This window comes from Oncorhynchus mykiss, chromosome 20 (genome assembly GCF_057628025.1).
Source record: "Oncorhynchus mykiss isolate SJ-2025 chromosome 20, ASM5762802v1, whole genome shotgun sequence".
Taxonomy (NCBI): domain Eukaryota; kingdom Metazoa; phylum Chordata; class Actinopteri; order Salmoniformes; family Salmonidae; genus Oncorhynchus; species Oncorhynchus mykiss.
The window spans coordinates 49,586,013-49,727,036 of NC_143041.1; the positions used below are offsets into that span (position 1 = coordinate 49,586,013).

General features: G+C 47.1%; 1 protein-coding gene across 1 annotated transcript; it reads right to left on the reverse strand.

Annotated features, from left to right (window-relative positions):
• Window positions 1-44,924: 44,924 nt before the first annotated feature.
• LOC110499524 (BTB/POZ domain-containing protein 3-like) lies at window positions 44,925-60,164 on the reverse strand. Its single transcript, XM_021576656.3, has 6 exons — window positions 58,952-60,164; window positions 55,136-55,226; window positions 53,634-53,752; window positions 52,895-53,096; window positions 49,375-49,569; window positions 44,925-47,289 (listed from the first exon to the last, which is right to left on the reverse strand). Exons 1-6 carry the CDS (start codon window positions 59,290-59,292, stop codon window positions 46,654-46,656), a joined length of 1,584 nt encoding a protein of 527 aa, XP_021432331.3. The 5' UTR covers window positions 59,293-60,164; the 3' UTR covers window positions 44,925-46,653.
• Window positions 60,165-141,024: the final 80,860 nt, after the last annotated feature.

The window sequence follows — 141,024 nt, forward strand, 5'->3', positions numbered from 1 at the left end:
GGGTTCACTGTGTGACTCAGTAGAGGGTACGGATGGAACGAGGTCTACTGAACAGCATGTTTATCCTGGGTTCACTGTGTGACTCAGTAGAGGGTACGGATGGAAGGAGGTCTACTGAACAGCATGTTTATCCTGGGTTCACTGTGTGACTCAGTAGAGGGTACAGATGGAAGGAGGTCTACTGAACAGCATGTTTATCCTGGGTTCACTGTGTGACTCAGTAGAGGGTACGGATGGAAGGAGGTCTACTGAACAGCATGTTTATCCTGGGTTCACTGTGTGACTCGGTAGAGGGTACAGATGGAACGAGGTCTACTGAACAGCATGTTTATCCTGGGTTCACTGTGTGACTCGGTACAGGGTACAGATGGAAGGAGGTCTACTGAACAGCATGTTTATCCTGGACTCACTGTGTGACTCGGTAGAGGGTACAGATGGAACGAGGTCTACTGAACAGCATGTTTATCCTGGGTTCACTGTGTGACTCGGTAGAGGGTACAGATGGAAGGAGGTCTACTGAACAGCATGTTTATCCTGGGTTCACTGTGTGACTCGGTAGAGGGTACGGATGGAAGGAGGTCTACTGAACAGCATGTTTATCCTGGGTTCACTGTGTGACTCGGTAGAGGGTACAGATGGAAGGAGGTCTACTGAACAGCATGTTTATCCTGGGTTCACTGTGTGACTCGGTAGAGGGTACGGATGGAACGAGGTCTACTGAACAGCATGTTTATCCTGGACTCACTGTGTGACTCGGTAGAGGGTACAGATGGAAGGAGGTCTACTGAACAGCATGTTTATCCTGGGTTCACTGTGTGACTCGGTAGAGGGTACAGATGGAAGGAGGTCTACTGAACAGCATGTTTATCCTGGGTTCACTGTGTGACTCGGTAGAGGGTACGGATGGAACGAGGTCTACTGAACAGCATGTTTATCCTGGACTCACTGTGTGACTCGGTAGAGGGTACAGATGGAACGAGGTCTACTGAACAGCATGTGTCCCCTGGGTTCACTGTGTGACTCAGTAGAGGGTACAGATGGAACAAGGTCTACTGAACAGCATGTGTATGTCTGCTGTTCAACCCTTCATATAGCAGGAGATCTCTAGGTCAAATTAAAGCCAACAAAAAACAAGTGCTCTAAAACTTCCGTGATTGATTCTGGTGTTGGTCTGAAAAGAATGGGCGGCTGACCTTTTAATGACCTTCCATTGGAAATGCCATTCAGACTACACTAGCAGTCACTGACACCTTGTGTGTAGCTAGCTAGTAAATCTAATTGCCAATGTTGTCTTCCAATAGGTGACTGAACCAATCTGAACTTAGCGTCCATTTTAGGAAAACCTTCAGCCTTGTGGACTCAACTAGGGGTGAGTCGTGAAGCTAGAGGCTGGGGGGGGGGTCCTAAAATGGACACAGTACTGTACAGCCCTCTCCCTCTTATATCATTAAGGTAGAACAGGTGTGTGTGTGTGTGTGTGTGTGTGTGTGTGTGTGTGTGTGTGTGTGTGTGTGTGTGTGTGTGTGTGGAGAGATGTATGTAGATGTTGAGTAGGCCCTCTGATGAATACATTACCATTTCAACTCAGGAAGCCTGACTGGGGAGAACAGTATTGATGCTGCTGGGCTCTATAGTATTGGTGCTGCTAGACTCTATAGTATTGGTGCTGCTAGACTCTACAGTATTGGTGCTGCTAGACTCTATAGTATTGGTGCTGCCAAACTCTATAGTATTGGTGCTGCTAGACTCTATAGTATTGGTGCTGCTAGACTCTATAGTATTGGTGCTGCTAGACTCTATAGTATTGGTGCTGCTAGACTCTATAGTATTGGTGCTGCTAGACTCTATAGTATTGGTGCTGCTAGACTCTATAGTATTGGTGCTGCTAGACTCTACAGTATTGGTGCTGCTAGACTCTATAGTATTGGTGCTGCTAGACTCTATAGTATTGGTGCTGCTAGACTCTATAGTATTGGTGCTGCTAGACTCTATAGTATTGGTGCTGCTAGACTCTATAGTATTGGTGCTGCCAGACTCTATAGTATTGGTGCTGCTAGACTCTATAGTATTGGTGCTGCTAGACTCTACAGTATTGGTGCTGCTAGACTCTATAGTATTGGTGCTGCTAGACTCTATAGTATTGGTGCTGCTAGACTCTATAGTATTGTTGCTGCTAGACTCTATAGTATTGGTGCTGCCAGACTCTATAGTATTGGTGCTGCTAGACTCTATAGTATTGGTGCTGCTAGACTCTATAGTATTGGTGCTGCTAGACTCTATAGTATTGGTGCTGCCAAACTCTATAGTATTGGTGCTGCTAGACTCTATAGTATTGGTGCTGCTAGACTCTATAGTATTGGTGCTGCTAGACTCTACAGTATTGGTGCTGCTAGACTATAGTATTGGTGCTGCCAGACTCTATAGTATTGGTGCTGCTAGACTCTATAGTATTGGTGCTGCTAGACTCTATAGTATTGGTGCTGCTAGACTCTATAGTATTGGTGCTGCTAGACTCTATAGTATTGGTGCTGCTAGACTCTATAGTATTGGTGCTGCTAGACTCTACAGTATTGGTGCTGCTAGACTCTATAGTATTGGTGCTGCTAGACTCTATAGTATTGGTGCTGCTAGACTCTATAGTATTGGTGCTGCTAGACTCTATAGTATTGGTGCTGCTAGACTCTATAGTATTGGTGCTGCTAGACTCTATAGTATTGGTGCTGCTAGACTCTACAGTATTGGTGCTGCTAGACTCTATAGTATTGGTGCTGCTAGACTCTATAGTATTGGTGCTGCTAGACTCTATAGTATTGGTGCTGCTAGACTCTATAGTATTGGTGCTGCTAGACTCTATAGTATTGGTGCTGCCAGACTCTATAGTATTGGTGCTGCTAGACTCTATAGTATTGGTGCTGCTAGACTCTACAGTATTGGTGCTGCTAGACTCTACAGTATTGGTGCTGCTAGACTCTATAGTATTGGTGCTGCTAGACTCTATAGTATTGTTGCTGCTAGACTCTATAGTATTGGTGCTGCCAGACTCTATAGTATTGGTGCTGCTAGACTCTATAGTATTGGTGCTGCTAGACTCTATAGTATTGGTGCTGCTAGACTCTATAGTATTGGTGCTGCCAAACTCTATAGTATTGGTGCTGCTAGACTCTATAGTATTGGTGCTGCTAGACTCTATAGTATTGGTGCTGCTAGACTCTACAGTATTGGTGCTGCTAGACTATAGTATTGGTGCTGCCAGACTCTATAGTATTGGTGCTGCTAGACTCTATAGTATTGGTGCTGCTAGACTCTATAGTATTGGTGCTGCTAGACTCTATAGTATTGGTGCTGCTAGACTCTATAGTATTGGTGCTGCTAGACTCTACAGTATTGGTGCTGCTAGACTCTATAGTATTGGTGCTGCTAGACTCTATAGTATTGGTGCTGCTAGACTCTATAGTATTGGTGCTGCTAGACTCTATAGTATTGGTGCTGCTAGACTCTATAGTATTGGTGCTGCTAGACTCTATAGTATTGGTGCTGCTAGACTCTATAGTATTGGTGCTGCTAGACTCTATAGTATTGGTGCTGCTAGACTCTACAGTATTGGTGCTGCTAGACTCTATAGTATTGGTGCTGCTAGACTCTATAGTATTGGTGCTGCTAGACTCTATAGTATTGGTGCTGCTAGACTCTATAGTATTGGTGCTGCTAGACTCTATAGTATTGGTGCTGCTAGACTCTATAGTATTGGTGCTGCTAGACTCTACAGTATTGGTGCTGCTAGACTCTATAGTATTGGTGCTGCTAGACTCTATAGTATTGGTGCTGCTAGACTCTATAGTATTGGTGCTGCTAGACTCTATAGTATTGGTGCTGCTAGACTCTATAGTATTGGTGCTGCCAGACTCTATAGTATTGGTGCTGCTAGACTCTATAGTATTGGTGCTGCTAGACTCTACAGTATTGGTGCTGCTAGACTCTACAGTATTGGTGCTGCTAGACTCTATAGTACTGGTGCTGCTAGTCTCTATAGTATTGGTGCTGCCAGACTCTATAGTATTGGTGCTGCCAGACTCTATAGTATTGGTGCTGCCAGACTCTATAGTATTGGTGCTGCTAGTCTCTACAGTATTGGTGCTGCTAAGCTCCACACAAACACACAGGTGCAGACACATAAGTAAACAGGTACACGCACATACACACACTGAGAGAGAAAAGTGAGATTAATCACCGTTGCTGAGAGGGATTATATTCATTCTCTGTTTCTTTTGTTAATTTATGGTCTCTTTGCACAGGGTAACCTGGAGCGTGTGTGTGTGTGTGTGTGTGTGTGTGTGTGTGTGTGTGTGTGTGTGTGTGTGTGTGTGTGTGCATGCTTGCAATATGCATTCATCATCACCTCCTTTGGCAACCTTTAGCAAGCTAACACTCACAGCGATGTATGCAAACAAGACATCAGGGATAATCATCCGATTGCTATGGAAGATGAGGTATTACATTGCAGTTTATCTCCTCAGGCACAGGCCTGCATCCATGAGCCATCTGATAACAGGTATGAGCAATGAGCAAGGGGATGTTGGGCAGAGAGAGAGAGACTGACTAGACTACTGCTACCCGTTTCCCCTGACATGACCCCTCACACTAGACTACTGCTCCAGTCCCAGCAACATCAAACTGTTTTAGAGACTGACAGACAGGGTCTGGTAGGGCTCCAGTCCCAGCAACATCAAACTCTTTTACTGACTGACAGACAGGGTCTGGTAGGGCTCCAGTCCCAGCAACATCAAACTCTTTTACTGACTGACAGACAGGGTCTGGTAGGGCTCCAGTCCCAGCAACATAACACTTTTTTAGAGACTGACAGACAGGGTCTGGTAGGGCTTCAGTCCCAGCAACATCAAACTGTTTTAGAGACTGACAGACAGGGTCTGGTAGTGCTCCAGTCCTAACATCAAACTTTTTTAGAGACTGACAGACAGGGTCTGTTAGGGCTCCAGTCCCAACATCAAACTGTTTTAGAGACTGACAGACAGGGTCTGGTAGTGCTCCAGTCCCAGCAACATCAAACTTTTTTAGAGAGTGACAGACAGGGTCTGGTAGTGATCCAGTCCCAACATCAAACTGTTTTAGAGACTGACGGACAGGGTCTGGTAGGGCTCCAGTCCCAACATCAAACTGTTTTAGAGACTGGCAGACAGGGTCTGGTAGTGCTCCAGTTCTCCCTGTCAGAATAACCAACAGAGGACGTGGAAACCATATCAACTCCTGTAGTAATGGCTCTATGGTTATTGGGTTAACCCTAACCCTAACCCTAACCCAACTCCTGTAGTAATGGCTCTCTGGTTATTAGGTTAACCCTAACCCTAACCCAACTCCTGTAGTAATGGCTCTCTGGTTATTGGGTTAACCCCAACCCTAACCCAACTCCTGTAGTAATGGCTCTCTGGTTATTGGGTTAACCCTAACCCTAACCCAACTCCTGTAGTAATGGCTCTCTGGTTATTGGGTTAACCCTAACCCTAACCCAACTCCTGTAGTAATGTCTCTATGGTTATTGGGTTAACCCTAACCCTAACCCAACTCCTGTAGTAATGGCTCTCTGGTTATTGGGTTAACCCTAACCCTAACCCAATTCCTGTAGTAATGGCTCTCTGGTTATTGGGTTAACCCTAACCCTAACCCAACTCCTGTAGTAATGGCTCTCTGGTTATTGGGTTAACCCTAACCCTAACCCAACTCCTGTAGTAATGGCTCTCTGGTTATTGGGTTAACCCTAACCCTAACCCAACTCCTGTAGTAATGTCTCTCTGGTTATTGGGTTAACCCTAACCCTAACCCAACTCCTGTAGTAATGGCTCTCTGGTTATTGGGTTAACCCTAACCCTAACACAACTCCTGTAGTAATGGCTCTCTGGTTATTGGGTTAACCCTAACCCAACTCCTGTAGTAATGTCTCTATGGGTATTGGGTTAACCCTAACCCTAACCCAACTCCTGTAGTAATGTCTCTATGGTTATTGGGTTAACCCTAACCCTAACCCAACTCCTGTAGTAATGTCTCTCTGGTTATTGGGTTAACCCTAACCCTAACCCAACTCCTGTAGTAATGGCTCTCTGGTTATTGGGTTAACCCTAACCCTAACCCAACTCCTGTAGTAATGTCTCTATGGTTATTGGGTTAACCCTAACCCTAACCCAACTCCTGTAGTAATGTCTCTATGGTTATTGGGTTAACCCTAACCCTAACCCAACTCCTGTAGTAATGTCTCTCTGGTTATTGGGTTAACCCTAACCCTAACCCAACTCTTGTAGTAATGGCTCTCTGGTTATTGGGTTAACCCTAACCCTAACCCAACTCCTGTAGTAATGTCTCTATGGTTATTGGGTTAACCCTAACCCTAACCCAACTCCTGTAGTGATGTCTCTATGGTTATTGTGAGTAACCTAATGTATGTTTCTTTAACTCTGCATTCTAGTTGACACAGACATGCTCAGGAAAGTGACATCACAACTTAAGCCTTCTACCTGCCTTCTCCATCCTATCCCCACCACCTTCTTCAAAACAGTTTTCAATTGCATATGTGAAGAAGTGCAAGCTATTGTTAGTCATAACCCACTGACTAACAACTGCTATGGTGAAACCCTTTCTGAGGACAAGCCGTTTCTCTCTCAGGGTGATACAGAGAGACTCATCCATGCTTTAATTACAAGCAGGCTTGACTACTGTAATGCTCTCCTGTCTGCTCTACCCAAGAAAGCCATTGGTCAACTGCAAAATATACAGAATGCTGTAGCACGGGGACTGACCAAGACCAGATGGAAAGCAGACATTACACCGGTCTTAAGGTCTCTGCACTGGCTGCCTGTCAGTTTTAGAATATATTTTAAGATTATTCTATTGGCTTTTAAATCAATCCACGATGTTGCACCACAATACATGTCAGACATGCTTTAGGTTGTGTACCCAGTGGGTCCCTCAGGGTCTTCTGGTTTTGGCCTTTTTTCTTGTTTTTAGCTTTGCTTTTCCTCCGGCTAGATTTGTAGTTGTTCAGTTTGTGTCATTCATTTGTTTCTTATCTTATGTTTGTTGTGTAATAAATATTTCAGCTTTTATTTTCATAGTGTTTTTCCCTGTAAAGCACATTGTGTTGTGTTCCATGTCTGAAATGTGCTGTATAAATAAAGCTGGATTTGATTTAGTCCCCAATCACGTGGGGTTTGTTTACAAGCACACAGCGATGAGAGACCAGAGCCTTGTGAGTCACAACGATGAGAGACCAGAGCCTTGTGAGTCACAACGATGAGAGACCAGAGCCTTGTGAGTCACAACGATGAGAGACCAGAGCCTTGTGAGTCACAACGATGAGAGACCAGAGCCTTGTGAGTCACAACGATGAGAGACCAGAGCCTTGTGAGTCACAACGATGAGAGACCAGAGCCTTGTGAGTCACTCACTGTTGTAGCAGGCACCAGGTGATCTAATTACAGTAGGGAATTCACAACTAAATGTCTGCCAGCTAGATATCCTAGAACTGTTAACTGTCTAAAATGTGCTAAATGCTCTGCAGTTGTTCATTTGGTTTCTAATTTATTAACCAGTTAGCCTTCTAGCTAAGTGGTTAGATCCCTCCAAAATCAACCATTTGCCTGGAGAATCCTCTCCTGGGGAATCCTCTCCAGGAGAATCCTCTCCAGGGGAATCCTCTCCTGGGGAATCCTCTCCTGGGGAATCCTCTCCTGGGGAATCCTCTCCTGGTGAATCCTCTCCTGGTGAATCCTCTCCTGGTGAATCCTCTCCTGGAGAATCCTCTCCTGGGGAATCCTCTCCTGGAGAATCCTCTCCTGGAGAATCCTCTCCTGGGGAATCCTCTCCTGGAGAATCCTCTCCTGGGGAATCCTCTCCTGGAGAATCCTCTCCTGGGGAATCCTCTCCTGGGGAATCCTCTCCTGGGGAATCCTCTCCTGGATCATTTTGTGCAGCAAACTGGGAGTAGTTGTATAATTGTATTGGTGCTTTTTTTTGTTTTTTGAATTTTCAGTGTCATTCTTTTGTTTTTTTACCTTGTGTTTTGTTGTGTAGTAAATATTTCAGTTTTTATTTTCATTGTTTTTTATTAGTTTTTTCCTGTGAAGCAAGTTGTGTTAAAATCCACTTCTGAAATGTCCTGTATAAATAAAGCTTGATTTGATTACAGACAGTACGTTGAGATGAGGAACGGAATTTAGTTGTTGCAGGGTTCTTAGACAGTAAATGAGATTGTTGTGTATGAGAGCGATTGTGGTGCCATTTCTCCTCAATCAAAATCAAATGTATTTGTCACATACACGTGTTTAGCAGATGTTATTGGTCACATACATGTATTTATCAGATGTTATTGTGGGTGTAGCAAAATGCTTGTGCTTCTAGCTCCAACAGTGGAGTAATATCTAATACAATATACAGAGAATTTATTAAAGTGGCTAGTGTTTCATTTCCTTAAAGTGGATTCCTAGTCTATGTCTGTAGGCAGCAGCCTCTGATGTGTTGGTGGTGGCTGTTTAACAGTCAGTGGTGTAGTATAGAATACAATACAGTTTATTCATATGAGATGGGTGATGCTATGTAAACACAATTTAAAAGTGACTAAGATACCGTAGAATAGTATAGAGTACAGTTTATACATGTGAGATGAGTAATGTCAGATAAGGAAACATTATTAAAGTGGCTAGTGATCCATTTCTAAAAATGGCCAGTGATCTATTTTCTAATCTATTTCTATAGACAGCTGCCTCTGATGTGTTAGTGATGGCTGTTTAAATCAAATTATTTGTCACATACACATGGTTAGCAGATGTTAATGCGAGTGTAGCGAAATGCTTGTGCTTCTAGTTCCTAGCAGTCTGATGGCCGTAAGATAGAAGCTATTTTTCAGTCTCTCGGTTCCAGCTTTAATGCGCCTGTACTGACCTTGCCTTCTGGATGATAGTGGGGTGAACAAGCAATGGCTCAGGTGGTTGACGTCCTTGATTATCTTTTTGGCCTTCCTATGGCATCGGGTGCTGTAGGTGTCCAGGAGAGCGGGAAGTTTTCCCCCGGCAATGCATTTGGCAGACCGCACCACCCTCTGGAGAGCTTGGTGGTTGGGGGGTGTCCAGTTGCCGTACCAGGCTGTGATACAGCTCGACAGGATGCTCTCAATTCTGCATCTCTAAAATTTTGTGAGGGTTTTAGGTGTTAAGCCAAATTTCTTTAGGTTTTCACTCCAACCCTGTTCCTGGAGACCTACCCTCCTGTAGGTTGTCACTATAACTAACCTGGTTCAGCTTATCTACTAGCGTATCTACTAGCTAATTATTTGAATTGAGTGTGCTAGATTAGGGTTGGAGTGAACCTATAGGACAGTATCTCTCCAGGAACAGGGTTGGAGTGAACCTATAGGACAGTATCTCTCCAGGAACAGGGTTGGAGTGAAAACCTACAGGAGGGTTTCTCTCCAGGAACAGGGTTGGAGTGAAAACCTACAGGAGGGTATCTCTCCAGGAACAGGGTTGGAGTGTAAACCTACAGGAGAGTATCTCTCCAGGAACAGGGTTGGAGTGTAAACCTACAGGAGGGTATCTCTCCAGGAACAGGGTTGGAGTGTAAACCTACAGGAGAGTATCTCTCCAGGAACAGGGTTGGAGTGTAAACCTACAGGAGGGTATCTCTCCAGGAACAGGGTTGGAGAGCCCTGATGTAGAATCACCATAAAATAAGGATGGATATTTTCTATCAGTCTTTGACATTTGTCTTCCCTTATGGATTCACAGAATATATTTACATAAACTGTGCAGGGCTCTGTAGCATCAACCAGATGCTAGACAATCAGATATCCAAACAATGTTTGTTAATTTGTCAAAATCTAAAATACAGGGGAGTGTACACTATTTAATGCTAACTCAAGATAACTAGTTATTCAACAACAATGTCACATGGTATAAGTAACATACAAAAATGTATAAACAGTGTAGTACAGTTCAGTGTGTCCGAGTGTGTCTCAGGTGTCGAGACACAAGTGCAGAGAACGGTAGCTACAGATTGTTACAGCAGATATTGTGATTTAGTTGCTGACATCTAGTCTATTTCAAGTCATCTCTCATTGATGGAGACAGGTGGGTGTCAACCCCAAAGTGTTGCATGTCAAGATGACAAAGATCTCGATCAATAAGTGAGAAGACTTGAAATAGACACGATGGCAGCGCACACTGTTTGCTAGTAAACTAGCTAGCTAGCTGGCTGGCTATACAATACTTGTTATTTACATCTGTTTGGAATCCTATCTTGCATCAATGGCATACTTATACTTATCTACTACTATAACTTACAGTGGCTAATGTTACATAGCTAGCCAGTAAAATGAATTACAGTGGCTGATGTTACATAGCTAGCTAGTCAAATGAATTACAGTGAGAACCATATCAGGCCAGACATAGAAATAGACAAACTAGACAATGAAACATAGAATGCCCACTCAGCTCACACCCTGACCAACCAAAACATAGAAATATACAAAGTAAACTATGGTCAGGGTGTGACATCCTGATGTTACATAGCTAGCTAGTCAAATGAATTACAGTGGCTGATGTTACATAGCTAGCTAGTCAAATGAATTACAGTGGCTGATGTTACATAGCTAGCTAGTCAAATGAATTACAGTGGCTGATGTTACATAGCTAGCTAGTCAAATGAATTACAGTTCCTGATGTTACATAGCTAGCTAGTCAAATGAATTACAGTGGATGATGTTACATAGCTAGCTAGTCAAATGAATTACAGTGGATGATGTTACATAGCTAGCTAGTCAAATGAATTACAGTGGCTGATGTTACATAGCTAGCTAGTAAAATGAATTACAGTGGATGATGTTACATAGCTAGCTAGTCAAATGAATTACAGTGGATGATGTTACATAGCTAGCTAGTCAAATGAATTACAGTGGATGATGTTACATAGCTAGCTAGTCAAATGAATTACAGTGGATGATGTTACATAGCTAGCTAGTCAAATGAATTACAGTGAGAACCATATCAGGCCAGACATAGAAATAGACAAACTAGACAATGAAACATAGAATGCCCACTCAGCTCACACCCTGACCAACCAAAACATAGAAATATACAAAGTAAACTATGGTCAGGGTGTGACATCCTGATGTTACATAGCTAGCTAGTCAAATGGATTACAGTGGCTGATGTTACATAGCTAGCTAGTCAAATGAATTACAGTGGCTGATGTTACATAGCTAGCTAGTCAAATGAATTACAGTGGATGATGTTACATAGCTAGCTAGTCAAATTATTTACACTTGCAAAATTACAAATGCGATGTGTGGCACATAAGTTAGCAGGCGCCAGGCTAACTATCACGTGTGCTCCTTCTCATTAAGGCGCACACCTGTCACCATCGTTACGCGCATTAGCGCAATATGGCACTCACCTGGACTCCATCACCTCCTTGATTACCTGCCCTATATATGTCACTCCCCTTGGGTCCTTCCCCAGGCGTCATTGTTTCTGGTTCAGTTTCTGTTGTTCGTGTTTGTTGTTTTGCGTTGCGTTTTCACTCACTCCCTGAACATGTTTCCCAACTCTCAGCGCACGTCGTTACAGTACTGGGAAGCATCAGGATTTTTTTTTGTGTTGGAGGTGATGTTGAGGTGTTGAGTCTGGGTATCAGGACCGAGGCAACCGGGAAGGTCTCAGCCGACTCATCAGGCTCTCACTCCTCAGCCGGCTCATCGGTCTCACACTCCTCAGCCAGTTCGTCAGATTTCTGCATCTCAGCGGAGGCGACCGGTCAGCTCCTAATCCCCAGCATCTTCCCTGTGGTTGGCGTCCTGCATCTGGAGCCAGGGAGGGGGTACTGTCACCTATGTCACCTAAGCTGGATCAACAGGTAGTAGAGGTGACCTGTCCGCTTCTGATCCCCACAAATCGTCATCGTGGTCGGTGAGGGGGGAGGGGGTTCTGTCACGTGTGCTCCCTCTCCGGCCTCTAGGTCACCAGGCTGCTCATTAAGTCGGACACCTGTCACCATCGTTACGTGCATTAGCGCAATATGACTCTCACCTGGACTCCATCACCTCCTTGATTACCTGCCCTATAAAACTCGGCAGTCCATGAATAGGAGGTGCACTGCAGTACTTAATGCAGCTGGTGGCCACACCAGATTCTGACTGTTACTTTTGATTTTGACCCCCCCCCCCCCTTTGTTCAGGGGACACGTTATTCAATTATGTTAGTCACATGAGACATAAACTGAACAAGTTCCACAGACATGTGACTAACAGAAATGGAGGTGTTCAGAACTTGGTTAAGGGCAGAGAAAGCTTGTTGGACACTAAGAAAACTTTGTTGTAGAGCGTTTAACACAAAATCCGGGGAGGGGCCAGCTGAGTATAAGACTGTATCATCTGCATTTAAATGGATGAAAGAGTTTCCTACTGCCTGAACTATGTTGTTGATGTAAATTGAGAACAACGTGGGACCTAGGATCGAGCTTTGGGGTACTCCCTTGGTGATAGGCAGTGGCTGAGACAGCAGATGTTCTGACTTTATACACTGCACTATGATAGAGGTAGTTAGCAAACCGGGCCAAAGAACCTTCAAAGACGCCAATACTCCTTAGCCGGCCCACAAGAATGGAATGGTCGACCGCATCAAAAGCTTTGGCCAAGTAAATAAAAATAGCAGCACAACATTGATTAGAATAAAGGGCAATGGTGACATCATTGAGGACCTTTAAGGTTGCAGTGACACATCCATAACCTGAGCGGAAACTATATTGCATACCAGAGAGAATGCTATAGACATCAAGAAAGCCAGTCAGTTGATTATTGACAAGTTTTTCCAACACTTTTGATAAACAGGGCAAAATAGAAATAGGCCTATAACAGTTAGGATCAGCTTATTTTCCCCCTTTAAATAAAGGACGAACCGTGGCTGCCTTCCAAGCAATGGGAACCTCCCCAGAGAGGAGAGACAGGTTAAAAAGGTCAGAAATAGAATTGGTGATTATAGGGTGTGATATCCCAGGCGGTCTAATGGTAATAGAGGGGAGGTATGTGACGCGACGTTGGCTCCCTCTGCTGTGATTACACGAGCTGGGCACCCCGACACGGAGAGCTCCAAGTGGAGGTAGTTAGGGGAAAGTGCCAACCAGCCGTAGAGGAAACTAGGGGAAAGTGCCAACCAGCCGTGGAGGAAACTAGGGGAAAGTGCCAACCAGCCGTGGAGGCCACATGAAAGGAGCAATGTGGCACACCGCGAGGGAGAACCGGCGAAAGAGAGAGACCGACACAGAGCCAAAGCTGAGAAGAAGGACCGAGCCAAACCTACGTGATTTTCTTTGTTATGTTTATTTTATGGCCTGGTAAAGTTGTGTTTGCGGACTAAAACCTCCCGGTCTCTGTGTTAATCTCTGCACGCTCAACCCAACACCCCAAGGTTTACCACAAGGGCCAGCAACCTTAAAGAAGAAAGGGTCTAAACCAGATTTTTTTTTTTTTCGGGTCAAGTTTAATGAGCTCATTTAGCACCTCGGACTCAGTGACCATCTGCAGGGAGAAACCTTGGGACAGGGAAAAAGAGGGAGGAGCATCGGGGCTAGTCACATTAGAAGGGGTGAGAGATGAGGAAATGTTGGACGGGCAAGGAGGCATGGCTGAGTCAAATAGGAATCCTGACTTAATGAAGTCATGATTAAAAAGCTCAGCCATGTGCTTCTTGTCAGTAACAACCACTTCTTCATCATTAAGGGACATGGGCAGCTGTGTGGAGGAGGGTTTATTCTCCAGGTCTTTAACCCTTTTCCAGAACTTCTTGAAGTTAGCCCCACAGAGAGAGAACTGCTCCTTAAAGAAACTAATTTTGGCCTTCCAGATGAGTGCTCTTATTTCTTATTTTCCTGAACGACAGCCGAGCCTTTCGCCAAATGGAATTCTTGAGGTGGGGTAACTCTGCAAGATCACGGTCGAACCAAGGGGCTGAACATGTTTTTAATTCTTATTTTCTTTATGGGGGCGTGTTTGTTAAAAATTCTTAGGGATAGGGGGCAGTATTTGGAAGTTTGGATGAAAAGCGTGCCCAAAGTAAACTGCCTGTTATTCAGGCCCAGAAGCTAGGATATGTATATGCATTGTAGATTTGGATAGAAAACACTCTACAGTTACCAAAACTGTTCAAATAATGTATGTGAGTATAACAGAACTGATATAGCATGCAAGAACCTGAGGAGAATCCATCGGGAAATATTTGTTTTGTAGGTGACACCATTTAAAATGCCTCACTATGGGGAAATCAATGGAATACCTTCCAGATTGCAGTTCCTAGGGCTTCCAGCAGATGTCAACAGTCGTTACAGTTTTAGTCTTTTTTGAAAAATGAGCTAGAATTTGTAGTGGCTCCCATTTTGTCTGTAGTGTTGGAAAATGTTTGTAATGCTATTGTGCGCAGGGGCGCTGTTCTCCAATAATCACGTGGTGTGCTTTTGCCACAAAGCCTTTTTGACATCTGACAACGCAGTTGGATTAACAAGAAGTTATTAAGCTTCATTTCATTTTATTTTCATTCAGGTTTAATATTACGAATTTTGTATTTTGAAATTTGCGCACTGCATTTTCACCGGATGTTGGCCAGGTGGGAAAGCAATATCACTGAAAAAAATCAAAAAAGAAGGTGCAAGCGTCTTTGACAGAGGGGATCAAGCTGATTCTATACCATATTCCAGAGGTCATGAAGGAAGACTTGACCATATTCCAGAGTGCAGGTCATGAAGGAAGGCTTGACCATATTCCAGAGGTCATGAAGGAAGACTTGACCATATTCCAGAGTGCAGGTCATGAAGGAAGGCTTGACCATATTCCAGAGGTCATGAAGGAAGACTTGACCATATTCCAGAGGTCATGAAGGAAGGCTTGACCATATTCCAGAGGTCATGAAGGAAGACTTGACCATATTCCAGAGTGCAGGTCATGAAGGAAGGCTTGACCATATTCCAGAGGTCATGAAGGAAGACTTGACCATATTCCAGAGTGCAGGTCATGAAGGAAGGCTTGACCATATTCCAGAGGTCATGAAGGAAGACTTGACCATATTCCAGAGGTCATGAAGGAAGACTTGACCATATTCCAGAGTGCAGGTCATGAAGGAAGGCTTGACCATGTTCCAGAGGTCATGAAGGAAGACTTGACCATATTCCAGAGTGCAGGTCATGAAGGAAGGCTTGACCATATTCCAGAGGTCATGAAGGAAGACTTGACCATATTCCAGAGTGCAGGTCATGAAGGAAGGCTTGACCATATTCCAGAGGTCATGAAGGAAGACTTGACCATATTCCAGAGTGCAGGTCATGAAGGAAGGCTTGACCATATTCCAGAGGTCATGAAGGAAGGCTTGATCATATTCCAGAGGTCATGAAGGAAGGCTTGACCATATTCCAGAGTGCAGGTCATGATGGAATACTTGACCATATTCCAGAGGTCATGAAGGAAGACTTGACCATATTCCAGAGGTCATGAAGGAAGACTTGACCATATTCCAGAGTGCAGGTCATGAAGGAAGACTTGATCATATTCCAGAGTGCAGGTCATGAAGGAAGGCTTGACCATATTCCAGAGGTCATGAAGGAAGGCTTGACCATATTCCAGAGGTCATGAAGGAAGGCTTGATCATATTCCAGAGGTCATGAAGGAAGACTTGATCATATTCCAGAGGTCATGAAGGAAGACTTGACCATATTCCAGAGGTCATGAAGGAAGACTTGACCATATTCCAGAGTGCAGGTCATGAAGGAAGACTTGATCATATTCCAGAGTGCAGGTCATGAAGGAAGGCTTGACCATATTCCAGAGGTCATGAAGGAAGGCTTGACCATATTCCAGAGGTCATGAAGGAAGGCTTGACCATATTCCAGAGGTCATGAAGGAAGACTTGATCATATTCCAGAGGTCATGAAGGAAGACTTGATCATATTCCAGAGTGCAGGTCATGAAGGAAGGCTTGACCATTAAAGTTTTTTAGCAAGCGTCTATGACAAATCAGGACAGGACGTTTCAGTGAGCAGCCATTACGAACACAGGCTGTAAAACATTGATCACTAAGGTCATTACAGAAAACACCAGACTGATACCCATCAGGATTATTTGTGAGGATTACATCAAGGAGAGTGGCCTTTTCTGGGTGTTTGGAGTCAGACCTTGTGGGATTGGTGATAATCTGAGAGAGATTTAGGGAGTCCCATTACCTTAGGACTTGGTCAGGTGGTTTAAGCATGTCCCAGTTTAGGTCACCTAGCAGGACCAATGCAGACTTAGTGTAAGAGGTCAGGAGGGAGTTTAGGGCAGGGAGGGTACAGGCCAGAGGACGATAACACCCAGCAACAGTCAAATATAGAGCTGTTTGAAAGTGTAATGCTTAAAACCAGTAAAAAATATATATTATGTGTTGGAATACTTGGGAACAGATTTCTAAAATGAAAATCATCATGTCCTTTGTGGTTGAGCATGGGATCTGACGTGTGTGTGTGTGTGTGTGTGTGTGTGTGTGTGTGTGTGTGTGTGTGTGTGTGTGTGTGTGTGTGTGTGTGTGTGTGTGTGTGCGCGTGTGTGTTTGCGTGTATAATCTTAGTGTCGGTGTGTCAGCTGTGATCATGATCAAGGCCAGGTGGTCCATTCCAAATAGACCCTATTCCCTACGTAGTACATTACCTTTGACCAGGGCCCATAGGGATTAGGGTGCCATTTGGGACAGAAACCTGATTTTCTGGCTCGGTAGACTTTGGCAGCTCATTCTACTTGGCAGATATATATATATATATATATATATATATATGCATACACACACACACACACACACACACACACACACACACACACACACACACACACACGTCAGATCCATGCTCAACCACAAAGGACATGATTCATGGTAGGGAACACTATGCATTGGGTTTAATAGATTATTCATTCAATGGTGTATGTCCCAAATAGAGCCCCATTCCCTACATAGTGCAGTTCTGACCAGAGACCTATGGGAGACCTATGGGAGCACTATGGGAGCACTATGGGAGCACCACAAGAGCACTATGGGAGCACCAAGGGAGCACTATGGGAGCACTATGGGAGCACCACAAGAGCACTATGGGAGCACCAAGGGAGCACTACGGGAGAACCAAGGGAGCACTACGGGAGCACCACGGGAGCACAATGGGAGACCAATGGGAACAGTATGGGGGACCTATGGGAGCACAATGGGAGCACCACGAGAGCACTATGGGAGCACTATGGGAGACCTGTGGGAACAGTATGGGGGACCTATGGGAGCACAATGGGAGACCTATGGGAACAGTATGGGGGACCTATGGGAACAGTATGGGGGACCTATGGGAGCACAATGGGAGCACAATGGGAGACCTATGGGAACAGTATGGGAGACCTATGGGAACAGTATGGGGGACCTATGGGAACAGTATGGGAGACCTATGGGAACAGTATGGGGGGCCTATGGGAACAGTATGGGGGACCTATGGGAACAGTATGGGGGACCTATGGGAGCCAAATGGGAGACCTATGGGAACAGTATGGGAGACCTATGGGAACAGTATGGGAGACCTGTGGGAGCACAATGGGAGACCTATGGGAACAGTATGGGAGCACAATTGGACGTAGCAGCTGCTGATCTGTATGCTGCTCGGCTTCCTCCTTCGTTTAAAACCTCTTCCTCTCTTCCGCTCACCCCCTCTCCCTCTTTTCCTCAAATCCACTCTTCCTCTCTTCCCCTCATCCCCTCTCCCTCTTTTCCTCAAATCCACTCTTCCTCTGTTCTCTCCTTTCAAGCATTTCTCCAAAAGGAAGTATTTGGTGACGTTATTTATCCCCTTTCCCTTCATCCTGGTGTTAATCACCAACCCCCCTCATATCCTCTCTTCACTTCTAATCTATCCACCTCTTCTACTCTTCACTTTTCTCCTCTCCTCTGACACGTCCACCTGGGTTCAGACCATCTCCTGGGTTCAGACCATCCCTGGGATCAGACGCTGCTCCTGTCTAGAGAAAAGGAAAATAAGGCCAAGAATAAAAACACATCACAGAGTGGTTATTACTCTACACATCACAGAGTGGTTATTACTCTACACATCACAGAGTGGTTATTACTCTACACATCACAGAGTGGTTATTACTCTACACATCACAGAGTGGTTATTACTCTACACATCACAGAGTGGTTATTACTCTACACATCACAGAGTGGTTATTACTCTACACATCACAGAGTGGTTATTACTCTACACATCACAGAGTGGTTATTACTCTATACATCTGCAGCAGGTACCATACTAACTAACTCTCTACAACACACTGGACCCTACCACCTGCAGCAGGTACCATACTAACTAACTCTCTACAACACACTGGACCCTACCCCCTGCAGCAGGTACAATACTAACTAACTCTCTACAACACACTGGACCCTACCACCTGCAGCAGGTACCATACTAACTAACTCTCTACAACACACTGGACCCTACCACCTGCAGCAGGTACCATACTAACTAACTCTCTACAACACACTGGACCCTACCACCTGCAGCAGGTACCATACTAACTAACTCTCTACAACACACTGGACCCTACCCCCTGCAGCAGGTACAATACTAACTAACTCTCTACAACACACTGGACCCTACCCCCTGCAGCAGGTACCATACTAACTAACTCTCTACAACACACTGGACCCTACCACCTGCAGCAGGTACCATACTAACTAACTCTCTACAACACACTGGACCCTACCACCTGCAGCAGGTACCATACTAACTAACTCTCTACAACACACTGGACCCTACCACCTGCAGCAGGTACCATACTAACTAACTCTCTACAACACACTGGACCCTACCCCCTGCAGCAGGAACCATACTAACTAACTCTCTACAACACACTGGACCCTACCACCTGCAGCAGGTACCATACTAACTAACTCTCTACAACACACTGGACCCTACCACCTGCAGCAGGTACCATACTAACTAACTCTCTACAACACACTGGACCCTACCACCTGCAGCAGGTACCATACTAACTAACTCTCTACAACACACTGGACCCTACCACCTGCAGCAGGTACCATACTAACTAACTCTCTACAACACACTGGACCCTACCACCTGCAGCAGGTACCATACTAACTAACTCTCTACAAAACACTGGACCCTACCACCTGCAGCAGGTACCATACCTACTGTACACTACTTACGATTAGAAGAACAAATATGTGCAAGCACCAAACGTGGAATTACACTAACTGGAAAATGCCCAATATGAAAACCACAGTGAATAGCAGACTGAAGCATCAGTGAAATCAATTTTTAATAGGTTGTGAATGTAATGAGGTCCTCACTAGGAATCCTGGTGTCTGTGCTCAGTTGGGTGTCTCTGTGTTAGCAGTGGAGCTCTGTGGAGGACTAGCTGAGCTTTAGAGGATCACTACAGCATCTCTCTCTCCTTTAGGATGAGTTGTGGCTCTGGCCTGTCTGTCTGGCTCTAGCCTGTCTGTCTGGCTCTGGCCTGTCTGTCTGGCTCTGGCCTGTCTGGCTCTGGCCTGTCTGTCCGGCTCTAGCCTGTCTGTCTGGCTCTGGCCTGTGTGTATGTTCAGGGAGGGGAGAGGATCACTACAGCATCTCTCTCTCCTTTAGGATGAGTTGTGGCTCTAGCCTGTCTGTCTGGCTCTGGCCTGTCTGTCCGGCTCTAGCCGGTCTGTCCGGCTCTAGCCTGTCTGTTCGGCTTTAGCCTGTCTGTCCTGCTCTAGCCTGTCTGTCCTGCTCTAGCCTGTCTGTCCGGCTCTAGCCTATCTGTCTGGCTCTGGCCTGTGTGTCTGTTCAGGGAGAGGATCACTACAGCAACTCTCTCCTTCAGGATGATTCTCTTTCATATCGTCCGAGATCCCTACATATTGGAAAGCTGCCGCGGTCATCCCCCTCTTCAAAGTGGTGACACTCTAGACCCAAACTGTTACAGACCTACATCCAGTCTTTGAAAGCCTATATGCTAGCCTATATGCTAGCCTATATACTAGCCTATATGCTAGCCTATATACTAGCCTATATACTATACACATGAACATGTCTGGTGGTTGTTTGCTGGTTTTGCTAAAAGAATGAACAGATTGCTATATTTTCACTCTGGCACAGAGAGCTTCATTCACTGCCAATAGCTAACAGGATTGTGTTTCTTGAAGCATACCCTTGTTTGTGTGTGTGTGTGTGTGTGTACTTAGACGTGTTTTAGGGGTGTGTGACCGGGAGGAAGAAGAGAGAGAGAGAGCGGGAATGAGGGAGGGAGATACAGAGAGGGAGGGAGGGAGAGAGAGTGGAGAGAGAGATTGTGAGAAGGAGATTGGGAGAGAGGGAGATCGAGAGAGGGAGATCGAGAGAGGGAGATCGAGAGAGAGAGGGAGAGGGAGAGAAGGAGAGGGAGAGGGAGAGAAGGAGAGGGAGAGGGAGAGAGGGAGAGGGAACGCGAGAGTGGGCGAGAGGGATCGAGAGAGCGTGAGAGAGAGAGAGAAAAAGAGAGAGAGGGTGAGAGGGATATATCGAGAGAAAGAGAGATCGAGAGAGACGGAGAGAGAGAGGGAGAGAGATCGAGAGAGGGAGAGAGAAATCGAGAGAGTGAGTGAGAGCGAGATCGAGAGAGGGAGAGAGGAAAGAGATGGAGGGAGAGTGGGAGAGAGAGAGAGTCGGAAAGCGAGAGTGGGCGAGAGGGATCGAGAGAGAGTGAGAGAGAGAGAGAGAGAGAGAGAAAAAGAGAGAGAGAGGGTGAGGGATATATCGAGAGAAAGAGAGATCGAGAGAGACGGAGAGAGAGAGGGAGAGAGATCGAGAGAGTGAGTGAGAGCGAGATCGAGAGAGGGAGAGAGGAAAGAGAGAGGGAGAGTGGGAGAGAGAGAGAGAATGGGAGAGAGAGAGAGAGAGCGAGAGAGAGAGAGAGAGAGAGAGAGAGTGGGTGAGAGGAATAGCGAGAGGGCAAGAGGGATAGATCAAAGGAGAGAGGGAGAGAGAGAGGGATAGAGGGAGAGAGAGAGAGAGAGAGGGATAGAGGGAGAGATAAATCAAGAGAGGGCGAGAGAGAGAGGGAGAGAGAGAGAGAGAGTATATTCCTTACATTGACATACATTGAATGTGTGTGGTACACAGACCCTTAGTATAGCACAGGAAGAGAGCTTCACTGATAACAAAGCTGGAGACATTTCTCAGAGGAGACGTCCTAGAAGTGGATGAAAAAAGACAAAACAGAGTCTTGTCAGTGGAAACACAGTAGATGACAGTTCACCACAGGGCCGCTCTATCAGACTCCACTCAGCCCATAGGCCTGGGTAGGTGTATTTACAAAGGCATCAGAAGGTGTCAAACTCTCCATTGTGAAACGACCGTTTATTCTAGATCCTTAACAATATAAGGTGACTTTTAATCAGAGAACTTCATCAAACCGTTCCTAGATATCTTCTTTGTGACGTTACTGTGCGCTTCATTGTCCAGTGGCTTTTCTCATTGGGAAAATGTCATGTCCTGCGTTTAAAATCCATTTCTTAAAGCTGAATGTTCAAATGTCAAGCTTTAGTGAATCGTTGTGTGTCGTGGGGTCAGACTGAAGTGTCACAGGACAAAATGTTTTTCTTGGTGTGCTGTTGTGTGTATTTCCTCAGTTGGACAGGCAGGACAGGGATGCTTCCTGATCCTCTGATGAGAGGGAAGTGTGTGAGACAGTTCCATCAGAAAGACCATCCCTCTATCTCTCCATCAGCTCCACTTATCAGATCAGTCAGTCTGACCAGAAATCAGTTGAGAGGGAAGATGAAAGGGTTGATGTCCTTTGTGACACAAAGTGGTTTGGAAATTAATTAGTGTGTGTGTGTGTGTGTCTGTGTCTGTCTGTGCGTGTGTCTGTGTGTGTCTGTGCGCGTGTGTGTGTGTGTGTCTGCGTGTGTCTGTGTGTGTGTGTCTGCGTCTGCGTGTGTCAGTGCGTGTGTGTGTCTGCGTCTACGTGTGTCTGTGTGTGTGTGTGTGTGTCTGCGTCTGCGTGTGTCTGTGCGTGTGTGTGTGTCTGCGTCTGCGTGTGTCTGTGCGTGTGTGTGTGTCTGTGTGTGTCTGCGCGTGTGTGTGTGTCTGTGCGTGTGAGTGTGTCTGTGCGTGTGATTGTGTCTGTGTGTGTGTGTTACGAACCAAATAACCCTTATTTGGCACTATACATAGAACTGTTTGTTTTTAGTGTGTACAGTTTCTTTAACAGTAATCTTTCAGGCCTTTTGTCTAAAATCCCGTTTCATATTCATAGCCTGTACATTAGATAGCATCTTGTATCTAACAGACTACTGAGGCTACTGTATTTTAAATTCTATTGTAGTATTTTAGACCTTTATCCATGGATATCTGTTGTTAGAGAATATTCATATGCTTCTTTAACAACATGCAGTGCTAGCAGATAAACTAGGCTAGCAGCAAGCTCATGCAAAGTAATATTCAGGTTAGCAGCAAGCTCATGCAAAGTAATATTCAGGCTAGCAGCAAGCTCATGCAAAGTAATATTCAGGCTAGCAGCAAGCTCATGCAAAGTAATATTCAGGTTAGCAGCAAGCTCATGCAAAGTAATATTCAGGTTAGCAGCAAACTCATGCAAAGTAATATTCAGGTTAGCAGCAAGCTCATGCAGAGTAATATTCAGGCTAGCAGCAAGCTCATGCAGAGTAATATTCAGGCTAGCAGCAAGCTCATGCAGAGTAATATTCAGGCTAGCGGCAAGCTCATGCAGAGTAATATTCAGGCTAGCAGCAAACTCATGCAGAGTAATATTCAGGTTAGCAGCAAGCTCATGCAGAGTAATATTCAGGCTAGCGGCAAGCTCATGCAGAGTAATATTCAGGCTAGCGGCAAGCTCATGCAGAGTAATGTTCAGGCTAGCAGCAAGCTCATGCAGAGTAATATTCAGGCTAGCAGCAAGCTCATGCAAAGTAATATTCGGGCTAGCAGCAACTCCATGCTATCAACAGGAAAATGGAGCACTCCATGCTATCAGCAGGAACAAGGAGCACTCCATGCTATCAGCAGGAACAAGGAGCACTCCATGCTATCAGCAGGAACAAGGAGCACTCCATGCTATCAACAGGATCATGGAGCACTCCATGCTATCAACAGGAACATGGACCACTCCATGCTATCAGCAGGAACATGGAGCACACACCTTTACGTTGCATTATCCCATTTCAAGAGCTAGTAATCCACTCACAAGGAGTAGAAAAGCCCTGGGCACCATACAGCGATCTACTCCTGGAGTAGTGAGGGTTAGGCAGGAGGCCCTGGGCCAGTGGGAGGTCAGGAGTGAGGGTTAGGCAGGAGGCCCTGGGCCAGTGGGAGATCAGGAGTGAGGGTTAGGCAGGAGGCCCTGGGCCAGTGGGAGGTCAGGAGTGAGGGGTTAGGCAGGAGGCCCTGGGCTAGGCACCAACTCATGCTCTCTCCTCCCCGTATAGGTCTCCCAGACTTTCATCAAAACAAACATGTCCTCTGTCCCCAGGTGAGCCTGCTGGGCTATAGAACTCTACAGCACCAACCTGTTGTCATTTATCCAGAGACTTTCAATGGCTGTATTTTGGGGATGTCCAAATGCAAATGTTTATATTAAGACCTAATTTTCATTTTTTATTATAAGATTACAAACCAATAACTTTTTCATAGCATGTTTATCATGTTGGTCTTTACTTGTACTTACTTATGTCATAACATAAACATACAGACAAATACACCTTTACAGCAGTATGATTTAAAGGTCTGAAATAAATGCAAGTCTCATGTCCAGAGTGAAAACATGTGTATTAATGAACACTTCTTAAGGCTGCAGGGGCAGTATTGAGTAGCTTGGATGAAAGGTGCCCAGAGGTGCCCAGAGTAAACGGCCTGTTCCTCAGTCCCAGTTGAAAATATATGCATATTATTATTAGTATTGGATAGAATATACAGTGCCTTGCGAAAGTATTCGGCCCCCTTGAACTTTGCGACCTTTTGCCACATTTCAGGCTTCAAACATAAAGATATAAAATTGTATTTTTTTGTGAAGAATCAACAACAAGTGGGACACAATCATGAAGTGGAACGACATTTATTGGATATTTCAAACTTTTTTAACAAATCAAAAACTGAAAAATTGGGCGTGCAAAATTATTCAGCCCCCTTAAGTTAATACTTTGTAGCGCCACCTTTTGCTGCGATTACAGCTGTAAGTCGCTTGGGGTATGTCTCTATCAGTTTTGCACATCGAGAGACTGACATTTTTTCCCATTCCTCCTTGCAAAACAGCTCGAGCTCAGTGAGGTTGGATGGAAAGCATTTGTGAACAGCAGTTTTCAGTTCTTTCCACAGATTCTCGATTGGATTCAGGTCTGGACTTTGACTTGGCCATTCTAACACCTGGATATGCTTATTTTTGAACCATTCCATTGTAGATTTTGCTTTATGTTTTGGATCATTGTCTTGTTGGAAGACAAATCTCCGTCCCAGTCTCAGGTCTTTTGCAGACTCCATCAGGTTTTCTTCCAGAATGGTCCTGTATTTGGCTCCATCCATCTTCCCATCAATTTTAACCATCTTCCCTGTCCCTGCTGAAGAAAAGCAGGCCCAAACCATGATGCTGCCACCACCATGTTTGACAGTGGGGATGGTGTGTTCAGGGTGATGAGCTGTGTTGCTTTTACGCCAAACATAACGTTTTGCATTGTTGCCAAAAAGTTCAATTTTGATTTCATCTGACCAGAGCACCTTCTTCCACATGTTTGGTGTGTCTCCCAGGTGGCTTGTGGCAAACTTTAAACGACACTTTTTATGGATATCTTTAAGAAATGGCTTTCTTCTTGCCACTCTTCCATAAAGGCCAGATTTGTGCAATATATGACTGATTGTTGTCCTATGGACAGAGTCTCCCACCTCAGCTGTAGATCTCTGTAGTTCATCCAGAGTGATCATGGGCCTCTTGGCTGCATCTCTGATCAGTCTTCTCCTTGTATGAGCTGAAAGTTTAGAGGGACGGCCAGGTCTTGGTAGATTTTCAGTGGTCTGATACTCCTTCCATTTCAATATTATCGCTTGCACAGCGCTCCTTGGGATGTTTAAAGCTTGGGAAATCTTTTTGTATCCAAATCCGGCTTTAAACTTCTTCACAACAGTATCTCGGACCTGCCTGGTGTGTTCCTTGTTCTTCATGATGCTCTCTGCGCTTTTAACGGACCTCTGAGACTATCACAGTGCAGGTGCATTTATACGGAGACTTGATTACAAACAAGTGGATTGTATTTATCATCATTAGTCATTTAGGTCAACATTGGATCATTCAGAGATCCTCACTGAACTTCTGGATAGAGTTTGCTGCACTGAAAGTAAAGGGGCTGAATAATTTTGCACGCCCAATTTTTCAGTTTTTGATTTGTTAAAAAAGATTGAAATATCCAATAAATGTCGTTCCACTTCATGATTGTGTCCCACTTGTTGTTGATTCTTCACAAAAAATACAGTTTTATATCTTTATGTTTGAAGCCTGAAATGTGGCAAAAGGTCGCAAAGTTCAAGGGGGCTGAATACTTTCGCAAGGCACTGTACTCTCAAGTTTCTAAAACTCTTTTAATGATGTCTGTGAGTATAACAGAACTCATATGGCAGGCAAAAACCTGAGAAGAAATCCAAACAGGAAGTGAGAAATCTGAGGTTGGTCGATTTTCAACCCAGCCCCTATTGGATTCACAGTGGGATATGGATGAAGTTGCACTTCCTAGGGCTTCCACTAGAGGCTTCTACTGTGATGTGTGGCCGGATGAGAGCTCTTTGAGTCAGTGGTCTGGCAGAGAGCAAGGTCCTGGTCAGGAGCATTTCACATGAGAGCGACCTGCGTTCCATGACTTTTCTACAGACAATGGAATTCTCCGGTTGGAACGTTATTGAAGATTTATGACAAAAACATCCTAAAGATTGATTTTATACTTAGTTTGACAAGTTTCTTCGACCTGTAATATAACTTTTTGAAGTTTTCATCCGACGTTCGGATGGACCTGCACGAGATTTGTGTACTAAACGCGCTAACAAAAGTAGCTACTTGGACATAAATAATGGACATTATCAAACAATTCAAACATTTATTGTGGAACTAGGATTCCTGGGAGTGCGTTCTGATTAAGATCATCAAAGGGAATATTTATAATGTGATTTCTGATTTCTGTTGACTCCAACATGGAGTCAACAACTAATTTGACTATTTTTCTGAGCGCCGTATCAGATTATTGCACGGTTTGCTTTTTCCGTAAAGTTTTTTAAAAATCTGACACAGCGGTTGCATTAAGGAGAAGTATATCTATAATATATCTATAATAGTATATCTATATGCTATATATATATATCTATAATTCCATGTGTGTAACTTGTATTTACATCTACATTTATGATGAGTATTTCTGTTGAATCGATGTGGCTCTCTGCAAAATCACTGCATGTTTTTGGAACTAGTGAACGTAACGTGCCAATGTAAACTCAGATTTTTTTTACATAAATATGAACTTTATCAAACAAAACATACATGTATTGTGTAACATGAAGTCCTATGAGTGTCATCTGATGAAGATCATCAAAGGTAACTGATTCCTTTTTATCTCTTTGTGCTTTTTGTGACTCCTCTCTTTGGCTGGAAAAATGGCTGGGTTTGTCTGTGAGTTGGTGGTAACCTGTCTGTGAGTTGGTGGTCACCAATCGCTTGTGGTGCTTTCGCTGTAGCCTATTTGAAATCGGACACTTTGGTGGGATTAACAACAAGATTACCTTAAAACCGTATAAAATACATGTATGTTTGAGTAATTTTAATTATGAGATTTCTGTTGTTTTGAATTTGGCGCCCTGCACTTTCACTGGCTGTTGTCATATCATCCCGTTAACGGGATTGCAGCCATAAGAAGTTTTAATGCATATCATTCAATTAATATATATATATATATATCCCACAAAAGATTAAGTAATGGGACAAAGTGAATATAAGGTGGTTCTTGCAACCGTAGCAGGTTGTCTGAATTTGAGTGGTTACATACAATACATGTTGGCGGAATGGCTGTGAGACAGACTGTTGCTGTACTCCCAGGTTAGGCCCTTGTTTCCAGAACCTCTGAAGACTCCCAGTATTCAGTCGGGAAGCTTGAAGAAGGCGTGTGTCACCATCCAAGCCCATGTCCCAGCATGCAGTGGCCTGATAGGGAGATGACAATACATGCATTATGTTCCTTTCATCACCAAAGCCATGCACATGTTGCTGAAGAATTCAACTCTTTTTGTTAATGCCTTTGATATGGAAATTCACAGACAAACATACTGTGGTGAAAGACTGCTGTGCAAGGATTTGGTTAACAGCTTTGTTCCTGGGCCCGTATTCACTAAGCTCCCCCTTGTCAATGTAATCATTCAATGTGATATAAGATGTGAAACTGATCTGCCTTGGTCTGTGTGCATGCTGCCCTGGTCTGTGTGCGTGCTGCCCTGGTCTGTGTGTGTGCTGCCCTGGTCTGTGTGCGTGCTGCCCTGGTCTGTGTGTGTGCTGCACTGGTCTGTGTGCATGCTGCCCTGGTCTGTCTGCATGCTGCCCTGGTCTGTGTGCGTGCTGCCCTGGTCTGTGTGTGTGCTGCCCTGGTCTGTGTGCGTGCTGCCCTGGTCTGTCTGCATGCTGCCCTGGTCTGTCTGCGTGCTGCCCTGGTCTGTGTGCGTGCTGCCCTGGTCTGTGTGCGTGCTGCCCTGGTCTGTGTGCATGCTGCCCTGGTCTGTGTGCGTGCTGCCCTGGTCTGTCTGCGTGCTGCTCTGGTCTGTCTGCGTGCTGCTCTGGTCTGTCTGCGTGCTGCCCTGGTCTGTCTGCGTGCTGCCCTGGTCTGTCTGCGTGCTGCCCTGGTCTGTCTGCGTGCTGCCCTGGTTTGTCTGCGTGCTGCCCTGGTGGGGGGGGGGGGGGGGGGGGGCGCCAACCCAGACAGGATGACCACATCAGTGAATCAACCCACTCAGGTGACGCACCCCCTCCAGGGACGGCATGAGAGAGCCCCAGTAAGCCAGTGACTCAGCCCCTATAATAGGGTTAGAGACAGAGAATCCCAGTGGAAAGAGGGGAACCTGCCAGGCAGAGACAGCAAGGGCGGTTCATTGCTCCAGAGCCTTTCCGTTCACCTTCCCACTCCCGGGCCAGACTACACTCAATCATATGACCCACTGAAGAGATGAGTCTTCAGTAAAGACTTAAAGGTTGAGACCGAGTTTGCGTCTCTGACATGGGTAGGCAGACCGTTCCATAAAAATGGAGCTCTATAGGAGAAAGCCCTGCCTCCAGCTGTTTGCTTAGAAATTCTAGGGACAATTAGGAAGCCTGCGTCTTGTGACCGTAGCGTACGTGTAGGTACAGTATGTACGGCAGGACCAAATCAGAGAGATAGGTAGGAGCAAGCCCATGTAATGCTTTTAGGTTAGCAGTAAAACCTTGGTCTACTACCAGGTCATGTGTCTCCTCAGTCATGTTGAGACTGGTCTACTACCAGGTCACGTGTCTCCTCAGTCAAGTTGAGACTGGTCTACTACCAGGTCACGTGTCTCCTCAGTCAGGTTGAGACTGGTCTACTACCAGGTCATGTGTCTCCTCAGTCAAGTTGAGACTGGTCTACTACCAGGTCACGTGTCTCCTCAGTCAGGTTGAGACTGGTCTATTACCAGGTCATGTGTCTCCTCAGTCAAGTTGAGACTGGTCTACTACCAGGTCACGTGTCTCCTCAGTCAAGTTGAGACTGGTCTACTACCAGGTCACGTGTCTCCTCAGTCAGGTTGAGACTGGTCTATTACCAGGTCATGTGTCTCCTCAGTCAAGTTGAGACTGGTCTACTACCAGGTCATGTGTCTCCTCAGTCAGGTTGAGACTGGTCTACTACCAGGTCATGTGTCTCCTCAGTCAGGTTGAGACTGGTCTATTACCAGGTCATGTGTCTCCTCAGTCAGGTTGAGACTGGTCTATTACCAGGTCATGTGTCTCCTCAGTCAGGTTGAGACTGGTCTATTACCAGGTCATGTGTCTCCTCAGTCATGTTGAGACTGGTCTACTACCAGATCATATTGACACTGGTCTACTACCAGGTCATGTGTCTTCTCAGTCAGGTTGAGATTGGTCTACTACCAGGTCATGTGTCTCCTCAGTCAGGTTGAGACTGGTCTACTACCAGGTCATGTGTCTCCTCAGTCAGGTTGAGACTGGTCTACTACCAGGTCATGTGTATTCTCAGTCAGGTTGAGACTGGTCTACTACCAGGTCATGTGTCTCCTCAGTCAGGTTGACACTGGTCTACTACCAGGTCATGTTGACACTGGTCTACTACCAGGTCATGTTGACACTGGTCTACTACCAGGTCATGTGTCTCCTCAGTCAGGTTGAGACTGGTCTACTACCAGGTCATGTGTCTTCTCAGTCATGTTGATACTGGTCTACTAGCAGGTCATGTTGACACTGGTCATGTGTCTTCTCAGTCAGGTTGAGACTGGTCTACTACCAGGTCATGTGTCTCCTCAGTCAGGTTGAGACTGGTCTACTACCAGGTCATGTGTCTTCTCAGTCATGTTGATACTGGTCTACTACCAGGTCATGTGTCTTCTCAGTCATGTTGACACTGATCTACTACCAGGTCTTGTGTCTTCTCAGTCAGGTTGAGACAGGTGTACTACCAGGTCATGTGTCTTCTCAGTCAAGTTGAGACTGGTCTACTACCAGGTCATGTGTCTTCTCAGTCAGGTTGAGACTGGTCTACTACCAGGTCATGTGTCTTCTCAGTCAGGTTGAGACTGGTCTACTACCAGGTCATGTGTCTTCTCAGTCAGGTTGAGACTGGTCTACTACCAGGTCATGTGTCTTCTCAGTCAGGTTGACACTGGTCTACTAGCAGGTCATGTTGACACTGGTCTACTACCAGGTCATGTGTCTCCTCAGTCAGGTTGAGACTGGTCTACTACCAGGTCATGTGTCTTCTCAGTCATGTTGATACTGGTCTACTAGCAGGTCATGTTGACACTGGTCTACTACCAGGTCATGTGTCTTCTCAGTCAGGTTGAGACTGGTCTACTACCAGGTCATGTGTCTCCTCAGTCAGGTTGAGACTGGTCTACTACCAGGTCATGTGTCTTCTCAGTCATGTTGAGACTGGTCTACTACCAGGTCATGTGTCTCCTCAGTCAAGTTGAGACTGGTCTACTACCAGGTCACGTGTCTCCTCAGTCAGGTTGAGACTGGTCTATTACCAGGTCATGTGTCTCCTCAGTCAAGTTGAGACTGGTCTACTACCAGGTCATGTGTCTTCTCAGTCATGTTGATACTGGTCTACTAGCAGGTCATGTTGACACTGGTCTACTACCAGGTCATGTGTCTTCTCAGTCAGGTTGAGACTGGTCTACTACCAGGTCATGTGTCTCCTCAGTCAGGTTGAGACTGGTCTACTACCAGGTCATGTGTCTTCTCAGTCATGTTGAGACTGGTCTACTACCAGGTCATGTGTCTTCTCAGTCATGTTGACACTGGTCTACTACCAGGTCATGTGTCTCCTCAGTCATGTTGAGACTGGTCTACTACCAGGTCATGTGTCTTCTCAGTCATGTTGACACTGGTCTACTACTATTGCTTTAATATATTATTATTCTCATTAATATTGTTGTAGCTGTTAGTGGTACTAACCCCAACCTTAATCACTAATCTCCACTACTACTACCATTATTGCTGTTGGTACCACCATTTTTGTGTCATGTATACTTTGACAATGTAAGTATTTTTACTTGCCGTGTCAATAAAGTCTATTGGAGAACGAGAGAGAGCGAAAGAGAAAGAGAGACCATGCTTATCATTGAGAGAGAGAGAGAGAGAGATAGAGAGAGAGAAAGAGAGACCATGCTTATCATTGAGAGAGAGAGAGAGAGAGAGAGAGAGAGAAAGAGAGACCATGCTCATCATTGAGAGAGAGAGAAAGACAGACCATGCTTATCATTGAGAGAGAGAGAAAGAGAAAGAGAGACCGTGCTTATCATTGAGAGAGAGAGAGAGAGAGAGAGACCGTGCTTATCATTGAGAGAGCGAGAGAGAGACCGTGCTTATCATTGAGAGAGAGAGACCGTGATTATCATTGAGAGAGAGTGAGAGACCGTGCTTATCATTGAGAGAGAGAGAGAGACCGTGCTTATCATTGAGAGAGAGAGAGAGAGAGAGAGAGAAAGAGAGACTGTGCTTATCATTGAGAGAGATAGAGAGAGAGAGAGAGAGAGAGAGAGAGACCATGCTTATCACTGAGAGAGAGAGAGACCGTGCGTATCATAGAGAGAGAGACCATGCTTATCATTGAGAGAGAGAGAGACCATGCTTATCATTGAGAGAGAGAGAGAGACCATGCTTATCATTGAGAGAGAGAGAGACCGTGCTTATCATTGAGAGAGAGAGAGACCATGCTTATCATTGAGAGACAGACAGACAAGACAGCTCATCATTAGGCCTCAGAGAGAGACAATTGCTATTTGTGAAGCCGGTTGTGAGAATGCGAAGCTGTCATCAAGGCAAAGGGTGTGTAACGGGGAAAGGATGAAACCAAGGCGCAGCGTTCTTTGAGTTCCACCTAATTTAATAATGAAGTGAAACTTTTAGAAAAAACAAAACAATAAAGAATACAGCGACCGAACAGCTTCGTTGTGCCAACTACCTGCACACAACCGAAGAACAAGATCCCACACTGAAGGAGGGGAGAAAAAAAAAAGCTACCAATGATAGACAGCTGTCCCTGATTGAGAACCATACCCGGCCAAACACAAAGAAATAGAAAACATAGAAACATTTACCAAATTACCAAACTACAGACAACGTATTCACCCTGCACACCATAATTGAAAAACAAACCAAAACAAAGGTTAATCTTCTCATGCTTTGTTTTTTTTAGAAATGAAAAACTAGAATGCCCACCCTAATCACACCCTGACCTAACCAAATAGAGAAGTTAAAGGATCTCTAAGGTCAGGGCGTGACAAATACTTAAATACTTACAGTATTTGTCATGCCCTGACCTTAGACATCCTTTAAGTTAGGATCACCACTTTATTTAAAGAATGTGAAGTGTCAGAATAATAGTAGAGAGAATGATTTATTTCAACTTTTTTTTATTTCATCACATTCCCAGTGGGTCAGAAGTTTACATACACTCAATTAGCATTTGGAAGCATTGCCTTAAATTGTTTAACTTGGGTCAAACATTTCGGGTAGAGTTCCACAAGCTTCCCACAATAAGTTGGGTAAATTTTGGCCAATTCCTCCTGACAGAGCTGGTGTAACTGAGTCAGGTTTGTAGGCCTCCTTGCTCACACACGCTTTTTCAGTTCTGCCCACAAATTTTCTATGGGATTGAGGTCAGGGTTTTGTGATGGCCACTCCAATACTTTGTTGTCCTTAAAGACATTTTGCCACAACTCTGGAAGTATGCTTGTGGTCATTGTCCATTTGGAAGACCCATTTGTGACCAAGCTTTAATTTCCTGACTGATGTCTTGAGATGTTGCTTCAATATATCCATTTTCCACCCTTATGATGCCATCTATTTTGTGAAGTGCACCAGTCCCTCCTGCAGCAAAGCACCCCCACAACATGATGCTGCCACCCCCGTGCTTCACAGTTGGGATGGTGTTCTTAGGCTTGCAACCCTCCCACTTTTTACTCGAAACATAACGAAGGTCGTTATGGCCAAACAGTTCTATTTTTGTTTCATCAGACCAGAGGACATTACTCCAAAAAGTACGATCTTTGTCCCCATGTGCAGTTGCAAACCGTTGCTCTTTTATGGTGGTTTCGGAGCAGTGGCTTCTTCCTTGCTGAGCGGCCTTTCAGGTTATGTCGATATAGGACTCGTTTTACTGTGGATATAGATAGTTTTGTACCTGTTTCCGCCAGCATTTTCACAAGGTCCTTTGCTGTTGTTCTGGGATTGATTTGCACTTTTCGCAAAGTACGTTCATCTCTAGGAGACAGAACGCGTCTCCTTCCTGAGCGGTATGATGGCTGCGTGGTCCCATGGTGTTTTCCAAGCTGTTTAAAGGCACAGTCAACTTAGTATATGTTAACTTCTGCCCCACGGGAATTGTGATACATTGAATTCTATGTGAAATGATCTGTCTGTAAACAATTGTTGGAAAAATGACTTGTCTCATGCATAAAGTAGATGTCCTAACCGACTTGCCAAAACTATAGTTTGTTAACAAGAAATTTGTGGAGTGGTTGAAAAATGAGCTATTAATGACTCCAACCTAAGTGTGTTTAAACTTTAGACTTCAAATGTACCTTGGCCCAAACATCAGCGCCATGGGTAACTTCCAAAAAGCTGTGAACGAGCTGAGAGTCTACTTCGTCCCTTCCTCTCTCCCTCCCTTTCCCCTCCCTTCCTACCTCCCTCCCTCCCTCACTTCCTTCCACCTCCCTCCCTTTCGCTCTCCCTCCCTCCCTCCCTTTCTCCTTACCTTTCTCCTTACCTTCCTACCTCCCTCCCACCCTTTCTCCCTCCCTTCCTATCTCCCTCCCTTACTTTCTCTCTCCCACCCTCCCTTCCTACCTCCCTCCCTCCCTTAATTTCTCCCTCCCGTCCTACCTCCCTCCCTTTCTATCTTCCTCCCTCCCTTTCCCCGACCCTCCCTCTCTCCCCCTTTCTCCATCCCTCTCTCCCTTTTTCCCTCCCTACCTCCATCCTTCCCTACCTCCCTCCCTTTCTCTCTCCAACCCATCCTACCTCCCTCCTTCCCTCCCTACCCCCATAATCCCATCCTTCCCTCCCTCCCTCCCTTTCTGCCTCCCTTCCTCTCCCTCCCTCTCTTCCTGCCTCCCTTCCTCTCTCCCTCCCTCTCTGCTCCCTCCCTTCCTATCTCCCTCCCTTTCTATCTCTCTCCCACCCTCCCTCCCTTCCTACTTCCCTCCCTTAATTTTTCCCTCCCTTCCTCCCTCCCTCCCTTTCTTCTCCCATGTTGTTTCCATGTGGTCTCCATGTTGTTTCCATGTGGTCTCCATGTGGTCTCCATGTGGTCTTCATGTCGTCTCCAGGTGGTCTCCAGGTGGTCTCCATGTGGTCTCCGTGTGGTCTCCGTGTGGTCTCCATGTTGTTTCTATGTGGTCTCCATGTGGTCTCCATGTGGTCTCCATGTGGTCTCCATGTTGTTTCCATGTTGTTTCCATGTTGTTTCCGTGTGGTCTCCATGTGGTCTCCATGTGGTCTCCATGTGGTTTCCATGTGGTCTCCATGTGGTCTCCATGTGGTCTCCATGTTGTTTCTATGTGGTCTCCATGTGGTCTCCATGTGGTCTCCATGTTGTTTCTATGTGGTCTCCATGTGGTCTCCATGTGGTCTCCATGTGGTCTCCATGTGGTCTCCATGTTGTTTCCATGTTGTTTCCGTGTGGTCTCCATGTGGTCTCCATGTGGTCTCCATGTGGTCTCCATGTGGTCTCCATGTGGTCTCCATGTTGTTTGGTTGATACCATTCCATTGACTCCATTCCAGCCATTACCGTGAGCTGTCCTCCCCTCAGCAGCCTCCACAAAACAGACAACCTTGACTTATGTGGAATATTACCTCTTCAGTTTAAACAACTTTTTTGTTAAGAAATGCCTTACAGTACAGTTTCTACACCACTGCAGTTGATTACATGTCCAGCTCACATTATTCACAAGCTGAATGGAGTCAAGCTGACATAGCTGTTTTCCAGCATAATAGTAGTTGTAATACTGCCTGGTTCCCCATCTTCATTCATCAGTATCTCCTCAATGATCGTATAATCCAGTAGTTGGAGTCTACTCATCAATAGAAGCATTATCCAATAAGCCATTTGGTTGTCTCCTTTAGAGAGAAATACCAGCTAGACAGGGAGTCAGCACAATTTTCACAAAGCCTCTGCGGTGATGGTCTTTCCTGAGTCTCTGATACACCCAGAAACACACACACTTTTCTACAGAGGAGAATTGTCTCGGTGGTTTCTGGAGAAATACATGCAGTATTCAGGTGTAAATGTGTCCTTTGTGTATCGCCCCAGGTGGTGTAGTCTAGTTTTGCTAACGTGTTCCCTCACCTCACTAGCCTCTCCGTGGTGCAACATATAGCTGCTTTACTTGCCAACCTGCTTTAATGACCTTCCTTCCCCTCCCTACTGTTTCTCCCTTTGACTGTACAGCCTGTTTTTTGCAAGGACAATGAGTACATTACACGGTTGTACCCTGCTCTCACAGTGTGTGAGACTAATGTTACTTACACTTACATAAAGAAACCTATACAATGGCTGTATGTCCAGCAAACATGGGACGTCCTGAGGACATTTGGCAACGTTCCCATTAGTTCCTTTAAGGGTTTCGGTGCGACATTATCCCACTAACATTATCCCACTGATGTTCTGAGAACGTTCTAAGAAAGTTGTATCACGATCCCAAGGGAATGTTCTCTGGGGGTCCTTTGTCTAGTTCCCTGTACATCACTGAGGGTCTGAGGACTTTCATTTTACTATTTCTTAGGATGTTGTGTCATGGACCTCTGGAGGTTTTGTCTAGTTCCCGGGTATGTCCCAAGGACGTGTTTAGTACCCTGAAGGTCTCCTGAACGTTCTTGGGGAGTTTTGTTATAGTACCCTGAAGGTCTCTTGAACGTTCTTGGGGAGTTTTGTCATAGTACCCTGAAGGTCTCCTGAACGTTCTTGGGATGTTGTGTTATGGTCCCCTGGAGGTTTTTGTTAATGGCTGGAGTGGAATGACTGCAATAGTATGCAGCACATGTGTTTGATACTATTCCATTCACTCCATTATTATGAGATGTCCTCCACTGGTCATATATATATATATATATTTTTTTTTTCATGAACCTTTATTTAACTAGGCAAGTCAGTTAAGAATGTATTCTTATTTACAATGACAGCCTACCAGGGAACAGTGGGTTAACTGCCTAGTTCAGGGGCTGAACAACAGATTTTTACCTTGTCAGCTCGGGGATTCAATCCAGCAACCGTTTGGTTACTTTTCCAATGCTCTAACCACTAGGCTACCCTGCCGCCCCATTCAGTCTGGTATGAGAACGGTAGCCCCTATTTGCAAAAGCAGGTTGTCTGCGGAAAGCTGAGTATCTTGATCGATACCTTCAAAATCTTGCTTTTCGGCGAAAGCTTTTCGGCACTCCAAAATGTCCCATAAACATCACAATTGGTCCAATTGGTCCTTTTGAACAGAGACCTGAACAGAGACCTAAAAAAAAAAAATCTGAACGGTCAGTCCTCGCGGTTTTGCCTGCTACATAAGTTATGTTATACTCACAGACATGATTCAAACAGTTTTAGAAACTTCAGAGTGTTTTCTATCCAAATCTACTAATTATATGCATATCTTATATTCTTGACATGAGAAGCAGGAAGTTGAAATTGGGCACTATTTATCCAAAAGTGAAAATACTGCCCCCTATACCTTAAGAAGTTAATAACAAACTTGTATGCTATGTGTAAATACGAATAAAATCGTTACATTTTGAGCCTAGTTTGTTAACCTCTTTTAGCTAGGGGGCACTATTTTTATGTTTGGAAAAATAACGTTCCCAAAGTAAATGGCCTATTTCTCAGGACCAGATGCTAGAATATGCATATAATTGACAGATTAGGATAGACAACACTCTAACGTTTCCAAAACTAAAACTGTCAAAATATTGTCTGAGTATAACATAACTGATATTGCAGGCGAAACCCTGAGGAAAATCCAATCAGGAAGTGCCTCTTATTTTGAAACATTTCTGTTCCTATGCATGCCTATCCTCCATTTAAAGGGATATCAACCAGATCTGTGGCTTCCCTAAGGTGTCAACAGTCTTTAGACATAGTTTCAGGCTTTTATTTTGAAAAATGAGCGTGAAAGATCACATTGCGTAAGTGGATAGGTGGGGGCTCTCAGAGTGAGTTTTTGCGCTACAGAGTAAAGCAGCCATTGTTCCTCCCGCTTAAATTGAAAAACCTACACACACGGTTGATATATTATCGAATATATATTTTAAAAACTACCTGAAGAATGATTATAAAAAATGTTTGACATGTTTGTGGACATTATGGAAACTATTTGGAATTTACGTCTGCGTTGTCGTGACCGCTCTTTCCTGTGGATTTCTGAACATAATGCGACAAACAAACGGAGGTATTTTGGGTGTAAAATAATCTTTATGGAACAAAAGGAACATTTGACGACAGGTGGATTAACAAAAGGCTAAACTGTGTTTTGCAATATTGCACTTGTGATTTCATGAATATGAATATTTTTTTTGTAATATTGTTTGACTGTTGCACTATGCTATTCAGTGGTTGCTGACGAAAATGATCCCGCGTCAAGAAGTTAAGCCACAGAAAAAGTCAGCAACCTTCCCACTAGCCATGATTGGCTGAGATACGCCGAGAGAAGAGTTCAGATTGGACTGTCATATAGATGGCTTCTGTCTATTTGACCTGGTCAGTCTGTGTTGGTAATCCTGTCGAACATGGCTTTAAAACTATTGATTAGTGGAGCTGCATAAGTGTTGATCTCCACTTTCTGGAGGCTTGAGTTTGAAATCAGTTGGATTAGAGCTAAAGAGATGGAGAAAACACTTGTCTCCAGATTACATTTTCAAGCTAAGGGCAACTATGGCATGGCATCTGTGACAGGGAGATGCGTCCATCATGTATGATGATGTATACAGGTAAGATAGTCTAGCTAGCTACATTTTCAGATATGACACATTTCTAATTTTGACAGAAGCTTAATTTCTAGCTAAAGTGTATTGTTAGCTAGTTGACGGTAGCTGGCTGGCTCCATAGCTAACATTACGTGTATGATGTTATTATTCGTATCCCAGAGCCGTTTGCTTGGCTAGAGTCTAATGTCAGCTAGCTAACATTGAACCTGGTTGGTTAGTTCCCAGCAGATTCATGCAGGGTAGTAATGACATGATTTGGCACTATGTGCATTGTTGTTTAACTAGCTAACGTTAGCTGGCTGGCTTGCTAGCTAACGTTATGTGATGTGTATGATCTTACTGTCACGGTCGTCGTGGAGACCAAGGCGAAGCGTTGTAAGCGTACATACGTCTTTAATGAAAGAAAGAACACTGAACAAACTATACAAAACAACAAAACAAACCGTGAAGCTAATATGGCTAGTGCAGACAGGCAACTAAACATAGAATAAGAATCCACAAAATACGCAAGGAATATGGCTACCTAAATATGGTCCCCAATAAGAGACAACAATAAACAGCTGCCTCTGATTGAGAACCAATCTAGGCAACCAAAGACATATAAACAACCTAGACTTACACAAAAAACCTAGACATTCAAAAACCCCTAGACAATCCAAAACGAAACAAACCACCCTAGTCACACCCTGACCTAACCAAAGGTGCGGACTCCCGGCCGCAAACCTAAACCTATATGGGAGGGTCTGGGTGGGCATCCAACTTCGGTGGCGGCTCTGGTTCTGGACGCCGCCTCCCTTCTTTTCACTGATCCCTCCGCCCTAGTAGCACTTACCCGTGGATCATCGCTGGAGGCCCCGGGCTGGGGACCCTCGCTGCGTGGATCAATCGCCGGAGGTCCTGGACTGGGGACCGTTGCTGGAGACCCTGGGCTGGGGACCGACATTGGAGACCCCGGGCTGGGGATCGTCGTTGGAGGTTCCGGACTGTGGCCCGTCGTTGGAGGTTCCGGTCTGTGAACTGTCGCCCAACAGAGTATGATGCTGTATCTACTGGTAATATTACAGAGTATGAAGCTGTATCTACTGGTAATATTACAGAGTATGATGCGGTAAATACTGGTAATACTACAGAGTATGATGCTGTATCTACTGGTATTACTACAGAGTATGATGCTTATTTACTGGTAATATTACAGAGTATGAAGCTGTAAATACTGGTAATATTACAGAGTATGATGCTGTAAATACTGGTAATACCACAGAGTATGATGCTGTATCTACTGGTAATATTACAGAGTATGATGCTGTAAATACTGGTAATATTACAGAGTATGATGCTGTAAATACTGGTAATACTACAGAGTTTGAATATGTAAATACTGGTAATATAACAGAGTATGATGCTGTAAATACTAGTAATACCACAGAGTATGATGCTGTATCTACTCGTAATATTACAGAGTATGATGCTGTAAATACTGGTAATATTTCAGAGTATGATGCTGTAAATACTGGTAATACTACAGAGTATGATGCTTTATCTACAGGTAATATTACAGAGTATGATGCTTTAAATACTGGTAATATTACAGAGTATGATGCTGTAAATACTGGTCATACTACAGAGTATGATGCTTTATCTACTGGTAATATTACAGAGTATGAAGCTGTAAATACTGGTAATATTACAGAGTATGATGCTGTAAATACTGGTAATACTACAGAGTATGATGCTGTATCTACTGGTAATACTACAGAGTATAATGCTGTAAATACTGGTAATACTACAGAGTATGAAGCTGTATCTACTGGTAATACTACAGAGTATGATGCTGTAAATACTGGTAATACTACAGAGTATGATGCTCTATCTACTGGTAATACTACAGAGTGTGATGCGTTATCTACTGGTAATGTTACAGAGTATGATGCTGTATCTACTGGTAATACTACAGAGTATGATGCTTTATTTACTGGTAATACTACAGAGTACGATGCTGTATCTACTGGTAACACTACAGAGTATGATGCTGTATCTACTGGTAATGTTACAGAGTATGATGCTGTATCTACTGGTAATACTACAGAGTATGATGCTGTATATACTGGTTACACTACAGAGTATGATGCTGTATCTACTGGTAATGTTACAGAGTATGATGCTGTATCTACTGGTAATACTACAGAGTATGATGCTGTAAATACTGGTAATACTACAGAGTATGATGCTGTATCTACTGGTAATACTACAGAGTATGATGCTGTAAATACTGGTAATACTACAGAGTATGATGCTGTATCTACTGGTAATACTACAGAGTATGATGCGTTATCTACTGTTAATGTTACAGAGTATGATGCTGTATCTACTGGTAATACTACAGAGTATGATGCTTTATTTACTGGTAATACTACAGAGTACGATGCTGTATCTACTGGTAACACTACAGAGTATGATGCTGTATCTACTGGTAATGTTACAGAGTATGATGCTGTATCTACTGGTAATACTACAGAGTATGATGCTGTATCTACTGGTTACACTACAGAGTATGATGCTGTATCTACTGGTAATGTTACAGAGTATGATGCTGTATCTACTGGTAATACTACAGAGTATGATGCTGTATCTACTGGTAATGTTACAGAGTATGATGCTGTATCTACTGGTAATACTACAGATTATGATGCTGTATCTACTGGTAATCCTACAGAGTATGATGCTGTATCTACTGGTAACACTGGAGATGTTTCTGTCATTCTACTTCTGCTCACAATTAAATCTACAATCTAGGATTCCTTTCTCAGTAAAATGGCAACCCAGCCACTTGTTTTGATATTTAGCTGAAATGAGCATTGAATAAAAAAAGTGTTATTAACCAAAGCAATGCATTAACTTAAAAGCAATTTTCATGGTACAGCCTTGTTGTTTGATGGAACAGCCTTGTTGTTTGATGGAACAGCCTTGTGGTTTGATGGAACAGCCTTGTTGTTTGATGGAACAGCCTTGTTGTTTGATGGAACAGCCTTGTTGTTTGATGGAACAGCCTTGTTGTTTGATGGAACAGCCTTGTTGTTTGATGGAACAGCCTTGTTGTTTGATGGTACAGCCTTGTTGTTTGATGGTACAGCCTTGTTGTTTGATGGTACAGCCTTGTTGTTTGATGGAACAGCCTTGTTGTTTGATGGAACAGCCTTGTTGTTTGATGGAACAGCCTTGTTGTTTGATGGAACAGCCTTGTTGTTTGATGGAACAGCCTTGTTCTTTGATGGAACAGCCTTGTTGTTTGATGGAACAGCCTTGTTGTTTGATGGAACAGCCTTGTTGTTTGATGGAACAGCCTTGTTGTTTGATGGAACAGCCTTGTTGTTTGATGGAACAGCCTTGTTGTTTGATGGAACAGCCTTGTTGTTTGATGGAACAGCCTTGTTGTTTATTAAATAACAAGGCTTTGCCAACAAACAATGTGTGTCATTACGTGCTTTTCATGACAATAACACAACCAATCCATTATCTGTAACACAACCAATCCACTATCGGCAACGCAACCAATCCACTATCGACAACGCAACCAATCCACTATCGGCAACGCAACCAATCCACTATCGACAAAGCAACCAATCCACTATCGACAACGCAACCAATCCACTATCGACAACGCAACCAATCCACTATCGACAACGCAACCAATCCACTATCGACAACGCAACCAATCCACTATCGACAACGCAACCAATCCACTATCGACAACGCGACCAATCCACTATCGACAACGCAACCAATCCACTATCGACAACGCAACCAATCCACTATCGACAACGCAACCAATCCACTATCGACAACGCAACCAATCCACTATCGACAACACAACTAATCCACTATCTACATCACAACCAATCCATTATCGACAACACGACCAATCCATTATCGACAACACAACCAATCCACTATCGACAACACAACCAATCCACTATCGACAACACAACCAATCCACTGTCGACAACACAGCCAATCCATTATCGACAACACAACCAATCCACTATCGACAACACAACCAATCCACTGTCGACAACACAACCAATCCATTATCTAGAGAACCCCTTGTTTGGTTTATTTGCATTATTTCACAATCATATAAATTCATAGGTCACTCAGCACTGTAACACATCATGAACGCTACATGAACAGTAACAGGGAATATCTGTCACTTTAGAATCATCATCATCACTGTCGTCATCATCTTTATCATCATCACTGCCATCATAATTATTAATACTACCATCATAAATCATTATTATTACCATCATCATCATCATCACTATTATTACCATCATTGTCACGGCAGATTTCCTCCTCTTCGTCTGAAGAGGAGTAAGGATCAGACCAAGATGCGGCGTGGTAAGTGTTGGTCATTTTAATGGAACAACTGAACACTACAAAACAACAAAGTGACAACTGTGACGCTAATGAAACACTGTGCTAACAAGCAACATAACATGGACAATCACCCACAACCCACAATGACAAAACAGGCTACCTACATATGGTTCCCAATCAGAGACAATGACTAACACCTGCCTCTGATTGAGAACCATATCAGGCCAAACACAGAAATAGACAAACTAGACATACAACATAGAATGCCCACTCAGATCACACCCTGACCAAACAAAACATATAAACATACAAAACAAACTATGGTCAGGGCGTGACAATCATCATCATCATCATTATTGCAAAATGCATCATCATCATCATCATCATTATTATTTCTACCATCATCATCATCATCATCATCATCATTATTACTACCATCAGCATCATGATCATTATTACCATCATTATCATTATGGTCATCATCATCATTATTATTAAAATCATCATCCTCATCATCATCATTATCATTATTACTACCATCATCATCATTATCATTATCACCATCATCATCATCATAATTAAAATCATCATCATCATCATCATTATCATTATTACTACCATCATTATCATCATCATCATCATCATTAATACCATCATCATCATTATTATTAAAATCATCATCATCATCATCATTATTACTACCACCATCATCATCATCATCATTATTACTACCACCATCATCATCATAATCATCATCATTATTACTACCATCAGCATCATTATCATTATCGTCATCATCATTATTATTAAAATCATCATCATCATCATCATCATCATCATCATCATCACCATCATTATCATTATTACTACCATCATCATCATTATCATTATCACCATCATCATTCACATAATTAAAAGCATCATCATCATCATCATTATCATTATTACTACCATCATCATCATTATCATTATCACCATCATCATCATCATAATTAAAAGCATCATCATCATCATCATTATCATTATTACTGCCATCATCATCATCATCATCATTATTATTAAAATCATCATCATCATCATCATCATCATCATTATTACTTCCACCATCATCATCATCATCATCATCATTATTATTACCATCAGCATCATTATCATTATTAACATCATTATCATTATCATCATCATCATCATCATAATTAAAAGCATCATCATCATCATCATCATCAATATTACTACCACCATCATCACCATTATTACCACCATTACATCATTATTATTATTACTACCACCATCACCACCATTATTACCACCATGACATCATTATTATTATTACTACCATTATCAGCATCATTATTACTACTATTACCATCAGTATTATTATTTTACCATCATCATCATCCTTATTGCTTCCATTAGCATCATTATTATTTCTGCCCACCATCATCATAATCATCAATATCATTATTATTTTTTCCATCACCATAATCATCATCATATTAATCATCATCAACATTGTTATTACCAACATCAGCATTATTACCACCATCAATCATCATTATCACTTCCATTATCATCATCAATTTTACTTCCATTATCATCATTGTTATTTCTTCCCATCATCATCATAATCATCGATATCATTATTATTATTTCCATCATCACCATAATCATCATCATCGACATTATTACTACCATCATGATCACCATAATCATCATCATCGTCATTATTACTACCATCATAATCATCTTCATCATCTGTATTACTACCATCATGATCATCATCATTATTACTACCATCATCATCATTATCATTACTACTACCATCATCATCATTATTATTACTACCATCATCATCATTACTACCATCATCATCATCATTATTATTATATCATCATCGTCATTATCATTACTACTACCATCATCATCATTATTACTTCCATCATCATCATCATTACTACCATCATCATCATCATTATTATTATATCATCATCATCATTATCATTATTACTACCATCATCGTCATCATCATTATCATTACTACTACCATCATCATCATCATCATCATCATTACTACCATCATCATTATCATTACTACATCTTCATCATCATTATTGTTACATCTTCATCATAATTATTAACATCATCATCATCATTATTATTACTACCGTCATGATCGTCATCATTATTATTACTACATTATCATCATAATCATCATTACATCAACATCCTCATTATTACTACCATCATCATCATCATCATTACTACCATCATCATCATCATCAGCATCATCAGCATCTTCATCATTAATACCATCATCATCATCATTATTATTATTACTACCATCTTCATCTTCATCATTAATACCATCTTCATCTTCATTATTACCATCATCACCAGTCTTTTTCCTCCCTGTAACATCATCAGTAGCAGGCGTAAACATAATAACGATCATCTTCTTTGTGACTGTTAACAGGTCAGTTGGAAATCATGCAGCGCCTTATGTCACATCGCCGATTTTAGATAAACAACAAATGTCGGTTCATATAAGGGTATTATATTGGTTGAAAGCCTAAATTCTTGTTAATTTAAATGCCCTGTCCAATTTACAGTAGATATTACTGTGAAAAAATGCCATTCTATTGTTTGAGGAGAGCTCCTAACAACAAACCCTTTTTTCACCGCGATAGGTTTGATAAATTCACCTCTGAAGGTGAAACGTTCTGAAATGTTACTCTGTTTAATCATCCAAAGGGTCCCAGAGATAACGTGAAGTGTGGTTTTATTAGATAAAAACCTTTTCCATATTCTAAAAAGATCCATATAGCATGCATAATCAATTTTGTATTTCCACTCCTTCAATTTGCAAAGAAAGATATCTGTGAAAATCTCACCCTAAACGTTGTTTCAACAAGTCAAATGATGTCTGTATGTATTCCTCAGAGAGCCTAGAACGTGACCAGAATTCGCTATACCATTAGGGGTGTAGTATATCCTATAGCACACCATATTTGGTCAGAGAGTGGCGCCTTCATGGCAAGCCGATGACGCAGGCGGTCTTCACTTGAACCAGTCGGGGTCAAACAAAGAGAGCTAGATAGCCAATGAGCTGGGCTTTACGGGAGTATCCGGAAACCATGTATCTGTCGTAAAATGTAGCTACTAACCTTGTACGACAGCAAGCCTTTTCATTTTGGACAAACATAAGGATATTCAGAGTTATGTTTGGTTGTTTTGGTTTTGGTTGTTTTGCAAATGTTGAATTTATAATATGGCTACTAATACTGGAAAAGCTAAATCAAAGTCCAAGTATACAGATTTGACGATATTCTTGCAGAAAAATGGAATATGAATGCAAATGTCTGCTTCACGTTTTGCCCAAATGTACCTGGGTGAATTCACGCTAAATGTCATGTAGTACGCTCATACTTCAAGTTATCCGTCTGAAACTTTGCACATACACGGCTGCCATCTTGTGGACACCATTGGAATTACAACCAGAGTGATGGCTGTTCTGCTGCATTTCAAAGAAGGTGGTTGGTTTTTTCTTTGTATTTTCTTCTCCCAGATCTATTGTGTTATATTCTCCTACATTCAATTCACATTATTCTCCTACGTTCAAATCACAAACTTCAAAGTGTGTCCTTTCAAATGGTACCAAGTATACAAATGTCTTTGCTTCAGGGCCTGAGCTACAGGCAGTTAGATTTGGGTTTGTCATTTAGGTGAAAATGTAATAAATGGGGCTATCTCTGAACAGAATCCTCAATTACGTGTTTTCAAATTCCCAAATTAGATATCTGTTATTTCGCACGGACAGAAAGAGATATTGACACAATGTACAAAGAAAATATGAAGAATGAGTCCACTATCCTAAAGACTTCCAGCACCTGCAAATAAATTATCACCTAGAAACTAAATCCATTCTCAGACACCATGGACACATTTTGGCCATCCAACCATAGTCCTTAAAACGTTTTAGTACGGTGGGCTAAAACAGGGTCACACAGAGTATTTATTGGTAGCAGTAAACACATCTACGAAGGTATACACCTCACACACATAGTTATGGGCTGAAAAAAAGACACCTGTATCATGTCAGACATCGAGTTGAAATGTATTACATTTTGAGTTTGCATCCCAATATTACAATTGATACACATCACAGAAGACTGAAATATCACAACACCACTTGACATACAAACACTGGATTTTCAAAATAATGTTAATTAATTATGCAATTATTAAAAATATTCATTACATTCCACCCATGAGGTCACTAGGTCAATTTACTGCCAAACTAATGGTATGGTCCATAATTCATACTTTCCTCTTCCGTACTGTGCACTAAGGCCAATCAAACAAAATGTTGCAATATTGAACGTTCCGCTCCCGTCCGCACATGTTCATGGGATACTTTTCCAAGGAGGTGAGTGGACGCGGAACCAGACATGTGGATGGTCACAGAAGGTACACATTAGGCATTAGGTTTATTTATGTGTAGAAGATGAGTTCAGGTATCTGTCCCCCTTGGACTCCGGTTCCGTTGGTACTGTCTGACGAACACTGGAACTGAAACGTCACCTTCCCACACTGCACCTCCGTCATGCCTTCCTGTCCAAAGTAACTCAACTCGCTCCCATCCAGAACCACGCTGGCCGTGTAGAACATATCCGGTTCTATCTGCACAGGGTACTCAAACCACACGGGGAACGTGTTGCTAGAACCATCAGAGAAGTATTTACTCAGGTTCTGTCCGAGGAGAAGGCCCTGGCGTTTGAGCTCAATCTTAGCCGAGTACTCCGCCGATCCGCAGCTGGAGCCATAGAGGCCGAACCCAGCGATGAAGATGCGTTGGTCCACTGTGAACTGAATGCTGTCGCAGCGTCCCCGGTAGCGCCACTGGTTGCTCCGGTAGGCACAGGACTGGAAACGGTGGCATTGCTGAGAAGACAGGCCCTTCCGTGGTTGGCTGGCGAACAGGAGGTCCGGTTTCTTGGCTGCGGTGTACCACAGGAAGATGTCGTTGGTTTCGTTCAGGGTCAGGACGCCTGATTGAGCAGCACCATTGGCAAAGTCATCCAATGTCATGGTGGGGATGCGAATGAGGAATACGGCCTTGCCCAGCACCTACAAAAGAAAGAGGGTTGATTCATTCATTTATTCAAAAAAATATATACAGTTAAAGTCGGAAGTTTACATACACCTTAGCCAACTACATTTAAACTCAGTTTTTCACAGTTCCTGACATTTAATCCTAGTAAAAATTCCCTGTCTTAGGTCAGTTAGGATCACCACTTTATTTTAAGAATGTGAAATATTTGAATTAGAGTAGAGATAATTAATTATTTCAGCTTTAATTTCTTTCATCACATTCCCAGTGGGTCAGAAGTTTACATTAGTATTTGGTAGCATTGCCTTTAAATTGTTTAACTTGGGTCAAATATTTCGGGTAGCCTTCCACAAGCTTCCCACATAAATTTGGTGAATTTTGGCCCATTCCTTAAGACAGAGCTGGTTTAACAGAGTCAGGTTTGTAGGCCTCCTTGCACGCACACACTTTCTCAGTTCTGCCCACAAAAATTGTTTGTACAGATGAACGTGGTACCTTCAGGTGTTTGGAAATTGCTCCCAAGGATGAACCAGACTTGTGGAGGTCTAAAAAAAATTCTCGGAGGTCTTGGCTGATTTCTTTTGATTTTCCCATGATCTCAAGCAAAGAGGGACTGCGTTTGAAGGTAAGGCCTTGAAATACATCCACAGGTACACCTCCAATTGACTCAAATGATGTCAATTAGCCTATCAGAAGCTTCTAAAGCCATGACATAATTTTCTGGAATTGTCCTAGCTGTTTAAAGGCACTGTCAACTTAGTGTATGTAAACATCTGACCCACTGGAATTGTGATGCAATGAATTATAAGTGAAATAATCTGTCTGTAAACAATTGTCTGTAAACAATGTCCTAACCGACTTGCCAAAACAATAATTTGTTAACAAGAAATGTGTGGAGTGGTTGAAAAACTAGTTTTAATGACTCCAACCAAAGTGTATGTAAACTTCCGACTTCAACTGCATATATTAAAACCACACCTGGTAAAACCTAAATACTTAACACACTAGAAACTGAGGAGCCATACAAAGTACTCCTAAACATGCCATACCATTGTGTATCAGCATAAGATATCATCAATAATTACATTCATAAGAGAATGTAGTGACCTTCACCCAACACTCATGCTGCCAAACATGCCCTTGTAAAACTGACCATCCTACCGATCCTCGACTTCGGCGATGTCATCTATAAAATAGCCTCCAACACTCTACTCAACAAATTGGATGCAGTCTATCACAGTGCCATCCGTTTTGTCACCAAAGCCCCATACACTACCCACCACTGCGACCTGTACACTCTCGTTGGTTGGCCCTCGCTTCATACTCGTCGCCACTGGCTACAGGTTATCTACAAGTCTCTGCTAGGTAAGGCCCCTCCTTAACTCAGCTCACTGGCAACCCCACTCGTAGCATGCGCTCCAGCAGGTATATCTCACAGGTCACCCCCAAAGCCAATTACTCCTTTGGTCGCTTTTCCTTCCAGTACTCTGCTGCCAATGACTGGAACGAACTGCAAAAATCACTGAAGCTGGAGACCCATATCTCCCTCACTAACTTTAAGCACCAGCAGTCAGAGCAGCTCATAGATCACTGCAGCTGTACATAGCCCATCTGTAAACAGTCCATCTATCTGCCTACCTCATCCCCATACTGTATTTATTTATTTATCTTGCTCCGTTTCACCCCAGTATCTCTACTTCCACATTCATCTTCTGCACATCTACCATTCCAGTGTTTAATTTCTATATTGTAATTACTTCGCCACCATGGCCTATTTATTGCCTTAACTCCCTTATCTAACCTCATTTGCACTCACTGTATATAGACTTTTAGTTTTCTTTTGTTCTACTGTATTATTGACTGTATGTTTTGTTTATTCCATGTGTAACTCTGTGCTGTTATAAGTGTCGAATTGCTATGCTTTATCTTGGCCAGGTCGCAGTTGTAAATGAGAACTTGTTCTCAACTTGCCTACCTGGTTAAATAAAGGTGAAATAAACATTTAAAAAACCACCTAGCAACCTCGTCAACCTCTTACCATAATGGCTAAAATGTTGGGTTGGTAATTACTGTCATTGTTGCAGTAATCCAGTTAGTAATACCTTGCGTTTGTTGTCGATGGAGGTGGTGAGGTCCTGTCTCTGACACTCTGCCTCGGCCCAGCTCAGAGCTGCCTCAAACACCACCTCCTCTTTGGCATTGAGGGTCTCTCTCTGGAGGATACTCTCTAGTGTCTGGGAGTCGATGTGAGTGAAACCCTCCGACCTCAGGGCCAGCTCTGCCTGGGCATCAATCACCTGGTGGGATGAGGGTGGGCAGCGTGAATAATCTGTAGGCTATAGATGCGTTTTGGCCGCATCCTTCTTCAGCATGCAGAGACAACACACTGGTCAAATTGAAGATAGCAGACAACATCAATGATAAACGCATTTTAGCCCAAAATATACTGATCAAAAATATAAACACAACATGTAAAGTGTTGATCCCATGTTTCATGAGATGAAATAAAAGATCCCAGAAATGTTCCATACGCACAAAAAACGTATTTTTCTAAAATGTGCACAAATTTGTTTACATCCTTGTTATAGGTAGCATTTCTCCTTTGCCAAGATAAACCTTCCACCTGATATGTGGCATATCAATAAGCTGATTAATTAACCCCTTAAGGTCGATGTTTGCACCCCCGAGGAAATCTAATTTGCAAATTAAGCTAGATGCTTCTCTGTTCACTGCATCAGTCCACATCTGAAAGGTTAAAGAGATAGAGGTCTTTAGGTGTTTATCAGACCATGAGTCCCTAAAAGAGGCCTTCTCACAAAATCGTCTGTAGCGTCCGAACGGTTTGTTCTTCATTTTGCCCTACGACCCCAACAAGAGTCTTGGAACTCGTCTGAAGTCAGTACAGCCAATCCGCCAACTTCTGTCTGTAGCGTTCAAACAGTTTGGGATACACACTAACATGACCCCTCTGTGGAAAGATGAGACTCTCACAACCACCCACATATTGTTGTTTTGCTGTAGGACTCCCACAGGCCTCACAACCACCCACATATTGTTGTTTTGCTGTAGGACTCCCACAGGCCTCATAGGACTCGTCTGAAGGTCCCCCGGTACCAGTTGAAAACATGTATGGAAGTATATGTCCTGTGTGTCCTGTGTGAATCTAAGTGTGCGTTCTCTAATTCTCTCCTTCTCTCTTTCTCTCTCTCGGAGGACCTGAGCCCTAGGACCATGCCCCAGGACTACCTGACATGATGACTCCTTGCTGTCCCCAGTCCACCTGGCTGTGCTGCTGCTCCAGTTTAAACTGTTCTGCCTTATTATTATTCGACCATGCTGGTCATTTATGAACATTTGAACATCTTGGCCATGTTCTGTTATAATCTCCACCCGGCACAGCCAGAAGAGGACTGGCCATCCCACATATGCTCTCTCTAATTCTCTCTTTCTTTCTCTCTCTCGGAGGACCTGAGCCCTAGGACCATGCCCCAGGACTACCTGACATGATGACTCCTTGCTGTCCCCAGTCCACCTGACTGTGCTGCTGCTCCAGTTTCAACTATTCTGCCTTATTATTATTCGACCATGCTGGTCATTTATGAACATTTGAACATCTTGACCATGTTTTGTTATAATCTCCACCCGGCACAGCCAGAAGAGGACTGGCCACCCCACATAGCCTGGTTCCTCTCTAGGTTTCTTCCTAGGTTTTGGCCTTTCTAGGGAGTTTTTCCTAGCTACCGTGCTTCTACACCTGCATTGCTTGCTGTTTGGGGTTTTAGGCTGGGTTTCTGTACAGCACTTTGAGATATCAGCTGATGTACGAAGGGCTATATAAATACATTTGATTTGATTTGATTTGATATATATGGAGACTGTTTAGAACCAAAAATCAGGGGTTAAATACACTGTTTCCTGATGTTTCTTCTATTTCTCAGATATAGGACAGACACGTCAGAACAAACTTCCTTTAGATATTTTGAGGGGGACTATGTGTTGTTCTATGTAGTGAATATGTGACAGGTTACCAAAAATGTTACGTCCCTGAAAACAGGGGAGAAATAAATATGTAACATGTTTCATTTAATACATGTTTTTGATACTTCAAGGGGTCTTAAAATTCTAAATCAAATAGCAAAAAAAAATAAATCATGGTTATGGCCTTAATAAAACAATTAATTATATCTTAGTAGAACCCCTCCCCCTCACCCACCTCCATCAGCTTGGACAGGGCTTAGACTCACAATGCCACAGATTTTTCAAGTTTTGAGGGAGCATGCAATTGGCATGCTGACTATTGGAGTGTCCACCAGAGCTGTTGCCAGAAAACACAATGTTAATTTCTCTACTATAAGCTACCTCCAACGTAGTTTTAGAGAATTTGGCAGAAAGACCAACTTGCCTCACAAACGCAAGACCACGTGAAACTTTGTTAGCCCAGGACCTCCACATCCAGCTTCTTCACCTGCGAGATCGCCTGAGACCGTCCACCCGGACAGCTGATGAAACTGTGGATTTGCACAACCAAATCATTTCTCTACAAACTGTCAGTAACTGTTTCATCCATCTCTGTGGCTCATCATCCTGTGACCTGACTGCAGTTCGGTTTTGTAACCGACAAAATGCTCACCTTCAATGGCCACTGCAATGCTGGAGAAGTGTGCTCTTCACAGATGAATCCAGGTTTTCAACTGTACCGGGTAGATGGCAGACAGCGTGTATGGCGTCGTGTTGTCGTCGTGTTGTCGAGCGGTTTGCTGATGTCAATGTTGTGAACAGAGAACCTCATGGTGGTGGTGGTGTAATGGTATTGGCAGGCATAAGCTATCGACAACGAACACTATTGCATTTTATCTATGGCAATTTGAATGCACAGAGATACCATGTCGAGGTCCTGAGGTCCATTGTTGTGCCATTAAGCCACTCCCAACACCTCATGTTTCAGAATGATGATGCACGGTCCCATGTCGCAAGGATCTGTACACATTTCCTGGAAGCTGAAAACGTCCCACTTCTTCCAAGGCCGGCATACTCAGACATGTCACTGATTGAGCATGTTTGGGATGCTCTGGATCGACGTGTTCGACAGTGTGTTCTAGTTCCCGTCAATATCCAGCAACTTCACACAGCCATTGAAGAGGACTGGGACATCATTCCACAGGCCACAATCAACAGTCTGATCAAATCTATGCGAAGGAGATCTGTTGTGCTGCATGAGCCAAATGTTGGTCACACCAGATACTGACTGGTTTTCTGATCCACGCCCCGACCAACAGATAGATGCATATCTGTATTCTCAGTCATATGATATCCATATATTTTGTCCTAATTTATTTATTTCAATTGACTGAAGTCATCTTTAAAATTGTTGCATTTTGATTTTTATATTTCTTGTGTAGCGTATATTCGTAGCATTATATATGACAGTACCCATAATGCCCTATCCCTATGTTACATATCCTGTTCTATCTTAGGAAAGATGTTCCTGAACCTCTTATAGTGACCCATCTTCTTTCCAATAAATGCTGTCAGAAGTAAAACTACCTCCTTATCAAAACACTATTCACAAAAAAGGTTTCTCACTGTCTCCTTGTCAGTATACTATTCACAAAGGTTTCTCACCTCCCAGCATCGCTGCGTCAACTTAGGCTCCTCAAACAAACAGCTCTGTGACAGCAGGATGCAGGCGTTCTTGGCTGAAAGGCTAGTCTCCAGAAAGTTAACACAGGCTCTGGCCAGGTGGGGCACAATGTACTTCTTAGCAGTGTAGAGCGTGGCCAGCACTGTGTCAGCACTCAGGTCTATCTCATCACAATAGATGTACCTGGGGATAGGTGCAGGTAGAGGGGTGGTTATTAGAATAATAATTGTAATATTATTATTTTTTATCAGCTATTTTTGATTTGACTCTTATTATTGATGATTGATTAATGTACTGCTATAAAAAAAGCTGTGTGAAATATTAGGTGTAGAAATCAGTATCTTTTCTTGTACTGAATTTATTCTCGACTGACCTCACCACCTCCATCCCAAGGCCTATAACATTATCAGTGTACATTTCAACACTGTGTTTGTGTTCCAAATGGTACCTTGTTCCTTTCATATCGCACTATATTTAACCAGGGACAATAGGGCTCTAGCTACAGTTTGATAAGCGAGGTGTGTGTGAGTGAGAGTGAGAGTGTGTGAGAGAGAGAGAGAGAGAGAGAGATAGAGAGATAGAGAGAGAGAGAGAGAAAGAGAGAGAGAAAGAGAGGAAGATGATAACAATAATGAGAGAGAAAGGTTAAATTTGGAATTCAGAAATAGAGGGAGTTGAAGAGGAGAAAAATTGAGGGAAACGATAGGACTTCTTCCTTACTTCAACATTGCCAGGAATGCAGCAGGCTCCATGTCCGTAATCCGGATTTCATCCTTGTTTTCCGCAAGCTCTCCATAAAACATGGCATGGAACACTGAACTGCCAACAGCGAGAACATACTGTTGGAGAGAGAGCATAGATGGTGAGACAGAGAACTGGAAGACAGAACAGAAAGTTAACACAGGCTCTGGCCAGGTGGGGCACAATGTACTTATTAGCAGTGTAGAGCTGTTGGGGAGAGAGAAGAGATGGTGAGACAGAACATACTATTGGAGAGAGAGACGAGATGGTGAGACAGAACTGGAAGACAGAACATACTGTTGGAGAAAGAGAAGAGATGGTGAGACAGAACATACTGTTGGAGAGAGAGAGAAGAGATGGTGAGACAGAACATACTGTTGGAGAGAGATGAGAGATGGTGAGAGAACTGGAAGACAGAACATACTGTTGGAGAGAGAGAAGAGATGGTGAGACAGAACATACTATTGGAGAGAGAGATGAGATGGTGAGACAGAACTGGAAGACAGAACATACTGTTGGAGAGAGAGAGAAGAGATGGTGAGACAGAACATACTATTGGAGAGAGATGAGAGATGGTGAGAGAACTGGAAGACAGAACATACTGTTGGAGAGAGAGAGATGAGATGGTGAGACAGAACTGGAAGATAGACCATACTGTTGGAGAGAGAGAGAAGAGATGGTGAGACAGAACATACTATTGGAGAGAGATGAGAGATGGTGAGAGAACTGGAAGATGATGATGATGATGATGATGATGATGATGATGATGATGATGATGCACCTATGTACTGTCTTAAGTATCGGAGGACAGTTAGATAAAAGTCATGTAGTGGAGGACAGTTAGATAAAAGTCTTAAGTAGTGGAGGACAGTTAGATAAAAGTCATGTAGTTGAGGACAGTTAGATAAAAGTCATGTAGTTGAGGACAGTTAGATAAAAGTCATGTAGTTGAGGACAGTTAGATAAATGTCTTAAGTAGTGGAGGACAGTTAGATAAAAGTCATGTAGTTGAGGACAGTTGGATAAAAGTCTTAAGTAGTGGAGGACAGTTAGGTAAAAGTCATGTAGTGGAGGACAGTTAGATAAAAGTCTTATGTAGCGGAGGACAGTTAGATAAAAGTCTTGAGTAGTGGAGGACAGTTAGATATCATGTAGTGGAGGACAGTTAGATAAAAGTCTTATGTAGTTGAGGACAGTTAGATAAAAGTATTATGTAGTTGAGGACAGTTAGATAAAAGTCTTATGTAGTTGAGGACAGTTAGGTAAAAGTATTTTGTAGTGGAGGACAGTTAGATATTATGTAGTTGAGGACAGTTAGATAAAATTATTTTGTAGTTGAGGACAGTTAGATAAAAGTCTTAAGTAGCGGAGGTTATTTGAAATCATGCTCTAGTGATAAATGATCCCTACCTTAATCTCAAATATCACCCTTGGACCGTGCAGATCAGGAGAAGGGTTCAATCCCTGCTGGTTATACTTACCCTGTGTCCTGGAAGTCTCTGAGTCCCTCCTGTCTGTCCCACCACGAAATGAACGTCGGCCATCAACTCATTGTTGAACATCACAGAGTTTCTGAAAAACAGACCAGAGGAAGATCAAAGTACATCACCTGTGCTGTATAGTAAGAGTAACTCTCATACACTACATGACCAACAGTATGTGGACACCTGCCCGTCCAACATCTAATTTCAAAATCATTGTTATTAATATTGAGTTGATCTGCCCTTTGCAGCTGTAACGGCCTCCACTCTTCTAGGAAGGCTTCCCACTAGGTCACTAGAATTCTATTCAGCCACAAGAGCATTAGTGAGGACGGGCAGCTTCGGTGTTCCAGTTCATACCAAAGTTGAGAAATGGGGTTGAAAAAGGGGCCATCCCAAAACGGTTGCTACAAAGTTGAGAAATGGGGTTGAAAAAGGGGCCATCCCAAAACGGTTGCTACAAAGTTGAGAAATGGGGTTGAAAAAAGGGGCCACCCCAAAACGGTTGCTACAAAGTTGGAAGCATAAAATCGTACAGAATGTCATTGTTTGCTGTAGCGTTAAAATGTCCCTTCACTGGAACTAAGGGGCCCGAACCATGAAAAACATCCCCAGACCATTATTCCTCCTCCGCCAAACTTTACAGTTGACACTATGCATTGGGGCAGTTAGCATTGTCTTGGCATCCACCAAACCCAGATCCGTCTGTCGGCCTGCCAGATGGTGAAGCGTGACTCATCACTCCAGAGAACACATTTCCACTGCTCCAGAGTCCAATTGTGAGCTTTACACCACTCCAGCCAAAGCTTGGCATTGCGCATGGTGATCTTAGTTTTGTATGCGTCTTCTCGGCCACGGAAACCTAATGCATGAAGCTCCCGACGAACAGCTGTTGTGCTGACGTTGTTTTCAGATGCAGACCTCGGTAGTCAGTGTTGCACCTGAGAACAGACGATTTTTACACGCTACGCGCTTCAGCACTCGGCAGTCCCATTCTGTGAGCTTGTTTGGCCTACCACTTCGTGGCTGAGCCGTTGTTGCTCCTAGACATTTTCACTTCACAATGACAGCACTTACAGTTGACCGGGGCAGCTCTAGCAGGGCAGAACTTTGACAAACTGGAAACTGGAAAGGTGGCATCCTGTGACGTTGCCGCAAACTGGAGACCACATTCTCAGAGGCAGTGTTCATTGTTGCGGGGGACAACAAAAGTAATTTGAGAACCATGTTCCCAAATTATTACCAACACATCAACTGTCTAACTTGTAGAAATTCTCCCCTTGACCACTGCTACACACCTTTTCAACATGGGTATAAGCCCCTCTCCCGTCCTCCTTTCGGAAAATCTGACCACGATTCCATCTTGCTTCTCCCCGCCTACAAACAAAGACTAAAGGGGGAAGTTCCAGTGATCAAGTTTGTACAGAATTGTTCGGACCAATCAAAATTCACGCCCCAAAACTGTTTTGATCACGTGGACGGGAATATGTTCTGTGTCGCCTCTGAAGATAATGTCAATGAATACGTCGACTCAGTCACCCGATTCATCTAAAATGTTCTGATAGTATCTTTCAAACATACCCAAACCAAAAACCGTATAACTCTCTGGTATGTGAGTTAGTTAGTGTCACCTACCTCTGGTAAATGAGTTAGTTAGTGTCACCTACACCTCTAGTATAGTAGTTAGTTAGTGTCACCTACTCCTCTAGTATAGTAGTTAGTTAGTGTCACCTACCCCTCTAGTATAGTAGTTAGTTAGTGTCACCTGCCCCTCTAGTATAGTAGTTAGTTAGTGTCACCTACCCCTCTAGTATAAAAGTTAGTTATTGTCACCTACCTCTCTAGTTAGTTAGTGTCACCTACCTCTCTAGTTAGTTAGTGTCACCTACCTCTCTAGTTAGTAAGTGTCACCTACCTCTCTAGTAAGTCAGTTAGTTAGTGTCAGCTACCTCTCTGGTATATTAGTTAGTTAGTGTCACCTACCTCTAGTTAGTTAGTGTCAGCTAACTCTCTAGTTAGTGTCACCTACCCCTCTAGTTATTTAGTGTCACCTACCTCTCTAGTTAGTTAGTGTCACCTACCTTTCTAGTTAGTTAGTGTCACCTACCTCTCTAGTTAGTTAGTGTCACCTACCTTTCTAGTTAGTTAGTGTCACTTACCTCTCTGGTATAATAGTTAGTAAGTGTCACCTACCTCTCTAGTTAGTAAGTGTCACCTACCTCTCTAGTTAGTAAGTGTCACCTACCTCTCTAGTTAGTTAGTGTCACCTACCACTCTAGTTAGTTAGTGTCACCTACCTATCTGGTATATTAGTTAGTTAGTTAGTGTCACCTACCTCTCTGACATATTAGTTAGTTCGTGTCACCTACCTCTCTAGTTAGTTAGTGTCACCTACCTCTCTAGTTAGTTAGTTAGTGTCACATACCTCTCTAGTTAGTTAGTGTCACCAACCCCTCTGGTATATTAGTTAGTTAGTGTCACCTACCTATAGTTAGTTAGTGCCAACTACTTCTAGTTAGTTAGTGTCACCTACCTCTAGTTAGTTAGTGTCACCTACCTCTAGTTAGTTAGTGTCACCTACCTCTAGTTAGTGTCACCTACCTCTAGTTAGTTAGTGTTACCTACCTCTAGTTAGTTAGTGACACCTACCTCTAGTTAGTTAGTGTCAACCTCTAGTTAGTTAGTGGCACCTACCTCTAGTTAGTTAGTGTCACCTACCTCTCTGGTATATTAGTTAGTTTGTGTCACCTACCTCTAGTTATTTGGTGTCACCTACCTCTCTAGTTAGTTAGTGTCACCTACTTCTCTAGTTAGTTAGTTAGTTAGTTAGTTAGTTAGTTAGTTAGTTAGTGTCACCTACTTCAAGTTAGTTAGTTAGTTAGTTAGTTAGTTAGTTAGTGTCACCTACCTCTCTGGTATATGAGTTAGTTAGTGTCACCTACCTCTCTAGTATATTAGTTAGTTAGTTAGGGTCACCCACCTCTCTAGTATATTAGTTAGTTAGGGTCACCTACCTATCTAGTTAGTTAGTTAGTGTCACCTACCTCTCTGGTATATGAGTTAGTTGGTGTCACCTTCCTCTCTAGTAGATGAGTTAGTTAGTTAGGGTCACCTACCTCTCTAGTATATTAGTTAGTTAGTGTCACCTACCTCTCTAGTAGATTATTTAGTTAGTATATGGGTTAGTTAGTATATGGGTTCGTTTGTTTGTTAGTTAGTAAGTTTGTTAGTTAGTTAGTGTCACCTACCTCTCTAGTAGATTAGTTAGTTAGTATATGGGTTAGTTAGTATATGGGTTAGTTAGTTTGTTAGTTAGAAAGTTGGTTAGTTAGTTAGTTAGTGTCACCTACCTCTCTAGTAGATTATTTAGTTAGTATATGGGTTAGTTAGTATATGGGTTAGTTTGTTTGTTAGTTACTAAGTTGGTTAGTTAGTTAGTGTCACCTACCTCTCTAGTAGATTATTTAGTTAGTATATGGGTTAGTTAGTATATGGGTTAGTTAGTTGGTTAGTTGGTTAGTTAGTTAGTGTCACCTACCTCTCTAGTAGATTAGTTAGTTAGTATATGGGTTAGTTAGTATATGGGTTAGTTAGTTGGTTAGTTGGTTAGTTAGTTAGTTAGTTAGTTAGTGCCACCTTCCTCTCTAGTAGATTAGTTAGTATATGGGTTAGTTAGTATATGGGTTAGTTAGTTGGTTAGTTGGTTAGTTAGTTAGTGTCACCTACCTCTCTAGTAGATTAGTTAGTTAGTATATGGGTTAGTTAGTATATGGGTTAGTTAGTAAGTTGGTTAGTTAGTTAGTTAGTGTTACCTACCTCTCTCGTATAGTAGAGTACAGCCCCTGCCAGTTACACTTCTGAATGGTATTGTTGTTATTCAGGTTCTGTTGTTGGTTCTCCTGTACCGTGGTGGCAGACGACCCTTCACCCTGCTTCTTAGGGAAAATATCTGCCATCTTCTTTTTCTTCTTGTTCTTCAGGGTAATGATCTCGTAACACACCGGAGGCAGCTTGGACCCGGTACTGCCCCCGGCAGCGCTGCCGCTGTTTACTGTCTTTTTGGAGCTCTTGGAGCTCGGTGACTTGCTCTTGACGGACTCTGGGAGCATCAAGAGGAAGGTCAGACATTTCATGTTCCGGCCCTTTGCATCCACCATGAGTGTGTTGTCCCGCCGAGCAGTGGGAGTATATGCAGAGAGGGGGGGGGGGGGGGGGGGTGCTCGGACAGGACAGGACAGTGGAGAGCAAAGGGCAAAGAGTTAGTCAGTCAGAAATCCTCCTTCTACTGTACCGTCGGTTCATCTTTTAGGAAACAGTCACAAGGTTATCCTGCACTCTCTCTCTTCTCCTTCACTTTACTCAAGAAAACAGAAAGGTAGAATCTAATGCTTTTTCTGGAGAAGATAGACTTTTCTTTTCCTCCAGTTTTCCTTTTTATAAGTTTGATCTGGTGACAGACGGTCTTGTTGGGTACCCATCGCTATTTGTGCCAGATACCGTACCAATGAAGTCCTTAGTGAAATCACTCTCCTCTCTCTTCTATCTCCTCTCTCCTCCGGTGAGTGCTGGCGTGACAGCCAAGAGATTTAGTGCAGCTGCAGTAGTCCTAAGGCAGACAGCCTGCTTTCTCTCTCTTTCTTTTTCTCTCTCTTTCTATCTACCTTTCTCTCTGTATCTCTATCCGTTCTTTCTCTCTCTGCTTATCTCTTTCTCTCTCTGTTTCTCCCTCTCTTTCTCTCCCGTTATCTCTCTCCTTCTCCGCTCTGTAACTCAGGTCCTGTCTCTCCTGCAGGATGCCCTGTGTAAGCAGCTCCGGTGTCTGTGCTACACTCTGCTCCCTTCCTCCTGTATTCTGCTGACTACAGCAGATGAAAGGATGAGGATGGAAAAGAAGGGAGAGAGAGAGAATGAGATAAACCCCCCCACCACCACCATCAAGCAGCACAAGGCATCCTCAGCAATGTCAGCCAATAGGCACGCTCAGGATCCCTGATTGGCTGTTGCAGTTGAGTGCAGTACAGTGCCTACTAGGATATGCTAAGTCAACTCCTTCTATTAAAGTGACAGCCGTGGCCCCCTGAGAATGATATATGGCTGCACCCTATTCACTTTTTAGTGCACTACTTTGGACAGAGGTCTCTGGACAAAACTAGAGCACTTGTGTAGGGAATAGGGTGCCATTTGGGATGTCACTCCTAAATATATGATTTGTTATATTGAAAATATTGTAAATACTAAGACAGGGAATTTTTACTAGGATTAAATGTCAGGAATTGTGAAATACTGAGTTTAAATGTATTTGGCTAAGGTGTATGTAAACTTCCGACTTCAACTGTACATATGATTTGTTATATTGTAAATATTGTAAATATTAAAGGGCAATTCTGATCTAAGAGGCCTTTGTATGGTCAGAATTTGCTTAATTTATGCATGCCTGATCAGTTATATTTTTTCACAACGAAATTGTACTTTATAAGATGCTGAACTGAATGTATAAAGAGCCGTCTTTACATTGTTGCTTTTATTGGACTTTAATAACAGGGTCATAAAGGCTTTCGTTGAATTTAAGGTATCATATATATATATTTATTTATTGAAAGTATATTTACATAGTCATTTACGGACATGTGGAGAGAGGACATTCAAATGTTTTAATACAGTGCCTTGCGAAAGTATTCGGCCCCCTTGAACTTTGCGACCTTTTGCCACATTTCAGGCTTCAAACATAAAGATATAAAACTGTATTTTTTTGTGAAGAATCAACAACAAGTGGGACACAATCATGAAGTGGAACGACATTTATTGGATATTTCAAACTTTTTTAACAAATCAAAAACTGAAAAATTGGGCGTGCAAAATTATTCAGCCCCTTTACTTTCAGTGCAGCAAACTCTCTCCAGAAGTTCAGTGAGGATCTCTGAATGATCCAATGTTGACCTAAATGACTAATGATGATAAATACAATCCACCTGTGTGTAATCAAGTCTCCGTATAAATGCACCTGCACTGTGATAGTCTCAGAGGTCCGTTAAAAGCGCAGAGAGCATCATGAAGAACAAGGAACACACCAGGCAGGTCCGAGATACTGTTGTGAAGAAGTTTAAAGCCGGATTTGGATACAAAAAGATTTCCCAAGCTTTAAACATCCCAAGGAGCACTGCGCAAGCGATAATATTGAAATGGAAGGAGTATCAGACCACTGCAAATCTACCAAGACCTGGCCGTCCCTCTAAACTTTCAGCTCATACAAGGAGAAGACTGATCAGAGATGCAGCCAAGAGGCCCATGATCACTCTGGATGAACTGCAGAGATCTACAGCTGAGGTGGGAGACTCTGTCCATAGGACAACAATCAGTCATATATTGCACAAATCTGGCCTTTATGGAAGAGTGGCAAGAAGAAAGCCATTTCTTAAAGATATCCATAAAAGGTGTCGTTTAAAGTTTGCCACAAGCCACCTGGGAGACACACCAAACATGTGGAAGAAGGTGCTCTGGTCAGATGAAACCAAAATTGAACTTTTTGGCAACAATGCAAAATGTTATGTTTGGCGTAAAAGCAACACCGCTCATCACACTGAACACACCATCCCCACTGTCAAACATGGTGATGGCAGCATCATGGTTTGGGCCTGCTTTTCTTCAGCAGGGACAGGGAAGATGGTTAAAATTGATGGGAAGATGGATGGAGCCAAATACAGGACCATTCTGGAAGAAAACCTGATGGAGTCTGCAAAAGACCTGAGACTGGGACGGAGATTTGTCTTCCAACAAGACAATGATCCAAAACATAAAGCAAAATATACAATGGAATGGTTCAAAAATAAACATATCCAGGTGTTAGAATGGCCAAGTCAAAGTCCAGACCTGAATCCAATCGAGAATCTGTGGAAAGAACTGAAAACTGCTGTTCACAAATGCTCTCCATCCAACCTCACTGAGATCGAGCTGTTTTGCAAGGAGGAATGGGAAAAAATGTCAGTCTCTCGATGTGCAAAACTGATAGAGACATACCCCAAGCGACTTACAGCTGTAATCGCAGCAAAAGGTGGCGCTACAAAGTATTAACTTAAGGGGGCTGAATAATTTTGCACGCCCAATTTTTCAGTTTTTGTTTTGTTAAAAAAGTTTGAAATATCCAATAAATGTCGTTCCACTTCATGATCGTGTCCCACTTGTTCACAAAAAAATACAGTTTTATATCTTTATGTTTGAAGCCTGAAATGTGGCAAAAGGTCGCAAAGTTCAAGGGGGCCGAATACTTTCACAAGGCACTGTATCTGTCATTTATGATTCATCTGTATTTAGAATCTCTCCAGGAGATGGGAGAAAACACAGAAGGCTGTTTACAACACCTGTCTTCGGATTACATCTACAAACTAAGAGCATGACCTCATGGCCTCCATGACAGAGAGGGAGAAGCGTTCATCCATGTAAACGGGTAAGAGAGTCTAGCTACATTTTCAGATATTATATGTTTTCATTGCAAGTTAAAGTGTACTATTAGCTAGCTAGCTAACGTTAACTGGCAGGCTTGCTAGCTAGCGTTATGTGTATGATCTGTGTAGTAATATTTTTAAGATCTCAGAAAACTATTTGCACCACTAGTTATAGCCTAGCTAGCTAACATTGAACCCATTTGGTTAACTTTAATTATCTGCAGATTCATGCATGGTAGTACCGTTGGGATTATTGTTCATTGTTTATTTAGTTAGCTAGCTAGCGACAAAAGACTCCACTATGCAAGTAACAATTTCACTGTACTGTTTATACCTATATCCTGTGCATGTGATGAATAAAGTTTGATTTAATTTGATATAGTGTTTGTTTACTAGAGACGGTAGTGCGAAGAACAACATGACCTGCACCAATGTAAAATTAGGATATAACGTTAGGCCAACCAGACAGTGTCCACTTTATAAGATTCTAGAATGTAGGATATAACGTTAGGCCAACAAGACAATTTATAAGATTCTAGAATGTAGGATATAACGTTAGGCCAACAAGACACTTTATAAGATTCTAGAATGTAGGATTTAACGTTAGGCCAACAAGACACTTTATAAGATTCTAGAATGTAGGATATAACGTTAGGCCAACAAGACAATTTATAAGATTCTAGAATGTAGGATATAACGTTAGGCCAACAAGACACTTTATAAGATTCTAGAATGCCCCGCTTTCATTTGTCACACTCACAACCATGAGCTATTTTTTGTAATTATCTCACCATTAACTTGTAAATAATGATATTGTGTTGAGTTTATTGTCCTGTAATAATTAATATAAATTAGCTAAAGTTAAGATGTTGTCAGCTATGGTAATTATTTGAACTGGCTAACCAGCTAACTTAAAACTTGTTGAGGATAGGGGGCAGTATACTTAACTAATAAGCTAGAAACAAACCAAAACAATGTTTCGTGGCCTGGTTTGTTTGGTTTGCTAGATTGACATATACTAAATTAACATTTAAATGGATGGGTTAGTTGGTGTTAAAATACACCAAGGATAGGCGTTCTGCTGGCGGGATAAATGCCAACAACATCCGGTGAAATTGAAGGGCGGCATTTCAAATTAATAATTGTAATATTAAACATTCATGGCCTTATATCATTTAAAAGCTTAAATTCTTGTTAATCCAACTGCGTTTTCAAAAAGTCTTTATGGCAAAAGCATACCATGCGACTGTCTGAGGACGGCGCCACACATCAACATATTTTTCAACCAGCACAGGCTTAAAAAAAATCACAAACAAATCACTTACTTTTGAAGATCTTCCTCTGTTTGCAATCCCAAGGGTCTCAGCTACAACATAAATGTTCCTTTTGTTAGATAAAATCCTTCTTTATATCCCAAAAAAGTCAGTTTAGTTGGCGCCATCGATTTCAGTAATACAGTCGTTCAACATGCAGACAAAGGAGTCCAAAAAGCTACCGCTAAACTTCGTCCAAAAAAGTCAAACGATGTTTCTATTTAATCCTCGGGTACTCTAAAATGTAAATTAATTATAATATTTCATACGGAAAGTATAGGAAAGGAACATTAGTATTTTACTGTTGGATTTTATTCGGATTTTCGCCTGCCATATCAATTCTGTTATAGCCTTAGACATTACTTTAGCAGTTTTAGAAACGTCAATGTGTTTTCTATCCAATGCTACCAATTATATGCATATCCTGGCTTCTGGGCCTGAGTAACAGGCAGTTCACTTTGGGCACGTCAGTCAGGCGGAAATTCAGGATACGAGACCCTGTCCCTAACAAGATTTATACTCCGTGCTTAATTTGTAAATCGGGAGATCCCGGGAACACATAGTGAGCACAAGAGGGGGGGGGGGGGGTTATCCAGGGGGCTCTGAGGTACCGGAACACTTGAGGAAAAAAGAGACAAATACAACGTAGCAACGCAGCAGACAGAGTAAACAGCCATGTAGCCTACTGTCTATGGTGGTGAAACGGACAGCTCTCTCCAAGGTGCTGATTCATTCAAAGCAGTTTAGACATCACTGCAGAACAACCGCCGTACGTATAGCCTATAGTATGCCCACATACAGTGGCTCCTCCTTTAAAAGTGAGACTTAGAGGCACCCATCGTCATGGCTTCATGCTCCAGACCACCACAAGGGGGAGCTAGAGGTACCCAGCGTCACGGTTAGAGCACTCATTATGCATTTGGGTCCCAAGGTTTTTATATGACCAATCATATCGAGTGGTTCCAATGATGAGTTTTGACGAGAGCCACCCTTGTCTTGTGAGGTTTTTCAACAAGATGGCTGTCAAAACATTACAGTGGAACCAGATGTCAAAACCAGATGTCAAAATATTACAGTGGAACCAATGTCAAAACCAGATGTCAAAACATTACAGTGGAACCAGATGTTAGTTGTTATAACCTCATAATGAGTCAAGAAAAATATGTACAATTGAGAGGAATTTGTTAGTTAATGTAGAGACAAACATTTGTGCATATTTTTTTTGTCAAAAAGTTAATTTACGAAAATCGCTATTTAGCAAGTTATCTGACATTAGCCAACTACCTAGTGTTAGGAGAATGCATTTGTAATTTGTGTTGTTTAATGTTTTAGGGACTCCTGAGAAAACCAGCAAACCAGTCTAGGGGGAGTTAGATCACTCATTATGCATTTGGGTCCCAAGGTTTTTATTTGACCAATCATATCGTGTGGTTCCAATGAAGAATTTTGACGCGAGCCGCCCGTCCCTGGGTGAAGATGGCTGTCAAAACATTACGGTGGAACCTCATATAAGTAGTTATGTCATAACGGGTCAATCAAAACATTATGGTGGAACCTCATATAAGTGGTTATGTCATAACGGGTCAAGCAAAACATTTACAATTGTGAGGAATATTTTAGTTAATGTAGAGACAAATGTTAGTGCATATTTTTTTGTCATAAAGTTAATTTATGAAAATGAGCATTTATTAAGTTAGCTGGCAAGCTAGGATGACCGGAGAATGAATTTATAAGTCATGTTTAATGTTTTAGGGACTCCTGAGAACCAGCAAACCAGGCTATCGTTTTGTGAAACAGTGGATGTAAGGAATCTAGCTAGCTAAAGCATTTACTTCAAACTGAATGTACAATTGTGTAAGCTTGCCTTGCAATGCAGCTGAAGTAGCATAGCTATCTAACTATTTACTTGCTTATTGTGTAGTGGAGGAGAAAAATAACTGTACGCCTATGGATGTGTAGCTAGCTACAGTATGCAGCCAATCTGTGTATGGACCCTAAAACGTTCTGAACTAATATTCATACCAATCTATGAACCTCAGCTGTCGTAGTTGTTGTATCAACCTCAAGTCTGAATGGCCTTAATGAAGCCTATGGATAGAGTAGAATATAATACATTTAGTAGAATGTAATAACTTTTTTTTGCCAAGGATACAAGTCCTATATACACATGTAGTTATCACCACGCGTGAGTAGTTATCACCACGCGTGAGTAGTTATCACCACGCGTGAGTAGTTATCACCACGCGTGAGTAGTTATCACCACGCGTGAGTAGTTATCACCATGCATGAGATCCCCACAGTGTAGCCTGTACATTGAATATATTCACTGATCATGTACTCTTCCTTGGCAAATAAAGGTGAATTCAGGTGTGAATCTCTGATACCTTATTTTTCAGTCATATCAAACTCTAGTATTTGAATGATGCTGTGTCTGCATGCATGTATTACAATATTACACTTCAACAGTGTTTACCACTCCTGCTCCTGGGACATCAATGATTACATATTGTAACTATGCAATAGCCTAGAAACATGATTTAAGTAAAGGCTGGTTTGTAGTTAATATATACAGAAACAAGACCTATGCATATCGAACTCTCTTCATCTGCATTAATCTGAGGACACAGGATAGTATTTCAATGAGATATTTCATTTCAACCAGTGGAGAATGTGAAACACTTCATATGAAGAAGTTCATTATCCAGGTGTTATAAATACATAATACATGCAAAATAATTATAATATTATATAATATTATGTAAAATTATATTATAAATACAAGTTCAATCTGTACTTCAATGCACATATTGTCACATCTGCCCCCCCCCCCCCCTCCCCCCAGGTTGCCGTGCGGGTACTATTTAACAAAGACGCCAGTAGAGGACTTGTGAGGAGTCGGTTTCTCAAACTAGAAAACCGGGGCCTCCCACTTCTCTTTCTATTCTGGTTTGAGACAATTTGTGCTGTTCTATGAACGGAGTAGTACATAGCGCTGTCTAATGTCTGGCCTGCCTAATGTCTGGCCTGCCTAATAACTGGCCTGCCTAATAACTGGCCTGTAACAGAGAGAAGGAGCTCCGTCTGTCTAGCTGCAGAACAGATTAACTCTATACTGTTAGATTATTGGAGATGAATGGGATAACGAGGTGAACTTGAATAACAGAGAATCCTGTCTTTGATCATTAGAGGTGCTGTGTAGAGGGCCTGTGTCTCTACCAGGTGATCATTAGAGGTGCTGTGTAGAGGGCCTGTGTCTCTACCAGGTGATCATTAGAGGGGCTGTGTAGAGGGCCTGTGTCTCTACCAGGTGATCATTAGAGGTGCTGTGTAGAGGGCCTGTGTCTCTACCAGGTGATCATTAGAGGTGCTGTGTAGAGGGCCTGTGTCTCTACCATGTGATCATTAGAGGTGCTGTGTAGAGGGCCTGTGTCTCTACCAGGTGATCATTAGAGGTGCTGTGTAGAGGGCCTGTGTCTCTACCATGTGATCATTAGAGGTGTTTTGTAGAGGGCCTGTGTCTCTACCAGTGAGCATTTTATTTATTTCACCTTTATTTAACCAGGTAGGCTAGTTGAGAACAAGTTCTGAACCTATATACATTCTACAGATCCCTTATGCCCTACATTGTTTATCTTGTTGTTAGTCCCTCCCTTCAGCTCCACTCAACCCCTCCCATCTGTCTCTCAACCTCATCCATTTCGGATTTCTACTTGCCATATATTTTTCAACTGTGCTGTGATGCGTCACAAAATAATTGAACCTTCCTATTCTCATAGCTTCTACAGATTGTAAATTAAAAATAAACATTTTTGTTAAAATAATTATTTTATGATTCTTTTTTACCTTTATTTAACTAGGCAAGTCAGTTAAGAACAAATTCTTATTTTCAATAACAGCCTAGGAACAGTGGGTTAACTGCCTGTTCAGGGGCAGAACTACAGATTTGTACCATGTCAGCTCGGGGGTTTGAACTTGCAACCTTCCGGTTACTAGTCCAACGCTCTAACCACTAGGCGACCCTAGTGGATCTGGCTGGGGGTGTTATGGTCCGGATGTAGATCCTCTTGTTGTGGGTCCTCTATGTGTAGGTCCGGGGGGGGTGTCTGTTGATCTGTTGCTCAAGTGTGAGGTGTTGGGGCTGCAGTTGATCCTGTAGGGTCAATCACTCCCTTGAGTATTGTGGCCACCCTTTCCTGCTGTGTTCTCAGGTCATTTGTGCCTGTGTGTATTAATGTGGCTAGGTGACCCTAGTTGGTCCTCAGACAGAAGGTCTAGGGCACGCTGGGTGTTTGGACACCAGAGTTTAGACACTGTGTTTGGGAAATAAGTTTACTTATTTTGTTTGACATATTTCCCGTTTGAGTCCATAAGGAGTGGAATCTGTGGTCTGTGTATAGGGGGGGGGGGGGGGGGGGGGGCTTCAAAGGGCTTTACATTTGGGTGAGGTAGGCTGTGAAACTCTCCTGACATTGTTGGGCTCAAGGGCTTTGACACCTCTCACTTCACACCTCAGTGCTAATTAAAGTTGCAGTCAGAACTGTTCTGTCCTAGCTAGCTTGGTAGCCTTAATATAGCATTCACTCCTTATAAAGTAAAATAGATAGTAAAATATATCTTTGTAATGTATTTTTTCTTCGTAGTCCAGGTTGGATGGTGTTTTCAGCTTTCTGTTGTTTGTTTGCCAGATCATTTGGAAATAAGAGTCTTTGGTAGTAGGAATCCTTACAGGTACATTTTGTCCAAAATCAGGTTGTAGGTTATGAGTTTTGATTTGGAGTGAAGGTTATGGATGGTAGTATCCTGTTTATGTCCTGGTGACATAGTGTTGTGGATGGTAGTATCCTGTTTATGTCCTGGTGACATAGTGTTGTGGAGGGTAGTATCCTGTTTAGGTCCTGGTGACATAGTGTTGTAGAGTATAGGATCCTGTATATGTCCTGGTGACATAGTGTTGTAGAGGGTAGTATCCTGTATATGTCCTGGTGACATAGTGAAGGTTATGTTGTAGAGGGTAGTATCCTGTATATGTCCTGGTGACATAGTGAAGGTTATGTTGTGGATGGTAGTATCCTGTATAGGTCCTGGTGACATAGTGTTGTGGAGGGTAGTATCCTGTATATGTCCTGGTGACATAGTGAAGGTTATGTTGTAGAGGGTAGTATCCTGTATAGGTCCTGGTGACATAGTGTTGTGGATGGTAGTATCCTGTATAGGTCCTGGTGACATAGTGAAGGTTATGTTGTAGAGGGTAGTATCCTGTATAGGTCCTGGTGACATAGTGTTGTAGAGTGTAGGATCCTGTATATGTCCTGGTGACATAGTGTTGTAGAGGGTAGTATCCTGTATATGTCCTGGTGACATAGTGAAGGTTATGTTGTAGAGGGTAGGATCCTGTATATGTCCTGGTGACATAGTGTTGTAGAGGGTAGTATCCTGTATAGGTCCTGGTGACATAGTGTTGTAGAGTATAGGATCCTGTATATGTCCTGGTGACATAGTGTTGTAGAGGGTAGTATCCTGTATAGGTCCTGGTGACATAGTGAAGGTTATGTTGTAGAGGGTAGTATCCTGTATATGTCCTGGTGACAGAGTGTTGTAGAGTGTAGGATCCTGTATATGTCCTGGTGACATAGTGTTGTGGAGGGTAGTATCCTGTATATGTCCTGGTGACATAGTGTTGTGGAGGGTAGTATCCTGTATATATCCTGGTGACATAGTGTTGTGGAGGGTAGTATCCTGTATATGTCCTGGTGACATAGTGTTGTAGAGGGTAGTATCCTGTATATGTCCTGGTGACATAGTGTTGTGGATGGTAGTATCCTGTATATGTCCTGGTGACATAGTGTTGTGGAGGGTAGTATCCTGTATATGTCCTGGTAACATAGTGTTGTGTAGGGTAATATCCTGAATATGTCCTGGTGACATAGTGTTGTAGAGGGTAGTATCCTGTATATGTCCTGGTGACATAGTGTTGTAGAGGGTAGTATCCTGTATATGTCCTGGTGACATAGTGAACGTTATGTTGTAGAGGGTAGTATCCTGTATATATCCTGGTGACATAGTGTTGTGGAGGGTAGTATCCTGTATATGTCCGGGTGACATAGTGGAGGGTAGTATCCTGTTTATGTCCTGGTGACATAGTGTTGTGGAGGGTATTATCCTGTATATGTCCTGGTGACATACTGAAGGTTCTGTTGTGGAGGGTAGTATCCTGTATATGCCCTGGTGACATGGTGTTGTGGAGGGTAGTATCCTGTATATGTCCTGGTGACATAGTGTTGTGGAGGGTATTATCCTCTATATGTCCTGGTGACATTGTGAAGGTTATGTTGTAGAGGGTAGTATCCTATATATGTCCTGGTGACATAGTGAAGGTTATGTTGTGGAGGGTATTATCCTGTATATGTCCTGATGACATAGTGAAGGTTATGTTGTAGAGGGTAGTATCCTGTAAATGTCCTGGTGACATTGTGAAGGTTATGTTGTGGAGGGTAGTATCCTGTATATGTCCTGGTGACATAGTGTTGTAGAGTGTAGTATCCTGTACATGTCCTGGTGACATAGTGTTGTGTAGGGTAAAATCCTGTATATGTCCTGGTGGCATAGTGAAGGTTATGTTGTGGAGGGTAGTATCCTGTATATGTCCTGGTGACATAGTGTTGTGGAGGGTATTATCCTCTATATGTCCTGGTGACATTGTGAAGGTTATGTTGTAGAGGGTAGTATCCTATATATGTCCTGGTGACATAGTGAAGGTTATGTTGTGGAGGGTATTATCCTGTATATGTCCTGATGACATAGTGAAGGTTATGTTGTAGAGGGTAGTATCCTGTAAATGTCCTGGTGACATTGTGAAGGTTATGTTGTGGAGGGTAGTATCCTGTATATGTCCTGGTGACATAGTGTTGTAGAGTGTAGTATCCTGTACATGTCCTGGTGACATAGTGTTGTGTAGGGTAAAATCCTGTATATGTCCTGGTGGCATAGTGAAGGTTATGTTGTGGAGGGTAGTATCCTGTATATGTCCTGGTGACATAGTGTTGTAGAGTGTAGTATCCTGTATATGTCCTGGTGACATAGTGTTGTGTAGGGTAAAATCCTGTATATGACCTGGTGACATACTGAAGGTTGTGTTGTGGAGGGTAGTATCCTGTATATGTCCTGGTGACATAGTGTTGTAGAGGGTAGTATCCTGTATATGTCCTGGTAACATAGTGAATGTTATGTTGTGGAGGGTAGCATCCTGTATATGTCCTGGTGACATAGTGAAGGTTATGTTGTGGAGGGTAGTATCCTGTATATGTCCTGGTGACATAGTGAAGGTTATGTTCTGGAGGGTAGCATCCTGTTTATGTCCTGGTGACATAGTGAAGGTTATGTTGTGGAGGGTAGCATCCTGTTTATGTCCTGGTGACATAGTGTTGTGTAGGGTAATATCCTGTATATGTCCTGGTGACATAGTGTTGTAGAGGGTAGTATCCTGTTAAGTCCTGGTGACATAGTGTTGTAAAGGGTAGTATCCTGTATATGTCCTGGTGACATTGTGAAGGTTATGTTGTGGATGGTAGCATCCTGTTTATGTCCTGGTGACATAGTGTTGTGTAGGGTAATATCCTGTATATGTCCTGGTGACATAGTGTTGTAGAGGGTAGTATCCTGTATATGTCCTGGTGACATAGTGTTGTAGAGGGTAGTATCCTGTATATATCCTGGTGACATAGTGTTGTGCAGGGTAGTATCCTGTATATGTCCTGGTGACATATTGGAGGGTAGTATCCTGTTTATGTCCTGGTGACATAGTGTTGTGGAGGGTAGTATCCTGTATATGTCCTGGTGACATAGAGAAGGCTATGTTGTGGAGGGTAGTATCATGTATATGTCCTGGTGACATAGTGAAGGTTATGTTGTGGAGGGTAGTATCCTGTATATGTCCTGGTGACATAGTGTTGTGGAGGGTAGTACCCTGTATATATCCTGGTGACATAGTGAAGGTTATGTTGTAGAGGGTAGTTTCCTGTAAATGTCCTGGTGACATTGTGAAGGTTATGTTGTAGAGGGTAGTATCCTGTATATGTCCTGGTGACATAGTGAAGGTTATGTTGTGGAGGGTATTATCCTGTATATGACCTGGTGACATAGTGAAGGTTATGTTGTAGAGGGTAGTATCCTGTATATGTCCTGGTGACATAGTCTTGTGTAGGGTAAAATCCTGTATTTGTCCTGGTGACATAGTGAAGGTCATGGTGTGGAGGGCAGTATCCTGTATATGTCCTGGTGACATAGTGAAGGTTGTGTTGTGGAGGGTAGTATCCTGTATATGTCCTGGTGACATAGTGAAGGTTATGTTGTGGAGGGTAGCATCCTGTATATGTACTGGTGACATAGTGAAGGTTATGTTGTAGAGGGTAGTATCCTGTATATGTCCGGATGACATAGTGAAGGTTATGTTGTGGAGGGTAGTATCCTGTATATGTCCTGGTGACATAGTGAAGGTTATGTTGTGGAGGGTAGTATCTTGTATATGTCCTGGTGACATAGTGTTGTGGAGGGTAGAATCCTGTATATGTCCTGGTGACATATTGGAGGGTAGTATCCTGTTTATGTCCTGGTGAGATAGTGTTGTGGAGGGTAGTATCCTGTATATGTCCTGGTGACATAGTGAAGGTTATGTTGTGGAGGGTAGTATCCTGTATATTTCCTGGTGACATAGTGAAGGTTATGTTGTGGAGGGTAGTATCTTGTATATGTCCTGGTGACATAGTGTTGTGGAGTGTAGTATCATGTATATGTCCTGGTGACATAGTGAAGGTTATGTTGTGGAGGGTAGTATCCTGTATATGTCCTGGTGACATAGTGTTGTGTAGGGTAGTATCCTGTATATGTCCTGGTGACATAGTGAAGGTTATGTTGTAGAGGGTAGTATCCTGTATATGTCCTGGTGACATAGTGTTGTGGAGAGTAGTATCTTGTATATGTCCTGGTGACATAGTGTTGTGGAGTGTAGTATCCTGTTTATGACCTGGTGACATAGTGAAGGTTATGTTGTGTATGGTAGTATCTTGTATATGTCCTGGTGACATAGTGTTGTGGAGGGTAGTATATTGTATATGTCCTGGTGACATAGTGTTGTAGATGGTAGTATCCTGTATATGTATTGGTGACATAGTGAAGGTTATGTTGTAAAGGGTAGTATCTTGTATATGTCCTGGTGACATAGTGTTGTAGATGGTAGTATCCTGTTTATGACCTGGTGACATAGTGAAGGTTATGTTGTAGAGGGTAGTATCCTGTATATGTCCTGGTGACATAGTGTTGTGTAGGGTAGTATCTTGTATATGTCCTGGTGACATAGTGTTGTGGAGGGTAGTATCCTGTATATGTCATGGTGACATAGTGTTGTGGAGGGTAGTATCCTGAACATGTCCTGGTGACATAATGAAGGTTATGTTGTAGAGGGTAGTATCCTGTACATGTCCTTGCTGAAAAATCAAAGTTTATCTAACTCTAAATCTATCTTTTTGTAAAAACATGCTGAAAAATGCAGGAGCTCATCTGCTCACCTGTTCTTTCTCTCTCTGTCGTTCTCTCCCACTCTCTGGTCTTTATCTCTCTGTCTCTCAATTCAATGTGCTTTATTGGCATGACGTAACAATGTACATATTGCCAAAGCTTATTTTGGAGATTTACAATATTAAGATAATAAGAATCAATATTGTCAACGGGACAACAGTAACAACAATAACCAATAACCAGGGTCAAAATAACCATACATTCAACAATAACAATAAGCATGGAGGACATGTGCAGGTTGATTGGTCTGTCAGACACTGTCCCTCATCTAATGCAGGCAGCAATGTAGTGCGCTGCCAACCCACAGCTCTCTGCGTCCTCCCCCAACAGGACGGGTAGCCTTTTCTCATCAGCGAGGTCTTTGAAATCTTGAGTAAGTGTTTCAAATTTGGGGAAATGACACTCCAATTGTTTTGTATTTTTGACATTTTGTCAGGAAATTCACCTCTGTCTCAGGTTCTGCTGTTGTGCAGTGGTTGCACAGCCTTTCCTCTACAGGGAGCCATGTTTTCCTGTGTCTACCCTTCTCAATGGCAACGCTGTGCTCACTGAGCCTGTACGTTGATCCTGAGGCTTCAGTGTGTTAGTAGAACAGGTTTGTGAACTCAGCCCCAGGACCAGCTGGATGAGGGGACTCTTTTCTTTGCTCAGCTCTTGGCATTGCAGGGCTTGGTAATGATTTGAGAGGGGGTCTCTGTATTTGAGATGTTTCCTAAACTGAATGGCTCTTTTTTTAGTTTTTATTATTAGTGGATATTGGCCTAATTCTGCCCTGCATGCATTGTTTGTAGTTTTCCTCTGGACATGTAGGAGACTCTTACAGAACTCTGCATGCAGGGTTTCAATGGGGTGTTTGTCCCATTTGATGAAATCTTGTTTTGTAAGTGGACCCCACACCTCGCTGCCATGAAGTGCAATTGGTTCAATGACACATTCAATTCGTTTTAGCCAAATTGTAAGGCATTTCAATTTGAATTTGTTTTTTAATGGCGTAGAATGCCCTGCTTGCTTTCTCTCTCAGCTCATTCACTGCATCATTAAGGTGTCCATTTGAGCTTATTTTTAAACCTCAGTAATTGTAGTGTGTGCAGTACTCTATATATTTTGTACCAATTGAGAACTTTGGTCTAATCTTCTCTGGAAAATCATTATTTCAGTATTTTTGGGGTTTACTGCCAGGGCCCAGGTCTAAAGGTCTCTCTCTCTTCCTATGTCTCTCTCTCCTCTTTCTTTCTCTCTCTCGCTCATATCCATCTCTCTCCTCTCCCCCCTTTTTCCCTCTCATTCTCCATACCATCTCCAGTCTGTATCAGTAATAGTGAGGCCCTGTATAAATGAGCTACTTGTTGTTGAGAGTGTGGGAAGATAGTGTTTTATTCAAGTATAAACCCAACACCGTTAAAAGACAACAGTCTTCAGAGGCTTCAAACTTGATGTTTTCTTCCTGTCATTATTAGTTTTGTTTGTGTTTCATTAAATAATGTATATATAAATACTAAATAATTCCACAACTGTTTACTTGCAGATCTGAGAAATTCAACAATTCATAAAAGAGGATTTAGATTTTACTGCGCTGAAGTTTACCAGGTATATCAGTCATGTCCCATATTTATTTATTTTCTATTTCACCTTTATTTAACCAGGTAGGCCAGTTGAGAACAACTTCCCTTTATTTAACCAGGTAGGCAAGTTGAGAACAAGTTCTCATTTACAACTGCGACCTGGCCAAGATAAAGCAAAGCAGTGCGACACAAACAACAACACAGAGTTACACATGGAGTAAAACAAACATGCAGTCAATAATACAGTAGAAACAAGTCTATATACGATGTGAGCAAATGAGGTGAGATAAGGGAGGTAAAGGCAAAAAAAAGGCCATGGTGGCGAAGTAAATACAATATAGCAAGTAAAACACTGGAATGGTAGTTTTGCAATGGAAGAATGTGCAAAGTAGAAATAAAAATAATGGTGTGCAAAGGAGCTAAATAAATAAATAAATACAGTAGGGGAAGAGGTAGTTGTTTGGGCTAAATTATAGATGGGCTATGTACAGGTGCAGTAATCTGTGAGCTGCTCTGACAGTTGGTGCTTAAAGCTAGTGAGGGAGATGTGTTTCCAGTTTCAGAGATTTTTGTAGTTCGTTCCAGTCATTGGCAGCAGAGAACTGGAAGGAGATGCGGCCAAAGAAAGAATTGGTTTTGGGGGTGACCAGAGAGACCTGCTGGAGCGCGTGCTACAGGTGGGTGCTGCTAATAATAATGAATTGTACAACTTCTAAAGGAGAATTATTATTATTATAATTAAGTAACTTGAACTGTCTTTCCTTCACCATCCTCATCATCATTAAAAGGGAAGACAGGTCATTGTCTTATTTATAATTCACCCAGACAGGCCTGGTGTTGAACTTAAAGCTGATATCAAGCCTTTAAAAATGTCTGAGACTCTGGTTTCATCCTAAAAGTCTTTACGTTCCCCGTTCAAAGCTGGGACTAGAGAGAACATGTCTCCCTGACTCAGTGTCAGAGCTGGGACTAGAGAGAACATGTCTCCCTGACTCAGTGTCAGAGCTGGGACTAGAGAGAACATGTCTCCCCCCTACTCAGTGTCAGAGCTGGGACTAGAGAGAACATGGACACTGGTTCGTCCTTGTAAAAGCTTTGAGCTTGTGCTCTGAACGTTTGTGGTAGAAGATGGTAGATAGTGGTAAATTGCGTCATTCTGGCAACAATGGCTGACACGTGCCATAGAATTCTACGCCACCGCGCAAGCTGTGCTTTGGTGTTTCTCAACTTTTAATTCTTGTGACTCCCCATCCCGGGTCAGGGAGCGTAATCATCGCCTGACACTAATTAGCATAATGCAACGGACATAAATCTTCCTAGAAAATCTTCCTATTCATGAAAATCACAAGTGAAATATATTGGGACACAGCTTAGCCTTTTGTTAATCACCCTGTCATCTCAGATTTTCAAAATATGCTTTACAGCCAAAGCTAGACAAGCATTTGTGTAAGTTAATCGATAGCCTAGCATAGCATTATGCCTTGCTAGCAGCAGGCAACCTTGTCACAAATCAGAAAAGCAATACAATTAAATTGTTTACCTGTGATGAACTTCGGATGTTTTCACTCACGAGACTCCCAGGTAGATAGCCAAAGTTAATTTTTTCCCAAAATATTATTTTTGTAGGCGAAATAGCTCCGTTTGTTTTTCACGTTTGGCTGAGAAATCGCAAGGAAATTGCAGTCACGAAAACTGCAAAAAATATTCCAAATTAGCCCCATAATATTGACAGAAACATGGCAAACATTGTTTATAATCAAACCTCAAGGTGTTTTTCTAATATCAATTCGATAATATATCTGTTGGAACAATTCGTTTTTCAGTAGGACCGATTGAAGTAATGGCTACCTCTGTATTTTACCCGAGAATCTCTCTGGGAGCTATAAGGTGACCACTTACGCAATGTAGCCGCCTACGGCTATTCTTCAACATAAATGCGTAAAACTACGTCACAATGCTGTAGACACCTTGGGGAATACGTAGAAAGCATACGCTGGTTGATAGGGCATTCACAGCTCAATAGGGAATCATTGGAACGCAGCGCTTTCAAAATATGGGGCACTTCCGGATTGGATTTTTCTCAGGCTTTCGCCTGCAACATCAGTTCTGTTATACTCACAGACCATATCTTTACAGTTTTGGAAACATTAGAGTGTTTCTATGCAAAGCTGTCAATTATATGCATATTCTAGCATCTTGTCCTCACAAAATATCCCGTTTAAAACGGGAATGTTTTTTTTCCAAAAATGAAAATACTGCCCCTAGAGTCGCAACAGGATTTATTAAAGGAAGAACAACTGTACATTGTTATGAAACAAAACATTTTCCTGCCAAGCCATTCAGTCATCAATTATCCCTTTTTATATAGTATGTGCTTGCTAAGATTGGACACAAAGACACTTGGCTGGGTAATACCTCTCAATGCCTGCATACCCTCTACCTAACGACAAACAATGTACGGATTCATACCTTCTACGAAATGACAACAACGTACAGATTCATATCTTCTAGGTAACGACAACAACGTACCGATTCATATGTTCTACCCAACGACAGCAACGTACCGATTCATACCTTCTACCTAACGACAACAACGTACGGATTCATACCTTCTACCTAACCACAACAACGTACGGATTCATACCTTCTACCTAACCACAACAACGTACGGATTCATACCTTCTACCTAACGACAACAACGTACGGATTCATACCTTCTACCTAACGATAACAACGTATGGATTCATACCTTTTAGCTAATGACAATATACAGATTCATACCTTCTAAAGAAACGACAACAACGTACGGATTCATACCTTCTACCTAACGACAACACCGTACGGATTCATACCTTCTACGAAATGACAACAACGTATGGATTCATACCTTCTACCTAACGACAACAACGTACAGATTCATACCTTCTACCTAACGATAACAACGTATGGATTCATACCTTCTACCTAACGACAACAACGTACGGATTCATACCTTCTACCTAACGACAACAACGTATGGATTCATACCTTCTACCTAACGACAACAACGTACGGATTCATACCTTCTACCTAACGACAACAACGTATGGATTCATACCTTCTACCTAACGACAACAATGTACGGATTTATGAATCTGAACTCAGACCTTGATGGATGTGTGTGGATGATATGTTTTGGTGTGACCATATGATACAAACGCGACATTTCATATTATCAACAGGATCATATTAATTCCAGCAAAATGTAGCCAAACATTATGCAATGGAAAACGGAACCAAGCATTTGTTTTTGAACAAGTACAGGAGTTTTCTGGGTGAGCTGAGCAGTATCACCACTAGGTGGCAGTAGTCCCATATCTTCAGCCTGGTACATGAGCAGTATCACCACTAGGTGGCAGTAGTCCCATATCTTCAGCCTGGTGACAGTAGCCCCATATCTTCAGCCTGGTGACAGTAGCCCCATAGCTTCAGCCTGGTGACAGTAGCCCCATATCTTCAGCCTGGTGACAGTAGTCCCATATCTTCAGCCTGGTGACAGTAGCCCCATATCTTCAGCCTGGTGACAGTAGCCCCATAACTTCAGCCTGGTACCTGAGCAGTATCACCACTAGGTGACAGTAGCCCCATATCTTCAGCCTGGTACATGAGCAGTATCACCACTAGGTGACAGTAGCCCCATATCTTCAGCCTGGTACCTGAGCAGTATCACCACTAGGTGACAGTAGCCCCATATCTTCAGCCTGGTGACAGTAGCCCCATATCTTCAGCCTGGTGACAGTAGTCCCATATCTTCAGCCTGGTGACAGTAGCCCCATATCTTCAGCCTGGTACCTGAGCAGTATCACCACTAGGTGGCAGTAGTCCCATACATTCAGCCTGGTGACAGTAGCCCCATAGCTTCAGCCTGGTGACAGTAGCCCCATATCTTCAGCCTGGTGACAGTAGCCCCATATCTTCAGCCTGGTGACAGTAGCCCCATATCTTCAGCATTGTGACAGTAGACCCATATCTTCAGCCTGGTACCTGAGCAGTATCACCACTAGATGGCAGTAGCCCCATTTATTTAGACTGGAAAAAGAGGAAGAGAAGAGTAGGTTTTTGCTTGAATCAGTTCAGGTCAGGACAGAAATATCCCCAGGGAGAGGAAGGTTATTTACCCATGGCACACACACATGCACACACACACACTGGGGTGGAATCTAAGAGATATTTACCCATGGAACAGGGTAAGATCAGAAAAAATGAAATCAGAAGCCTCTGGGATTTTCTACTAAACTGACCTGAAAAATTATAGCCCCCTTACCTCCTCTAGAGAGGGCCTTCCAGGATTAGAAAGGGCCTTCCAGGGTTAGTTAGGGATCAGCGAGGGCCTTCAAGGGTTAGAGAGGACCTTCCAGGGTTAGAGAGGGCCTTGCAGGGTTAGTCAAGGGTTATAGAGGGGTTAGAGAGGGCCTTCCAGGATTAAGCAGCGGTAAGAGAGGGTCTTCCAGGGTTAGTCAGGGGTTAGAGAGGGCCTTCCAGGGTTAGAGGGCCTTCCAGGGTTAGAGAGGGGTATGAGAGGGCCTTCCAGGGTTAGTCAGGGGTTAGAGAGGGCCTTCCAGGGTTAGAGAGGGCAATCCAGGGTTAGTCAGGGGTTAGAAAGGGCCTTCCAGGGTTAGAGAGGGGTTAGAAAGGGCCTTCCAAGATAAGTCAGGGGTTAGAGAGGGCTTTCCAGGGTTATGGTGGGCCTTCTGGGGTTAGTCAAGGGTTAGAGAGGGCCTTCCAGGGTTTGTCAGGGGTTATAGAAGGTCCCTCCAGGGTTATAGTGGGCCTTCTGGGGTTATAGAGGTTCTTCCAGGGTTAGTCAAGGGTTAGAGAGGGCCTTCCAGGGTTTTTCAGGGGTTAGAGAGGGCCTTCTAGGATTAGTCAGGGGTTAGAGAGGGCCTTCCAGATTTTGTCAGGGGTTAGAGATGCGTTAGAGAGGGCCTTCCATGGCTAGTTAGCGGTTAGAGAGGGGTTAGGAAGGGCCTTCCTGGATAAGTCAGGGGTTAGAGAGGGCCTTCCAAGGTTAGTCAGGGGTTAGAGAGGGCCTTCCAGGATTAGTCAGGGGTTAGAAAGGGCCTTCCAGGATTAGTCGGTGGTTAGAGAAGGGTTAGAGAGGGCCTTCCAGGGCTAGTCAGGGGTTAGAGATGGTCTTCCAGGATTAGTCAGGGGTTAGAGATGGGTTAGAAAGGGCCTTCCAGGATTAGTCAGGGGTTAGAGAGGGCCTTCCAGGATTAGTCAGGGGTTAGAGATGGGTTAGAAAGGGCCTTCCAGGATTTGTCAGGGGTTTAGAGAGGGCCTTCCAGGGTTAGTTAGGGGTTAGAGAGGGCCTTCCAGGATTAGTCAGGGGTTAGAGAGGGCCTTCCAGGATTAGTAAGTGGTTAGAAATGGGTTAGAGAGGGCCTTCCAGGGCTAGTCAGGGGTTAGAGAGGGTCTTCCAGGATTAGTCAGGGGTTAGAGATGGGTTAGAAAGGGCCTTCCAGGGTTAGAGAGGGGTTAGAAAGGGCCTTCCAGGGTTAGAGACAGGTTAGAAAGGGCCTTCCAGGATTAGTCAGGGATTAGAGAGGACCTTCCAGGGTTAGTCAGGGGTTAGAGAGGGCCTTCCGGGGTTAGAGAGGGGTTAGAAAGGGCCTTCCAGGGTTAGACACAGGTTAGAAAGGGCCTTCCAGGATTAGTCAGGGGTTAGAGAGGGCCTTCCAGGGTTAGAGAGGGCAATCCATGGTTAGTCAGGGGTTAGAGAGGGCCTTACAGGGTTAGAGGGCCTTCCAGGGTTAGAGAGGGGTAATAGAGGGCCTTCCAGGGTTAGTCAGGGGTTAGAGAGGGCCTTCCAGGGTTAGAGAGGGCAATCCAGGGTTAGTCAGGGGTTAGAAAGGGCCTTCCAGGGTTAGAGAGGGGTTAGAAAGGGCCTTCCAAGATAAGTCAGGGGTTAGAAAGGGCCTTCCATGATTAGTCAGGGGTAATAGAGGGCCTTCCAGGGTTAGTCAGGGGTTAGAGAGGGCCTTCCAGGGTTAGAGAGGGCAATCCAGGGTTAGTCAGGGGTTAGAAAGGGCCTTCCAGGGTTAGAGATTGGTTAGAAAGGGCCTTCCAAGATAAGTCAGGGGTTAGAGATGGCTTTCCAGGGTTATAGTGGGCCTTCTGGGGTTAGTCAAGGGTTAGAGAGGGCCTTCCAGGGTTTGTCAGGGGTTATAGAAGGTCCCTCCAGGGTTATAGTGGGCCTTCTGGGGTTATAGAGGTTCTTCCAGGGTTAGTCAAGGGTTAGAGAGGGCCTTCCAGGGTTAGAGACAGGTTATAAAGGGCCTTCCAGGATTAGTCAAGGGTTAGAGAGGGCCTTCCAGGATTATTCAGGGGTTAGAGAGGGCCTTCCAGGATTAGTCAGGGGTTAGAGAGGGCCTTCCAGATTTGGTCAGGGGTTAGAGATGCGTTAGAGAGGGCTAGTTAGGGGTTAGAGAGGGGTTAGGAAGGGCCTTCCTGGATAAGTCAGGGGTTAGAGAGAGCCTTCCAGGGTTAGTCAGGGGTTAGAGAGGGCCTTCCAGGATTAGTCAGGGGTTAGAAAGGGCCTTCCAGGATTAGTCAGTGGTTAGAGAAGGGTTAGAGAGGGCCTTCCAGGGCTAGTCAGGGGTTAGAGATGGTCTTCCAGGATTAGTCAGGGGTTAGAGATGGGTTAGAAAGGGCCTTCCAGGATTAGTCAGGGGTTAGAGAGGGCCTTCCAGGATTAGTCAGGGGTTAGAGATGGGTTAGAAAGGGCCTTCCAGGATTTGTCAGGGGTTTAGAGAGGGCCTTCCAGGGTTAGTCAGGGGTTAGAGAGGGCCTTCCAGGATTAGTCAGGGGTTAGAGAGGGCCTTCCAGGATTAGTAAGTGGTTAGAAATGGGTTAGAGAGGGCCTTCCAGGGCTAGTCAGGGGTTAGAGAGGATCTTCCAGGATTAGTCAGGGGTTAGAGACTGGTTAGAAAGGGCCTTCCAGGGTTAGAGAGGGGTTAGAAAGGGCCTTCCAGGGTTAGAGACAGGTTAGAAAGGGCCTTCCAGGATTAGTCAGGGATTAGAGAGAACCTTCCAGGGTTAGTCAGGGGTTAGAGAGGGCCTTCCATGGTTAGAGAGGGGTTAGAAAGGGCCTTCCAGGGTTAGAGACAGGTTAGAAAGGGCCTTCCAGGATTAGTCAGAGGTTAGAGAGGGCCTTCCAGGGTTAGAGAGGGCAATCCAGGGTTAGTCAGGGGTTAGAAAGGGCCTTCCAGGGTTAGAGAGGGGTTAGAAAGGGCCTTCCAAGATAAGTCAGGGGTTAGAGAGGGCTTTCCAGGGTTATAGTGGGCCTTCTGGGGTTAGTCAAGGATTAGAGAGGGCCTTCCAGGGTTTGTCAGGGGTTGTAGAAGGTCCCTCCAGAGTTATAGTGGGCCTTCTGGGGTTATAGAGGTTCTTCCAGGGTTAGTCAAGGGTTAGAGAGGGCCTTCCAGGGTTTTTCAGGGGTTAGAGAGGGCCTTCCAGGGTTAGAGACAGGTTATAAAGGGCCTTCCAGGATTAGTCAGGGGTTAGAGAGGGCCTTCCAGGATTATTCAGGGGTTAGAGAGGGCCTTCCAGGATTAGTCAGGGGTTAGAGAGGGCCTTCCAGATTTTGTCAGGGGTTAGAGATGCGTTAGAGAGGGCCTTCCATGGCTAGTTAGGGGTTAGAGAGGGGTTAGGAAGGGCCTTCCTGGATAAGTCAGGGGTTAGAGAGAGCCTTCCAGGGTTAGTCAGGGGTTAGAGAGGGCCTTCCAGGATTAGTCAGGGGTTAGAAAGGGCCTTCCAGGATTAGTCAGTGGTTAGAGAAGGGTTAGAGAAGGCCTTCCAGGGCTAGTCAGGGGTTAGAGATGGTCTTCCAGGATTAGTCAGGGGTTAGAGATGGGTTAGAAAGGGCCTTCCAGGATTAGTCAGGGGTTAGAGAGGGCCTTCCAGGATTAGTCAGGGGTTAGAGATGGGTTAGAAAGGGCCTTCCAGGATTTGTCAGGGGTTTAGAGAGGGCCTTCCAGGGTTAGTTAGGGGTTAGAGAGGTTCTTCCAGGATTAGTCAGGGGTTAGAGAGGGCCTTCCAGGATTAGTAAGTGGTTAGAAATGGTTTAGAGAGGGCCTTCCAGGGCTAGTCAGGGGTTAGAGAGGGTCTTCCAGGATTAGTCAGGGGTTAGAGATGGGTTAGAAAGGGCCTTCCAGGATTAGTCAGGGATTAGAGAGGACCTTCCAGGGTTAGTCAGGGGTTAGAGAGGGCCTTCCGGGGTTAGAGAGGGGTTAGAAAGGGCCTTCCAGGGTTAGACACAGGTTAGAAAGGGCCTTCCAGGATTAGTCAGGGGTTAGAGAGGGCCTTCCAGGGTTAGAGAGGGCAATCCATGGTTAGTCAGGGGTTAGAGAGGGCCTTACAGGGTTAGAGGGCCTTCCAGGGTTAGTGAGGGGTAATAGAGGGCCTTCCAGGGTTAGTCAGGGGTTAGAGAGGGCCTTCCAGGGTTAGAGAGGGCAATCCAGGGTTAGTCAGGGGTTAGAAAGGGCCTTCCAGGGTTAGAGAGGGGTTAGAAAGGGCCTTCCAAGATAAGTCAGGGGTTAGAAAGGGCCTTCCATGATTAGTCAGGGGTAATAGAGGGCCTTCCAGGGTTAGTCAGGGGTTAGAGAGGGCCTTCCAGGGTTAGAGAGGGCAATCCAGGGTTAGTCAGGGGTTAGAAAGGGCCTTCCAGGGTTAGAGATTGGTTAGAAAGGGCCTTCCAAGATAAGTCAGGGGTTAGAGAGGGCTTTCCAGGGTTATAGTGGGCCTTCTGGGGTTAGTCAAGGGTTAGAGAGGGCCTTCCAGGGTTTGTCAGGGGTTATAGAAGGTCCCTCCAGGGTTATAGTGGGCCTTCTGGGGTTATAGAGGTTCTTCCAGGGTTAGTCAAGGGTTAGAGAGGGCCTTCCAGGGTTAGAGACAGGTTATAAAGGGCCTTCCAGGATTAGTCAATGGTTAGAGAGGGCCTTCCAGGATTATTCAGGGGTTAGAGAGGGCCTTCCAGGATTAGTCAGGGGTTAGAGAGGGCCTTCCAGATTTGGTCAGGGGTTAGAGATGCGTTAGAGAGGGCTAGTTAGGGGTTAGAGAGGGGTTAGGAAGGGCCTTCCTGGATAAGTCAGGGGTTAGAGAGAGCCTTCCAGGGTTAGTCAGGGGTTAGAGAGGGCCTTCCAGGATTAGTCAGGGGTTAGAAAGGGCCTTCCAGGATTAGTCAGTGGTTAGAGAAGGGTTAGAGAGGGCCTTCCAGGGCTAGTCAGGGGTTAGAGATGGTCTTCCAGGATTAGTCAGGGGTTAGAGATGGGTTAGAAAGGGCCTTCCAGGATTAGTCAGGGGTTAGAGAGGGCCTTCCAGGATTAGTCAGGGGTTAGAGATGGGTTAGAAAGGGCCTTCCAGGATTTGTCAGGGGTTTAGAGAGGGCCTTCCAGGGTTAGTCAGGGGTTAGAGAGGGCCTTCCAGGATTAGTCAGGGGTTAGAGAGGGCCTTCCAGGATTAGTAAGTGGTTAGAAATGGATTAGAGAGGGCCTTCCAGGGCTAGTCAGGGGTTAGAGAGGGTCTTCCAGGATTAGTCAGGGGTTAGAGACGGGTTAGAAAGTGCCTTCCAGGGTTAGAGAGGGGTTAGAAAGGGCCTTCCAGGGTTAGAGACAGGTTAGAAAGGGCCTTCCAGGATTAGTCAGGGATTAGAGAGAACCTTCCAGGGTTAGTCAGGGGTTAGAGAGGGCCTTCCAGGGTTAGAGAGGGGTTAGAAAGGGCCTTCCAGGGTTAGAGACAGGTTAGAAAGGGCCTTCCAGGATTAGTCAGGGGTTAGAGAGGGCCTTCCAGGGTTAGTCAGGGGTTAGAGAGGGCCTTCCAGGATTAGTCAGGGGTTAGAGATGGGTTAGAAAGGGCCTTCCAGGATTTGTCAGGGGTTTAGAGAGGGCCTTCCAGGGTTAGTCAGGGGTTAGAGAGGGCCTTCCAGGATTAGTCAGGGGTTAGAGAGGGCCTTCCAGGATTAGTAAGTGGTTAGAAATGGGTTAGAGAGGGCCTTCCAGGGCTAGTCAGGGGTTAGAGAGGGTCTTCCAGGATTAGTCAGGGGTTAGAGACGGGTTAGAAAGGGCCTTCCAGGGTTAGAGAGGGGTTAGAAAGGGCCTTCCAGGGTTAGAGACAGGTTAGAAAGGGCCTTCCAGGATTAGTCAGGGATTAGAGAGAACCTTCCAGGGTTAGTCAGGGGTTAGAGAGGGCCTTCCAGGGTTAGAGAGGGGTTAGAAAGGGCCTTCCAGGGTTAGAGACAGGTTAGAAAGGGCCTTCCAGGATTAGTCAGGGGTTAGAGAGGGCCTTCCAGGGTTAGAGAGGGCAATCCAGGGTTAGTCAGGGGTTAGAAAGGTTCTTCCAGGGTTAGAGAGAGGTTAGAAAGGGCCTTCCAAGATAAGTCAGGGGTTAGAGAGGGCTTTCCAGGGTTATAGTGGGCCTTCTGGGGTTAGTCAAGGATTAGAGAGGGCCTTCCAGGGTTTGTCAGGGGTTGTAGAAGGTCCCTCCAGGGTTATAGTGGGCCTTCTGGGGTTATAGAGGTTCTTCCAGGGTTAGTCAAGGGTTAGAGAGGGCCTTCCAGGGTTTTTCAGGGGTTAGAGAGGGCCTTCCAGGGTTAGAGACAGGTTATAAAGGGCCTTCCAGGATTAGTCAGGGGTTAGAGAGGGCCTTCCAGGATTATTCAGGGGTTAGAGAGGGCCTTCCAGGATTAGTCAGGGGTTAGAGAGGGCCTTCCAGATTTTGTCAGGGGTTAGAGATGCGTTAGAGAGGGCCTTCCATGGCTAGTTAGGGGTTAGAGAGGGGTTAGGAAGGGCCTTCCTGGATAAGTCAGGGGTTAGAGAGAGCCTTCCAGGGTTAGTCAGGGGTTAGAGAGGGCCTTCCAGGATTAGTCAGGGGTTAGAAAGGGCCTTCCAGGATTAGTCAGTGGTTAGAGAAGGGTTAGAGAGGGCCTTCCAGGGCTAGTCAGGGGTTAGAGATGGTCTTCCAGGATTAGTCAGGGGTTAGAGATGGGTTAGAAAGGGCCTTCCAGGATTAGTCAGGGGTTAGAGAGGGCCTTCCAGGATTAGTCAGGGGTTAGAGATGGGTTAGAAAGGGCCTTCCAGGATTTGTCAGGGGTTTAGAGAGGGCCTCCCTGGGTTAGTTAGGGGTTAGAGAGGGCCTTCCAGGATTAGTCAGGGGTTAGAGAGGGCCTTCCAGGATTAGTCAGGGGTTAGAAAGGGCCTTCCAGGATTAGTCAGGGATTAGAGAGGACCTTCCAGGGTTAGTCAGGGGTTAGAGAGGGCCTTCCGGGGTTAGAGAGGGGTTAGAAAGGGCCTTCCAGGGTTAGACACAGGTTAGAAAGGGCCTTCCAGGATTAGTCAGGGGTTAGAGAGGGCCTTCCAGGGTTAGAGAGGGCAATCCATGGTTAGTCAGGGGTTAGAGAGGGCCTTACAGGGTTAGAGGGCCTTCCAGGGTTAGAGAGGGGTAATAGAGGGCCTTCCAGGGTTAGTCAGGGGTTAGAGAGGGCCTTCCAGGGTTAGAGAGGGCAATCCAGGGTTAGTCAGGGGTTAGAAAGGGCCTTCCAGGGTTAGAGAGGGGTTAGAAAGGGCCTTCCAAGATAAGTCAGGGGTTAGAAAGGGCCTTCCATGATTAGTCAGGGGTAATAGAGGGCCTTCCAGGGTTAGTCAGGGGTTAGAGAGGGCCTTCCAGGGTTAGAGAGGGCAATCCAGGGTTAGTCAGGGGTTAGAAAGGGCCTTCCAGGGTTAGAGATTGGTTAGAAAGGGCCTTCCAAGATAAGTCAGGGGTTAGAGAGGGCTTTCCAGGGTTATAGTGGGCCTTCTGGGGTTAGTCAAGGGTTAGAGAGGGCCTTCCAGGGTTTGTCAGGGGTTATAGAAGGTCCCTCCAGGGTTATAGTGGGCCTTCTGGGGTTATAGAGGTTCTTCCAGGGTTAGTCAAGGGTTAGAGAGGGCCTTCCAGGGTTAGAGACAGGTTATAAAGGGCCTTCCAGGATTAGTCAAGGGTTAGAGAGGGCCTTCCAGGATTATTCAGGGGTTAGAGAGGGCCTTCCAGGATTAGTCAGGGGTTAGAGAGGGCCTTCCAGATTTGTTCAGGGGTTAGAGATGCGTTAGAGAGGGCTAGTTAGGGGTTAGAGAGGGGTTAGGAAGGGCCTTCCTGGATAAGTCAGGGGTTAGAGAGAGCCTTCCAGGGTTAGTCAGGGGTTAGAGAGGGCCTTCCAGGATTAGTCAGGGGTTAGAAAGGGCCTTCCAGGATTAGTCAGTGGTTAGAGAAGGGTTAGAGAGGGCCTTCCAGGGCTAGTCAGGGGTTAGAGATGGTCTTCCAGGATTAGTCAGGGGTTAGAGATGGGTTAGAAAGGGCCTTCCAGGATTAGTCAGGGGTTAGAGAGGGCCTTCCAGGATTAGTCAGGGGTTAGAGATGGGTTAGAAAGGGCCTTCCAGGATTTGTCAGGGGTTTAGAGAGGGCCTTCCAGGGTTAGTCAGGGGTTAGAGAGGGCCTTCCAGGATTAGTCAGGGGTTAGAGAGGGCCTTCCAGGATTAGTAAGTGGTTAGAAATGGGTTAGAGAGGGCCTTCCAGGGCTAGTCAGGGGTTTGAGAGGGTCTTCCAGGATTAGTCAGGGGTTAGAGACGGGTTAGAAAGGGCCTTCCAGGGTTAGAGAGGGGTTAGAAAGGGCCTTCCAGGGTTAGAGACAGGTTAGAAAGGGCCTTCCAGGATTAGTCAGGGATTAGAGAGAACCTTCCAGGGTTAGTCAGGGGTTAGAGAGGGCCTTCCAGGGTTAGAGAGGGGTTAGAAAGGGCCTTCCAGGGTTAGAGACAGGTTAGAAAGGGCCTTCCAGGATTAGTCAGGGGTTAGAGAGGGCCTTCCAGGGTTAGAGAGGGCAATCCAGGGTTAGTCAGGGGTTAGAAAGGGCCTTCCAGGGTTAGAGAGGGGTTAGAAAGGGCCTTCCAAGATAAGTCAGGGGTTAGAGAGGGCTTTCCAGGGTTATAGTGGGCCTTCTGGGGTTAGTCAAGGATTAGAGAGTGCCTTCCAGGGTTTGTCAGGGGTTGTAGAAGGTCCCTCCAGGGTTATAGTGGGCCTTCTGGGGTTATAGAGGTTCTTCCAGGGTTAGTCAAGGGTTAGAGAGGGCCTTCCAGGGTTTTTCAGGGGTTAGAGAGGGCCTTCCAGGGTTAGAGACAGGTTATAAAGGCCCTTCCAGGATTTGTCAGGGGTTAGAGAGGGCCTTCCAGGATTATTCAGGGGTTAGAGAGGGCCTTCCAGGATTAGTCAGGGGTTAGAGATGCGTTAGAGAGGGCCTTCCATGAATAGTTAGGGGTTAGAGAGGGGTTAGGAAGGGCCTTCCTGGATAAGTCAGGGGTTAGAGAGAGCCTTCCAGGGTTAGTCAGGGGTTAGAGAGGGCCTTCCAGGATAGGTCAGGGGTTAGAAAGGGCCTTCCAGGATTAGTCAGTGGTTAGAGAAGGGTTAGAGAGGGCCTTCCAGGGCTAGTCAGGGGTTAGAGATGGTCTTCCAGGATTAGTCAGGGGTTAGAGATGGGTTAGAAAGGGCCTTCCAGGATTAGTCAGGGGTTAGAGAGGGCCTTCCAGGATTAGTCAGGGGTTAGAGATGGGTTAGAAAGGGCCTTCCAGGATTTGTCAGGGGTTTAGAGAGGGCCTTCCAGGGTTAGTCAGGGGTTAGAGAGGGCCTTCCAGGATTAGTCAGGGGTTAGAGAGGGCCTTCCAGGATTAGTAAGTGGTTAGAAATGGGTTAGAGAAGGCCTTCCAGGGCTAGTCAGGGGTTAGAGAGGGTCTTCCAGGATTAGTCAGGGGTTCGAGACGGGTTAGAAAGGGCCTTCCAGGGTTAGAGAGGGGTTAGAAAGGGCCTTCCAGGGTTAGAGACAGGTTAGAAAGGGCCTTCCAGGATTAGTCAGGGATTAGAGAGGACCTTCCAGGGTTAGTCAGGGGTTAGAGAGGGCATTCCAGGGTTAGAGAGGGGTTAGAAAGGGCCTTCCAGGGTTAGAGACAGGTTAGAAAGGGCCTTCCAGGATTAGTCAGGGATTAGAGAGGACCTTCCAGGGTTAGTCAGGGGTTAGAGAGGGCCTTCCAGGATTAGTAAGTGGTTAGAAATGGGTTAGAGAGGGCCTTCCAGGGCTAGTCAGGGGTTAGAGAGGGTCTTCCAGGATTAGTCAGGGGTTAGAGACGGGTTAGAAAGGGCCTTCCAGGGTTAGAGAGGGGTTAGAAAGGGCCTTCCAGGGTTAGAGACAGGTTAGAGAGGGCCTTCCAGGATTAGTCAGGGGTTAGAGAGGGCCTTCCAGGATTAGTAAGTGGTTAGAAATGGGTTAGAGAGGGCCTTCCAGGGCTAGTCAGGGGTTAGAGAGGGTCTTCCAGGATTAGTCAGGGGTTAGAGACGGGTTAGAAAGGGCCTTCCAGGGTTAGAAAGGGGTTAGAAAGGGCCTTCCAGGGTTAGAGACAGGTTAGAAAGGGCCTTCCAGGATTAGTCAGGGATTAGAGAGGACCTTCCAGGGTTAGTCAGGGGTTAGAGAGGGCCTTCCAGGGTTAGAGAGGGGTTAGAAAGGGCCTTCCAGGGTTAGAGACAGGTTAGAAAGGGCCTTCCAGGATTAGTCAGGGGTTAGAGAGGGCCTTCCAAGGTTAGTCAGGGGTTAGAGAGGGCCTTCCAGGATTAGTCAGGGGTTAGAAAGGGCCTTCCAGTATTAGTCGGTGGTTAGAGAAGGGTTAGAGAGGGCCTTCCAGGGCTAGTCAGGGGTTAGAGAGGGCCTTCCAGGATTAGTCAGGGGTTAGAGAGGGCCTTCCAGGATTAGTAAGTGGTTAGAAATGGGTTAGAGAGGGCCTTCCAGGGCTAGTCAGGGGTTAGAGAGGGTCTTCCAGGATTAGTCAGGGGTTAGAGATGGGTTAGAAAGGGCCTTCCAGGGTTAGAGAGGGGTTAGAAAGGGCCTTCCAGGGTTAGAGACAGGTTAGAAAGGGCCTTCCAGGATTAGTCAGGGATTAGAGAGGACCTTCCAGGGTAAGTCAGGGGTTAGAGAGGGCCTTCCGGGGTTAGAGAGGGGTTAGAAAGGGCCTTCCAGGGTTAGACACAGGTTAGAAAGGGCCTTCCAGGATTAGTCAGGGGTTAGAGAGGGCCTTCCAGGGTTAGAGAGGGCAATCCAGGGTTAGTCAGGGGTTAGAGAGGGCCTTCCAGGGTTAGAGAGGGGTAATAGAGGGCCTTCAAGGGTTAGTCAGGGGTTAGAGAGGGCCTTCCAGGGTTAGAGAGGGCAATCCAGGGTTAGTCAGGGGTTAGAAACGGCCTTCCAGGGTTAGAGAGGGGTTAGAAAGGGCCTTCCAAGATAAGTCAGGGGTTAGAGAGGGCTTTCCAGGGTTATAGTGGGCCTTCTGGGGTTAGTCAAGAGTTAGAGAGGGCCTTCCAGGGTTTGTCAGGGTTTATATAAGGTCCCTCCAGGGTTATAGTGGGCCTTCTGGGGTTATAGAGGTTCTTCCAGGGTTAGTCAAGGGTTAGAGAGGGCCTTCCAGGGTTAGAGACAGGTTATAAAGGGCCTTCCAGGATTAGTCAGGGGTTAGAGAGGGCCTTCCAGGATTATTCAGGGGTTAGAGAGGGCCTTCCAGGATTAGTCAGGGGTTAGAGAGGGCCTTCCAGATTTGGTCAGGGGTTAGAGATGCGTTAGAGAGGGCCTTCCATGGCTAGTTAGGGGTTAGAGAGGGGTTAGGAAGGGCCTTCCTGGATAAGTCAGGGGTTAGAGAGAGCCTTCCAGGGTTAGTCAGGGGTTAGAGAGGGCCTTCCAGGATTAGTCAGGGGTTAGAAAGGGCCTTCCAGGATTAGTCAGTGGTTAGAGAAGGGTTAGAGAGGGCCTTCCAGGGCTAGTCAGGGGTTAGAGATGGTCTTCCAGGATTAGTCAGGGGTTAGAGATGGGTTAGAAAGGGCCTTCCAGGATTAGTCAGGGGTTAGAGAGGACCTTCCAGGATTAGTCAGGGGTTAGAGATGGGTTAGAAAGGGCCTTCCAGGATTTGTCAGGGGTTTAGAGAGGGCCTTCCAGGGTTAGTCAGGGGTTAGAGAGGGCCTTCCAGTATTAGTCAGGGGTTAGAGAGGGCCTTCCAGGATTAGTAAGTGGTTAGAAATGGGTTAGAGAGGGCCTTCCAGGGCTAGTCAGGGGTTAGAGAGGGTCTTCCAGGATTAGTCAGGGGTTAGAGACGGGTTAGAAAGGGCCTTCCAGGGTTAGAGAGGGGTTAGAAAGGGCCTTCCAGGGTTAGAGACAGGTTAGAAAGGGCCTTCCAGGATTAGTCAGGGATTAGAGAGGACCTTCCAGGGTTAGTCAGGGGTTAGAGAGGGCCTTCCAGGGTTAGAGAGGGGTTAGAAAGGGCCTTCCAGGGTTAGAGACAGGTTAGAAAGGGCCTTCCAGGATTAGTCAGGGGTTAGAAAGGGCCTTCCAAGATAAGTCAGGGGTTAGAGAGGGCTTTCCAGGGTTATAGTGGGTCTTCTGGGGTTAGTCAAGGGTTAGAGAGGGCCTTCCAGGGTTTTTCAGGGGTTAGAGAGGGCCTTCCAGGGTTAGAGACAGGTTATAAAGGGCCTTCCAGGATTAGTCAGGGGTTAGAGATGCGTTAGAGAGGGCCTTCCATGGCTAGTTAGGGGTTAGAGAGGGGTTAGGAAGGGCCTTCCTGGATAAGTCAGGGGTTAGAGAGGGCCTTCCAGGGTTAGTCAGGGGTTAGAGAGGGCCTTCCAGGATTAGTCAGGGGTTAGAGATGGTCTTCCAGGATTAGTCAGGGGTTAGAGATGGGTTAGAAAGGGCCTTCCAGGATTAGTCAGGGGTTAGAGAGGGCCTTCCAGGGCTAGTCAGGGGTTAGAGATGGTCTTCCAGGATTAGTCAGGGGTTAGAAACGGCCTTCCAGGGTTAGAGAGGGGTTAGAAAGGGCCTTCCAAGATAAGTCAGGGGTTAGAGAGGGCTTTCCAGGGTTATAGTGGGCCTTCTGGGGTTAGTCAAGAGTTAGAGAGGGCCTTCCAGGGTTTGTCAGGGTTTATATAAGGTCCCTCCAGGGTTATAGTGGGCCTTCTGGGGTTATAGAGGTTCTTCCAGGGTTAGTCAAGGGTTAGAGAGGGCCTTCCAGGGTTAGAGACAGGTTATAAAGGGCCTTCCAGGATTAGTCAGGGGTTAGAGAGGGCCTTCCAGGATTATTCAGGGGTTAGAGAGGGCCTTCCAGGATTAGTCAGGGGTTAGAGAGGGCCTTCCAGATTTGGTCAGGGGTTAGAGATGCGTTAGAGAGGGCCTTCCATGGCTAGTTAGGGGTTAGAGAGGGGTTAGGAAGGGCCTTCCTGGATAAGTCAGGGGTTAGAGAGAGCCTTCCAGGGTTAGTCAGGGGTTAGAGAGGGCCTTCCAGGATTAGTCAGGGGTTAGAAAGGGCCTTCCAGGATTAGTCAGTGGTTAGAGAAGGGTTAGAGAGGGCCTTCCAGGGCTAGTCAGGGGTTAGAGATGGTCTTCCAGGATTAGTCAGGGGTTAGAGATGGGTTAGAAAGGGCCTTCCAGGATTAGTCAGGGGTTAGAGAGGACCTTCCAGGATTAGTCAGGGGTTAGAGATGGGTTAGAAAGGGCCTTCCAGGATTTGTCAGGGGTTTAGAGAGGGCCTTCCAGGGTTAGTCAGGGGTTAGAGAGGGCCTTCCAGTATTAGTCAGGGGTTAGAGAGGGCCTTCCAGGATTAGTAAGTGGTTAGAAATGGGTTAGAGAGGGCCTTCCAGGGCTAGTCAGGGGTTAGAGAGGGTCTTCCAGGATTAGTCAGGGGTTAGAGACGGGTTAGAAAGGGCCTTCCAGGGTTAGAGAGGGGTTAGAAAGGGCCTTCCAGGGTTAGAGACAGGTTAGAAAGGGCCTTCCAGGATTAGTCAGGGATTAGAGAGGACCTTCCAGGGTTAGTCAGGGGTTAGAGAGGGCCTTCCAGGGTTAGAGAGGGGTTAGAAAGGGCCTTCCAGGGTTAGAGACAGGTTAGAAAGGGCCTTCCAGGATTAGTCAGGGGTTAGAAAGGGCCTTCCAAGATAAGTCAGGGGTTAGAGAGGGCTTTCCAGGGTTATAGTGGGTCTTCTGGGGTTAGTCAAGGGTTAGAGAGGGCCTTCCAGGGTTTTTCAGGGGTTAGAGAGGGCCTTCCAGGGTTAGAGACAGGTTATAAAGGGCCTTCCAGGATTAGTCAGGGGTTAGAGATGCGTTAGAGAGGGCCTTCCATGGCTAGTTAGGGGTTAGAGAGGGGTTAGGAAGGGCCTTCCTGGATAAGTCAGGGGTTAGAGAGGGCCTTCCAGGGTTAGTCAGGGGTTAGAGAGGGCCTTCCAGGATTAGTCAGGGGTTAGAGATGGTCTTCCAGGATTAGTCAGGGGTTAGAGATGGGTTAGAAAGGGCCTTCCAGGATTAGTCAGGGGTTAGAGAGGGCCTTCCAGGGCTAGTCAGGGGTTAGAGATGGTCTTCCAGGATTAGTCAGGGGTTAGAGATGGGTTAGAAAGGGCCTTCCAGGATTAGTCAGGGGTTAGAGAGGGCCTTCCAGGGTTAGAGAGGGCAATCCAGGGTTAGTCAGGGGTTAGAAAGGGCCTTCCAGGGTTAGAGAGGGGTTAGAAAGGGCCTTCCAAGATAAGTCAGGGGTTAGAGAGGGCTTTCCAGGGTTATAGTGGGTCTTCTGGGGTTAGTCAAGGGTTAGAGAGGGCCTTCCAGGGTTTTTCAGGGGTTAGAGAGGGCCTTCCAGGGTTAGAGACAGGTTATAAAGGGCCTTCCAGGATTAGTCAGGGGTTAGAGATGCGTTAGAGAGGGCCTTCCATGGCTAGTTAGGGGTTAGAGAGGGGTTAGGAAGGGCCTTCCTGGATAAGTCAGGGGTTAGAGAGGGCCTTCCAGGGTTAGTCAGGGGTTAGAGAGGGCCTTCCAGGATTAGTCAGGGGTTAGAGATGGTCTTCCAGGATTAGTCAGGGGTTAGAGATGGGTTAGAAAGGGCCTTCCAGGATTAGTCAGGGGTTAGAGAGGGCCTTCCAGGGCTAGTCAGGGGTTAGAGATGGTCTTCCAGGATTAGTCAGGGGTTAGAGATGGGTTAGAAAGGGCCTTCCAGGATTAGTCAGGGGTTAGAGAGGGCCTTCCAGGATTAGTCAGGGGTTAGAGAGGGCCTTCCAGATTTGGTCAGGGGTTAGAGATGCGTTAGAGAGGGCCTTCCATGGCTAGTTAGGGGTTAGAGAGGGGTTATAGGAAGGGCCTTCCTGGATAAGTCAGGGGTTAGAGAGAGCCTTCCAGGGTTAGTCAGGGGTTAGAGAGGGCCTTCCAGGATTAGTCAGGGGTTAGAAAGGGCCTTCCAGGATTAGTCAGTGGTTAGAGAAGGGTTAGAGAGGGCCTTCCAGGGCTAGTCAGGGGTTAGAGATGGTCTTCCAGGATTAGTCAGGGGTTAGAGATGGGTTAGAAAGGGCCTTCCAGGATTAGTCAGGGGTTAGAGAGGGCCTTCCAGGGTTAGAGAGGGCAATCCAGGGTTAGTCAGGGGTTAGAAAGGGCCTTCCAGGGTTAGAGACAGGTTAGAAAGGGCCTTCCAGGATTAGTCAGGGATTAGACAGGACCTTCCAGGGTTAGTCAAGGGTTAGAGAGGGCCTTCCAGGGTTTTTCAGGGGTTAGAGAGGGCCTTCCAGGGTTAGAGACAGGTTATAAAGGGCCTTCCAGGATTAGTCAGGGGTTAGAGATGCGTTAGAGAGGGCCTTCCATGGCTAGTTAGGGGTTAGAGAGGGGTTAGGAAGGGCCTTCCTGGATAAGTCAGGGGTTAGAGAGGGCCTTCCAGGGTTAGTCAGGGGTTAGAGAGGGCCTTCCAGGATTAGTCAGGGGTTAGAGATGGTCTTCCAGGATTAGTCAGGGGTTAGAGATGGGTTAGAAAGGGCCTTCCAGGATTAGTCAGGGTTTAGAGAGGGCCTTCCAGGGCTAGTCAGGGGTTGGAGATGGTCTTCCAGGATTAGTCAGGGGTTAGAGATGGGTTAGAAAGGGCCTTCCAGGAGTAGTCAGGGGTTAGAGAGGGCCTTCCAGGATTAGTCAGGGGTTAGAGATGGGTTAGAAAGGGCCTTCCAGGATTTGTCAGGGGTTTAGAGAGGGCCTTCCAGGGTTAGTCAGGGGTTAGAGAGGGCCTTCCAGGATTAGTCAGGGGTTAGAGAGGGCCTTCCAGGATTAGTAAGTGGTTAGAAATGGGTTAGAGAGGGCCTTCCAGGGCTAGTCAGGGGTTAGAGAGGGTCTTCCAGGATTAGTCAGGGGTTAGAGACGGGTTAGAAAGGGCCTTCCAGGGTTAGAGAGGGGTTAGAAAGGGCCTTCCAGGGTTAGAGACAGGTTAGAAAGGGCCTTCCAGGATTAGTCAGGGATTAGAGAGGACCTTCCAGGGTTAGTCAGGGGTTAGAGAGGGCCTTCCAGGGTTAGAGAGGGGTTAGAAAGGGCCTTCCAGGGTTAGAGACAGGTTAGAAAGGGCCTTCCAGGATTAGTCAGGGATTAGAGAGGACCTTCCAGGGTTAGTCAGGGGTTAGAGAGGGCCTTCCAGGATTAGTAAGTGGTTAGAAATGGGTTAGAGAGGGCCTTCCAGGGCTAGTCAGGGGTTAGAGAGGGTCTTCCAGGATTAGTCAGGGGTTAGAGACGGGTTAGAAAGGGCCTTCCAGGGTTAGAGAGGGGTTAGAAAGGGCCTTCCAGGGTTAGAGACAGGTTAGAGAGGGCCTTCCAGGATTAGTCAGGGGTTAGAGAGGGCCTTCCAGGATTAGTAAGTGGTTAGAAATGGGTTAGAGAGGGCCTTCCAGGGCTAGTCAGGGGTTAGAGAGGGTCTTCCAGGATTAGTCAGGGGTTAGAGACGGGTTAGAAAGGGCCTTCCAGGGTTAGAGAGGGGTTAGAAAGGGCCTTCCAGGGTTAGAGACAGGTTAGAAAGGGCCTTCCAGGATTAGTCAGGGATTAGAGAGGACCTTCCAGGGTTAGTCAGGGGTTAGAGAGGGCCTTCCAGGGTTAGAGAGGGGTTAGAAAGGGCCTTCCAGGGTTAGAGACAGGTTAGAAAGGGCCTTCCAGGAATAGTCAGGGGTTAGAGAGGGCCTTCCAAGGTTAGTCAGGGGTTAGAGAGGGCCTTCCAGGATTAGTCAGGGGTTAGAGAGGGCCTTCCAGGATTAGTCAGGGGTTAGAGAGGGCCTTCCAGGATTAGTAAGTGGTTAGAAATGGGTTAGAGAGGGCCTTCCAGGGCTAGTCAGGGGTTAGAGAGGGTCTTCCAGGATTAGTCAGGGGTTAGAGACGGGTTAGAAAGGGCCTTCCAGGGTTAGAGAGGGGTTAGAAAGGGCCTTCCAGGGTTAGAGACAGGTTAGAAAGGGCCTTCCAGGATTAGTCAGGGATTAGAGAGGACCTTCCAGGGTTAGTCAGGGGTTAGAGAGGGCCTTCCAGGGTTAGAGAGGGGTTAGAAAGGGCCTTCCAGGGTTAGAGACAGGTTAGAAAGGGCCTTCCAGGATTAGTCAGGGATTAGAGAGGACCTTCCAGGGTTAGTCAGGGGTTAGAGAGGGCCTTCCAGGGTTAGAGAGGGGTTAGAAAGGGCCTTCCAGGGTTAGAGACAGGTTAGAAAGGGCCTTCCAGGATTAGTCAGGGATTAGAGAGGACCTTCCAGGGTTAGTCAGGGGTTAGAGAGGGCCTTCCAGGATTAGTAAGTGGTTAGAAATGGGTTAGAGAGGGCCTTCCAGGGCTAGTCAGGGGTTAGAGAGGGTCTTCCAGGATTAGTCAGGGGTTAGAGACGGGTTAGAAAGGGCCTTCCAGGGTTAGAGAGGGGTTAGAAAGGGCCTTCCAGGGTTAGAGACAGGTTAGAGAGGGCCTTCCAGGATTAGTCAGGGGTTAGAGAGGGCCTTCCAGGATTAGTAAGTGGTTAGAAATGGGTTAGAGAGGGCCTTCCAGGGCTAGTCAGGGGTTAGAGAGGGTCTTCCAGGATTAGTCAGGGGTTAGAGACGGGTTAGAAAGGGCCTTCCAGGGTTAGAGAGGGGTTAGAAAGGGCCTTCCAGGGTTAGAGACAGGTTAGAAAGGGCCTTCCAGGATTAGTCAGGGATTAGAGAGGACCTTCCAGGGTTAGTCAGGGGTTAGAGAGGGCCTTTCAGGGTTAGAGAGGGGTTAGAAAGGGCCTTCCAGGGTTAGAGACAGGTTAGAAAGGGCCTTCCAGGAATAGTCAGGGGTTAGAGAGGGCCTTCCAAGGTTAGTCAGGGGTTAGAGAGGGCCTTCCAGGATTAGTCAGGGGTTAGAGAGGGCCTTCCAGGATTAGTCAGGGGTTAGAGAGGGCCTTCCAGGATTAGTAAGTGGTTAGAAATGGGTTAGAGAGGGCCTTCCAGGGCTAGTCAGGGGTTAGAGAGGGTCTTCCAGGATTAGTCAGGGGTTAGAGACGGGTTAGAAAGGGCCTTCCAGGGTTAGAGAGGGGTTAGAAAGGGCCTTCCAGGGTTAGAGACAGGTTAGAAAGGGCCTTCCAGGATTAGTCAGGGATTAGAGAGGACCTTCCAGGGTTAGTCAGGGGTTAGAGAGGGCCTTCCAGGGTTAGAGAGGGGTTAGAAAGGGCCTTCCAGGGTTAGAGACAGGTTAGAAAGGGCCTTCCAGGATTAGTCAGGGATTAGAGAGGACCTTCCAGGGTTAGTCAGGGGTTAGAGAGGGCCTTCCAGGATTAGTAAGTGGTTAGAAATGGGTTAGAGAGGGCCTTCCAGGGCTAGTCAGGGGTTAGAGAGGGTCTTCCAGGATTAGTCAGGGGTTAGAGACGGGTTAGAAAGGGCCTTCCAGGGTTAGAGAGGGGTTAGAAAGGGCCTTCCAGGGTTAGAGACAGGTTAGAGAGGGCCTTCCAGGATTAGTCAGGGGTTAGAGAGGGCCTTCCAGGATTAGTAAGTGGTTAGAAATGGGTTAGAGAGGGCCTTCCAGGGCTAGTCAGGGGTTAGAGAGGGTCTTCCAGGATTAGTCAGGGGTTAGAGACGGGTTAGAAAGGGCCTTCCAGGGTTAGAGAGGGGTTAGAAAGGGCCTTCCAGGGTTAGAGACAGGTTAGAAAGGGCCTTCCAGGATTAGTCAGGGATTAGAGAGGACCTTCCAGGGTTAGTCAGGGGTTAGAGAGGGCCTTCCAGGGTTAGAGAGGGGTTAGAAAGGGCCTTCCAGGGTTAGAGACAGGTTAGAAAGGGCCTTCCAGGATTAGTCAGGGATTAGAGAGGACCTTCCAGGGTTAGTCAGGGGTTAGAGAGGGCCTTCCAGGATTAGTAAGTGGTTAGAAATGGGTTAGAGAGGGCCTTCCAGGGCTAGTCAGGGGTTAGAGAGGGTCTTCCAGGATTAGTCAGGGGTTAGAGACGGGTTAGAAAGGGCCTTCCAGGGTTAGAGAGGGGTTAGAAAGGGCCTTCCAGGGTTAGAGACAGGTTAGAGAGGGCCTTCCAGGATTAGTCAGGGGTTAGAGAGGGCCTTCCAGGATTAGTAAGTGGTTAGAAATGGGTTAGAGAGGGCCTTCCAGGGCTAGTCAGGGGTTAGAGAGGATCTTCCAGGATTAGTCAGGGGTTAGAGACGGGTTAGAAAGGGCCTTCCAGGGTTAGAGAGGGGTTAGAAAGGGCCTTCCAGGGTTAGAGACAGGTTAGAAAGGGCCTTCCAGGATTAGTCAGGGATTAGAGAGGACCTTCCAGGGTTAGTCAGGGGTTAGAGAGGGCCTTCCAGGGTTAGAGAGGGGTTAGAAAGGGCCTTCCAGGGTTAGAGACAGGTTAGAAAGGGCCTTCCAGGAATAGTCAGGGGTTAGAGAGGGCCTTCCAAGGTTAGTCAGGGGTTAGAGAGGGCCTTCCAGGATTAGTCAGGGGTTAGAGAGGGCCTTCCAGGATTAGTCAGGGGTTAGAGAGGGCCTTCCAGGATTAGTAAGTGGTTAGAAATGGGTTAGAGAGGGCCTTCCAGGGCTAGTCAGGGGTTAGAGAGGGTCTTCCAGGATTAGTCAGGGGTTAGAGACGGGTTAGAAAGGGCCTTCCAGGGTTAGAGAGGGGTTAGAAAGGGCCTTCCAGGGTTAGAGACAGGTTAGAAAGGGCCTTCCAGGATTAGTCAGGGATTAGAGAGGACCTTCCAGGGTTAGTCAGGGGTTAGAGAGGGCCTTCCAGGGTTAGAGAGGGGTTAGAAAGGGCCTTCCAGGGTTAGAGACAGGTTAGAAAGGGCCTTCCAGGATTAGTCAGGGATTAGAGAGGACCTTCCAGGGTTAGTCAGGGGTTAGAGAGGGCCTTCCAGGATTAGTAAGTGGTTAGAAATGGGTTAGAGAGGGCCTTCCAGGGCTAGTCAGGGGTTAGAGAGGGTCTTCCAGGATTAGTCAGGGGTTAGAGACGGGTTAGAAAGGGCCTTCCAGGGTTAGAGAGGGGTTAGAAAGGGCCTTCCAGGGTTAGAGACAGGTTAGAGAGGGCCTTCCAGGATTAGTCAGGGGTTAGAGAGGGCCTTCCAGGATTAGTAAGTGGTTAGAAATGGGTTAGAGAGGGCCTTCCAGGGCTAGTCAGGGGTTAGAGAGGATCTTCCAGGATTAGTCAGGGGTTAGAGACGGGTTAGAAAGGGCCTTCCAGGGTTAGAGAGGGGTTAGAAAGGGCCTTCCAGGGTTAGAGACAGGTTAGAAAGGGCCTTCCAGGATTAGTCAGGGATTAGAGAGGACCTTCCAGGGTTAGTCAGGGGTTAGAGAGGGCCTTCCAGGGTTAGAGAGGGGTTAGAAAGGGCCTTCCAGGGTTAGAGACAGGTTAGAAAGGGCCTTCCAGGAATAGTCAGGGGTTAGAGAGGGCCTTCCAAGGTTAGTCAGGGGTTAGAGAGGGCCTTCCAGGATTAGTCAGGGGTTAGAAAGGGCCTTCCAGGATTAGTCGGTGGTTAGAGAAGGGTTAGAGAGGGCCTTCCAGGGCTAGTCAGGGGTTAGAGATGGTCTTCCAGGATTAGTCAGGGGTTAGAGATGGGTTAGAAAGGGCCTTCCAGGATTAGTCAGGGGTTAGAGAGGGCCTCCCAGGATTAGTCAGGGGTTAGAGATGGGTTAGAAAGGGCCTTCCAGGATTTGTCAGGGGTTTAGAGAGGGCCTTCCAGGGTTAGTCAGGGGTTAGAGAGGGCCTTCCAGGATTAGTCAGGGGTTAGAGAGGGCCTTCCAGGATTAGTAAGTGGTTAGAAATGGGTTAGAGAGGGCCTTCCAGGGCTAGTCAGGGGTTAGAGAGGGTCTTCCAGGATTAGTCAGGAGTTACAGATGGGTTAGAAAGGGCCTTCCAGGGTTAGAGAGGGGTTAGAACGGGCCTTCCAGGGTTAGAGACAGGTTAGAAAGGGCCTTCCAGGATTAGTCAGGGATTAGAGAGGACCTTCCAGGGTTAGTCAGGGGTTAGAGAGGGCCTTCCGAGGTTAGAGAGGGGTTAGAAAGGTCCTTTCAGGGTTAGACACAGGTTAGAAAGGGCCTTCCAGGATTAGTCAGGGGTTAGAGAGGGCCTTCCAGGGTTAGAAAGGGCAATCCAGGGTTAGTCAGGGGTTAGAGAGGGCCTTCCAGGGTTAGAGGGCCTTCCAGGGTTAGAGAGGGGTAATAGAGGGCCTTCCAGGGTTAGTCAGGGGTTAGAGAGGGCCTTCCAGGGTTAGAGAGGGCAATCCAGGGTTAGTCAGGGGTTAGAAATGGACTTCCAGGGTTAGAGAGGGGTTAGAAAGGGCCTTCCAAGATAAGTCAGGGGTTAGAAAGGGCCTTCCATGATTAGTCAGGGTAATAGAGGGCCTTCCAGGGTTAGTCAGGGGTTAGAGAGGGCCTTCCAGGGTTAGAGAGGGCAATCCAGGGTTAGTCAGGGGTTAGAAAGGGCCTTCCAGGGTTAGAGAGGGGTTAGAAAGGGCCTTCCAAGATAAGTCAGGGGTTAGAGAGGGCTTTCCAGGGTTATAGTGGGTCTTCTGGGGTTAGTCAAGGGTTAGAGAGGGCCTTCCAGGGTTTGTCAGGGGTTATAGAAGGTCCCTCCAGGGTTATAGTGGGCCTTCTGGGGTTATAGAGGTTCTTCCAGGGTTAGTCAAGGGTTAGAGAGGGCCATCCAGGGTTAGAGACAGGTTATAAAGGGCCTTCCAGGATTAGTCAGGGGTTAGAGAGGGCCTTCCAGGATTATTCAGGGGTTAGAGAGGGCCTTCCAGGATTAGTCAGGGGTTAGAGAGGGCCTTCCAGATTTGGTCAGGGGTTAGAGATGCGTTAGAGAGGGCCTTCCATGGCTAGTTAGGGGTTAGAGAGGGGTTAGGAAGGGCCTTCCTGGATAAGTCAGGGGTTAGAGAGAGCCTTCCAGGGTTAGTCAGGGGTTAGAGAGGGCCTTCCAGGATTAGTCAGGGGTTAGAAAGGGCCTTCCAGGATTAGTCAGTGGTTAGAGAAGGGTTAGAGAGGGCCTTCCAGGGCTAGTCAGGGGTTAGAGATGGTCTTCCAGGATTAGTCAGGGGTTAGAGATGGGTTAGAAAGGGCCTTCCAGGATTAGTCAGGGGTTAGAGAGGACCTTCCAGGATTAGTCAGGGGTTAGAGATGGGTTAGAAAGGGCCTTCCAGGATTTGTCAGGGGTTTAGAGAGGGCCTTCCAGGGTTAGTCAGGGGTTAGAGAGGCCCTTCCTGGATTAGTCAGGGGTTAGAGAGGGCCTTCCAGGATTAGTAAGTGGTTAGAAATGGGTTAGAGAGGGCCTTCCAGGGCTAGTCAGGGGTTAGAGAGGGTCTTCCAGGATTAGTCAGGGGTTAGAGACGGGTTAGAAAGGGCCTTCCAGGGTTAGAGAGGGGTTAGAAAGGGCCTTCCAGGGTTAGAGACAGGTTAGAAAGGGCCTTCCAGGATTAGTCAGGGATTAGAGAGGACCTTCCAGGGTTAGTCAGGGGTTAGAGAGGGCCTTCCAGGATTAGTAAGTGGTTAGAAATGGGTTAGAGAGGGCCTTCCAGGGCTAGTCAGGGGTTAGAGAGGGTATTCCAGGATTAGTCAGGGGTTAGAGACGGGTTAGAAAGGGCCTTCCAGGGTTAGAGAGGGGTTAGAAAGGGGCTTCCAGGGTTAGAGACAGGTTAGAGAGGGCCTTCCAGGATTAGTCAGGGGTTAGAGAGGGCCTTCCAGGATTAGTCAGGGGTTAGAGACGGGTTAGAAAGGGCCTTCCAGGGTTAGAGAGGGGTTAGAAAGGGCCTTCCAGGGTTAGAGACAGGTTAGAAAGGGCCTTCCAGGATTAGTCAGGGATTAGAGAGGACCTTCCAGGGTTAGTCAGGGGTTAGAGAGGGCCTTCCAGGGTTAGAGAGGGGTTAGAAAGGGCCTTCCAGGATTAGAGACAGGTTAGAAAGGGCCTTCCAGGAATAGTCAGGGGTTAGAGAGGGCCTTCCAAGGTTAGTCAGGGGTTAGAGAGGGCCTTCCAGGATTAGTCAGGGGTAGGAAAGGGCCTTCCAGGATTAGTCGGTGGTTAGAGAAGGGTTAGAGAGGGCCTTCCAGGGCTAGTCAGGGGTTAGAGATGGTCTTCCAGGATTTGTCAGGGGTTAGAGATGGGTTAGAAAGGGCCTTCCAGGATTAGTCAGGGGTTAGAGAGGGCCTCCCAGGATTAGTCAGGGGTTAGAGATGGGTTAGAAAGGGCCTTCCAGGATTTGTCAGGGGTTTAGAGAGGGCCTTCCAGGGTTAGTCAGGGGTTAGAGAGGGCCTTCCAGGATTAGTCAGGGGTTAGAGAGGGCCTTCCAGGATTAGTAAGTGGTTAGAAATGGGTTAGAGAGGGCCTTCCAGGGCTAGTCAGGGGTTAGAGAGGGTCTTCCAGGATTAGTCAGGAGTTACAGATGGGTTAGAAAGGGCCTTCCAGGCTTAGAGAGGGGTTAGAACGGGCCTTCCAGGGTTAGAGACAGGTTAGAAAGGGCCTTCCAGGATTAGTCAGGGATTAGAGAGGACTTTCCAGGGTTAGTCAGGGGTTAGAGAGGGCCTTCCGGGGTTAGAGAGGGGTTAGAAAGGTCCTTCCAGGGTTAGACACAGGTTAGAAAGGGCCTTCCAGGATTAGTCAGGGGTTAGAGATGGGTTAGAAAGGGCCTTCCAGGATTTGTCAGGGGTTTAGAGAGGGCCTTCCAGGGTTAGTCAGGGGTTAGAGAGGCCCTTCCTGGATTAGTCAGGGGTTAGAGAGGGCCTTCCAGGATTAGTAAGTGGTTAGAAATGGGTTAGAGAGGGCCTTCCAGGGCTAGTCAGGGGTTAGAGAGGGTCTTCCAGGATTAGTCAGGGGTTAGAGACGGGTTAGAAAGGGCCTTCCAGGGTTAGAGAGGGGTTAGAAAGGGCCTTCCAGGGTTAGAGACAGGTTAGAAAGGGCCTTCCAGGATTAGTCAGGGATTAGAGAGGACCTTCCAGGGTTAGTCAGGGGTTAGAGAGGGCCTTCCAGGATTAGTAAGTGGTTAGAAATGGGTTAGAGAGGGCCTTCCAGGGCTAGTCAGGGGTTAGAGAGGGTATTCCAGGATTAGTCAGGGGTTAGAGACGGGTTAGAAAGGGCCTTCCAGGGTTAGAGAGGGGTTAGAAAGGGGCTTCCAGGGTTAGAGACAGGTTAGAGAGGGCCTTCCAGGATTAGTCAGGGGTTAGAGAGGGCCTTCCAGGATTAGTAAGTGGTTAGAAATGGGTTAGAGAGGGCCTTCCAGGGCTAGTCAGGGGTTAGAGAGGGTCTTCCAGGATTAGTCAGGGGTTAGAGACGGGTTAGAAAGGGCCTTCCAGGGTTAGAGAGGGGTTAGAAAGGGCCTTCCAGGGTTAGAGACAGGTTAGAAAGGGCCTTCCAGGATTAGTCAGGGATTAGAGAGGACCTTCCAGGGTTAGTCAGGGGTTAGAGAGGGCCTTCCAGGGTTAGAGAGGGGTTAGAAAGGGCCTTCCAGGATTAGAGACAGGTTAGAAAGGGCCTTCCAGGAATAGTCAGGGGTTAGAGAGGGCCTTCCAAGGTTAGTCAGGGGTTAGAGAGGGCCTTCCAGGATTAGTCAGGGGTAGGAAAGGGCCTTCCAGGATTAGTCGGTGGTTAGAGAAGGGTTAGAGAGGGCCTTCCAGGGCTAGTCAGGGGTTAGAGATGGTCTTCCAGGATTTGTCAGGGGTTAGAGATGGGTTAGAAAGGGCCTTCCAGGATTAGTCAGGGGTTAGAGAGGGCCTCCCAGGATTAGTCAGGGGTTAGAGATGGGTTAGAAAGGGCCTTCCAGGATTTGTCAGGGGTTTAGAGAGGGCCTTCCAGGGTTAGTCAGGGGTTAGAGAGGGCCTTCCAGGATTAGTCAGGGGTTAGAGAGGGCCTTCCAGGATTAGTAAGTGGTTAGAAATGGGTTAGAGAGGGCCTTCCAGGGCTAGTCAGGGGTTAGAGAGGGTCTTCCAGGATTAGTCAGGAGTTACAGATGGGTTAGAAAGGGCCTTCCAGGGTTAGAGAGGGGTTAGAACGGGCCTTCCAGGGTTAGAGACAGGTTAGAAAGGGCCTTCCAGGATTAGTCAGGGATTAGAGAGGACCTTCCAGGGTTAGTCAGGGGTTAGAGAGGGCCTTCCGGGGTTAGAGAGGGGTTAGAAAGGTCCTTCCAGGGTTAGACACAGGTTAGAAAGGGCCTTCCAGGATTAGTCAGGGGTTAGAGAGGGCCTTCCAGGGTTAGAGAGGGCAATCCAGGGTTAGTCAGGGGTTAGAGAGGGCCTTCCAGGGTTAGAGGGCCTTCCAGGGTTAGAGAGGGGTAATAGAGGGCCTTCCAGGGTTAGTCAGGGGTTAGAGAGGGCCTTCCAGGGTTAGAGAGGGCAATCCAGGGTTAGTCAGGGGTTAGAAATGGCCTTCCAGGGTTAGAGAGGGGTTAGAAAGGGCCTTCCAAGATAAGTCAGGGGTTAGAAAGGGCCTTCCATGATTAGTCAGGGTAATAGAGGGCCTTCCAGGGTTAGTCAGGGGTTAGAGAGGGCCTTCCAGGGTTAGAGAGGGCAATCCAGGGTTAGTCAGGGGTTAGAAAGGGCCTTTCAGGGTTAGAGAGGGGTTAGAAAGGGCCTTCCAAGATAAGTCAGGGGTTAGAGAGGGCTTTTCAGGGTTATAGTGGGTCTTCTGGGGTTAGTCAAGGGTTAGAGAGGGCCTTCCAGGGTTTGTCAGGGGTTATAGAAGGTCCCTCCAGGGTTATAGTGGGCCTTCTGGGGTTATAGAGGTTCTTCCAGGGTTAGTCAAGGGTTAGAGAGAGGTTATAAAGGGCCTTCCAGGATTAGTCAGGGGTTAGAGAGGGCCTTCCAGGATTATTCAGGGGTTAGAGAGGGCCTTCCAGGATTAGTCAGGGGTTAGAGAGGGCCTTCCAGATTTGGTCAGGGGTTAGAGATGCGTTAGAGAGGGCCTTCCATGGCTAGTTAGGGGTTAGAGAGGGGTTAGGAAGGGCCTTCCTGGATAAGTCAGGGGTTAGAGAGAGCCTTCCAGGGTTAGTCAGGGGTTAGAGAGGGCCTTCCAGGATTAGTCAGGGGTTAGAAAGGGCCTTCCAGGATTAGTCAGTGGTTAGAGAAGGGTTAGAGAGGGCCTTCCAGGGCTAGTCAGGGGTTAGAGATGGTCTTCCAGGATTAGTCAGGGGTTAGAGATGGGTTAGAAAGGGCCTTCCAGGATTAGTCAGGGGTTAGAGAGGACCTTCCAGGATTAGTCAGGGGTTAGAGATGGGTTAGAAAGGGCCTTCCAGGATTTGTCAGGGGTTTAGAGAGGGCCTTCCAGGGTTAGTCAGGGGTTAGAGAGGCCCTTCCAGGATTAGTCAGGGGTTAGAGAGGGCCTTCCAGGATTAGTAAGTGGTTAGAAATGGGTTAGAGAGGGCCTTCCAGGGCAAGTCAGGGGTTAGAGAGGGTCTTCCAGGATTAGTCAGGGGTTAGAGACGGGTTAGAAAGGGCCTTCCAGGGTTAGAGAGGGGTTAGAAAGGGCCTTCCAGGGTTAGAGACAGGTTAGAAAGGGCCTTCCAGGATTAGTCAGGGATTAGAGAGGACCTTCCAGGGTTAGTCAGGGGTTAGAGAGGGCCTTCCAGGGTTAGAGAGGGGTTAGAAGGTGCCTTCCAGGGTTAGATACAGGTTAGAAAGGGCCTTCCAGGATTAGTCAGGGATTAGAGAGGACCTTCCAGGGTTAGTCAGGGGTTAGAGAGGGCCTTCCAGGGTTAGAGAGGGGTTAGAAAGGGCCTTCCAGGGTTAGAGACAGGTTAGAAAGGGCCTTCCAGGATTAGTCAGGGGTTAGAGAGGGCCTTCCAGGGTTAGAGAGGGCAATCCAGGGTTAGTCAGGGGTTAGAAAGGGCCTTCCAGGGTTGGAGAGGGGTTAGAAAGGGCCTTCCAGGGTTAGAGACAGGTTAGAAAGGGCCTTCCAGGATTAGTCAGGGATTAGAGAGGACCTTCCAGGGTTAGTCAGGGCTTAGAGAGGGCCTTCCAGGATTAGTAAGTGGTTAGAAATGGGTTAGAGAGGGCCTTCCAGGGCTAGTCAGGGGTTAGAGAGGGTCTTCCAGGATTAGTCAGGGGTTAGAGACGGGTTAGAAAGGGCCTTCCAGGGTTAGAGAGGGGTTAGAAAGGGCCTTCCAAGGTTAGAGACAGGTTAGAGAGGGCCTTCCAGGATTAGTCAGGGGTTAGAGAGGGCCTTCCAGGATTAGTAAGTGGTTAGAAATGGGTTAGAGAGGACCTTCCAGGGCTAGTCAGGGGTTAGAGAGGGTCTTCCAGGATTAGTCAGGGGTTAGAGACGGGTTAGAAAGGGCCTTCCAGGGTTAGAGAGGGGTTAGAAAGGGCCTTCCAGGGTTAGAGACAGGTTAGAAAGGGCCTTCCAGGATTAGTCAGGGATTAGAGAGGACCTTCCAGGGTTAGTCAGGGGTTAGAGAGGGCCTTCCAGGGTTGGAGAGGGGTTAGAAAGGGCCTTCCAGGGTTAGAGACAGGTTAGAAAGGGCCTTCCAGGATTAGTCAGGGGTTAGAGAGGGCCTTCCAGGGTTCGAGAGGGCAATCCAGGGTTAGTCAGGGGTTAGAAAGGGCCTTCCAGGGTTAGAGAGGGGTTAGAAAGGGCCTTCCAAGATAAGTCAGGGGTTAGAGAGGGCTTTCCAGGGTTATAGTGGGCCTTCTGGGGTTAGTCAAGGGTTAGAGAGGGCCTTCCAGGGTTTGTCAGGGGTTGTAGAAGGTCCCTCCAGGGTTATTGTGGGCCTTCTGGGGTTATAGAGGTTCTTCCAGGGTTAGTCAAGGGTTAGAGAGGGCCTTCCAGGGTTTTTCAGGGGTTAGAGAGGGCCTTCCAGGGTTAGAGACAGGTTATAAAGGGCCTTCCAGGATTAGTCAGGGGTTAGAGATGCGTTAGAGAGGGCCTTCCATGGCTAGTTAGAGGTCAGAGAGGGGTTAGGAAGGTCCTTCCTGGATAAGTCAGGGGTTAGAGAGGGCCTTCCAGGGTTAGTCAGGGGTTAGAGAGGGCCTTCCAGGATTAGTCAGAGGTTAGAGATGGTCTTCCAGGATTAGTCAGGGGTTAGAGATGGGTTAGAAAGGGCCTTCCAGGATTAGTCAGGGGTTAGAGAGGGCCTTCCAGGGCTAGTCAGGGGTTAGAGATGGTCTTCCAGGATTAGTCAGGGGTTAGAGATGGGTTAGAAAGGGCCTTCCAGGATTTGTCAGGGGTTTAGAGAGGGCCTTCCAGGGTTAGTCAGGGGTTAGAGAGGGCCTTCCAGGATTAGTCAGGGGTTAGAGAGGGCCTTCCAGGATTAGTAAGTGGTTAGAAATGGGTTAGAGAGGGCCTTCCAGGGCTAGTCAGGGGTTAGAGAGGGTCTTCCAGGATTAGTCAGGGGTTAGAGACGGGTTAGAAAGGGCCTTCCAGGGTTAGAGAGGGGTTAGAAAGGGCCTTCCAGGGTTAGAGACAGGTTAGAAAGGGCCTTCCAGGATTAGTCAGGGATTAGAGAGGACCTTCCAGGGTTAGTCAGGGGTTAGAGAGGGCCTTCCAGGGTTAGAGAGGGGTTAGAAAGGGCCTTCCAGGGTTAGAGACAGGTTAGAAAGGGCCTTCCAGGATTAGTCAGGGGTTAGAGAGGGCCTTCCAGGGTTCGAGAGGGCAATCCAGGGTTAGTCAGGGGTTAGAAAGGGCCTTCCAGGGTTAGAGAGGGGTTAGAAAGGGCCTTCCAAGATAAGTCAGGGGTTAGAGAGGGCTTTCCAGGGTTATAGTGGGCCTTCTGGGGTTAGTCAAGGGTTAGAGAGGGCCTTCCAGGGTTTGTCAGGGGTTGTAGAAGGTCCCTCCAGGGTTATAGTGGGCCTTCTGGGGTTATAGAGGTTCTTCCAGGGTTAGTCAAGGGTTAGAGAGGGCCTTCCAGGGTTTTTCAGGGGTTAGAGAGGGCCTTCCAGGGTTAGAGACAGGTTATAAAGGGCCTTCCAGGATTAGTCAGGGGTTAGAGATGCGTTAGAGAGGGCCTTCCATGGCTAGTTAGAGGTCAGAGAGGGGTTAGGAAGGTCCTTCCTGGATAAGTCAGGGGTTAGAGAGGGCCTTCCAGGGTTAGTCAGGGGTTAGAGAGGGCCTTCCAGGATTAGTCAGGGGTTAGAGATGGTCTTCCAGGATTAGTCAGGGGTTAGAGATGGGTTAGAAAGGGCCTTCCAGGATTAGTCAGGGGTTAGAGAGGGCCTTCCAGGGCTAGTCAGGGGTTAGAGATGGTCTTCCAGGATTAGTCAGGGGTTAGAGATGGGTTAGAAAGGGCCTTCCAGGATTAGTCAGGGGTTAGAGAGGGCCTTCCAGGATTAGTCAGAGGTTAGAGATGGGTTAGAAAGGGCCTTCCAGGATTTGTCAGGGGTTTAGAGAGGGCCTTCCAGGGTTAGTCAGGGGTTAGAGAGGGCCTTCCAGGATTAGTCAGGGGTTAGAGAGGGCCTTCCAGGATTAGTAAGTGGTTAGAAATGGGTTAGAGAGGGCCTTCCAGGGCTAGTCAGGGGTTAGAGAGGGTCTTCCAGGATTAGTCAGGGGTTAGAGACGGGTTAGAAAGGGCCTTCCAGGGTTAGAGAGGGGTTAGAAAGGGCCTTCCAGGGTTAGAGACAGGTTAGAAAGGGCCTTCCAGGATTAGTCAGGGATTAGAGAGGACCTTCCAGGGTTAGTCAGGGGTTAGAGAGGGCCTTCCAGGGTTAGAGAGGGGCTAGAAAGGGCCTTCCAGGGTTAGAGACAGGTTAGAAAGGGCCTTCCAGGAATAGTCAGGGGTTAGAGAGGGCCTTCCAAGGCTAGTCAGGGGTTAGAGAGGGCCTTCCAGGATTAGTCAGGGGTTAGAAAGGGCCTTCCAGGATTAGTCGGTGGTTAGAGAAGGGTTAGAGAGGGCCTTCCAGGGGTAGTCAGGGGTTAGAGATGGTCTTCCAGGATTAGTCAGGGGTTAGAGATGGGTTAGAAAGGGCCTTCCAGGATTAGTCAGGGGTTAGAGAGGGCCTTCCAGGATTAGTCAGGGGTTAGAGATGGGTTAGAAAGGGCCTTCCAGGATTTGTCAGGGGTTTAGAGAGGGCCTTCCAGGGTTAGTCAGGGGTTAGAGAGGGCCTTCCAGGATTAGTCAGGGGTTAGAGAGGGCCTTCCAGGATTAGTAAGTGGTTAGACATGGGTTAGAGAGGGCCTTCCAGGGCTAGTCAGGGGTTAGAGAGGGTCTTCCAGGATTAGTCAGGAGTTACAGATGGGTTAGAAAGGGCCTTCCAGGGTTAGAGAGGGGTTAGAAAGGGCCTTCCAGGGTTAGAGACAGGTTAGAAAGGGCCTTCCAGGATTAGTCAGGGATTAGAGAGGACCTTCCAGGGTTAGTCAGGGGTTAGAGAGGGCCTTCCGGGGTTAGAGAGGGGTTAGAAAGGGCCTTCCAGGTTTAGACACAGGTTAGAAAGGGCCTTCCAGGATTAGTCAGGGGTTAGAGAGGGCCTTCCAGGGTTAGAGAGGGCAATCCAGGGTTAGTCAGGGGTTAGAGAGGGCCTTCCAGGGTTAGAGGGCCTTCCAGGGTTAGAGAGGGGTAATAGAGGGCCTTCCAGGGTTAGTCAGGGGTTAGAGAGGGCCTTCCAGGGTTAGAGAGGGCAATCCAGGGTTAGTCAGGGGTTAGAAATGGCCTTCCAGGGTTAGAGAGGGGTTAGAAAGGGCCTTCCAAGATAAGTCAGGGGTTAGAAAGGGCCTTCCATGATTAGTCAGGGGTAATAGAGGGCCTTCCAGGGTTAGTCAGGGGTTAGAGAGGGCCTTCCAGGGTTAGAGAGGGCAATCCAGGGTTAGAGAGGGGTTAGAAATGGCCTTCCAAAATAAGTCAGGGGTTAGAGAGGGCTTTCCAGGGTTATAGTGGGCCTTCTGGGGTTAGTCAAGGGTTAGAGAGGGCCTTCCAGGGTTTGTCAGGGGTTATAGAAGGTCCCTCCAGGGTTATAGTGGGCCTTCTGGGGTTATATAGGTTCTTCCAGGGTTAGTCAAGGGTTAGAGAGGGCCTTCCAGGGTTAGAGACAGGTTATAAAGGGCCTTCCAGGATTAGTCAGGGGTTAGAGAGGGCCTTCCAGGATTATTCAGGGGTTAGAGAGGGCCTTCCAGGATTAGTCAGGGGTTAGAGAGGGCTTTCCAGATTTGGTCAGGGGTTAGAGATGCGTTAGAGAGGGCCTTCCATGGCTAGTTAGGGGTTAGAGAGGGGTTAGGAAGGGCCTTCCTGGATAAGTCAGGGGTTAGAGAGAGCCTTCCAGGGTTAGTCAGGGGTTAGAGAGGGCCTTCCAGGATTAGTCAGGGGTTAGAAAGGGCCTTCCAGGATTAGTCAGTGGTTAGAGAAGGGTTAGAGAGGGCCTTCCAGGGCTAGTCAGGGGTTAGAGATGGTCTTCCAGGATTAGTCAGGGGTTAGAGATGGGTTAGAAAGGGCCTTCCAGGATTAGTCAGGGGTTAGAGAGGACCTTCCAGGATTAGTCAGGGGTTAGAGATGGGTTAGAAAGGGCCTTCCAGGATTTGTCAGGGGTTTAGAGAGGGCCTTCCAGGGTTAGTCAGGGGTTAGAAAGGGCCTTCCAGGGTTGGAGAGGGGTTAGAAAGGGCCTTCCAGGGTTAGAGACAGGTTAGAAAGGGCCTACCAGGATTAGTCAGGGATTAGAGAGGACCTTCCAGGGTTAGTCAGGGGTTAGAGAGGGCCTTCCAGGATTAGTAAGTGGTTAGAAATGGGTTAGAGAGGGCCTTCCAGGGCTAGTCAGGGGTTAGAGAGGGTCTTCCAGGATTAGTCAGGGGTTAGAGACGGGTTAGAAAGGGCCTTCCAGGGTTAGAGAGGGGTTAGAAAGGGCCTTCCAGGGTTAGAGACAGGTTAGAGAGGGCCTTCCAGGATTAGTCAGGGGTTAGAGAGGGCCTTCCAGGATTAGTAAGTGGTTAGAAATGGGTTAGAGAGGGCCTTCCAGGGCTAGTCAGGGGTTAGAGAGGGTCTTCCAGGATTAGTCAGGGGTTAGAGACGGGTTAGAAAGGGCCTTCCAGGGTTAGAGAGGGGTTAGAGAGGGCCTTCCAGGGTTAGAGACAGGTTAGAAAGGGCCTTCCAGGATTAGTCAGGGATTAGAGAGGACCTTCCAGGGTTAGTCAGGGGTTAGAGATGGCCTTCCATGGTTAGAGAGGGGTTAGAAAGGGCCTTCCAGGGTTAGAGACAGGTTAGAAAGGGCCTTCCAGGATTAGTCAGGGGTTAGAGAGGGCCTTCCAGGGTTAGAGAGGGCAATCCAGGGTTAGTCAGGGGTTAGAAAGGGCCTTCCAGGGTTAGAGAGGGGTTAGAAAGGGCCTTCCAAGATAAGGCAGGGGTTAGAGAGGGCTTTCCAGGGTTATAGTGGGCCTTCTGGGGTTAGTCAAGGGTTAGAGAGGGCCTTCCAGGGTTTGTCAGGGGTTGTAGAAGGTCCCTCCAGGGTTATAGTGGGCCTTCTGGGGTTATAGAGGTTCTTCCAGGGTTAGTCAAGGGTTAGAGAGGGCCTTCCAGGGTTTTTCAGGGGTTAGAGAGGGCCTTCCAGGGTTAGAGACAGGTTATAAAGGGCCTTCCAGGATTAGTCAGGGGTTAGAGAGGGCCTTCCAGGATTATTCAGGGGTTAGAGAGGGCCTTCCAGGATTAGTCAGGGGTTAGAGAGGGCCTTCCAGATTTTGTCAGGTGTTAGAGATGCGTTAGAGAGGGCCTTCCATGGCTAGTTAGGGGTTAGAGAGGGGTTAGGAAGGGCCTTCCTGGATAAGTCAGGGGTTAGAGAGGGCCTTCCAGGGTTAGTCAGGGGTTAAAGAGGGCCTTCCAGGATTAGTCAGTGGTTAGAGAGGGCCTTCCAGGATTAGTCAGTGGTTAGAGAAGGGTTAGAGAGGGCCTTCCAGGGCTAGTCAGGGGTTAGAGATGGTCTTCCAGGATTAGTCAGGGGTTAGAGATGGGTTAGAAAGGGCCTTCCAGGATTAGTCAGGGGTTAGAGAGGGCCTTCCAGGATTAGTCAGGGGTTAGAGATGGGTTAGAAAGGGCCTTCCAGGATTTGTCAGGGGTTTAGAGAGGGCCTTCCAGGGTTAGTCAGGGGTTAGAGAGGGCCTTCCAGGATTAGTCAGGGGTTAGAGAGGGCCTTCCAGGATTAGTAAGTGGTTAGAAATGGGTTAGAGAGGGCCTTCCAGGGCTAGTCAGGGGTTAGAGAGGGTCTTCCAGGATTAGTCAGGGGTTAGAGACGGGTTAGAAAGGGCCTTCCAGGGTTAGAGAGGGGTTAGAAAGGGCCTTCCAGGGTTAGAGACAGGTTAGAAAGGGCCTTCCAGGATTAGTCAGGGATTAGAGAGGACCTTCCAGGGTTAGTCAGGGGTTAGAGAGGGCCTTCCAGGGTTGGAGAGGGGTTAGAAAGGGCCTTCCAGGGTTAGAGACAGGTTAGAAAGGGCCTTCCAGGATTAGTCAGGGATTAGAGAGGACCTTCCAGGGTTAGTCAGGGGTTAGAGAGGGCCTTCCAGGATTAGTAAGTGGTTAGAAATGGGTTAGAGAGGGCCTTCCAGGGCTAGTCAGGGGTTAGAGAGGGTCTTCCAGGATTAGTCAGGGGTTAGAGACGGGTTAGAAAGGGCCTTCCAGGGTTAGAGAGGGGTTAGAAAGGGCCTTCCAGGGTTAGAGACAGGTTAGAGAGGGCCTTCCAGGATTAGTCAGGGGTTAGAGAGGGCCTTCCAGGATTAGTAAGTGGTTAGAAATGGGTTAGAGAGGGCCTTCCAGGGCTAGTCAGGGGTTAGAGAGGGTCTTCCAGGATTAGTCAGGGGTTAGAGACGGGTTAGAAAGGGCCTTCCAGGGTTAGAGAGGGGTTAGAAAGGGCCTTCCAGGGTTAGAGACAGGTTAGAAAGGGCCTTCCAGGATTAGTCAGGGATTAGAGAGGACCTTCCAGGGTTAGTCAGGGGTTAGAGAGGGCCTTCCAGGGTTAGAGAGGGGTTAGAAAGGGCCTTCCAGGGTTAGAGACAGGTTAGAAAGGGCCTTCCAGGATTAGTCAGGGGTTAGAGAGGGCCTTCCAGGGTTAGAGAGGGCAATCCAGGGTTAGTCAGGGGTTAGAAAGGGCCTTCCAGGGTTAGAGAGGGGTTAGAAAGGGCCTTCCAAGATAAGTCAGGGGTTAGAGAGGGCTTTCCAGGGTTATAGTGGGCCTTCTGGGGTTAGTCAAGGGTTAGAGAGGGCCTTCCAGGGTTTGTCAGGGGTTGTAGAAGGTCCCTCCAGGGTTATAGTGGGCCTTCTGGGGTTATAGAGGTTCTTCCAGGGTTAGTCAAGGGTTAGAGAGGGCCTTCCAGGGTTTTTCAGGGGTTAGAGAGGGCCTTCCAGGGTTAGAGACAGGTTATAAAGGGCCTTCCAGGATTAGTCAGGGGTTAGAGAGGGCCTTCCAGGATTATTCAGGGGTTAGAGAGGGCCTTCCAGGATTAGTCAGGGGTTAGAGAGGGCCTTCCAGATTTTGTCAGGGGTTAGAGATGCGTTAGAGAGGGCCTTCCATGGCTAGTTAGGGGTTAGAGAGGGGTTAGGAAGGGCCTTCCTGGATAAGTCAGGGGTTAGAGAGGGCCTTCCAGGGTTAGTCAGGGGTTAAAGAGGGCCTTCCAGGATTAGTCAGGGGTTAGAGAGGGCCTTCCAGGATTAGTCATTGGTTAGAGAAGGGTTAGAGAGGGCCTTCCAGGGCTAGTCAGGGGTTAGAGATGGTCTTCCAGGATTAGTCAGGGGTTAGAGATGGGTTAGAAAGGGCCTTCCAGGATTAGTCAGGGGTTAGAGAGGGCCTTCCAGGATTAGTCAGGGGTTAGAGATGGGTTAGAAAGGGCCTTCCAGGATTTGTCAGGGGTTTAGAGAGGGCCTTCCAGGGTTAGTCAGGGGTTAGAGAGGGCCTTCCAGGATTAGTCAGGGGTTAGAGAGGGCCTTCCAGGATTAGTAAGTGGTTAGAAATGGGTTAGAGAGGGCCTTCCAGGGCTAGTCAGGGGTTAGAGAGGGTCTTCCAGGATTAGTCAGGGGTTAGAGACGGGTTAGAAAGGGCCTTCCAGGGTTAGAGAGGGGTTAGAAAGGGCCTTCCAGGGTTAGAGACAGGTTAGAAAGGGCCTTCCAGGATTAGTCAGGGATTAGAGAGGACCTTCCAGGGTTAGTCAGGGGTTAGAGAGGGCCTTCCAGGGTTGGAGAGGGGTTAGAAAGGGCCTTCCAGGGTTAGAGACAGGTTAGAAAGGGCCTTCCAGGATTAGTCAGGGATTAGAGAGGACCTTCCAGGGTTAGTCAGGGGTTAGAGAGGGCCTTCCATGATTAGTAAGTGGTTAGAAATGGGTTAGAGAGGGCCTTCCAGGGCTAGTCAGGGGTTAGAGAGGGTCTTCCAGGATTAGTCAGGGGTTAGAGACGGGTTAGAAAGGGCCTTCCAGGGTTAGAGAGGGGTTAGAAAGGGCCTTCCAGGGTTAGAGACAGGTTAGAGAGGGCCTTCCAGGATTAGTCAGGGGTTAGAGAGGGCCTTCCAGGATTAGTAAGTGGTTAGAAATGGGTTAGAGAGGGCCTTCCAGGGCTAGTCAGGGGTTAGAGAGGGTCTTCCAGGATTAGTCAGGGGTTAGAGACGGGTTAGAAAGGGCCTTCCAGGGTTAGAGAGGGGTTAGAAAGGGCCTTCCAGGGTTAGAGACAGGTTAGAAAGGGCCTTCCAGGATTAGTCAGGGATTAGAGAGGACCTTCCAGGGTTAGTCAGGGGTTAGAGAGGGCCTTCCAGGGTTAGAGAGGGGTTAGAAAGGGCCTTCCAGGGTTAGAGACAGGTTAGAAAGGGCCTTCCAGGATTAGTCAGGGGTTAGAGAGGGCCTTCCAGGATTAGTCAGTGGTTAGAGAAGGGTTAGAGAGGGCCTTCCAGGGCTAGTCAGGGGTTAGAGATGGTCTTCCAGGATTAGTCAGGGGTTAGAGATGGGTTAGAAAGGGCCTTCCAGGATTAGTCAGGGGTTAGAGAGGGCCTTCCAGGATTAGTCAGGGGTTAGAGATGGGTTAGAAAGGGCCTTCCAGGATTTGTCAGGGGTTTAGAGAGGGCCTTCCAGGGTTAGTCAGGGGTTAGAGAGGGCCTTCCAGGATTAGTCAGGGGTTAGAGAGGGCCTTCCAGGATTAGTAAGTGGTTAGAAATGGGTTAGAGAGGGCCTTCCAGGGCTAGTCAGGGGTTAGAGAGGGTCTTCCAGGATTAGTCAGGGGTTAGAGACGGGTTAGAAAGGGCCTTCCAGGGTTAGAGAGGGGTTAGAAAGGGCCTTCCAGGGTTAGAGACAGGTTAGAGAGGGCCTTCCAGGATTAGTCAGGGGTTAGAGAGGGCCTTCCAGGATTAGTAAGTGGTTCGAAATGGGTTAGAGAGGGCCTTCCAGGGCTAGTCAGGGGTTAGAGAGGGTCTTCCAGGATTAGTCAGGGGTTAGAGACGGGTTAGAAAGGGACTTCCAGGGTTAGAGAGGGGTTAGAAAGGGCCTTCCAGGATTAGTCAGGGGTTAGAGAGGGCCTTCCAGGGTTAGAGAGGGCAATCCAGGGTTGGTCAGGGGTTAGAAAGGGCCTTCCAGGGTTAGAGAGGGGTTAGAAAGGGCCTTCCAAGATAAGTCAGGGGTTAGAGAGGGCTTTCCAGGGTTATAGTGGGCCTTCTGGGGTTAGTCAAGGGTTAGAGAGGGCCTTCCATGGTTTGTCAGGGGTTATAGAAGGTCCCTCCAGGGTTATAGTGGGCCTTCTGGGGTTATAGAGGTTCTTCCAGGGTTAGTCAAGGGTAAGAGAGGGCCTTCCAGGGTTTTTCAGGGGTTAGAGAGGGCCTTCCAGGGTTAGAGACAGGTTATAAAGTGCCTTCCAGGATTAGTCAGGGGTTAGAGAGGGCCTTCCAGGATTATTCAGGGGTTAGAGAGGGCCTTCCAGGATTAGTCAGGGGTTAGAGAGGGCCTTCCAGATTTTGTCAGGGGTTAGAGATGCGTTAGAGAGGGCCTTTCATGGTTAGTTAGGGGTTAGAGAGGGGTTAGGAGGGGCCTTCCTGGATAAGTCAGGGGTTAGAGAGGGCCTTCCAGGGTTAGTCAGGGGTTAGAGAGGGCCTTCCAGGATTAGTCAGGGGTTAGAGATAGGTTAGAAAGGGCCTTCCAGGATTTGTCAGGGGTTTAGAGAGGGCCTTCCAGGGTTAGTCAGGGGTTAGAGAGGGCCTTCCAGGATTAGTCAGGGGTTAGAGAGGGCCTTCCAGGATTAGTAAGTGGTTAGAAATGGGTTAGAGAGGGCCTTCCAGGGCTAGTCAGGGGTTAGAGAGGGTCTTCCAGGATTAGTCAGGGGTTAGAGACGGGTTAGAAAGGGCCTTCCAGGGTTAGAGAGGGGTTAGAAAGGGCCTTCCAGGGTTAGAGACAGGTTAGAAAGGGCCTTCCAGGATTAGTCAGGGATTAGAGAGGACCTTCCAGGGTTAGTCAGGGGTTAGAGAGGGCCTTCCAGGGTTAGAGAGGGGTTAGAAAGGGCCTTCCAGGGTTAGAGACAGGTTAGAAAGGGCCTTCCAGGATTAGTCAGGGATTAGAGAGGACCTTCCAGGGTTAGTCAGGGGTTAGAGAGGGCCTTCCAGGATTAATTAAGTGGTTAGAAATGGGTTAGACAGGGCCTTCCAGGGCTAGTCAGGGGTTAGATAGGGTCTTCCAGGATTAGTCAGGGGTTAGAGACGGGTTAGAAAGGGACTTCCAGGGTTAGAGAGGGGTTAGAAAGGGCCTTCCAGGGTTAGAGAGGGGTTAGAAAGGGCCTTCCAGGGTTAGAGACAGGTTAGAGAGGGCCTTCCAGGATTAGTCAGGGGTTAGAGAGGGCCTTCCAGGATTAGTAAGTGGTTAGAGAGGTCCTTCCAGGTTTGGTCAGGGGTTAGAGGTGCGTTAGAGAGGGCCTTCCAGGGCTAGTTAGGGGTTAGAGAGGGGTTAGAAAGGGCCTTCCAGGGTTAGAGAGGGGTTAGAAAGGGCCTTCCAGGGTTAGAGACAGGTTAGAAAGGGCCTTCTGCAGGGTTAGTCAGTGGTTAGAGAGGGCCTTCCAGGGTTAGAGAGGGGTTAGAAAGGGCCTTCCAGGGTTAGAGACAGGTTAGAAAGGGCCTTCCAGGATTAGTCAGGGGTTAGAGAGGGCCTTCCAGGGTTAGAGAGGGCAATCCAGGGTTAGTCAGGGGTTAGAAAGGGCCTTCCAGGGATAGAGAGGGGTTAGAAAGGGCCTTCCAAGATAAGTCAGGGGTTAGAGAGGGCTTTCCAGGGTTATAATGGGCCTTCTGGGGTTAGTCAAGGGTTAGAGAGGGCCTTCCAGGGTTTGTAAGGGGTTAGAGAGGGCCTTCCAGGGTTAGAGACAGGTTATAAAGGGCCTTCCAGGATTAGTCAGGGGTTAGAGAGGGCCTTCCAGGATTATTCAGGGGTTAGAGAGGGCCTTCCAGGATTAGTCAGGGGTTAGAGAGGGCCTTCCAGATTTTGTCAGGGGTTAGAGATGCGTTAGAGAGGGCCTTCCATGGCTAGTTAGGGGTTAGAGAGGGGTTAGGAAGGGCCTTCCTGGATAAGTCAGGGGTTAGAGAGGGCTTTCCAGGGTTATAGTGGGCCTTCTGGGGTTAGTCAAGTGTTAGAGAGGGCCTTCCAGGGTTTGTCAGGGGTTATAGAAGGTCCCTCCAGGGTTATAGTGGGCCTTCTGGGGTTATAGAGGTTCTTCCAGGGTTAGTCAAGGGTAAGAGAGGGCCTTCCAGGGTTTTTCAGGGGTTAGAGAGGGCCTTCCAGGGTTAGAGACAGGTTATAAAGGGCCTTCCAGGATTAGTCAGGGGTTAGAGAGGGCCTTCCAGGATTATTCAGGGGTTAGAGAGGGCCTTCCAGGATTAGTCAGGGGTTAGAGAGGGCCTTCCAGATTTTGTCAGGGGTTAGAGATGCGTTAGAGAGGGCCTTCCATGGCTAGTTAGGGGTTAGAGAGGGGTTAGGAAGGGCCTTCCTGGATAAGTCAGGGGTTAGAGAGGGCCTTCCAGGGTTAGTCAGGGGTTAGAGAGGGCCTTCCAGGGTTAGAGAGGGGTTAGAAAGGGCCTTCCAGGGTTAGAGACAGGTTAGAAAGGGCCTTCCAGGATTAGTCAGGGATTAGAGAGGACCTTCCAGGGTTAGTCAGGGGTTAGAGAGGGCCTTCCAGGATTAATTAAGTGGTTAGAAATGGGTTAGAGAGGGCCTTCCAGGGCTAGTCAGGGGTTAGAGAGGGTCTTCCAGGATTAGTCAGGGGTTAGAGAGAGCCTTCCAGGATTAGTAAGTGGTTAGAAATGGGTTAGAGAGGGCCTTCCAGGGCTAGTCAGGGGTTAGAGAGGGTCTTCCAGGATTAGTCAGGGGTTAGAGACGGGTTAGAAAGGGACTTCCAGGGTTAGAGAGGGGTTAGAAAGGGCCTTCCAGGGTTAGAGAGGGGTTAGAAAGGGCCTTCCAGGGTTAGAGACAGGTTAGAGAGGTCCTTCCAGGATTAGTCAGGGGTTAGAGAGGGCCTTCCAGGATTAGTCAGGGGTTAGAGACGGGTTAGAAAGGGACTTCCAGGGTTAGAGAGGGGTTAGAAAGGGCCTTCCAGGGTTAGAGACAGGTTAGAAAGGGCCTTCCAGGATTAGTCAGGGATTAAAGAGGACCTTCCAGGGTTAGTCAGGGGTTAGAGAGGGCCTTCCAGGATTAATTAAGTGGTTAGAAATGGGTTAGAGAGGGCCTTCCAGGGCTAGTCAGGGGTTAGAGAGGGTCTTCCAGGATTAGTCAGGGGTTAGAGAGGGCCTTCCAGGATTAGTAAGTGGTTAGAAATGGGTTAGAGAGGGCCTTCCAGGGCTAGTCAGGGGTTAGAGACGGGTTAGAAAGGGACTTCCAGGGTTAGAGAGGGGTTAGAAAGGGCCTTCCAGGGTTAGAGAGGGGTTAGAAAGGGCCTTCCAGGGTTAGAGACAGGTTAGAAAGGGCCTTCCAGGATTAGTCAGGGATTAGAGAGGACCTTCCAGGGTTAGTCAGGGGTTAGAGAGGGCCTTCCAGGGTTAGAGAGGGGTTAGAAAGGGCCTTCCAGGGTTAGAGACAGGTTAGAAAGGGCCTTCCAGAATTAGTCAGGGGTTAGAGAGGGCCTTCCAGGGTTAGAGAGGGCAATCCAGGGTTAGTCAGGGGTTAGAAAGGGCCTTCCAGGGTTAGAGAGGGGTTAGAAAGGGCCTTCCAAGATAAGTCAGGAGTTAGAGAGGGCTTTCCAGGGTTATAGTGGGCCTTCTGGGGTTAGTCAAGGGTTAGAGAGGGCCTTCCAGGGTTTGTCAGGGGTTATAGAAGGTCCCTCCAGGGTTATAGTGGGCCTTCTGGGGTTATAGAGGTTCTTCCAGGGTTAGTCAAGGGTTAGAGAGGGCCTTCCAGGGTTTTTCAGGGGTTAGATAGGGCCTTCCAGGGTTAGAGACAGGTTATAAAGGGCCTTCCAGGATTAGTCAGGGGTTAGAGAGGGCCTTCCAGGATTATTCAGGGGTTAGAAAGGGCCTTCCAGGATTAGTCAGGGGTTAGAGAGGGCCTTCCAGATTTTGTCAGGGGTTAGAGATGCGTTAGAGAGGGCCTTCCATGGCTAGTTAGGGGTTAGAGAGGGGTTAGGAAGGGCCTTCCTGGATAAGTCAGGGGTTAGAGAGGGCCTTCCAGGGTTAGTCAGGGGTTAGAGAGGGCCTTCCAGGGTTAGAGAGGGGTTAGAAAGGGCCTTCCAGGGTTAGAGACAGGTTAGAAAGGGCCTTCCAGGATTAGTCAGGGATTAGAGAGGACCTTCCAGGGTTAGTCAGGGGTTAGAGAGGGCCTTCCAGGATTAATTAAGTGGTTAGAAATGGGTTAGAGAGGGCCTTCCAGGGCTAGTCAGGGGTTAGAGAGGGTCTTCCAGGATTAGTCAGGGGTTAGAGAGGGCCTTCCAGGATTAGTAAGTGGTTAGAAATGGGTTAGAGAGGGCCTTCCAGGGCTAGTCAGGGGTTAGAGAGGGTCTTCCAGGATTAGTCAGGGGTTAGAGACGGGTTAGAAAGGGACTTCCAGGGTTAGAGAGGGGTTAGAAAGGGCCTTCCAGGGTTAGAGAGGGGTTAGAAAGGGCCTTTCAGGGTTAGAGACAGGTTAGAGAGGGCCTTCCAGGATTAGTCAGGGGTTAGAGAGGGCCTTCCAGGATTAGTAAGTGGTTAGAGAGGTCCTTCCAGGTTTGGTGAGGGGTTAGAGATGCGTTAGAGAGGGCCTTCCAGGGCTAGTTAGGGGTTAGAGAGGGGTTAGAAAGGGCCTTCCAGGGTTAGAGAGGGGTTAGAAAGGGCCTTCCAGGGTTAGAGAGGGGTTAGAAAGGGCCTTCCAGGGTTAGAGACAGGTTAGAAAGGGCCTTCCAGGATTAGTCAGGGGTTAGAGAGGGCCTTCCAGGGTTAGAGAGGGCAATCCAGGGTTAGTCAGGGGTTAGAGAGGGCCTTCCAGGATTAATTAAGTGGTTAGAAATGGGTTAGAGAGGGCCTTCCAGGGCTAGTCAGGGGTTAGAGAGGGTCTTCCAGGATTAGTCAGGGGTTAGAGAGGGCCTTCCAGGATTAGTAAGTGGTTAGAAATGGGTTAGAGAGGGCCTTCCAGGGCTAGTCAGGGGTTAGAGAGGGTCTTCCAGGATTAGTCAGGGGTTAGAGACGGGTTAGAAAGGGACTTCCAGGGTTAGAGAGGGGTTAGAAAGGGCCTTCCAGGGTTAGAGAGGGGTTAGAAAGGGCCTTTCAGGGTTAGAGACAGGTTAGAGAGGGCCTTCCAGGATTAGTCAGGGGTTAGAGAGGGCCTTCCAGGATTAGTAAGTGGTTAGAGAGGTCCTTCCAGGTTTGGTCAGGGGTTAGAGATGCGTTAGAGAGGGCCTTCCAGGGCTAGTTAGGGGTTAGAGAGGGGTTAGAAAGGGCCTTCCAGGGTTAGAGAGGGGTTAGAAAGGGCCTTCCAGGGTTAGAGACAGGTTAGAAAGGGCCTTCCAGGATTAGTCAGGGATTAGAGAGGACCTTCCAGGGTTAGTCAGGGGTTAGAGAGGGCCTTCCAGGGTTAGAGAGGGGTTAGAAAGGGCCTTCCAGGGTTAGAGACAGGTTAGAAAGGGCCTTCCAGGATTAGTCAGGGGTTAGAGAGGGCCTTCCAGGGTTAGAGAGGGCAATCCAGGGTTAGTCAGGGGTTAGAAAGGGCCTTCCAGGGTTAGAGAGGGGTTAGAAAGGGCCTTCCAAGATAAGTCAGGGGTTAGAGAGGGCTTTCCAGGGTTATAGTGGGCCTTCTGGGGTTAGTCAAGGGTTAGAGAGGGCCTTCCAGGGTTTGTCAGGGGTTATAGAAGGTCCCTCCAGGGTTATAGTGGGCCTTCTGGGGTTATAGAGGTTCTTCCAGGGTTAGTCAAGGGTTAGAGAGGGCCTTTCAGGGTTTTTCAGGGGTTAGAGAGGGCCTTCCAGGGTTAGAGACAGGTTATAAAGGGCCTTCCAGGATTTGTCAGGGGTTTAGAGAGGGCCTTCCAGGGTTAGTCAGGGGTTAGAGAGGGCCTTCCAGGATTAGTCAGGGGTTAGAGAGGGCCTTCCAGGATTAGTAAGTGGTTAGAAATGGGTTAGAGAGGGCCTTCCAGGGCTAGTCAGGGGTTAGAGAGGGTCTTCCAGGATTAGTCAGGGGTTAGAGACGGGTTAGAAAGGGCCTTCCAGGGTTAGAGAGGGGTTAGAAAGGGCCTTCCAGGGTTAGAGACAGGTTAGAAAGGGCCTTCCAGGATTAGTCAGGGATTAGAGAGGACCTTCCAGGGTTAGTCAGGGGTTAGAGAGGGCCTTCCAGGGTTAGAGAGGGGTTAGAAAGGGCCTTCCAGGGTTAGAGACAGGTTAGAAAGGGCCTTCCAGGATTAGTCATGGATTAGAGAGGACCTTCCAGGGTTAGTCAGGGGTTAGAGAGGGCCTTCCAGGATTAATTAAGTGGTTAGAAATGGGTTAGACAGGGCCTTCCAGGGCTAGTCAGGGGTTAGATAGGGTCTTCCAGGATTAGTCAGGGGTTAGAGACGGGTTAGAAAGGGACTTCCAGGGTTAGAGAGGGGTTAGAAAGGGCCTTCCAGGGTTAGAGAGGGGTTAGAAAGGGCCTTCCAGGGTTAGAGACAGGTTAGAGAGGGCCTTCCAGGATTAGTCAGGGGTTAGAGAGGGCCTTCCAGGATTAGTAAGTGGTTAGAGAGGTCCTTCCAGGTTTGGTCAGGGGTTAGAGGTGCGTTAGAGAGGGCCTTCCAGGGCTAGTTAGGGGTTAGAGAGGGGTTAGAAAGGGCCTTCCAGGGTTAGAGAGGGGTTAGAAAGGGCCTTCCAGGGTTAGAGACAGGTTAGAAAGGGCCTTCCAGGATTAGTCAGGGATTACAGAGGACCTTCCAGGGTTAGTCAGGGGTTAGAGAGGGCCTTCCAGGGTTAGAGAGGGGTTAGAAAGGGCCTTCCAGGGTTAGAGACAGGTTAGAAAGGGCCTTCCAGGATTAGTCAGGGGTTAGAGAGGGCCTTCCAGGGTTAGAGAGGGCAATCCAGGGTTAGTCAGGGGTTAGAAAGGGCCTTCCAGGGATAGAGAGGGGTTAGAAAGGGCCTTCCAAGATAAGTCAGGGGTTAGAGAGGGCTTTCCAGGGTTATAGTGGGCCTTCTGGGGTTAGTCAAGGGTTAGAGAGGGCCTTCCAGGGTTTGTAAGGGGTTAGAGAGGGCCTTCCAGGGTTAGAGACAGGTTATAAAGGGCCTTCCAGGATTAGTCAGGGGTTAGAGAGGGCCTTCCAGGATTATTCAGGGGTTAGAGAGGGCCTTCCAGGATTAGTCAGGGGTCAGAGAGGGCCTTCCAGATTTTGTCAGGGGTTAGAGATGCGTTAGAGAGGGCCTTCCATGGCTAGTTAGGGGTTAGAGAGGGGTTAGGAAGGGCCTTCCTGGATAAGTCAGGGGTTAGAGAGGGCTTTCCAGGGTTATAGTGGGCCTTCTGGGGTTAGTCAAGTGTTAGAGAGGGCCTTCCAGGGTTTGTCAGGGGTTATAGAAGGTCCCTCCAGGGTTATAGTGGGCCTTCTGGGGTTATAGAGGTTCTTCCAGGGTTAGTCAAGGGTAAGAGAGGGCCTTCCAGGGTTTTTCAGGGGTTAGAGAGGGCCTTCCAGGGTTAGAGACAGGTTATAAAGGGCCTTCCAGGATTAGTCAGGGGTTAGAGAGGGCCTTCCAGGATTATTCAGGGGTTAGAGAGGGCCTTCCAGGATTAGTCAGGGGTTAGAGAGGGCCTTCCAGATTTTGTCAGGGGTTAGAGATGCGTTAGAGAGGGCCTTCCATGGCTAGTTAGGGGTTAGAGAGGGGTTAGGAAGGGCCTTCCTGGATAAGTCAGGGGTTAGAGAGGGCCTTCCAGGGTTAGTCAGGGGTTAGAGAGGGCCTTCCAGGGTTAGAGAGGGGTTAGAAAGGGCCTTCCAGGGTTAGAGACAGGTTAGAAAGGGCCTTCCAGGATTAGTCAGGGATTAGAGAGGACCTTCCAGGGTTAGTCAGGGGTTAGAGAGGGCCTTCCAGGATTAATTAAGTGGATAGAAATGGGTTAGAGAGGGCCTTCCAGGGCTAGTCAGGGGTTAGAGAGGGTCTTCCAGGATTAGTCAGGGGTTAGAGAGGGCCTTCCAGGATTAGTAAGTGGTTAGAAATGGGTTAGAGAGGGCCTTCCAGGGCTAGTCAGGGGTTAGAGAGGGTCTTCCAGGATTAGTCAGGGGTTAGAGACGGGTTAGAAAGGGACTTCCAGGGTTAGAGAGGGGTTAGAAAGGGCCTTCCAGGGTTAGAGAGGGGTTAGAAAGGGCCTTCCAGGGTTAGAGACAGGTTAGAGAGGGCCTTCCAGGATTAGTCAGGGGTTAGAGAGGGCCTTCCAGGATTAGTCAGGGGTTAGAGACGGGTTAGAAAGGGACTTCCAGGGTTAGAGAGGGGTTAGAAAGGGCCTTCCAGGGTTAGAGACAGGTTAGAAAGGGCCTTCCAGGATTAGTCAGGGATTAGAGAGGACCTTCCAGGGTTAGTCAGGGGTTAGAGAGGGCCTTCCAGGATTAATTAAGTGGTTAGAAATGGGTTAGAGAGGGCCTTCCAGGGCTAGTCAGGGGTTAGAGAGGGTCTTCCAGGATTAGTCAGGGGTTACAGAGGGCCTTCCAGGATTAGTAAGTGGTTAGAAATGGGTTAGAGAGGGCCTTCCAGGGCTAGTCAGGGGTTAGAGAGGGTCTTCCAGGATTAGTCAGGGGTTAGAGACGGGTTAGAAAGGGACTTCCAGGGTTAGAGAGGGGTTAGAAAGGGCCTTCCAGGGTTAGAGAGGGGTTAGAAAGGGCCTTCCAGGGTTAGAGACAGGTTAGAGAGGGCCTTCCAGGATTAGTCAGGGGTTAGAGAGGGCCTTCCAGGATTAGTAAGTGGTTAGAGAGGTCCTTCCAGGTTTGGTCAGGGGTTAGAGATGCGTTAGAGAGGGCCTTCCATGGCTAGTTAGGGGTTAGAGAGGGGTTAGAAAGGGCCTTCCAGGGTTAGAGAGGGGTTAGAAAGGGCCTTCCAGGGTTAGAGACAGGTTAGAAAGGGCCTTCCAGGATTAGTCAGGGATTAGAGAGGACCTTCCAGGGTTAGTCAGGGGTTAGAGAGGGCCTTCCAGGGTTAGAGAGGGGTTAGAAAGGGCCTTCCAGGGTTAGAGACAGGTTAGAAAGGGCCTTCCAGGATTAGTCAGGGGTTAGAGAGGGCCTTCCAGGGTTAGAGAGGGCAATCCAGGGTTAGTCAGGGGTTAGAAAGGGCCTTCCAGGGTTAGAGAGGGGTTAGAAAGGGCCTTCCAAGATAAGTCAGGAGTTAGAGAGGGCTTTCCAGGGTTATAGTGGGCCTTCTGGGGTTAGTCAAGGGTTAGAGAGGGCCTTCCAGGGTTTGTCAGGGGTTATAGAAGGTCCCTCCAGGGTTATAGTGGGCCTTCTGGGGTTATAGAGGTTCTTCCAGGGTTAGTCAAGGGTTAGAGAGGGCCTTCCAGGGTTTTTCAGGGGTTAGATAGGGCCTTCCAGGGTTAGAGACAGGTTATAAAGGGCCTTCCAGGATTAGTCAGGGGTTAGAGAGGGCCTTCCAGGATTATTCAGGGGTTAGAGAGGGCCTTCCAGGATTAGTCAGGGGTTAGAGAGGGCCTTCCAGATTTTGTCAGGGGTTAGAGATGCGTTAGAGAGGGCCTTCCATGGCTAGTTAGGGGTTAGAGAGGGGTTAGGAAGGGCCTTCCTGGATAAGTCAGGGGTTAGAGAGGGCCTTCCAGGGTTAGTCAGGGGTTAGAGAGGGCCTTCCAGGGTTAGAGAGGGGTTAGAAAGGGCCTTCCAGGGTTAGAGACAGGTTAGAAAGGGCCTTCCAGGATTAGTCAGGGATTAGAGAGGACCTTCCAGGGTTAGTCAGGGGTTAGAGAGGTCCTTCCAGGATTAATTAAGTGGTTAGAAATGGGTTAGAGAGGGCCTTCCAGGGCTAGTCAGGGGTTAGAGAGGGTCTTCCAGGATTAGTCAGGGGTTAGAGAGGGCCTTCCAGGATTAGTAAGTGGTTAGAAATGGGTTAGAGAGGGCCTTCCAGGGCTAGTCTGGGGTTAGAGAGGGTCTTCCAGGATTAGTCAGGGGTTAGAGACGGGTTAGAAAGGGACTTCCAGGGTTAGAGAGGGGTTAGAAAGGGCCTTCCAGGGTTAGAGAGGGGTTAGAAAGGGCCTTTCAGGGTTAGAGACAGGTTAGAGAGGGCCTTCCAGGATTAGTCAGGGGTTAGAGAGGGCCTTCCAGGATTAGTAAGTGGTTAGAGAGGTCCTTCCAGGTTTGGTCAGGGGTTAGAGATGCGTTAGAGAGGGCCTTCCAGGGCTAGTTAGGGGTTAGAGAGGGGTTAGAAAGGGCCTTCCAGGGTTAGAGAGGGGTTAGAAAGGGCCTTCCAGGGTTAGAGAGGGGTTAGAAAGGGCCTTCCAGGGTTAGAGACAGGTTAGAAAGGGCCTTCCAGGATTAGTCAGGGGTTAGAGAGGGCCTTCCAGGGTTAGAGAGGGCAATCCAGGGTTAGTCAGGGGTTAGAGAGGGCCTTCCAGGATTAATTAAGTGGTTAGAAATGGGTTAGAGAGGGCCTTCCAGGGCTAGTCAGGGGTTAGAGAGGGTCTTCCAGGATTAGTCAGGGGTTAGAGAGGGCCTTCCAGGATTAGTAAGTGGTTAGAAATGGGTTAGAGAGGGCCTTCCAGGGCTAGTCAGGGGTTAGAGAGGGTCTTCCAGGATTAGTCAGGGGTTAGAGACGGGTTAGAAAGGGACTTCCAGGGTTAGAGAGGGGTTAGAAAGGGCCTTCCAGGGTTAGAGAGGGGTTAGAAAGGGCCTTTCAGGGTTAGAGACAGGTTAGAGAGGGCCTTCCAGGATTAGTCAGGGGTTAGAGAGGGCCTTCCAGGATTAGTAAGTGGTTAGAGAGGTCCTTCCAGGTTTGGTCAGGGGTTAGAGATGCGTTAGAGAGGGCCTTCCAGGGCTAGTTAGGGGTTAGAGAGGGGTTAGAAAGGGCCTTCCAGGGTTAGAGAGGGGTTAGAAAGGGCCTTCCAGGGTTAGAGAGGGGTTAGAAAGGGCCTTCCAGGGTTAGAGACAGGTTAGAGAGGGCCTTCCAGGATTAGTCAGGGGTTAGAGAGGGCCTTCCAGGATTAGTAAGTGGTTAGAGAGGTCCTTCCAGGTTTGGTCAGGGGTTAGAGATGCGTTAGAGAGGGCCTTCCATGGCTAGTTAGGGGTTAGAGAGGGGTTAGAAAGGGCCTTCCAGGGTTAGAGAGGGGTTAGAAAGGGCCTTCCAGGGTTAGAGACAGGTTAGAAAGGGCCTTCCAGGATTAGTCAGGGATTAGAGAGGACCTTCCAGGGTTAGTCAGGGGTTAGAGAGGGCCTTCCAGGGTTAGAGAGGGGTTAGAAAGGGCCTTCCAGGGTTAGAGACAGGTTAGAAAGGGCCTTCCAGGATTAGTCAGGGGTTAGAGAGGGCCTTCCAGGGTTAGAGAGGGCAATCCAGGGTTAGTCAGGGGTTAGAAAGGGCCTTCCAGGGTTAGAGAGGGGTTAGAAAGGGCCTTCCAAGATAAGTCAGGAGTTAGAGAGGGCTTTCCAGGGTTATAGTGGGCCTTCTGGGGTTAGTCAAGGGTTAGAGAGGGCCTTCCAGGGTTTGTCAGGGGTTATAGAAGGTCCCTCCAGGGTTATAGTGGGCCTTCTGGGGTTATAGAGGTTCTTCCAGGGTTAGTCAAGGGTTAGAGAGGGCCTTCCAGGGTTTTTCAGGGGTTAGATAGGGCCTTCCAGGGTTAGAGACAGGTTATAAAGGGCCTTCCAGGATTAGTCAGGGGTTAGACAGGGCCTTCCAGGATTATTCAGGGGTTAGAGAGGGCCTTCCAGGATTAGTCAGGGGTTAGAGAGGGCCTTCCAGATTTTGTCAGGGGTTAGAGATGCGTTAGAGAGGGCCTTCCATGGCTAGTTAGGGGTTAGAGAGGGGTTAGGAAGGGCCTTCCTGGATAAGTCAGGGGTTAGAGAGGGCCTTCCAGGGTTAGTCAGGGGTTAGAGAGGGCCTTCCAGGGTTAGAGAGGGGTTAGAAAGGGCCTTCCAGGGTTAGAGACAGGTTAGAAAGGGCCTTCCAGGATTAGTCAGGGATTAGAGAGGACCTTCCAGGGTTAGTCAGGGGTTAGAGAGGTCCTTCCAGGATTAATTAAGTGGTTAGAAATGGGTTAGAGAGGGCCTTCCAGGGCTAGTCAGGGGTTAGAGAGGGTCTTCCAGGATTAGTCAGGGGTTAGAGAGGGCCTTCCAGGATTAGTAAGTGGTTAGAAATGGGTTAGAGAGGGCCTTCCAGGGCTAGTCTGGGGTTAGAGAGGGTCTTCCAGGATTAGTCAGGGGTTAGAGACGGGTTAGAAAGGGACTTCCAGGGTTAGAGAGGGGTTAGAAAGGGCCTTCCAGGGTTAGAGAGGGGTTAGAAAGGGCCTTTCAGGGTTAGAGACAGGTTAGAGAGGGCCTTCCAGGATTAGTCAGGGGTTAGAGAGGGCCTTCCAGGATTAGTAAGTGGTTAGAGAGGTCCTTCCAGGTTTGGTCAGGGGTTAGAGATGCGTTAGAGAGGGCCTTCCAGGGCTAGTTAGGGGTTAGAGAGGGGTTAGAAAGGGCCTTCCAGGGTTAGAGAGGGGTTAGAAAGGGCCTTCCAGGGTTAGAGAGGGGTTAGAAAGGGCCTTCCAGGGTTAGAGACAGGTTAGAAAGGGCCTTCCAGGATTAGTCAGGGGTTAGAGAGGGCCTTCCAGGGTTAGAGAGGGCAATCCAGGGTTAGTCAGGGGTTAGAGAGGGCCTTCCAGGATTAATTAAGTGGTTAGAAATGGGTTAGAGAGGGCCTTCCAGGGCTAGTCAGGGGTTAGAGAGGGTCTTCCAGGATTAGTCAGGGGTTAGAGAGGGCCTTCCAGGATTAGTAAGTGGTTAGAAATGGGTTAGAGAGGGCCTTCCAGGGCTAGTCAGGGGTTAGAGAGGGTCTTCCAGGATTAGTCAGGGGTTAGAGACGGGTTAGAAAGGGACTTCCAGGGTTAGAGAGGGGTTAGAAAGGGCCTTCCAGGGTTAGAGAGGGGTTAGAAAGGGCCTTTCAGGGTTAGAGACAGGTTAGAGAGGGCCTTCCAGGATTAGTCAGGGGTTAGAGAGGGCCTTCCAGGATTAGTAAGTGGTTAGAGAGGTCCTTCCAGGTTTGGTCAGGGGTTAGAGATGCGTTAGAGAGGGCCTTCCAGGGCTAGTTAGGGGTTAGAGAGGGGTTAGAAAGGGCCTTCCAGGGTTAGAGAGGGGTTAGAAAGGGCCTTCCAGGGTTAGAGACAGGTTAGAAAGCGCCTTCCAGGATTAGTCAGGGATTAGAGAGGACCTTCCAGGGTTAGTCAGGGGTTAGAGAGGGCCTTCCAGGGTTAGAGAGGGGTTAGAAAGGGCCTTCCAGGGTTAGAGACAGGTTAGAAAGGGCCTTCCAGGATTAGTCAGGGGTTAGAGAGGGCCTTCCAGGGTTAGAGAGGGCAATCCAGGGTTAGTCAGGGGTTAGAAAGGGCCTTCCAGGGTTAGAGAGGGGTTAGAAAGGGCCTTCCAAGATAAGTCAGGGGTTAGAGAGGGCTTTCCAGGGTTATAGTGGGCCTTCTGGGGTTAGTCAAGGGTTAGAGAGGGCCTTCCAGGGTTTGTCAGGGGTTATAGAAGGTCCCTCCAGGGTTATAGTGGGCCTTCTGGGGTTATAGAGGTTCTTCCAGGGTTAGTCAAGGGTTAGAGAGGGCCTTTCAGGGTTTTTCAGGGGTTAGAGAGGGCCTTCCAGGGTTAGAGACAGGTTATAAAGGGCCTTCCAGGATTAGTCAGGGGTTAGAGAGGGCCTTCCAGGATTATTCAGGGGTTAGAGAGGGCCTTCCAGGATTAGTCAGGGGTTAGAGAGGGCCTTCCAGATGTTGTCAGGGGTTAGAGATGCGTTAGAGAGGGCCTTCCATGGCTAGTTAGGGGTTAGAGAGGGGTTAGGAAGGGCCTTCCTGGATAAGTCAGGGGTTAGAGAGGGCCTTCCAGGGTTAGTCAGGGGTTAGAGAGGGCCTTCCAGGATTAGTCAGGGGTTAGAGATGGGTTAGAAAGGGCCTTCCAGGATTTGTCAGGGGTTTAGAGAGGGCCTTCCAGGGTTAGTCAGGGGTTAGAGAGGGCCTTCCAGGATTAGTCAGGGGTTAGAGAGGGCCTTCCAGGATTAGTAAGTGGTTAGAAATGGTTTAGAGAGGGCCTTCCAGGGCTAGTCAGGGGTTAGAGAGGGTCTTCCAGGATTAGTCAGGGATTAGAGACGGTTTAGAAAGGGCCTTCCAGGGTTAGAGAGGGGTTAGAAAGGGCCTTCCAGGGTTAGAGACAGGTTAGAAAGGGCCTTCCAGGATTAGTCAGGGATTAGAGAGGACCTTCCAGGGTTAGTCAGGGGTTAGAGAGGGCCTTCCAGGGTTAGAGAGGGGTTAGAAAGGGCCTTCCAGGGTTAGAGACAGGTTAGAAAGGGCCTTCCAGGATTAGTCAGGGATTAGAGAGGACCTTCCAGGGTTAGTCAGGGGTTAGAGAGGGCCTTCCAGGATTAATTAAGTGGTTAGAAATGGGTTAGAGAGGGCCTTCCAGGGCTAGTCAGGGGTTAGAGAGGGTCTTCCAGGGCCTTCCAGGGCTAGTCAGGGGTTAGAGAGGGTCTTCCAGGATTAGTCAGGGGTTAGAGACGGGTTAGAAAGGGCCTTCCAGGGTTAGAGAGGGGTTAGAAAGGGCCTTCCAGGGTTAGAGACAGGTTAGAAAGGGCCTTCCAGGATTAGTCAGGTATTAGAGAGGACCTTCCAGGGTTAGTCAGGGGTTAGAGAGGGCCTTCCAGGGTTAGAGAGGGGTTAGAAAGGGCCTTCCAGGGTTAGAGACAGGTTAGAAAGGGCCTTCCAGGATTAGTCAGGGGTTAGAGAGTGCCTTCCAGGGTTAGAGAGGGCAATCCAGGGTTAGTCAGTGGTTAGAAAGGGCCTTCCAGGGTTAGAGAGGGGTTAGAAAGGGCCTTCCAAGATAAGTCAGGGGTTAGAGAGGGCTTTCCAGGGTTATAGTGGGCCTTCTGGGGTTAGTCAAGGGTTAGAGAGGGCCTTCCAGGGTTTGTCAGGGGTTATAGAAGGTCCCTCCAGGGTTATAGTGGGCCTTCTGGGGTTATAGAGGTTCTTCCAGGGTTAGTCAAGGGTTAGAGAGGGCCTTCCAGGGTTTTTCAGGGGTTAGAGAGGGCCTTCCAGGGTTAGAGACAGGTTATAAAGGGCCTTCCAGGATTAGTCAGGGGTTAGAGAGGGCCTTCCAGGATTATTCAGGGGTTAGAGAGGGCCTTCCAGGATTTGTCAGGGGTTAGAGAGGGCCTTCCAGGATTAGTCAGGGGTTAGAGAGGGCCTTCCAGATTTTGTCAGGGGTTAGAGATGCGTTAGAGATGGCCTTCCATGGCTAGTTAGGGGTTAGAGAGGGGTTAGAAAGGGCATTCCTGGATAAGTCAGGGGTTAGAGAGGGCCTTCCAGGGTTAGTCAGGGGTTAGAGAGGGCCTACCAGGATTAGTCAGTGGTTAGAGAAGGGTTAGAGAGGGCCTTCCAGGGCTAGTCAGGGGTTAGAGATGGTCTTCCAGGATTAGTCAGGGGTTAGAGATGGGTTAGAAAGGGCCTTCCAGGATTAGTCAGGGGTTAGAGAGGGCCTTCCAGGATTAGTCAGGGGTTAGAGATGGGTTAGAAAGGGCCTTCCAGGATTTGTCAGGGGTTTAGAGAGGGCCATCCAGGGTTAGTCAGGGGTTAGAGAGGGCTTTCCAGGATTAGTCAGGGGTTAGAGAGGGCCTTCCAGGATTAGTAAGTGGTTAGAAATGGGTTAGAGAGGGCCTTCCAGGGCTAGTCATGGGTTAGAGAGGGTCTTCCAGGATTAGGCAGGGGTTAGAGACGGGTTAGAAAGGGCCTTCCAGGCTTAGAGAGGGGTTAGAAAGGGCCTTCCAGGGTTAGAGACAGGTTAGAAAGGGCCTTCCAGGATTAGTCAGGGATTAGAGAGGACCTTCCAGGGTTAGTCAGGGGTTAGAGAGGGCCTTCCAGGGTTAGAGAGGAGTTAGAAAGGGCCTTCCAGGGTTAGAGACAGGTTAGAAAGGGCCTTCCAGGATTAGTCAGGGATTAGAGAGGACCTTCCAGGGTTAGTCAGGGGTTAGAGAGGGCCTTCCAGGATTAGTAAGTGGTTAGAAATGGGTTAGAGAGGGCCTTCCAGGGCTAGTCAGGGGTTAGAGAGGGTCTTCCAGGATTAGTCAGGGGTTAGAGACGGGTTAGAAAGGGCCTTCCAGGGTTAGAGAGGGGTTAGAAAGGGCCTTCCAGGGTTAGAGACAGGTTAGAAAGGGCCTTCCAGGATTAGTCAGGGATTAGAGAGGACCTTCCAGGGTTAGTCAGGGGTTAGAGAGGGCCTTCCAGGGTTAGAGAGGGGTTAAAAAGTGCCTTCCAGGGTTAGAGACAGGTTAGAAAGGGCCTTCCAGGATTAGTCAGGGATTAGAGAGGACCTTCCAGGGTTAGTCAGGGGTTAGAGAGGGCTTTCCAGGATTAGTCAGGGGTTAGAGAGGGCCTTCCAGGATTAGTCGGGGGTTAGAGAGGGCCTTCCAGGGCTAGTTAGGGGTTAGAGAGGGGTTAGAAAGTGCCTTCCAGGATTAGTCAGGGGTTTAGAGAGGGCCTTCCAGGGTTAGTCAGGGATTAGAGAGGGCCTTCCAGGGTTTGTCAGGGGTTAGAGATGGCCTTCCAGGGTTAGTCAGGGGTTAGAGAGGGTCTTCCAGGATTAGTCATTGGTTAGAGATGGGTTAGAAAGGGCCTTCCAGGATTAGTGAGGGGTTAGAGAGGGCCTTCCAGGATTAGTCAGGGGTTAGAGATGGGTTAGAGATGGCCTTCCATGGCTAGTTAGGGGTTAGAGAGGGGTTAGGAAGGGCCTTCCTGGATAAGTCAGGGGTTAGAGAGGGCCTTCCAGGGTTAGTCAGGGGTTAGAAAGGGCCTACCAGGATTAGTCAGTGGTTAGAGAAGGGTTAGAGAGGGCCTTCCAGGGCTAGTCAGGGGTTAGAGATGGTCTTCCAGGATTAGTCAGGGGTTAGAGATGGGTTAGAAAGGGCCTTCCAGGATTAGTCAGGGGTTAGAGAGGGCCTTCCAGGACTAGTCAGGGGTTAGAGATGGGTTAGAAAAGGCCTTCCAGGATTTGTCAGGGGTTTAGAGAGGGCCATCCAGGGTTAGTCAGGGGTTAGAGAGGGCTTTCCTGGATTAGTCAGGGGTTAGAGAGGGCCTTCCAGGATTAGTAAGTGGTTAGAAATGGGTTAGAGAGGGCCTTCCAGGGCTAGTCAGGGGTTAGAGAGGGTCTTCCAGGATTAGTCAGGGGTTAGAGACGGGTTAGAAAGGGCCTTCCAGGCTTAGAGAGGGGTTAGAAAGGGCCTTCCAGGGTTAGAGAGGAGTTAGAAAGGGCCTTCCAGGGTTAGAGACAGGTTAGAAAGGGCCTTCCAGGATTAGTCAGGGATTAAAGAGGACCTTCCAGGGTTAGTCAGGGGTTAGAGAGGGCCTTCCAGGGTTAGAGAGGGGTTAGAAAGGGCCTTCCAGGGTTAGAGACAGGTTAGAAAGGGCCTTCCAGGATTAGTCAGGGGTTAGAGAGGGCCTTCCAGGGTTAGAGAGGGCAATCCAGGGTTAGTCAGGGGTAAGAGAGGGCCTTCCAGGATTAATTAAGTGGTTAGAAATGGGTTAGAGAGGGCCTTCCAGGGCTAGTCAGGGGTTAGAGAGGGTCTTCCAGGATTAGTCAGGGGTTAGAGAGGGCCTTCCAGGATTAGTAAGTGGTTAGAAATGGGTTAGAGAGGGCCTTCCAGGGCTAGTCAGGGGTTAGAGAGGGTCTTCCAGGATTAGTCAGGGGTTAGAGAGGGCCTTCCAGGATTAGTAAGTGGTTAGAAATGGGTTAGAGAGGGCCTTCCAGGGCTAGTCAGGGGTTAGAGAGGGTCTTCCAGGATTAGTCAGGGGTTAGAGACGGGTTAGAAAGGGACTTCCAGGGTTAGAGAGGGGTTAGAAAGGGCCTTCCAGGGTTAGAGAGGGGTTAGAAAGGGCCTTTCAGGGTTAGAGACAGGTTAGAGAGGGCCTTCCAGGATTAGTCAGGGGTTAGAGAGGGCCTTCCAGGATTAGTAAGTGGTTAGAGAGGTCCTTCCAGGTTTGGTCAGGGGTTAGAGATGCGTTAGAGATGGCCTTCCAGGGCTAGTTAGGGGTTAGAGAGGGGTTAGAAAGGGCCTTCCAGGGTTAGAGAGGGGTTAGAAAGGGCCTTCCAGGGTTAGAGACAGGTTAGAAAGGGCCTTCCAGGATTAGTCAGGGATTAGAGAGGACCTTCCAGGGTTAGTCAGGGGTTAGAGAGGGCCTTCCAGGGTTAGAGAGGGGTTAGAAAGGGCCTTCCAGGGTTAGAGACAGGTTAGAAAGGGCCTTCCAGGATTAGTCAGGGGTTAGAGAGGGCCTTCCAGGGTTAGAGAGGGCAATCCAGGGTTAGTCAGGGGTTAGAAAGGGCCTTCCAGGGTTAGAGAGGGGTTAGAAAGGGCCTTCCAAGATAAGTCAGGGGTTAGAGAGGGCTTTCCAGGGTTATAGTGGGCCTTCTGGGGTTAGTCAAGGGTTAGAGAGGGCCTTCCAGGGTTTGTCAGGGGTTATAGAAGGTCCCTCCAGGGTTATAGTGGGCCTTCTGGGGTTATAGAGGTTCTTCCAGGGTTAGTCAAGGGTTAGAGAGGGCCTTCCAGGGTTTTTCAGGGGTTTAGAGAGGGCCATCCAGGGTTAGTCAGGGGTTAGAGAGGGCTTTCCAGGATTAGTCAGGGGTTAGAGAGGGCCTTCCAGGATTAGTAAGTGGTTAGAAATGGGTTAGAGAGGGCCTTCCAGGGCTAGTCATGGGTTAGAGAGGGTCTTCCAGGATTAGGCAGGGGTTAGAGACGGGTTAGAAAGGGCCTTCCAGGGTTAGAGACAGGTTAGAAAGGGCCTTCCAGGATTAGTCAGGGATTAGAGAGGACCTTCCAGGGTTAGTCAGGGGTTAGAGAGGGCCTTCCAGGGTTAGAGAGGAGTTAGAAAGGGCCTTCCAGGGTTAGAGACAGGTTAGAAAGGGCCTTCCAGGATTAGTCAGGGATTAGAGAGGACCTTCCAGGGTTAGTCAGGGGTTAGAGAGGGCCTTCCAGGATTAGTAAGTGGTTAGAAATGGGTTAGAGAGGGCCTTCCAGGGCTAGTCAGGGGTTAGAGAGGGTCTTCCAGGATTAGTCAGGGGTTAGAGACGGGTTAGAAAGGGCCTTCCAGGGTTAGAGAGGGGTTAGAAAGGGCCTTCCAGGGTTAGAGACAGGTTAGAAAGGGCCTTCCAGGATTAGTCAGGGATTAGAGAGGACCTTCCAGGGTTAGTCAGGGGTTAGAGAGGGCCTTCCAGGGTTAGAGAGGGGTTAAAAAGTGCCTTCCAGGGTTAGAGACAGGTTAGAAAGGGCCTTCCAGGGTTAGTCAGGGATTAGAGAGGACCTTCCAGGGTTAGTCAGGGGTTAGAGAGGGCTTTCCAGGATTAGTCAGGGGTTAGAGAGGGCCTTCCAGGATTAGTCGGGGGTTAGAGAGGGCCTTCCAGGGCTAGTTAGGGGTTAGAGAGGGGTTAGAAAGTGCCTTCCAGGATTAGTCAGGGGTTTAGAGAGGGCCTTCCAGGGTTAGTCAGGGATTAGAGAGGGCCTTCCAGGGTTTGTCAGGGGTTAGAGATGGCCTTCCAGGGTTAGTCAGGGGTTAGAGAGGGTCTTCCAGGATTAGTCATTGGTTAGAGATGGGTTAGAAAGGGCCTTCCAGGATTAGTGAGGGGTTAGAGAGGGCCTTCCAGGATTAGTCAGGGGTTAGAGATGGGTTAGAGATGGCCTTCCATGGCTAGTTAGGGGTTAGAGAGGGGTTAGGAAGGGCCTTCCTGGATAAGTCAGGGGTTAGAGAGGGCCTTCCAGGGTTAGTCAGGGGTTAGAAAGGGCCTACCAGGATTAGTCAGTGGTTAGAGAAGGGTTAGAGAGGGCCTTCCAGGGCTAGTCAGGGGTTAGAGATGGTCTTCCAGGATTAGTCAGGGGTTAGAGATGGGTTAGAAAGGGCCTTCCAGGATTAGTCAGGGGTTAGAGAGGGCCTTCCAGGACTAGTCAGGGGTTAGAGATGGGTTAGAAAAGGCCTTCCAGGATTTGTCAGGGGTTTAGAGAGGGCCATCCAGGGTTAGTCAGGGGTTAGAGAGGGCTTTCCAGGATTAGTCAGGGGTTAGAGAGGGCCTTCCAGGATTAGTAAGTGGTTAGAAATGGGTTAGAGAGGGCCTTCCAGGGCTAGTCAGGGGTTAGAGAGGGTCTTCCAGGATTAGTCAGGGGTTAGAGACGGGTTAGAAAGGGCCTTCCAGGCTTAGAGAGGGGTTAGAAAGGGCCTTCCAGGGTTAGAGACAGGTTAGAAAGGGCCTTCCAGGATTAGTCAGGGATTAGAGAGGACCTTCCAGGGTTAGTCAGGGGTTAGAGAGGGCCTTCCAGGGTTAGAGAGGAGTTAGAAAGGGCCTTCCAGGGTTAGAGACAGGTTAGAAAGGGCCTTCCAGGATTAGTCAGGGATTAGAGAGGACCTTCCAGGGTTAGTCAGGGGTTAGAGAGGGCCTTCCAGGATTAGTAAGTGGTTAGAAATGGGTTAGAGAGGGCCTTCCAGGGCTAGTCAGGGGTTAGAGAGGGTCTTCCAGGATTAGTCAGGGGTTAGAGACGGGTTAGAAAGGGCCTTCCAGGGTTAGAGAGGGGTTAGAAAGGGCCTTCCAGGGTTAGAGACAGGTTAGAAAGGGCCTTCCAGGATTAGTCAGGGATTAGAGAGGACCTTCCAGGGTTAGTCAGGGGTTAGAGAGGGCCTTCCAGGGTTAGAGAGGGGTTAGAAAGGGCCTTCCAGGGTTAGAGACAGGTTAGAAAAGGCCTTGCAGGATTAGTCAGGGATTAGAGAGGACCTTCCAGGGTTAGTCAGGGGTTAGAGAGGGCTTTCCAGGATTAGTCAGGGGTTAGAGAGGGCCTTCCAGGATTAGTCGGGGGTTAGAGAGGGCCTTCCAGGGCTAGTTAGGGGTTAGAGAGGGGTTAGAAAGTGCCTTCCAGGATTAGTCAGGGGTTTAGAGAGGGCCTTCCAGGGTTAGTCAGGGATTAGAGAGGGCCTTCCAGGGTTTGTCAGGGGTTAGAGATGGCCTTCCAGAGTTAGTCAGGGGTTAGAGAGGGTCTTCCAGGATTAGTCATTGGTTAGAGATGGGTTAGAAAGGGCCTTCCAGGATTAGTGAGGGGTTAGAGAGGGCCTTCCAGGATTAGTCAGGGGTTAGAGATGGGTTAGAGAGGGCCTTCCAGGGTTAGAGAGGGGTTAGAAAGGGCCTTCCAGGGTTAGAGACAGGTTAGAAAGGGCCTTCCAGGATTAGTCAGGTGTTAGAGAGGACCTTCCAAGGTTAGTCAGGGGTTAGAGAGGGCCTTCCAGGATTTGTCACGGGTTAGAGAGGTCCTTCCAGGTTTGGTCAGGGGTTAGAGATGCGTTAGAGAGGGCCTTCCAGGGCTAGTTAGGGGTTAGAGAGGGGTTAGAAAGGGCCTTCCAGGATTAGTCAGGGGTTTAGAGAGGGCCTTCCGGGTTAGTCTGGGGTTAGAGAGGGCCTTCCAGGGTTTGTCAGGGGTTATAGAAGGTCCCTCCAGGGTTATAGTGGGCCTTCTGGGGTTATAGAGGTTCTTCCAGGGTTAGTCAAGGGTTAGAGAGGGCCTTCCAGGGTTTTTCAGGGGTTAGAGAGGGCCTTCCAGGGTTAGAGACAGGTTATAAAGGGCCTTCCAGGATTAGTCAGGGGTTAGAGAGGGCCTTCCAGGATTATTCAGGGGTTAGAGAGGGCCTTCCAGGATTAGTCAGGGGTTAGAGAGGGCCTTCCAGATTTTGTCAGGGGTTAGAGAGGGCTTTCCAGGGTTATAGTGGGCCTTCTGGGGTTAGTCAAGTGTTAGAGAGGGCCTTCCAGGGTTTGTCAGGGGTTATAGAAGGTCCCTCCAGGGTTATAGTGGGCCTTCTGGGGTTATAGAGGTTCTTCCAGGGTTAGTCAAGGGTAAGAGAGGGCCTTCCAGGATTAGTCAGGGGTTAGAGAGGGCCTTCCAGGATTATTCAGGGGTTAGAGAGGGCCTTCCAGGATTAGTCAGGGGTTAGAGAGGGCCTTCCAGATTTTGTCAGGGGTTAGAGATGCGTTAGAGAGGGCCTTCCAGGATTAGTCAGGGGTTAGAGAGGGCCTTCCTGGATAAGTCAGGGGTTAGAGAGGGCCTTCCAGGATTAGTCAGGGGTTAGAGAGGGCCTTCCAGGTTTGGTCAGGGGTTAGAGATGCGTTAGAGAGGGCCTTCCAGGGCTAGTTAGGGGTTAGAGAGGGGTTAGAAAGGGCCTTCCAGGATTAGTCAGGGGTTTAGAGAGGGCCTTCCGGGTTAGTCTGGGGTTAGAGAGGGCCTTCCAGGGTTTGTCAGGGGTTATAGAAGGTCCCTCCAGGGTTATAGTGGGCCTTCTGGGGTTATAGAGGTTCTTCCAGGGTTAGTCAAGGGTTAGAGAGGGCCTTCCAGGGTTTTTCAGGGGTTAGAGAGGGCCTTCCAGGGTTAGAGACAGGTTATAAAGGGCCTTCCAGGATTAGTCAGGGGTTAGAGAGGGCCTTCCAGGATTATTCAGGGGTTAGAGAGGGCCTTCCAGGATTAGTCAGGGGTTAGAGAGGGCCTTCCAGATTTTGTCAGGGGTTAGAGAGGGCTTTCCAGGGTTATAGTGGGCCTTCTGGGGTTAGTCAAGTGTTAGAGAGGGCCTTCCAGGGTTTGTCAGGGGTTATAGAAGGTCCCTCCAGGGTTATAGTGGGCCTTCTGGGGTTATAGAGGTTCTTCCAGGGTTAGTCAAGGGTAAGAGAGGGCCTTCCAGGATTAGTCAGGGGTTAGAGAGGGCCTTCCAGGATTATTCAGGGGTTAGAGAGGGCCTTCCAGGATTAGTCAGGGGTTAGAGAGGGCCTTCCAGATTTTGTCAGGGGTTAGAGATGCGTTAGAGAGGGCCTTCCAGGATTAGTCAGGGGTTAGAGAGGGCCTTCCTGGATAAGTCAGGGGTTAGAGAGGGCCTTCCAGGATTAGTCAGGGGTTAGAGAGGGCCTTCCAGGGTTAGAGAGGGGTTAGAAAGGGCCTTCCAGGGTTAGAGACAGGTTAGAAAGGGCCTTCCAGGATTAGTCAGGGATTAGAGAGGACCTTGCAGGGTTAGTCAGGGGTTAGAGAGGGCCTTCCAGGATTAATTAAGTGGTTAGAAATGGGTTAGAGAGGGCCTTCCAGGGCTAGTCAGGGGTTAGAGAGGGTCTTCCAGGATTAGTCAGGGGTTAGAGAGGGCCTTCCAGGATTAGTAAGTGGTTAGAAATGGGTTAGAGAGGGCCTTCCAGGGCTAGTCAGGGGTTAGAGAGGGTCTTCCAGGATTAGTCAGGGGTTAGAGACGGGTTAGAAAGGGACTTCCAGGGTTAGAGAGGGGTTAGAAAGGGCCTTCCAGGGTTAGAGAGGGGTTAGAAAGGGCCTTCCAGGGTTAGAGACAGGTTAGAGAGGGCCTTCCAGGATTAGTCAGGGGTTAGAGAGGGCCTTCCAGGATTAGTAAGTGGTTAGAGAGGTCCTTCCAGGTTTGGTCAGGGGTTAGAGATGCGTTAGAGAGGGCCTTCCAGGGCTAGTTAGGGGTTAGAGAGGGGTTAGAAAGGGCCTTCCAGGGTTAGAGAGGGGTTATAAAGGGCCTTCCAGGGTTAGAGACAGGTTAGAAAGGGCCTTCCAGGATTAGTCAGGGATTAGAGAGGACCTTCCAGGGTTAGTCAGGGGTTAGAGAGGGCCTTCCAGGGTTAGAGAGGGGTTAGAAAGGGCCTTCCAGGGTTAGAGACAGGTTAGAAAGGGCCTTCCAGGATTAGTCAGGGGTTAGAGAGGACCTTCCAGGGTTAGAGACAGGTTAGAAAGGGCCTTCCAGGATTAGTCAGGGATTAGAGAGGACCTTCCAGGGTTAGTCAGGGGTTAGAGAGGGCCTTCCAGGGTTAGAGAGGGGTTAGAAAGGGCCTTCCAGGGTTAGAGACAGGTTAGAGAGGGCCTTCCAGGATTAGTCAGGGGTTAGAGAGGGCCTTCCAGGGTTAGAGAGGGCAATCCAGGGTTAGTCAGGGGTTAGAAAGGGCCTTCCAGGGTTAGAGAGGGGTTAGAAAGGGCCTTCCAAGATAAGTCAGGGGTTAGAGAGGGCTTTCCAGGGTTATAGTGGTTCTTCTGGGGTTAGTCAAGGGTTAGAGAGGGCCTTCCAGGGTTTGTCAGGGGTTATAGAAGGTCCCTCCAGGGTTATAGTGGGCCTTCTGGGGTTATAGAGGTTCTTCCAGGGTTAGTCAAGGGTTAGAGAGGGCCTTCCAGGGTTTTTCAGGGGTTAGAGAGGGCCTTCCAGGGTTAGAGACAGGTTATAAAGGGCCTTCCAGGATTAGTCAGGGGTTAGAGAGGGCCTTCCAGGATTATTCAGGGGTTAGAGAGGGCCTTCCAGGATTAGTCAGGGGTTAGAGAGGGCCTTCCAGATTTTGTCAGGGGTTAGAGATGCGTTAGAGAGGGCCTTCCATGGCTAGTTAGGGGTTAGAGAGGGGTTAGGAAGGGCCTTCCTGGATAAGTCAGGGGTTAGAGAGGGCTTTCCAGGGTTATAGTGGGCCTTCTGGGGTTAGTCAAGGGTTAGAGAGGGCCTTCCAGGGTTTGTCAGGGGTTATAGAAGGTCCCTCCAGGGTTATAGTGGGCCTTCTGGGGTTATAGAGGTTCTTCCAGGGTTAGTCAAGGGTAAGAGAGGGCCTTCCAGGGTTTTTCAGGGGTTAGAAAGGGCCTTCCAGGGTTAGAGACAGGTTATAAAGGGCCTTCCAGGATTAGTCAGGGGTTAGAGAGGGCCTTCCAGGACTATTCAGGGGTTAGAGAGGGCCTTCCAGGATTAGTCAGGGGTTAGAGAGGGCCTTCCAGATTTTGTCAGGGGTTAGAGATGCGTTAGAGATGGCCTTCCATGGCTAGTTAGGGGTTAGAGAGGGGTTAGGAAGGGCCTTCCTGGATAAGTCAGGGGTTAGAGAGGGCCTTCCAGGGTTAGTCAGGGGTTAGAGAGGGCCTTCCAGGATTAGTCAGGGGTTAGAGATGGGTTAGAAAGGGCCTTCCAGGATTTGTCAGGGGTTTAGAGAGGGCCTTCCAGGGTTAGTCAGGGGTTAGAGAGGGCCTTCCAGGATTAGTCAGGGGTTAGAGAGGGCCTTCCAGGATTAGTAAGTGGTTAGAAATGGGTTAGAGAGGGCCTTCCAGGGCTAGTCAGGGGTTAGAGAGGGTCTTCCAGGATTAGTCAGGGGTTAGAGACGGGTTAGAAAAGGCCTTCCAGGGTTAGAGAGGGGTTAGAAAGGGCCTTCCAGGGTTAGAGACAGGTTAGAAAGGGCCTTCCAGGATTAGTCAGGGATTAGAGAGGACCTT

Excerpts from the sequence above, each read along its gene's own strand:
- LOC110499524 (XM_021576656.3), bottom strand. The coding sequence starts at position 59,292 with ATGGTGGATGCAAAGGGCCGGAACATGAAATGTCTGACCTTCCTCTTG. Across the intron at positions 53,097-53,633 it reads GCATTCCTGGCAATGTTGAA|GTACATCTATTGTGATGAGA; the intron begins GTAAGGAAGAAG and ends ACCTATCCCCAG. Across the intron at positions 49,570-52,894 it reads TGACGCAGCGATGCTGGGAG|GTGATTGATGCCCAGGCAGA; the intron begins GTGAGAAACCTT and ends TCATCCCACCAG.